Genomic DNA, 144179 nt, shown 5'->3' with positions numbered 1-144179 from the left:
TTACTTGAATAAGAAGAGTTTCTCACAGATAAATCCAAATGTTACTCTTGGATCACGGATCAGAGCGTTGTTGTGTGAAAATCAAATTTACATTTTGCAGCCCTGATGTTGAGAAAATCTTCAGTAATGTTCAGAAAAAGAAGTCCCATTAAAGAAATAAGATTGTTATTTTTAATAGACTATTAGCTTACACTAACATGTGTTAACAAGCTGTATTTCACTTATTAATTAAATGATATTCAGTGGATGCCATTTACAGGTCTGAGGTTTGATTCTGTATAGGATTAAATAAAGGAAGAATGTCATGCTGAACCACACTTTAACCAAAATAACACTGCAATTGCACCATTTCTTTTTGTAATGTTTTGTTTGTTACCAAAGTAGGATCCTTTCCTTTTAATTCTTCAACACAAATGAATAAGATACTTCTGTCTTGGCTGCTGACTCATGGGAAGAGAAATCACTTGTAGGTTAAGGTCAGACTTTCTTCATGGCAAAAGTACATTTATTTCAAGAATTTTCTTCTATTTGAAGGTCAGGGCATACTGTCAAAAGTGATGTGATTAAAAAAAATCAATAGTTAATGACTATTCAGAAATTATGAGAATCCAAAGTGCCGTGTACTGGTTTCAGACATGTCAGATATGTTGACTGATTTACATTTTACTGTTGATTCCTGGAATCATGATCTACGTAACATGAATCAATCTTGGGTAAACAAACATTAATCATTTGTTGTTTTTTTGAAAATTAAAATAGCAGAAAAACACATTTTAAGGCTTTCCAATGAATGAAATCAATGCTTTTAAAACTCCTGGGAGACCCTGAAGAGCTGCTCTGCTTATTCCCAGATGAACTTTAAAGGCAAATCACCAAGTTTCTCCTGAAGGACTTGATCCACTCTTTCACTCTGTGCAACAGTCAGTGTGTTCTTCCAGTCTCCAATCTGACCTGTAATGAAGACAAAAACACAACACCTGATACACTGATATCACATTTTTCTGCACAGCAGCTGCAGGTCTGTTATGTTACCTTTGCGCAAGAATTTTCCACTGAACTGCTCTGGTGGAATGTGCTCATAGTTTGCTTTCGAGTCCTTCTTCATGTTCTCAAACTTAGCTTTTTCCACAACTTGACTGATGGTGGCTTCAGTCAAGTTTTTCCCTAAGAAGTTGCAGATCTTCTTCACTGATCCTTTCAGGTCCTGAAAGAAAAGCAGGAAGGCAAGAGAAAAAGAACCTTAAACTCAGCCAGATATTTTGTTTGAGTTTTTTAATGAACAACAAAAGTTTGAAGAAACATCTTACCAAAATCATTTCCTCGTAGGTCAGGAAGAGGATGTTGTACTGGTCTCTGTTTAAATACCACTCCCTGACATGGTCAAACCAGGATGACCCATAAACTGTATATTGGCATAATGCATCCAGTTATTTGGCGTTCTCATTTAATTGAGTTTACACACACACACACACACACGCACACACACACACAAAATGGTGCCTGTGCTAACATACTAGCACAGCACCACAAAGTCACCACTGTTGTCTCACACTGAAACCTTCAGGTCAAGTCTTTCAAACATGTAGAGCTGCGAGATGAATCACATGACAGAAAAGACAAAACATTTAGAGATATAGATTTCTTTAAACATTGATTGATCGCCGTTTTTGTCTGCGACTCTTGGTGCCATTGCGTGCCTTGGACCCGGTGGATTCCTGGTTGATTCCTGTTGTTGGGTCTTTCAAAAATGGTCCTGCAAATCTCTTTCCTCTACGACATTTACACTGGCACGGAGTTGACAAGAAAAACCTTCGACCGGTGGATCTGCTTGCTAATGCGTTGGAAGTTTTGGACCCAGTTCCTCTCAGGCTGGGTGTAATAAATACCAGGTCGGTGGCAAATAAGACCTTCATATTGAAGGATTTTTTTCTTTCTCGTGTTCTGGATTTGCTCTTCCTGACTGAAACCTGGATTTCTCCCGGTGAGTTGAGCGGTTTCATTGAACTAGTAGCTGCTGACTGTACCTTTTTTAATGTTCCGAGAGCTGCTGGCTTGCTGCTGTTTTTAAGGCTCACTTGGACTTGAAGCAGCTTTTCCCTTCGTCTCACTACACCAGTTTTGAACTCTGTTTATGTAAACTGGGCCACTCGCATTCGTTGTTATGTGCGATTGTTTATCGCCCCCCGAAATATAACAAGGTCTTCTTATCCGAGTTCTCAGAGTTTCTTGCTGACTGTGCCTCACGGTATGACCAGATCCTCCTGCTTGGTGATTTTAACATACACTTTTGCTGTCTGGGGAAGCCTCTGGCCAAGGACTTCCTTGCCTTAGTGAACTCTTTTAATTTTGTCCCATCTGTTAGTGGTGCCACTCAAGAACGTGGTCACCAGTGTTGGTCAAGTTACTTGAAAAAAGTAATCAGTAACTAATTACTGATTACTTCCCCAAAAAGTAATCCTGTTACTTTACTGATTACTTGTTTTCAAAAGTAATTAATTACTTAGTTACTTAGTTACTTTTTAAAAAACACGATTTACAACCTGAAGAGGTGATAAAGCGATAGATCTTTCAGACCAAATTTTACTTTTTCTGCATAATCCATCATACAAAATGTAATCAATGGAAAAGTCTCTTTTTTTAAAACTTGTTTTAACAGTTTTAATCTTTTAACTTTATGCATCAAGCAACAATTAAATTATATGCAGCATTCACTGACTGGAAGAAATTAGTTTAACATTTAAACCTATTTTCTGCACATTCCAGCACATAAAATAAAATATTTTTTGTGTTTACACTCACTCTTTCAAATAGATGCAAGTAAAACACAGCAGAAAATAAATAAAATCAAAGACTCAGCGGTCCTGTTGCTCTATTTTCACTTGTAAAGCAGGAGTGGGGTAGGCGGAGGTTTGCCCTGGTGCAGGTGTGCTGCAGCGGTCAGTGGAAGAATCCGCGAGTTTCTATGTGAATTTCCCATTACGTCGTTGCGCACTCGGTGCTTGTTTAGGGGTTTTTTTTCGCTGTAAAAAGAAGTTTTCTTCCCACGCACAATGGACGCTAATGTTTTTGTCACTTTTTATGGAAGTAGTCAGTACTTCCACGCTTTAAACGCTGCACGCTCATACTCTCTCCTGCACTCGATATATGATCCATTGTTGATCTGCATACAGCTGTTGTCACGAACGTCGCACTCGCTTGCATCATTGTCATGAGACATTCTCGCAAAAAAATCATGGTTTTAGTAACGCAGTGTTCCTACGGGAAAGTAACGGTAATCTAATTACCTTTTTTGCAATAGTAATCCCTTACTTTACTCGTTACTTGAAAAAAGTAATCAGATTACAGTAACACGTAACGCGTTACTACCCATCTCTGGTGGTCACACACTGGACTTAGTTTTATCTCATGGTTTATCTGTTTGCAATGTACGTGTTGAAGATGCAGTTTTCTCTGATCATATGCCTATCTTATTTGATATTGCTCCTGCTAATGCTTTTGCAAATCAGGCTCCATGTTATCGTGCCTTTGGCTCTGATTCTGCTGAGCGGTTTTCTATACTGTTTGAAACATTAATGTCTTATGCCCCTGACTTGCCCACTGCAGATGACCTACTTTTGTATTTTGACTTTGCTTGTAAATCTGTGCTTGATGTTGTTGCCCCTTTGAGACTAAGAAAATGTAAATCTAAGACTAGTTCATGGTTAACAGATCGTACCCGAGCTATTAGAAGACAATGTAGGAAATGTGAAAGACAGTGGAAAAAAGATAGATTGCATGTCTCCCTGGAAGCCCTAAAGATTAGTTGGAAAACTTATCAGAGGGCAGTTAAGGCCGATAAACACTCCTACTTTTCTCAACTTATTTTGGCCAACTCTCATAACCCTCGTGTTTTATACAATACTAGAAATTCTGTACTTAACTTGGAGGGTTATGACCTGTTGCCGTCCTCTGAGGCTATGTGCAATAAGTTTATTACCTGTTTTGTGGACAAGATTGCTAGCCTGAGGCCTCTGATCCCACCTATTGTTGATCCGGCCATGCATGCTCCTTGCTCAAGCCTATTCTCTGCTTTTGCACCGATTTCTCTGCGTGATTTAGAGGAGTTGGTGCTACATGCTAAGCCTTGTGGCTCCCCGAACAATGTTGTTACTCCCTGCTTTCTCCAAAAAGTATTTCCCATCATTGGACCTTATATCCTGAAAATTATCAATACTAGTCTGTTAACCGGTCAAGTTCCTAGTGGGTTTAAACATGCAGTCATACACCCGTTACTTAAGAAACCTGGCCTTGATAGTTCTATTATGTCAAATTTTAGACCTATCTCCAAGCTTCCCTTTTTAAGCAAGATCTTGGAGAGGATTGTACATACCCAGCTGTTGGATTATTTGAATGACTCGCAACTGTCTTCCAATCTGGTTTTAAGCCCTTTCACAGTACGGAGACAGCTCTTGTTAAAGTTATGAATGACATTCTTGTTGCTACTGATCGTGGTAAATATGCTGTGCTTGTGTTATTGGACATGACAGCTGCATTTGACACAGTGGACCATGACCTGCTGATCTCCCGCTTACACCACTGTGTGGGAATTTCTGATTTGGCATTATCATGGATAAAATCATAGCTTTCCAAAAGGAGTTTTTGTGTCAAGCTGGGGCTGGCCACTTCCTCTGTGGCCCCTCTGCTTTTGGGTGTGCCCCAGGGATCTATCCTTGGGCCATTATTTTTCTCGCTGTATTTACTCCCCCTTGGTGCGATTTTTCGTAAACACGGAGTGTCATTTCATTTGTATGCCGATGACTGTCAGCTTTATTTACCTTTTAGTCATTTGGATATCTCCCCATGTCAATCACTGCTTGACTGTCTCAGCGATATAAAATTATGGATGGCAAATAATTTTTCGAATTTTAATGGTCGCAAAACGGAAGCAATTTTATATGGCCCACATCGCTCCAGATTCTCCAGATGTTGATTTTGGTGATTTGACCTCTCATCTGAAAAGTTCAATCACTAATCTTGGTGTTAAACTTGATTCTGTGCTTACTTTTGAAGGTCATGTAAATGGGGTGGTAAAATCAGCTTTTTATCACTTCAGATGCCTGTCGAAGGTTAAGCCTTTCCTTTCCAAACCCAATTTGGAAACTCTTATTCATGCTTTTATCACCTCATGTCTGGACTATTGTAATTCCCTTTTAATAGGGGTCAGGTCGGGCACCTTGTCACGCCTGCAGTTAGTGCAAAATGCGGCGGCACGATTTTTAACCGGTAGTAGGAAATTCGATCACATCACTCCGGTTCTCGCTTCCTTGCATTGGCTTCCCATTGAATTTAGGGTTCGTTTTAAAGTCCTTTTATTGGTTTTTAAATCTTTAAATGGTCTGGCTCCTGTCTACTTATCTGACTTGCTGAAGCCACATGTTCCTCCTCGCTCGCTCCGTTCAGCTGAGCAGCTGTTGCTGTCGGTCCCTAAGTCGCGGCTGAAATACAGAGGAGACCGAGCATTTTCAATTGCGGCTCCGATGCTCTGGAATAACCTTCCCCTCCAAATTAGATAAGCGTCATCAGGAAAGAGACATTTCATCTTTAAGTCCAGATTGAAAACCTATTTTTATTCCCTGGCTTTTAACTCTGTAGGAAACTGACACCTTCTTATTTATTTTATTGTATGTAATGATTTTATGGTATGTTTAATTTGGTAGTTGTTTTGATCTGTGTTGTTCAGCATTTTGGTCTGCCTGGTGTGTTCTTAAAGTGTTATACAAATAAACAATGATGATGATGATGATAATAAACAGTTTTATTTGTTTCTGTCTGCTGTCTATGGTGCATGGCCCATGGTCATGATAATCTATCAATAATTCTTCCTCGACGATTCTCAAATATTTATGTGAATAAAGGTATGACAGGATTAGAGGATGAGAGTGTGGGGAGTGAGTTGGAGGGTGGGGTGGGCTGCTTTTAACCATGTAAAGCACTTTGTGCTACATTTTTTTTTGTATGAAAAGTGCTTTATAAATAAAGATTGATTGATTGATTGATTGATTGATTAGCGAATCAATTCAGTTCTATTTGTATAGTCACCTAAAGGCAAATGTTATTGCCATTTGAATGAAAAATAACCTTAGAGATCAAATGTGTCTACAAACAACTGAAAATGCAGTTAAGCCAAACAAGCCAAATAATTAGAATTTTTAACGCAAAATCTGTTACTAAAAGTAACTAATGAAGAAACAGTACATGTCAATTTATTAACATATGTCAACATGTTACTTCGTATATTTTTATACATACATATACACATACATGTATACGTGTAAATATATATATACATATATATATATATATATACAGTGGGGCAAAAAAGTATTTAGTCAGCCACCGATTGTGCAAGTTCCCCCACTTAAAATGATGACAGAGGTCAGTAATTTGCACCAGATGTACACTTCAACTGTGAGAGACAGAATGTGAAAAAAAAATCCATGAATCCACATGGTAGGATTTGTAATTTTGGGTGTTGGGTGTTGATGTCATTAGACCACACCCCTTCTCATTACAGAGATGCACATCACCTAATATGCTTAATCGGTAGTAGGCTTTCGAGCCTATACAGCTTGGAGTAAGACAACATGCATGAAGAGGATGATGTGGACAAAATACTCATTTGCCTAATAATTCTGCACTCCCTGTATATATATATATATATATATATATATATATATATATATATATATATATATATATATATATATATATATATATAACTAGTAGCTCAGTGTTCCAACATTCGAAAGAAGGGACTGCTCTCACAGCTAGAGATTGACGAGGTACAACACAAATGCTACGGCAAGGAGGAGTCAGGACGCCAGGTCAGGGGGGAGATATCATCACCCCTACCCGAGATTGGGTACATAGCCCCAAGTGTGATAGGAGAAGGATCGTTGAGTGCGAGAGGAACTGACCTGAAAAATAGGATCATGGCCAAACTTGAAACCTGGATCCCCCGTAGCCGGTTACCAAGATTACGTGAAGTACCCTCAGAAGGTCTGCTAGATGATGTTAATGCAGCACTACGGGCAATACCTACAACCACGATTACCGACACTAACAAGCTGATCTACAATACGGCAGCAGTGATCAGTGAGATGCTTGGCTACAAGTTGAACAGCCACAAGGGGCAGTACCCTCCATGGAGAAGGAGGCTAGAGGGCAAGATCAAAGTAGCACGGAGAGAGGTTAGCCAACTAACGGAGTTGCAGAAAGGTGCGACGAATAAGGTGCCTAAGAAATACAGCAAGCTGTCCATACCTGAGGCCTTGGAAACTGCCAAGCAAAGACTCACAGCCTTGGCCAGCCGCTTGAGGAGGTACACCAGAGAGATAGAAGGCAGGAGAATAAACCAGCTGTTCTCCACAGAACCAGCAAAGGTGTACTCTCAGTGGCAAGGGAACAATAAGAGAACAGCACCACCAAGGCTGGAGACGGAGCAATACTGGAAGAGCATATGGGAGAAGGATGCAACCCATAACGGCAATGCTCAGTGGCTAGAGGATCTGAGGGCAGACCACAGCGACCTCCCTGAACAGGGTCCAGTAACCATCACAGTGGCAGATATCCAAGAAAGGGTCTCCAGTATGAAGAGTTGGACAGCACCAGGGCCCGACATGGTTCACGCCTACTGGCTGAAGAAGCTAACTGCACTCCACGAGCGTCTGGCAGCACAAATGAACCAGCTGCTAGTTAACGAGAGACACCCGGAATGGCTAACTGAAGGCCGGACGGTCCTGATCCCCAAGGACCCCAAGAAGGGACCGGTCCCCTCCAACTACCGACCAATAACCTGCCTCAGTACTACATGGAAGCTCCTGTCAGGCATCATATCGGCTAAGATGAACAGGCACATGGGTCAATACATGAGCGGGACACAGAAAGGAATTGGCAAGAATACCAGAGGCGCAAAACACCAGCTACTGGTAGACAGAACAATCAGCCGAGACTGCAAGACCAGACTGACCAACCTGTGCACTGCCTGGATTGATTACAAGAAGGCCTATGACTCAATGCCCCATAGCTGGATACTGGAATGCCTAGAATTGTACAAGATCAATGGGACCCTAAGAGCCTTCATCAGGAACTCAATGGGGATGTGGCGTACAACACTAGAGGCCAACTCCAAGCCCATAGCACAAGTCACCATCAAGTGCGGGATCTACCAAGGAGATGCTCTGTCCCCACTGCTGTTCTGCATAGGCCTGAACCCCCTCAGTGAGATCATTAACAAGACTGGCTACGGATACCGACTACGGAACGGAGCAGTTGTCAGCCACCTCCTGTACATGGATGACATCAAGCTGTATGCCAAGAGTGAACGAGACATCGATTCACTGATCCACACTACCAGGCTATACAGCAATGACATTGGAATGTCGTTCGGACTGGAGAAGTGTAGTCGGATGGTAACAAAGAGAGGGAAGGTAGTCAGAACTGAGGGGATTGAACTACCAGAAGGCAACATTGCAGACATAGAGGACAGTTACAAGTACCTGGGGATCCCGCAGGCGAATGGGAACCATGAAGAGGCCGCTAGAAAAGCTGCAACCACCAAGTACCTGCAGAGGGTCAGGCAAGTCCTGAGGAGTCAGCTGAATGGTAAGAACAAGATCCGGGCCATCAACACGTACGCCCTGCCCGTGATCAGGTACCCTGCTGGGGTAATAGGCTGGCCAAAGGAGGAGATAGAAGCCACTGACATAAAGACAAGAAAGCTCCTTACCACGCATGGAGGGTTTCACCCCAAGTCCAGCACCCTGAGGCTGTAAGAAGGGGGCCGGGGACTGGTGAGTGTCAGCACCACAGTCCAGGATGAGACAACGAACATCCAAGAATACATTGGGAAGATGGCCCCAACTGACCGAGTGCTCAGTGAATACCTCAGGCAGCAGAAACCCAAGAAAGAGGAGGGAGACGAGGAACCAGCATGGAAGGACAGGCCCCTGCACGGTATGTACCACCGGCAGATAGAGGAGGTGGCTGATATCCAGAAATCCTACCAGTGGCTGGACAAAGCTGGACTGAAAGACAGCACAGAGGCACTAATCATGGCAGCACAAGAACAAGCTCTGAGCACAAGATCCATAGAGGCTGGGGTCTATCACACCAGGCAAGACCCCAGGTGCAGGCTGTGTAAAGATGCCCCAGAGACAATCCAGCACATAACAGCAGGGTGCAAGATGCTAGCAGGCAAGGCATACATGGAACGCCATAACCAAGTGGCCGGCATAGTGTACAGGAACATCTGTGCCGAGTATAACCTGGAAGTCCCGAGGTCAAAATGGGAGATGCCCCCAAGGGTGGTGGAGAATGACCGAGCTAAGATCCTGTGGGACTTCCAGATACAGACGGACAAAATGGTGGTGGCTAACCAACCGGACATAGTGGTGGTAGACAAACAGAAGAAGACGGCCGTAGTGATCGATGTAGCGGTTCCGAATGACAGCAATATCAGGAAGAAGGAACACGAGAAGCTGGAGAAATACCAAGGGCTCAGAGAAGAGCTCGAGAGGATGTGGAGGGTGAAGGTAACGGTGGTCCCCGTGGTAATCGGAGCACTAGGTGCGGTGACTCCCAAGATAGGCGAGTGGCTCCAACAGATCCCGGGAACAACATCGGAGATCTCTGTCCAGAAGAGCGCAGTCCTGGGAACAGCTAAGATACTGCGCAGGACCCTCAAGCTCCCAGGCCTCTGGTAGAGGACCCGAGCTTGAAGGATAAACCGCCTGCAGGGGCGTGCTGGGTGTTTTTTATATATATATATATTTATTTATTTATTTATTAGGGATGCAACGATCCACAAAATTCATGGTTCGGTTCGATACTTTGGTGTCACGGTTCGATATTTATTCCCTGGCTTTTAACTCTGTAGGAAACTGACACCTTCTTATTTATTTTATTGTATGTAATGATTTTATGGTATGTTTAATTTGGTAGTTGTTTTGATCTGTGTTGTTCAGCATTTTGGTCTGCCTGGTGTGTTCTTAAAGTGTTATACAAATAAACAATGATGATGATGATGATGATAATAAACAGTTTTATTTGTTTCTGTCTGCTGTCTATGGTGCATGGCCCATGGTCATGATAATCTATCAATAATTCTTCCTCGACGATTCTCAAATATTTATGTGAATAAAGGTATGACAGGATTAGAGGATGAGAGTGTGGGGAGTGAGTTGGAGGGTGGGGTGGGCTGCTTTTAACCATGTAAAGCACTTTGTGCTACATTTTTTTTTGTATGAAAAGTGCTTTATAAATAAAGATTGATTGATTGATTGATTGATTGATTAGCGAATCAATTCAGTTCTATTTGTATAGTCACCTAAAGGCAAATGTTATTGCCATTTGAATGAAAAATAACCTTAGAGATCAAATGTGTCTACAAACAACTGAAAATGCAGTTAAGCCAAACAAGCCAAATAATTAGAATTTTTAACGCAAAATCTGTTACTAAAAGTAACTAATGAAGAAACAGTACATGTCAATTTATTAACATATGTCAACATGTTACTTCGTATATTTTTATACATACATATACACATACATGTATACGTGTAAATATATATATACATATATATATATATATATATACAGTGGGGCAAAAAAGTATTTAGTCAGCCACCGATTGTGCAAGTTCCCCCACTTAAAATGATGACAGAGGTCAGTAATTTGCACCAGATGTACACTTCAACTGTGAGAGACAGAATGTGAAAAAAAAATCCATGAATCCACATGGTAGGATTTGTAATTTTGGGTGTTGGGTGTTGATGTCATTAGACCACACCCCTTCTCATTACAGAGATGCACATCACCTAATATGCTTAATCGGTAGTAGGCTTTCGAGCCTATACAGCTTGGAGTAAGACAACATGCATGAAGAGGATGATGTGGACAAAATACTCATTTGCCTAATAATTCTGCACTCCCTGTATATATATATATATATATATATATATATATATATATATATATATATATATATATATATATATATATATATATATATTTATTAGGGATGCAACGATCCACAAAATTCATGGTTTGGTTCGATACTTTGGTGTCACGGTTCGATATTTTTTCGATACATTTTTAATTTGTCATTTATTCAAATTATAAATATATATTTTAACTGAAAAGTACAGTTTTTAAATTTAACCCTAACCCTTGTGCGTGTTTTTTATTTTGACAGCGAATGCGCACCTGCGGACCACTTATGTGCAGCCCTGGTTATTTAGCTCGTCATATCGCAGCCACAGAAATGATTTTGATTTCCAAGCCACCCTCATAAAAGTTCTCTAGATCCACCCCTGGCCATGGGACAGTTTGACAGTATCTTTTGTGTGGTTTTAGACTTGGACAAGTTTCTAAAACACTAGATCAACAAAAACATCAGAACATACACTCTTTTGCCCATTAATCATGCCTACTTATGGGGCACCGTTTGTAAAGTGACGCATTTCGGGCAATTTGTCCAAAGTTTGTTGATTGCGTTAAAAATTTTAATTGCGTTAATCGTGATCGTTGACAGCCTTAGTTTGTTGGCGTGTTCGCCCAGGGCACCAAACAGGCTAGGACCACCCCTGCTGACATGCAACAATATTTTATTGAAATCAACAACCGGTCCTAGATATTGTACAATGTACTTTTTCCAGAATGTATATAAAAGATGCAGAAATGACTTTACATTATATGCCTGGTTAGGAATAATTAAATGGCCTATTTACTCCAACAGGTTTCTAAAGTCTGCAAGATCTGGTCACCTTGTAGTGCACAGTTAAGGAACTAAGAATGATATATATATGTATATATATATATATATATTAGGGGTGCAACGATACACAAAATTCACGGTTCGATATTTTTTCGATACAAAAAATGTTCATGCCTTTTTAATTTGTCATTTATTAAAATTATAAATATATATTTTAACTCAAAAGTACAGTTTTTAAATTTAACCCTAACCCTTGTGCGTGTTTTTTATTTTGACAGCAAATGCGCACCTGCGGACCACTTATGTGCACCCCTGGTTATTTAGCTCATCATATCGCAGCCACAGAAATTATTTTGTCCATGAAACCATAAAGCTGCACTTTCTCTTTGCCTTATAGTCTGATTTGTCATAACTTCTCTGTTTTGTGGTAAGCTTTTTTTTGGCTGTCACTTCTTCACCCTGACCTGTCTTATCCTGCTGCTTTTACACACACACTCACATAAGCTCAGCGATTCTCTGCGCGATCAACCTCTCATATGTTTAAGCTGCGGGAGATTTCACTTGTCATGTTTGCATAGTAAGCTAACGATTAATAAGACGATGTCAGAGGAATTGGTGCACAAATTATCATCACTCACAGATCAGTGCTGTCGCTCTCTATACACAGTTCGCACGATTGCAAAGTGAAAGCAAAAAAACAAGCGCAAATTCAAACGCGATTTCAATATGTCACATATTGACAGTGGCTCACCGATGCCAATGACATAATTACCCAGCTACATTTCTGAAAGAATGCAAAAGCATTGACATATATTTTTCCTTCCTACAATAGCCCGACGGGCAGGGCAGAGAAAGATTTTGGTAGCCCGACTGGAAAAATCGCTAGCCCCGGGACGTCGGGCTAGCGATTTTGCAAGCCCTGTATCTGATTGAGTAATCACTCATCTTTGGAAAAGAGAGTTTATTACAGAGAAATGTCTCTTTCCAAAATAAAAGCTATACTATCCGCTTCTCAGCAGCATATTAAACACATGAGGTCCCCATAAGGAGAATCATGTGCTAACGGCTGTCTAAATGACTCGGCTAAAGTTAGTAGCATGCTTGCTTGTTTTTGTCTGCTTCCACTTGTCTTTGCACTAGGATGATGTCGGCGTAAATGTGCAGTCATATTCGTTGTGTTCCCACTAGAGCTTTCAGGTTAATCTCGTTGAAATGACCTTAACACCACAACACAGCAAATCTCTGTTAACGAGCTACCCCTGATAGTCCCGTGCATGGGGCTAGACGGCCAACACGTTAACGAGCTAACTGCGCTAACACACTAGTTCCCACCCATGTAGTTGAGCATTGCATGGCACATCCAACATACTGTTTTACTTTAGTCCATGACGCGCTTTCCTTCAGGGTCATACGTCACATGAAAACCAAAATAATTCCAAATGCCAGATCTGAATGAGGGTGGGGGAGGTCTATGTTGCAAGGAGAGCTTAACTTCTGTCTTGCTAGCTTGCCCTGCACTATTCCTTCTGACTATGCTGTCTGTGTTGAGCGCTCAGTGAATCTGCGTTCGACTACTCCGCCTAGGCTGCACTGTCGAGCGCAGATCCACTGAGCGCTCAACACAGACAGCATCGTCAGAAGGAAAGTTGATAAAATAAATTACAAATGTTGTATTGTTCGATACATATGCGAACCGAACCGAAAGCACTGTATCAAACGGTTCAATATCGATACGAATATCGTTGCACCCCTAATATATATATATATATATATATATATATATATAGAGTAATATTTTAATTTGTGTTTATATATATATATATATATATATATATATATATATATATATATATATATATATATATATATATATACATACATACATACATACAAGTTAAAATATTACTTTATAGTAATCAGTAATTGATATACCATTATGGGGATTAAAGGTGAGGAAACTTACCGTTTCCTGTTATGTACCACTCAAAAAACTGGTCAAAACTCTCGGGAGTCTCCAGGTCTGCTAGAGCACTGCTGAAGTGATAAAAAGACACCATGTTGTCCTTTGGATTCCTCATCAAATACACGATCTGAAATATATTTTTAAAAAAATTTGAAAATTAAAAGTCTGTCACTTAAATGTAATAATTCACAAAAAAAAAACTAAATTGAAATCTTAAATCTTAATAAACATTTTTTTAAAAATGTAATAATTCACTATTTAATGTCATTAGTTTAAAAGAAAAGCAATTTAAAATTTAATGTTACAATTTGATTTCAGATAATATTTTTATAAATTCATTTTAAAGTCTGTATTTGAGCTTCCGTGAAGCCGAATGCTGACAACCTTCTAGCAGTTTTCTTGCCACCCGACATACGGTCCGCTACGTTGCTCAAGCAAGTTGGCACTTGGGATGCTAGTGTCACGGCTGGGGCAGCAGTTGTGTGGTGGAATGAATGAGGACCCAAGATGCAGATAGAAGTGGAGATGCAAGTGGAGATTTATTTACAGAGAGAAAACCAAGGTGAGGGCAGAACAGAACATAAACCTAAACTGGGAAAACTAACACAAAGGGAGGACATGAGGCGAGGGGAAGAGAGACACGGAGAAAACACCAAAAGAATGCAGAGTAACGCAGAAGCTTCACAGAGAAACACAGAGGACACGACGAGGAGCACAGGCAGACACATACTATAAATACACACACCAGGTAATCAGGAAATGGCACACAGGAGGGGACACAGCTGGAACTAATGGGCATAACGAGACACAGACGTACAAAGTAGAACAGGAAACACACAGACTGCTTTACAACACAAAACTCGGGGACCCGAGCAGAGCACAGAGGGAGACACAGGTTGGGATAATAAACATGACAACCAAACCCAAAGAACTAATACAAAATCAGAATAAACTAGAAAAAAATTATAATAATAAACTCAAAGCACTGGGTCACCGACCCAGAACCATGACAGCTAGATTCTCTTCCTCTATCTATCTCCTCTATCTGAAATCAAACAGAATCATTAAAAATAAAACAAATGCTAGTGCTAGCTTTTTGGACCTGGGACCATGTGTTTGTGTAGAAGTGTATGATTAAAAATGACCCTCATATTCCTCGATTTATGACCCCAGAGGATCATTGTTTTAATTCTTGCAGAACATAAAACAACATTTGTTTTGAAGATCAACCACTCTATTTTCATTTGCTAGGATTTCCTGGTTTCTAAAAGCTACCAGTAGTCAAAGTGCAAGCCTCAAAAACTGAACTTCAGTGACCAATAGGTAACATCACAAAAAATTAAATTAATCTTCACAAGTACAAATTTAATTTGCTTTATTTTTGCAACAATAAGTAATCAAATGCTTTTAACTTTCTCAAACTTCAAGACTGTCTCTTTCTTCAATAAGATTTCAACTTCTATAAAGTACTGACTTTTGGCTTCTTCTCCTTCACTCCTGGAGGCATGATGTGTACAGGGAGATGCGAGGCGAAGAGCCGTGGAGAGGGAAGAAGAGCGTATTCAGCTGTCTTGTACTCCAGCCACGGCATCCTCTCAATGTTGGTTGAATATTTAGTCTGATAGCTATGCATTTCGTGGATGGAAATCATGATCTGCTGAACCCATACAGTACCTGATGTGGGGAAAGACATTAGAGGTGATCAGTGGATCAGTCTGGCCAGCACAAAACAGCAAATACCAACAATGTGTGAAATTTTTCACCAACCTGACTTTGGATAAGTCACAAGGAAGACATCGCTGTCTTTTATTTCAAAGCTTTCAAGGGAGTCTAGGTACTCTGGAGTTGTAAGACTGGTCACAAAGTTGAAGTTCTTATGCCTGAACAGACGGTCACTGATCCCCTCCATACTAGTTCTAAATAAGACAGATATAAAAAAGAAATAGGGATGTAAAATCTGTGAATTGCTACCTTATCATGGTGGAGAGGTTTATGTGTCCCAGGGATCCCAGGGCCTATATTGTTGGGGGGCGTTTTGCCCCATGGTAGGGTCTCGCATGGCAAATTGATGCTGGGTGCAAGCCCAGACAAAGAGCAATTCAAAAACCTGTTTGAATGTGACTCTGAAATGAAGAAATGCAGTAAAATGTGTTACACTCAACACAAGCAGCACAGAAGAAAATGTTGATCCAATCAACAAATTTATTATTGTGAATGATGGACACTGAAAATGGTATTTGGATGGTTTTACAGTTGTTCAATATGGGAATAGTCTGGAGAAATAGAATTTCTCTCTCACACATCTCATGAAGGACTTCATGTCACCAATGAAACCAACTCTACTTGAAATAGAATATTTAGCTATGGCACAGACAAAACTCATAAGATTAAGTCAGCAAAAAGTACTATGAGGAAGAAATCATAGACCTGAAAAAAAAAATGTAACTGGTAAGAAAATCATTCAACAATCCTGCCAAAGAATTCTCATATTGCTGACCTGATCTTATAGCATATTCACCAAAAAGTCTTCACACATCCTCAGCCTTCCAGGCAAGAAGATTCCCAAAAAGTTGATTCTGTTCATCTGGATGTAGCATTTTCACATTTACATAATGACTGAAGCTTCAGTCATTATGTAAATGTACTGTTTAAAATAGGGCTGCTCGATTATGGCAAAAATGATAATCACGATTATTTTCACTGAAATTGAGATCTCGATTATTTGACGATATTTATTTAACCCTTTAAGACCTACCATAGAACCAAGTCCGCCAGAGCTTATATATATATATATATATATATATATATATATATTTTTTTTACATGTTGTAGTGCCAATTGTGGGAGCATTTCAAGTTGCTATACATCAATACAACTGTTATAGCCCATATTTTAATAATCTGTATGCATTAAGTCCATAGTAATTACATTAATTGCAAAAAAGTGCAATAAACTACAAAAAAATTGAAAATAGTTTTTGTTTTTTTTTTACATATATATTTCTACTTGGGGAAATTTAAGAGGCTTATCCCTCAAAACTTTAAATACAAAAAAGTTGTACAAAATAGTTTCCCACCACAGGAAATTTATTTTGAGTGTCTTCATAGTTTTATTTTGGAGATACAGCAATGATGCAAATTTGCAAAGAAAACAGCATGTGCATCAAAATAAACTATTTCCAGCATTGCAATTCGAGTTCTAAGCATTCCAGAAACTATTCATAAAAGTATAGAGTCAAACATGACTTATAAAAACACCAGTATAGGCTTTTAAGGCCTACAAGTAAAAAACTACATTTTCCGCGAAAATGACGTCACTTCCGGTTTTGGACAGGAAATGGCGGACATGCGACAGTTCGCGTTGACGTCTTGTTCAATGTGGGAAGTGTTACGAACAGCTGATCGGATCGCCAAAGCGTGTTTCTGGAATATTATGTTTTTGTTGCTGCAAGTGCCTTTTATGCAATTTTTACAAAGCTTTATGTGGAAGGAAACTGTGACCTAGGACAAGCTGATGGCATAAGATGTAAGTTCAACTCCTCTGGTTTCATATGCAAAACAAATTATTGCGCTAGCTTACGCGGTTCTATAATAATGACTTTAAAAAATAATATAAAATAGTGTGCAAATACTGATAACAATGCAAATGTTTGCAATATAAAAAAAATAAATGAAAAATGTAAACATCTATGTTTCGTGAACTTTGCAGTGTTGCTCTGTGGTGCAGTTACGACACCGTAGCAAAGTTTACACACTATGTCTACTTGATCCACGTTTGACTCCGCGAAGCCATAATGTTTCCACACCACTGAAGTTTTTTTTTACTTCTCTTTTCAACCAACGGCAGTCACTCTCCTCCAAATAACTTCTGCTTAGCTTTCCGAGCTTTCCTCGGGTCCTCTTAATTGTTGTGACACGTGTTCGAAATGCAGAGAGGTGCGCTCGATTTGCCACATGGAGCAGCGTCAGAGTAAAGCACGAGGGAGGGGCTAATAATCGGCTCAGTCATTTTTAATGATCGTTGAAAGCCCAGATCGTAATCGTGATTACAATTCGATTAATTGAGCAGCCCTAGTTTAAAAGCCATTCATCCACTGAACACATCCACACTATAAATGCTAATAAATAAACACTCATAATAGCAATTATCATAGCCACATTAGGAGCAATGTTAGACTTTTACCTGTGTAATTTACATTACAAGATTACATTGCATCTTGCAACCCTTAGTAATTGTATATGTTAATATGAATTACTGAAATAATTTACTCCAAATCCTCCTTGGCCACACCTCTGTTTACCGTTAATCTGAAATAATAAATAATCACTCCCATTGTAGCTTCCCATTGTAAACAACAAAGCATAGAAACAGTCTGATAATATATGCAAATAAATTCTCAAGACAGAATACTACAAAAAGAAATTCACAAAACAGATTTTTACTGAACCTGCATTACATTTAGAACCATTTTAATAGTAGAAAGGTAAGTGTTGTATTACCTGGATGTTTGCAGCAAGACCAATAGAGTGAATGTCCCGTACACCTCTTTTTATTGACATGTGTGTGCTCCGAGCCTCCACAATCTGTCACAACATTGCCACAGCATAATTTGCTGATAAGATAACATGGAGAGTCCAGAGTGCTGATTTCTTTCTTATGTTGGCATTCATTCAGAGAGTCACAGATCTCCACCTCTGGCTCTGAAGAACTGGGAGACCTCAGACTCAGAATAGTTATACAGGCACCTCTAGATTAGTTGATTGTACTTCATTAACTTTTCAAAATTAAATATGGTACACTGATTGGAGAGGGAGTTGGCAAGTTCTTACTTAGCTCAAGAAACTGTTTCAAATCTGCTTAATTAAAAACAGAAATTTTTTAATGGAAAGACAATGCATTGACTTCTCTGCCCAGTCTGGAAGGCAGCCATGCTGACATTGAATGAATGTCACACCCTGGCTCAAGAGTTATTACAAAAAAAAGGGAGAAAGACACCAAACAAAGATTTACGAATGTTTGTTTGAGTGACACCTGACTCCTTGTCCCAACCCTGATCTTCACACCAGCTTGTCAGCAGTCACCAGCTGTTCATTTCCTGTGATTACTCAGTTGCTAATTGTACTTACCTCTGTTAGTGTGCCCCAGCTCTCTCTGTGATTTCTCTAGTCTTCCATCATGTTCGCTGGTTTTCTTCTAACAACATACACACACACATATATATATATATATATATATATATATATATATATATATATATATATATATATATATATATATATATATATATATGGTGGAGGGTGAAGGTAACGGTGGTCCCCGTGGTAATCGGAGCACTAGGTGCGGTGACTCCCAAGCTAGGCGAGTGGCTCCAGCAGATCCCGGGAACAACATCGGAGATCTCTGTCCAGAAGAGCGCAGTCCTGGGAACAGCTAAGATACTGCGTAGGACCCTCAAGCAGTGTTGCCAACTTAGCGACTTTGTCGCTATATTTAGCGAGCTTTCAGACCCCTTAGCTAAAAAAGACGTGAAAGCGCGTATCGCTTTTACTCTCAACAAGCAGCGGGTGCTGTAACGCAGTCAGTTCTTTTACTCTTTTACTCTTATGCTGTTTTGTGGATCACAAGGTTTAAAACTACTTATAAACACACACACAAAGTAACTCCACCAGAGTGCCTATTTCGGGTCACTTTTGCCAGTCCAAGCCCGGGTAAAGGAGCAGGGTTGGAATTGTGACATTAAAAAAACCAATAATTGCTAAAAGAAATTTAATTTGTAGTTCTAAATAAACTCTAAATGTATTTAGGACGTTTTTTACTCACTTTATGTCCCTTCCACAATGTTATTTCTCTCTCCAACAACATAAGTTACAATTAGATTAGCATGACCAATTATGCAAATTAGGCGATGACGTCATTTAGTGACTTCTAGCGACTTTTAGGACAACCAATAGTGATTTTCCTTACTGAGGAGTTGGCAACACTGCCCTCAAGCTCCCAGGCCTCTGGTAGAGGACCCGAGCTTGAAAGATAAATCGCCCGCAGGGGCGTGCTGGGTGTTTTTTTTTTTTCTATACATATATACATGTGTGTGTGTATATATATATATATATATATATATATATATATATATATATATATATATATATATATATATATGCAACTAAGAGTGAGATATATATATGTATATATCTCACTCTTTGTTTTATATATATATATATGGACGATCTGATATCCTTGTGTTGGTGTTGTTCCCACATCATCATGATTAATGTTGTTCCAGGTTCAACATTGCAAGTGACCAATCACGCTCTTGTGACGTCATTCCTTTGCGTCTTCGAAATACCCGCCTTCGAGAATTTTTTCGAAATACAAGTGAAGAAGCGAGAAACCGCCGCCTGTCCGCCGAATTTGAAGTCAATTTAGGATACTTTTCTTTAATAAACGGTAAGCATTATACATATGTTCCTCACTTGGCTTGCTGTTTGTTTGCTAGTGATAGGCTACTTGACGACAGCATTAGCTAACCACTATTCTCTAGACCAGCGTTCCCCAACTTTTTGGGTGTTTCGTGGCCCGGGGGTTGGGTCAGGCAAAATTGCAGTAGCTTCCCTGATCATTTTACAAACATAAGTGAAGAGAATTTGAACTAAAAGGCCTAGACTAATGGTTGTGTGCTGAATCTATGAATCAAACTGGAAACATAATTAACTGGTCCATAGCTGTGAAACTTGACATGAGTTCTTGATTCTATGGAGATTAACAGTAATCCAGAAATTTACAAATTTGTCCTGGGACATCGTGTAAATGTTGTCCCTGGGACATCGTGTAAATGTTGTCCCTGGGACATCGTGTAGATGTTGTCCCTGGGACATCGTGTAGATGTTGTCCCTGGGACATCGTGTAAATGTTGTCCCAGGGACATCGTGTGATAGCTTGTAAATAATGGAATGAAAATTATTGATTGTTATTAACTTGTGAAAAATAAGTGTGACAAATCCACATGTTATGTTCTTACACCCTTACAGAAACTGTGACTCCTTCACAATGTCAGGTAAATGTCAACTCATGTTGAATAATCAACCAATCAAGCCTTTTATTATCACATGCAATGTTACACGTACAACTGCAATGGAAATTTCACTCCCTTCTGACCATACATATATTGCTTAAACATCACATTGGGAAGACAGGTCGGAAACAGTTAGGAAGGTCAGAAAACAATTTAATTAATAGATGAGGGGAGAGGAGGAGAAAAAAGAACTACAACCAGACAAAGCTCCTAGAAGACTGAAATGGATGATGGTTGCAGCATGCAAAAAGAAAATGATATCTGTTGACTACAGCATATGCTTTCTCACAGATTACCTTGTGGGAGTAGCTGGAGTAGCTCTATTCTATTTCAAGTTTGAAATCCCTGTTTGACCAGACAAACATTTCAGATGAGGTACCTCTTGACATAAAAATCCTTTTATGTTGTCATAAAACTAATGTTAAATTCTGCTTTAAATACACTTTATTGTACAATTTACTTAATGAATCGTGTTCCTTAGTTCTGTTTTTATTTATATGTATTTATTTATTTGTTTTATAAGGTAATAGATGGTCTAATCTATTTGCAGTGTGAGGTATGTTGAAAAGCTGGTTTGATCATAATGACATAGCATGTTTACATTTTTTTGTAATGTATTTGAAAACATAGGTGTATTTATGTTATTTTTATAGAATTTCCCTCACATTTATCCAATACCAAGCCAAATCACTGGAAAATTTTTGGATGGGTCCACAAGAGCACAAAGTGCATACTTTTTGAAGGTATGACTTGGACTGTGGTAACTATGTTCTTATCACAAAGGGTTTATAAGTTGACACTATAAACAAACAGCATTTTCCAAAATTGAAGCCTTGTCAGAAGAACCTGAAAAATACCTTTCTGAAACCTTTTCTGTGTAAAGACTTGCTCAAAAGCAATGCACACAGATTAAAACATTTCTTTCTTGGCCAACTGATAAAGAACACCAAAAATTGAGTGGTACGTGTTGAGTCTGTGGTCTTGATTTGTTTCGTACACACTATAGAACTTAATTAATGTAAACAAAAAATGACACTTTCTATATGTTTGTGTATCTGCAGAATTAATTACAAGTCTCACCTGACAAGCTTTCGCAGTTTTGCAGTGTCATTCTTGACAGAAAAACATACTTGTCACATTCTTTTTATTTCCAGAAAAACATCTTTCAGATGTATGAGAAATTGATTGGAGCCTGTCTGGAAAACGGCAGCCACTGGACCTTGTTTGTAAGTTGCACAGATTTTGCACTCTCTCTAGTGCATGATACTTTTCAGTGTCCCTCATTAGGAAAGCTCAAGGCACAAGCCTACCATATCCATCTTTTTACAAAACAGTTTTGTGACATACCCAAGAGGACCATAGTCTATATGAATTCATTTGGAGAGTCGGAGGCCAGAAAAAGTGCGGTGTTGAAAAACTGGAGGTAATTAATTAACATATTTAACATAACATATTTAATTTAATTGAAATCATTACCGAACGTGGTTATTGATTTCTCTATATGCTTTTTATTTGTAATAACTGCGATCTCTCAGCTCATTTGCTTCAGCAAGAGGCTGCACTGGAGAGTGGACTTTGTCACATGTGAGCCACCCACATCAACAGGATGGGAACTCATGTGGAGTGCATGTCATAATGGTACTGAAAACTATAGCTTTAATCTATATAAGTAATGTTTACATTTTTGCCTATTCAGTTTTTAAAGCCTTAGAGGCAGGATGGTAAAATCTAAATTTTTTTTGTAGATTGAACGATTTCAGCAGTAATGCTGAAAAAAAAAATCATTTCTTTGTTAACCTAATTTCTTTTGTTCTTTTTTTTTCTTCTTCGTCAATTATTAGTTTGCCCAATCTCTCATTGACGGTAAAACACAAGTGGAGGAGTACAACACTGAAATCCCAAAGCTCAGGTCCTGACTTTGCCACTACTTATTTTCCTCAATAGGTAAAGATAGAATTAGCCGCCTTCTTTTTCTCTAACATTGGAAAATGCAGTCAGGAAGTGCAGTCAGTGCTGGTGTGTGATTGCAGCCAAAGACCGGGTACACTATGACATGTCCTTAGCCATATAGATTGTTTATATAATGGACTTTGTTCATTTGTTTTTTGTTTGTTTATTTCTTCTTCTTTTTTTTTTTTAATTCACAGGTGCAGTGCCAGAAATGTGGTGCATACAAACACATGCGTTGTTCAAAGTCTGTTTGTGGCATCTGTATCTTCTGTGAGAGTAAGTCACAATATAACTAAACAATGTCCAAAAATGTTTAAAGTGAAAGATTTTTCGTAATTTTGCCTTTGCACACCAGGACTGTGTAATTAAAGTGGACATTTAAAGATCCAGTTTTTACACAAAACTATTTTAGACATAACTGTGTCGTAGTGTGGGGATTTCCCTTCACAATTAAATTGATATAGTGTTGTTTATATCATTCTTCTTTATGTAACAGCACAGTGCAGCACAGCAGAGGGAAAGGAGTTGTGCAGCATAGTAGGTGGCTATACAGGAGGAGCAATAGAAGTAGCCAGTGAAGAATGTCATCAGGGAAAGCATCAGGCAGCGAATGACAAAGGAAAAGTTCCTAAGGGAGAGAACATCTGCAGCAAATCGACAAGTAACAGTGAGATAGGAAGACTGACAGTCAGAGATGAAGGTACACAGACTGAAGACAAAGAAAAAGAAACAGAAGTATACGGCACAAGTCTGAGTACAGATAATGCTGCTGCTGCTGATGTTGACAGGATCGATGCAGATACAGAATTCCAAACTGATTCAGAAGGAACTAGTACAGTTTACAGAGTGCATGGTCGCTTATCTGTACCAAGCTCAAAAAAGAAAACCTACACAATAACAGAAGACGAGATCAAGTGCAGAATCAACGCAGAGAACACGTCAGTTCATGTTTTCAGAGGTTTGATTGGGGTAGGTATACATTTCGTGATTTTGATGTCACCTGAAATAAATCCGGGTTACTCGTATCAATAAAGTGACAATGTGGCTGGAAATTGTGCATTTGCTGCAACATATACACAATTACACCATGTAAACAAAAGCATTTAACTTTGTTTGTGCGTGTGTGTGTGTCTCTCTCTGCTCTTTTGGTGTTTGCACTTTTTCTTTTTTAGGGCCGTAAAGCCAAACTGCCCGCAATGATTCTTGACAGGCCTAAGAAGGCCAAAACTAAAGTAACAGTGTTTAGTGTTCTGAGTGAAGAGGAGGCTGGGGAGCTAGCCCTCAGGTTTGCCGGAAGATTGGCCTGCGATGTCACAAGAGACATGGTCTGTAAAGGCATCGACCATTCAAGTGCTGATATGACAAAGTAAGTTAGTAAAATAATATGAAAGTTGTATCTTTTTTTGTATTATTTGTCATTTCCCCGTATTTGGGTTATTGGTGTAACATTGTTAATCTTACTTTCGAATAACAGACAGACTCTTCTCAAAATCCAACACAACCTTAAACATGAACTGACTGATTCCTCAACCTTCAGTTTGCTGACACACACCTTTGGCCCTGCTGCACTGGACTCTGTCATTTTGTTCCTGTGTGAAAAACTTGATCTTGTCTCTTGAATAATGAAACCTTTTGTTTGTTCTGTAAATCAGAATCTTGAAAATTGTTCACTGTTGTTCTAAGTTTGTGTTAACTATTTGGCAAAAATGTTTGGTTCCTAATCCAAACAGGATAATGACTGTTCTAACACGTATCTTAAAAATGCTACAAAGAAAGAAAATTATCACATGTTTCAATATGAATGTAACTGTGTCACACTCGGTTTGTAGTAGCTTTCCTGTTTTATTTTGAGTTTTGGTATGTTTACACTGTTATTTTTATTTCCCGTGTGTTCGTCTTCCCTTATTAATTTTACTGTATTTAATTAGTCTGATTTAATAACTTATAATTATTAACTTTCCAGTGTGTGTGGATTATTGTTTGTTTGATTTCTGCCTGTCTTTTCTATTAAAGATTTGGACTTTTGGACTATTAGTGGACCTCGTAGGTTTTTATTCTGTGCAATTAGTAATTGACTGGGTTTAATTTAGTGGCCTGGAAAACAGGCCCTAGGGATCTGGTCATTTTAACCCCCTAAGACCCGAAATCTTCCATGGCATGCATTTTTAATTTCTCTTTGATATTTGGCCAGATTGGAACCCAGATTGGAAATCTCAAAGCACCACTTCAATGCCAAATTAAACATTTCAACTCACAAGTAGTTATATAAAATACTGCATACAGCCTATAGGAATAACTTTAACAACTGGAAAGGAAAGTTTTTTGCAGCCCATGCTGCAGCTATAGCATTAGATTCTGGCATGTTATAACTGTTTTGAAAAGGAATTATTTCAAAATTAATAGCTGTCAATGTATTATTTACCTCGGGAAGTTGGGAAATGCTCACAAACTATTCCAAGAAAAGTTTCCAGGGTTTTCTGACTTTCATTGCTGACAATAGCATAGGCCACAGGGACTCCATGCCCATGATCATCTCTTACAACAAGTGTGAATAAGGGAAATGAATACTGGTTAACGCAGTGCGTGGTGTCAACAAATACTAACTGTTTTGCATAGTTCTCCATGTTTGATTTCATTACAGGTGTCTGCAAAACAATTAGGTCTTGGTCAGATGTGTATGGTTGATAGAAGAGATGTTTTCCATTAAGTAAGGTATGTACACTTTGACTGTCTCCACAGTTAATGTCACGTGGTGTGACAAAATGCCCTCTGTTGTGAAGATCTCTGTGTCTGTTAAGGAAAATGTTATAAAACACTTCTTCAGTAAAGACTCAGAGAAGAGAAACACACAGAACTTCTTGCTAGCAAGGGCAGCCTCCAGACAGAGAGACTCGCCCTGAGCACTGCCCCTGTCTTTATTTTATACTTCTGTGTGTGTGTGTGTGTGTGTGTGTGTGTGTGTGTGTGTGTGTGTGTCCTGCTGATCAAAGGGTCATATAACATGAAGGCACAAAAGGTACATCCTTGGTCACAAAGAGGGCAGTCTCCCCCTCACCCTAAATAACATGGTGAGGAAGTCCAGCAGTTCATCTATATGTAAAGAAGCACTTAAACTAAAACAGACATAGCTACGTTAATCCTACCGTAAAACAATAAAACAAGGTACGAACTCTCATGCTCCCAGGACGTGGGGGTGCATTCCTGGAGTGCACACCAAGCCTGCAGCCTGTTAGAGATCACACACAATTGATTATATGCCTCTAAGTATACATGGTTGAATATTTCCTAATACAAATAACTACATGCAGTATTCTATCATATGCAAACTTATATCACTAAAAGATTATACTGACTACTAAATACAATTTTCCATTGACAGTGTCCATGTTCTTTGGCCCATTTATGACATTCGGTTAGTATGATGGCTGGCTTAGTTCCAAGGGAAAGCAGTTCCTCAATCTTCCTCCTCAAATCACTGGAAATATTGTTGAAATGTGCGTCTTTTGGGTCCGAAGGATCATGCCCATCATGCTTATCATATGTATGCTGCAGGATGACTGTGTGGTCTTTCCAACATTTGAGTACTTTAAATGAAACATAGGCCTTACAGCCCACTGCTCTGTAGCTGTTTCGACTTTTTTTTCCAGCTCTGATGCAGTTGAATTTGTAATAGTCTCTTTTCCTGTCTTTACCTGAGGCCACATTTAAACATTTATAATGTCCATGAAGGGTTAATGAGTTCAATTTTTCTAACACAACACTGAATGGGTCCTCCTGGCATTGTGACACATGCACACAAAGTTGTGTATCTTTTCCAGTTCTTTTTTTTTTCGTCATTCAGAACACTTCTTCTAATTATATCGTCCATTTCTGGTGGAAAAATAACAAAGGTTGAATTAGTCAATATTCATTAATTCATTTTAACTTGTTTTGGGGTTTTTTGCAATACAATGTGGTTATTAAATATAATCTTAAATATATACAGTGGGGCAAAAAAGTATTTAGTCAGCCACCGATTGTGCAAGTTCCCCCACTTAAAATGATGACAGAGGTCAGTAATTTGCACCAGAGGTACACTTCAACTGTGAGAGACAGAATGTGAAAAAAAAATCCATGAATTCACATGGTAGGATTTGTAAAGAATTTATTCGTAAATTAGGGTGGAAAATAAGTATTTGGTCACCTCAAACAAGGAAAATCTCTGGCTCTCACAGACCTGTAACGTCTTCTGTACGAAGCTTTTCTGTCCCCCACTCATTACCTGTATGAATGGCACCTGTTTGAACTCATCATCTGTATAAAAGACACCTGTCCACAGCCTCAAACAGTCAGACTCCAAACGCCGCCATGGCCAAGACCAAAGAGCTTTCGAAGGACACCAGGAAAAGTATTGTAGACCTGCACCAGACTGGGAAGAGTGAATCTACAATAGGCAAGCAGCTTGGTGTGAAAAAATCAACTGTGGGAGCAATCATCAGAAAATGGAAGACATACAAGACCACTGATAATCTCCCTCGATCTGGGGCTCCACGCAAGATCTCATCCCGTGGGGTCAAAATGATCATGAGAACGGTGAGCAAAGATCCCAGAACCACACGGGGGGACCTGGTGAATGACCTGCAGAGAGCTGGGACCAAAGTAACAAAGGTCACCATCAGTAACACACTACAACGGCAGGGAATCAAATCCCGCAGTGCCAGACGTGTTCCGCTGCTGAAGCCAGTGCATGTCCAGGCCCGTCTGAAGTTTGCCAGAGAGCACATGGATGATACAGCAGAGGATTGGGAGAATGTCATGTGGTCAGATGAAACCAAAGTAGAACTTTTTGGTATAAACTCAACTCGTCGTGTTTGGAGGAAGACGAATACTGAGTTGCATCCCAAGAAAACCATACCTACTGTGAAGCATGGGGGTGGAAACATCATGCTATGGGGCTGTTTTTCTGCCAAGGGGACAGGACGACTGATCCGTGTTAAGGACAGAATGAATGGGGCCATGTCTCGTGAGATTTTGAGCCAAAACCTCCTTCCATCAGTGAGAACTTTGAAGATGAAACGAGGCTGGGTCTTCCAACATGACAATGATCCAAAACACACCGCCCGGGCAACAAAGGAGTGGCTCCGTAAGAAGCATTTGAAAGTCCTGGAGTGGCCTAGCCAGTCTCCAGACCTCAACCCCATAGAAAATCTGTGGCGGGAGTTGAAAGTCCGTGTTGCTCGGCGACAGCCCCAAAACATCACTGCTCTCGAGAAGATCTGCATGGAGGAATGGGCCAAAATACCAGCTACTGTGTGTGCAAACCTGGTAAAGACCTATAGTAAACGTTTGACCTCTGTTATTGCCAACAAAGGTTATGTTACAAAGTATTGAGTTGTATTTTTGTTATTGACCAAATACTTATTTTCCACCCTGATTTACGAATAAATTCTTTACAAATCCTACCATGTGGATTCATGGATTTTTTTTTTCACATTCTGTCTCTCACAGTTGAAGTGTACCTCTGGTGCAAATTACTGACCTCTGTCATCATTTTAGGTGGGGGAACTTGCACAATCGGTGGCTGACTAAATACTTTTTTGCCCCACTGTATATATACAATATAAAACAAACAGGGACTAAAAGAAGCTAAACTTTCATATGGTATGTCTCTGGCAACTTTAACATGATGTCCCAGGGACAACATTTACATCATTGTGAAGTTTGCGGACGACACTACAGTGGTGGGTCTTATCACCAACGGTGATGAGACGGCTTACAGGGAGGAGGTCAGCGCCCTGACCCACTGGTGTCAAGACAACCATCTCACCCTCAACGTCGCAAAGACAAAGGAGTTGATAGTGGACTTCCGGAGGTGCAGAGAAGTACACACCCCCATCACCATCAACGGCGCTGCTGTGGAGAGAGTGAGCAGCTTCCGGTTCCTTGGAGTACATCTGGCTGAGGATCTTACGTGGTCAGTACACACAAACAAAACAGTGAAGAAGGCGCAGCAGCGCCTCTTCTTTCTCAGGAGACTGAAAAGATTCGGCATGAGCCCCCGCATCCTCAGGACCTTCTATCACTGTGCCATTGAGAGCATCCTCACTGGATGCATCACCACCTGGTATGGCAACAGCACCGCCTACAACCGCAAAGCTCTCCAGCGAGTAGTGCGGTGCTCTGAACGGATAATTGGAGGTGAGCTTCCCTCCCTCCAAGACATCTACAGGAAGCGCTGCCTGAGGAAAGCGGGGAGGATCATCAAGGACTCCAGTCACCCCAGCCATAAACTGTTCAGACTGCTTCCATCAGGAAGGAGGTTCTGCAGCATCCGGTCCCGTACCAGCAGACTGAGAGACAGCTTTTTCCATCAGGCCATCAGACTGCTGAACACGTCATAGACACCTCAGCTTCACTACTGGAACTTCAACATTATGCACTCCACACTGTATATAAATGCCACTTGTTTTGCACATATTCAACTCTGTATATTTTATATATTTTATTATTATTATTATTATTTTTTTTTTTTTTTTTTTTACTATTTAATTTGTAAAAATGTGTATACACACACACACACACACACACACACACACACACACACGTAGGAAAATATTTAGTATACACATCCAGAAATGCATACACTATTATATATTGTACATATATTTATTAGTTTCAGGTTGGCCATTCTTGTATTTTGCTCGTTTGTGCTGTTGTGTTTGCACATCTCTGTTGCTTGTGGGGCTCGCACACAAGAATTTCACTCGCATGTGCTGTGCCAGTGTGCCTGCACATGTGATGTGACAATAAAAAGTGATTTGATTTGATTTGATTTGATGTCCCTGGGACAACATTTACACGATGTCCCAGGACAAATTTGTAAATTTCTGGATGTTGAGATAAATCTCTCTCTGTTTTTGTCCGGCGTCTGGACTTTTCTTTTCTCACCACTGCTCGTCAGCAGGAATGAGTTTTAATTTCACTTGCTTGATTACCCATCTTATTTATGTATTTACTTATTTTTGTTTATTAAGTAATATATACACGATACAGCTGCTATCACCTTCGCTGGTATTAGAGACGAGAGTGGTTGCTCACACGCCCTTCTACTTTCGGACTATTTCCAAAAGCGGTGTGAACTTTACGAGACGGAACTCGACCGTTCTCTCAACTCACCAGCACGTCAGTGAATAGCAGTAAAAGAAAAACACAGTAGGAGCAGCTCAGTCTCTTATTGGACCGTGAAAATTCAGCTTGCTCCGTTAATTAAAACAATACACACACATTCACATTCACACCTATTCGCGCGATCGGAACCCTTATCATAAGGGGAGCTGCCAGTCTTTCTGTAGACGAGCTACTTATTCCCTAGACCCTGTCTAGACCCAGCTGGGGGAGCTACCCAGAGCTCCAAACCTAACCCACAGAAGTGGGGAGCTTCCAGTCGACGAGCTCCAAGCTACCAGCCGACGAGCTACTTTAAACCCACAGAGGTGGGGAGCTTCCAGTCGTGACGAGCTACTTTCGCTATTTTAAATTCCCTGAATTTAAAATACGCTTTTACGCAAGATTGTGTCAGTGTGTCTGTATCTACCTGGTCGGTGTCGCCGGGTCTGGTCCACCTCGATCGGGCCCCACCACCGTGGGTCGCTTTCTAAGACGTTGGCCAAGACCCGAATTTAACGCTCTTGGTCTTTTTCCACACACCTGGTGTGTGGGCTGTCGACAGGCGAACAACGTGGACTGGTCACGGAGATGGGACACGATGGAGGTGCTCCGGCTCCGAAGGACCAAGAAATGTTGGGGGAAAACTCTGTAAAAAACCCAGGAGAAATAAAGACACAATGAGACAAAGTTACTTTCTTTATCAAACGTGTACACGGGTGAGCTGCTAAGAACAACTCACACCATGCACAGTGGCTTGGTAATTTTTATAGGCACAGAGCACAGAGACAGTGAGAACAGGATAACAAATAATAAACAGATAAAATAAAACAACTCCATATATGGTGCTAGTCTCGTCAGCAGAGAGCTAGGGAAGATAAAACAATCTAAAACAATATGTCCCAGAAACAAGATGTGTTTGCTGGGAAAGTCTAAAAAGATAATTCTAAACTAATCTAACCATAGGCAGAGGGCAGACAAAAGGCATCTTTGTACATTTAAAAGAAGGTAAAGAAACATAGAATCATTTTTCCTGTAACATTCCCTCCTGTTTTAACTTATTTTAAATGTATACAACAATTGTCTATGAAGGTTATTTATTAAGTATCTTAAGCAATTTTTTAATTTTCAAAATGTCAGCATAGCAGAAATGGAAGTCATTTGGTCTAAAGAATAAAACAAAAGAAAATAATAAAAAGAAAAACATAGTAAATGAAAATCATAGTAAATGAAATAACAAGTGGAATAAACAAGAAAAAATAATAAAACTAAAACTACAAAAAATAAAGGATAAAAACCTTATATTTTAAAACGAAAACTACAAAAAATAAAAGGATGAAAACTAAAATGAAAACTTTGTATTTAAAAATGATGAAAACCTAATATGTAAAATGAAAACTTTAAAAAATACAAGGATGAAAACCTTATATTTAAAATGATGCAAACCTTAAATTGAAAACTTTATATGTAAAATGATGAAAACTTCATATTTAAAATGAAAACTTCAAAAAATAAAAGGATGAGAACTTTATATTTAAAATGAAAAACTTTATGTTTAAAACTGAAAACTTCAAAAAATAAAAGGATGAAAACCTGCATAACCTACTAATGTTTTAATCAGTGCGTGATCACTTGACAAGTCATTTTTAATCACCACGTCATTCATTAGCAGTTATTACAAGTTCTCCTCTAACAGAATTGCAACGGGATGTTGTTCTTCTTGAGGCACGGCAACATAAGCAGTCATTGTAGTTGTTATCATCTTTGAAATCATTACTCTTAGGCATGGCAACACACACAACACTAATATGAGCAGTGCTATCATGATGAGACCTAGAAGGAAAAACGGCTTTGCTACAGCAGCCAGCCATGAACCGCCGAACAGCCAGTCCAGCCAGTCTAGCCAGCCTTGTGCTGCAGCTGCTCCAGGTGTGTGGTCAGTGACATATTTTTGCAGAATGGACAAATTCTGCAAAGCTTCATAAATGTCTCCTCCAGCTTCATATCCATCAGGGATAAAAGTGCAACATGTTTCCCCGATCAGCTTGCAAACTCCTCCTTGTGATGCTGTTAGCAGGTCTAGTGTCAGTCTGTTCTGCAGCACCATCGTTCTGATGGCCTTCTGTTCTCCTGCTAAGGCGGTTCCCAGGGTCTTTGTCAAAGTTGATGCGTCGTAGCAGAGCATATCGGTTGATCTCCACATGATCCCGCACCTCGGCAGCTCCAATGCCGGGGATCAAGCTCTGTAAGAATTTCACTCCTCCTCAGATGCGAAACTCTGGTTCCTTTACTGCTTGGTGCCGTCCGTGCACATCCTGTCTGGTACTGAGTCTTTGTTTGTAGTGGCATCCGGTAGATAGGTGAGTAGGCAGCTCCCCCACTGCCCGCGATCCATTGTTCATCACACATACTGGCAGTTGCGCTGCGTTCAGCTTGTTCAGTAGAATTACATCAGGCAGTGGGTCTGAGACTTGGGTTCAGGTCAGTAGGTAGGTCTGTCCGGAACAGTTCACATTTGTGGGTGATGATGACCTCCAGGTTGCTTTTGCTGGGATGCTGTAGTTGGCCTTGGACCAAAGAGTACCGTAGCCTGGATGTGTTGCCAGGCCCAACAGACACCAACTGCGATCTTCAGGTATGCTGTACGGCCACAGGCCAGACGTCTGCGAGGATAGGGGCATATGGGTACATGCATAGCAGTCAGTTTTATTATTCCAGTGAGCTGTAGTGTTCATAAACTGCCACCAAAAGTTAGTGGCGTAGCCATGGGGAAACTTGGTGTACTGTCCTTTGTCATACAGTGTCTGCCTTTTCTTCATATTGCGTGACTTGTTGTCCCTCACGGAAGCAAAGGTGAGGAGCCCGGCCATGGTCAGGGCCGCTGCAGTTGTTAAGAGCCACCACCTCATGACGACGGGACACACCCTCCTGTCGCGAGTAGACCCCCCGGCCAGGAAAGCTGACCCCTCCACCGGGCGAGATCACAACAAGTGGGCAAGCCTGCCGTCAGCTGTGTTTAGATGGCTTCACTGACTCGCCTGCAGTGACTCTGATGGATCCAAGATGGTCGTTCCGCAATTTTGCAAGCGGTCGGTGTAGTGAGGAGGACTTGGTATGGCCCCTCCCACCTGGGTGTGCTCCAGTTTTTCCTTTGGAGCACTTTGATCAGAACCCAGTCACCGGGCTTTAGTCTGCAAGACACTGGAGAAACATCATCAGGTTGTTGATTATGTACAATGATCTCTTTGTTTTCTAACAGCTTAGACATCCATTCTGCTAATGTGTTTTCTCTGATTGCTTTGTCTATTGGTTGACTGGTGATGGGCAGTGGGAACGGCCTGCCATGAATGATTTCAAATGGAGTTAGTTTATGGGAGCCTTGCGTTAAGCGCATCCACATTTTCACTAAACCCAAACATTCAGGCCACGGCCTTCCTGTTTCTGCCATGCATTTCCTGAGCCTTTGTTTTATAGTGCCGTTAGTTCTCTCTACAAGGCCTGCGCTCTGAGGATGATACGCACAGTGGTGTTTTATGCTGAAACCGAGCGCTTCAGAGACCTTAGTGATGACATCATTTACAAAATGAGTGCCGTTGTCTGATCGTATCAAAGCTGGAATGCCATATGTGGGTATGAAGTGATTGCACAGGCATTTTGCTACTGAAATTGCATCTGCCTTTTTCACTGGATAGATTTCCGGCCACTTTGAGAACACATCTATAACCACTAGGGCGTATTTCGACCCTTGACATTCGCTTAGCTCAATAAAATCCATATGAATTGTGTGGAAAGGGTGAGGCGGAGTTGGAAAACGGCCTCTTTTTGGTCGCAGGTTACCCTGAGCATTATATTTTTGACACGTCATGCACGTTCTGACAAATTGTTTTGCTGAAGTTTCAAAATTTACAGTGTAGAAATGAGAGTTGACAATACAGGTCATTCCCCCCGATGACAAATGCGTACAGCCATGAGTCACTAATGCCGCCATCTTGTGGAGCGATTTTGGCAACACTGGCTTGCCATAACACATCATTAAATCGTTTGTCAGAACTGCACCGTGTTTTAGCCATTTTGCCTGCTCTGCTGTGCTTGCTGCTTTTTGTTCACTTTGCAACACATCCAGTGGAATCTGATGTGTGTTTACTGCCATCAATGTGATGTTTGTCTTTTGTGCCGCCTGTTTTGCTGCTCTGTCAGCAAAGTTATTGCCTGTAGCAATGAAAGAGGCGTTGTAAGAGGTTGGCATGCTGAACTGGTTTTCCGGTTGGTGTAATCATTCCTCTGGTTTTCCAGATTTTTTGCAAAATGATGCACAGCAGAGAAAACATACTGGCTGTCTATATAAATGGTTATTTGTTTATCTTTGTGTATTTCACATGCGCAAATCACAGCTGACAGCTCAGCGCTCTGTGCAGAATATGAAGAAGAAAGTGGTTTTGCTTCTATTATTTTACTATCTGTGGTTACTGCGTAACCTACACAATTTCGGCCTGTGCTGTAAGGTCAAATGCTGTTCTCCTAGCTTCCACACTTGCTGATCATAAGGTGGATCTGGGCCTGGAGTTTGTTTAAATCTCAGAATGTTGTGATACTCGGTCGGTTTCTGGAAAGTGGATGTGGCGGGTGTCATTTAGCATGCACTCAGGTGTAATACCAGAAAAGAATGGCATGACTGCTATCTTAAGTTTTGTCAGAGCGTCTCTACCTAGCAAATTTACTGGACACGACGGGTCATATATGCATTTAATAAAGCACCTGCGGCCACTTGCTGTATGTACTAGTTCTAAAGGGGCAGTTAATTGTTGTACAGTTGTGTGGCCTGAAGCTGACTTTACAACTAATTTGTCCTTTGAAAACTGTCAGTTTAAGTGGCTGCCTCAAAACTGTTTTGCATTATTTCTCTGTGGCCTACTCCTACAATCTCGTGTGAAGTGACCTTCCTCTCCACGGTTCTAGCAGGCGTTGTCTCTATGTTATCTGCTGTTTCTGCGTGGCTGTCTGCAGCCTTGGTGTTTGTGACTTTGCTCGCCTCTCTGTTCCTGATAGCCACCTGCGAATTAGTGTTTTAGTCTGTTGTCAACACGTCAGCCTTATTTCTAAGTTACAGAATGCTTCTTCTCCTTTTTTTTTTTTTTTTTTTTTTTTTGGTTTGGGAGAATAGATGCAACTCTACATTTTCACTTAAGGCATTTTTAGATAATTTCTAGTTCTTCAAACAATTCATGGATCTCACACATTTCAAACTTTCAAGTTAGGGTTGTTTCCCATTTATACAAATATATATATATTTAACTTTGCATTGCTCACAGCTCATAGCTCACAGCTCTAAACCTAGGCATTTTTCAATCATATGCCTAATCACTATGTGTCACTGTGATTCTCAAGTATTGTCACAAGTTCGTTTAAAGTCGTTTCCAAAACCAACAAAATAATCAAACAAAAACAAAAAACATAAACGTGTCAGGACACAAAAGAAAAAGAAAAATGCTGCCACCCGAACAAGGCAGAAGTCTGCATATGTTGGCTTTTAATAGCATGCAGCTTGTAACATGGTAGACTAATGTGCCTGTGTTAATTCAGCTCCATATTATTGTGTGAAGTTGCACTGGGTTGGGAGTGGTTTTGTGTGTGTCACATTTTTGGTGAGCCAATGGCTGGAATGGGGTTGGACTAATTAGAGGCAGGTGTACTTGATTGCACTGATACACTGGTCTACTTATAGCCCACACTACAAACACTGCTGTGTTGTTTTGTCTCTCTGTGCAGGTATGTAATGTGATGAAATCAGATATGTTTGGGATGGATGGGTTTTGCCCTATGAATTTTATATTAAGTGTGTCGTTTTGTCTCTCTGTGCAGGCCAGGGCCTATTATATGCCACAGCCTAAAGGCAGCAGAGTTGCAGAGGCTTGAGTGACCACTGACTATATGCTTGCAGGGTGGTGGGTCTCCAAGGACAACTTCTAACCCTGTTAAAGGCAACATGTGGAGTGCAACTTGGCTGTGTGGCATAGCTGGCTCTGGCCTTGGGACTGTGTGTTTTTATACAATTCTTAAGTGGGACACTGGATTGTTTTATCTTTTATCTCTTGATATATTTTTTGTCAATAAATTATCTTTTAGAATTTTATTGACTGTCATCTTTTTGCCCATGACTGAAACGGTTGGTCAGACCTAGAGTCTTTCTTTGGGTGTGTTACAGCAGCTTCTGCTCTAAAAGAAACAAATAAATAAAAAGAAAAGAAAATGTGTAACATGCTCATCAGCTTAGCAGTGTCTACATATTTAATTCAGCTTCTCAATCCTGTAGTTTTAGCTGTTGTCTACAGGGTTTTGCTTATTGGTTGTTATTATAGGTGTGCTCTATATCTCAGCAATGTGTCATTCTAGGATGATAGGTTTCAAGCTGGTCAAGTGCCTCTATGCACTTCATTAGTTTAGTTATTCTCTGTATTGTCTTCATCTCACATGTCATTACACTGAGTTTTAGCAAACCTTAAGCTTGATGCAGACTACTGCTTAACAATTATCCACCTCACATCATAACCGATTAAGGTGCCTCTTCATATTAATATTATGTCATTGTTAATATTATCCTCTTTGTCTTATATGACAGCAATAGCATATTATAATATTTTATCAGTGTGTACCACTATACTACTCCTGAGCCAATTTGTTAGTTAGGATCATCTTATTCAGCAAACAGATAATTTAGAATTCATCCAATCTGCGGTCACATTTGTTCTCTCTGTTGCATGGCGGACCAGGCAGTTCTATTATAATATATTATTTATATTTTATTTTGTATCCATCAAGGGCTTCAGATGACCTGCAGAATCATCCTTTTCCCAGGGTGGAGACAGTTACCTTTTCACACACTGTCCTTGGCTGAACAATGACACAGCCTTAATATACCTTATTTATTTTATTAAAATATTTTCGTGTGAATTATTTGCTTTATATTCATTTTATACATGCTGGGCATGGTCATCATGCCAACTGTGTTTCATTGTTAATATCACTTTACAGGTTGTTATCCTTGCTATTATTAATTTCAAATACTCTAAAGATAATTTCTACTGTAACTTTCCCTTTGTTCATCTTTATTTCGTACTTTTTATATTTATATCTACTCAGTGGGGTCTGTTTTCAACCCTTTTAAACTACTACAAAACTACTGTGATCTCTAGTTTTCACTTAATAAGGGATTATTATGTTCTTCCTGATATGGGTGTTGCTGCAGATGCGGCTGCAGGAGTGAGTGATGGTTTACTAAAAGGATTGTGGGGACTGCACAGTGTCTCGTCTTCTGGTTTTACTAAACTGGCAGTTGAGTTCTGTTCTTCTGACTGTTTATATTTTGTTTTCTTAAATCTCTCAGTTTACAGACACTGTTTTTGTCCGGCGTCTGGACTTTTCTTTTCTCACCACTGCTCGTCAGCAGGAATGAGTTTTAATTTCACTTGCTTGATTACCCATCTTATTTATGTATTTACTTATTTTTGTTTATTAAGTAATATATACACGATACAGCTGCTATCACCTTCGCTGGTATTAGAGACGAGAGTGGTTGCTCACACGCCCTTCTACTTTCGGACTATTTCCAAAAGCGGTGTGAACTTTACGAGACGGAACTCGACCATTCTCTCAACTCACCAGCACGTCAGTGAATAGCAGTAAAAGAAAAACACAGTAGGAGCAGCTCAGTCTCTTATTGGACCGTGAAAATTCAGCTTGCTCCGTTAATTAAAACAATACACACACACACATTCACATTCACACTTATTCGCGCGATCGGAACCCTTATCATAAGGGGAGCTGCCAGTCTTTCTGTAGACGAGCTACTTATTCCCTTGACCCAGCTGGGGGAGCTACCCAGAGCTCCAAACCTAACCCACAGAAGTGGGGAGCTTCCAGTCGACGAGCTCCAAGCTACCAGCCGACGAGCTACTTTAAACCCACAGAGGTGGGGAGCTTCCAGTCGCGACGAGCTACTTTCGCTATTTTAAATTCCCTGAATTTAAAATACGCTTTTACGCAAGATTGTGTCAGTGTGTCTGTATCTACCTGGTCGGTGTCGCCGGGTCTGGTCCACCTCGATCGGGCCCCACCACCGTGGGTCGCTTTCTAGAACATTGGCCAAGACTCGAATTTAACGCCCTTGGTCTTTGACCACACACCTAGTGTGTGGGCTGTCGACAGACGGACAACGTGGACTGGTCACGGAGATGGGACACGATGGAGGTGATCCGGCTGTCGAAGGACCAAGAAATGTCGGGGGAAAACTCTGTAAAAAACCCAGGAGAAATAAAGACACAATGAGACAAAGTTACTTTCTTTATCAAACGTGTACACGGGTGAGCTGCTAAGAACAACTCACACCATGCACAGTGGCTTGGTAATTTTTATAGGCACAGAGCACAGAGACAGTGAGAACAGGATAACAAATAATAAACAGATAAAATAAAACAACTCCATATATGGTGCTAGTCTCGTCAGCAGAGAGCTAGGGAAGATAAAACAATCTAAAACAATATGTCCCAGAAACAAGATGTGTTTGCTGGGAAAGTCTAAAAAGATAATTCTAAACTAATCTAACCACAGGCAGAGGGCAGACAAAAGGCATCTTTGTACATTTAAAAGAAGGTAAAGAAACATAGAATCATTTTTCCTGTAACACCCCCAAAAAGGTATGTACAAAACGAAGGAGAACAATGCCGGTCCGTACAAAGACAGACTTAATGAAAAGTCAAAGAAAAGATACGAGGAAAAAAAAAAAATCAAACCAGTGAAAGTGTTAGACCCTTACGAGCACACAGAGTGGACAAAATACGTTAGTGTGCTGCCCAACTTTCACCACGCTCATATTTATAATTATACGGTTCTTGGAGTGAGTGCACACACTCGTGAAGTTTAGTAACTTCAGGTCACTGCAACAAGCCCAGGTACTGTTTACCGACGGATGGGTACAGGACCTTGAAATGCACCGTGTAGAAAGTAAAGACCATCGTAAGTATCATAAGTTTACCAGTCTCACAAATCGTCTTCATAAATACACATTCGTTAACCGTTTATTAATAGGACCTTTGAGCTCAATGGTAATTAATTAGTAGAAATAATTTCTGGTACCCATCACAGAAATGTAGCAGTGACAATAATATTGTATGCTGTAATTGTACTGGGCAATTAGTGATACAAAAAAAACCTGTTTTATCCTGTGAATAAAAGTATGTTTTTGTCAGTGTACCATAATAACAGAAGCAAAACACAATATTGTGTCAGGACAATTCACTATTTATGCACAATAAATAAAGGAGCATAGCGCGACAATTTCTGTTCAGCGCCAGACTTGCTTGTAACCTATATCACCAATTATGTTAAGAAAAATGATGCATTAACTACAACAGCAGACTGACCTTTGTGTAAATGCTTGGAGCAGACTAACCTGTGAGCTGCAGTGTTCTGGGATGTTATCTTTGAATGGCTGCAATCCAGTCGCCTCTTTGTTACTTCGGAAACATGGCTCGAACAATTTCTCTTCAACGACGTAATCCGATAACAACCGATCTCTTTACCCGTCGGCTTTCCGTGGCTGTCATGCGACCAGCTATTGCAGTTAATAATACAACAGCTTCTTGACATTTTTGTGTTTCTTTTTATCACTGTGTAACTGAGTCCAATTGAAAGCCTGCGTGCGCTAACTCTTACCACGAGTTCCCAGTATTGTTTGCGGTTTTACCCCTGAATGACGTCACATTTTCAATCTCTATTGCCACATGGGGTGAAGAACTACATAAACTGTGTCTCTCCTTATCCGCCTGTGTGATTCGGAACTAAGATTGAGCAGCTCAGTAACCGTCTCTGCCGGTATAAGAACTATAACTTTCTCTCCAGTTACACAACTGCAGAGTACATAGACTCTCTTCAGAGTTTTGAAATAAGAGACAGCGATGTGTTCCTCGTGTCTTATCCAAAATCAGGTCAGTGAGAAATCTCTGTAGCATCCCATTATTTTGCAGTTTTATTCTGTCCAGAGTGATCCACTGGTCAGATATGATATCCAATACATTTTTCCTCAAAAGGCACCATATGGGCTCAGCAGATCATCACTTCAATCTATGAGTTGGATGGGCATGTGAATGAATATTTTACCAACTCACAGAAGATGCCATGGCTGGAGTTCACATGGGGTGCATACACTCGTCGCCCCAAAATTATATTGATTTTGAACCATTAATAATTAAAGTTAAAGACAATGATAAGTATGAATACCAGTGTCTCAGTTATTTTGAGTACTTTCTATGAGATATATTGAGTAGATTTAAATAATGCACCCTGTGTTTCAAATACAGAATTTTTTCTTTTAAATAAACTTGAACAAAAGAGCTCAGTTCAACTCAAACTGGTGTTGAAAATTTAAGCATTCTTTTCAGTATTTTCAACTCAAGATAACACGTTTGTGATTTTCAAAGATTTAATCAAGGTCATCTAACTTAGAATTATAATGATATTTACTAAGCCCCTGAATAATTTTTTAGGGTGTATGTAAATTTCTACAGAAGACGTATTTTCATAATACTGATGGTGCAATACAATTTATGTTAAGCTGTCGTTACTTTTGTACAAGGTGAAGTGTTTGCTATGTGCCAGGGAGCTGGGATATAACAACAACACCTCATCCATGCTTAGGCACTACAGAGCTTTGCATGAGAATAAGGGGAACACCGATTGTGGAGCAAGACCAGGTGAGCCATCAAATGCCATGATAATATAGCATGCAGTAATGTTACTAAATGATATAACAATACTATACAGCTGTTATAAGTTACGTGTGTGATATTTATATTTGTGCTTTGTCTTTATTGTCTTTCCTCAGGAGAACAATCTTCAATAGATGAAGACCTGGTTAGCATGGTGATTGAGGACTCCTAGCCATTTAGCATTGTGGAGGACAAAGGATTCAAAAGATTTGTTAAATCATTAAATCTGAGCTATGTTCTCCCCACTAAAAAGGCCATAAAAGCAGTGAAAATTTAGTTTTTACTGAATAAAATATGGGCAGGACTTACGCCTCAGTGTGTAGCTGTCCATACCTCAACGTTACAAAAGCACAACCACTGTCCACACCCCAACCACACCTCACAGTAAATGATCATTTCCATTTTAAACCTTTCCAAATAATCATTTTCCATACTGCCAGTATAAATATACACAGTATACTGCCATCACTACAATATACATGTTTTACACACTCCTTTTGTTGTTGACATTTACAGGCTGTGTGCAAAAGGCCACGCTCTTCAAATTCATGCCAATATTTTTACGTCCAGTAGATGTCCTACTAGTGCAAATGAAGCTTCAAGAAGCTTTGTGCTGGGGTGAACCAATTTGATGAAAAGCTTCAGTGCTTCATGAAGCTTCATCTGCCCATCACTAGTTAACAATATGTAAGAAGAAAGTATATTCCCCACTATTGAGATTAAGGCCACGCCATGTGTCGCAAAGTAAATAATCGCTCAAATACTGTGTAACTATATTTGTGGGATTGCCAGTTACGCTGAGTTCCAGCTGTACTGAGCCTGTCTTTCTTTATTCAGTCCAAAGTTGAGGTCTCCCCCAACAATAAGTGAGCAATCTAGGTGATCAGAGGGTGCCAAAAAAACAAAAAATACCAAACTACACACAGAAGAATGAGGGGTCATCAATATTTGGGCGCCCCACACACACACACACACACACACACACACACACACACTAAAATGTGTTGTGTCAAGTCAAACATTAACTAAAATTCTACCCACACTCCCCCCAGTCCTGCCTACTCAGAATTTAGCCTGACCTATAGCTTCTGGAGCATACCAGGCTCGAGGCCACATTAAAGGCAAATCATCAAGTGCCAAAGGCACCGAAAAGCCTACCCCCAACAGAATTCATCCCCACCCGGGTTTGCTCCAAAAATAACAAAGACAAAACAAAAAACGAGTGTCCGAAGGAAGAGCAAATGCTCAGCTAGACACTCCCCTGTGCTAGCTGGGGAGAGCAGCAGCAGCTAGTCAAACGACCCTCACACAACACACAAACACCTGTTCACACTTGTAATCAATTCAATTCCTTTCATTCATTCCAATCCCAGACGAGCCACCACTTTGTTACGTCCCCACATAAAAGCTAGGCGATGAGGGTGGGGGACAGTAACAGTTTGATCCGGGTGAAATGAAAAGAACGCCAGGCAGAGGTATGTCACACAAAACAAATCTTTATTATAATCAAATACCTCAATCACATAAATGGTAACAACAAAAAGAGACAGCACCGCTGCTTTAATGATAAATCAGACAGGTCAACCCAAAGAGATAGTGACCACTTCAACAAAGGAAAACAACAAGGCTTCAACAGAAAAAGACAGCAATGCTGCTATTAACAATAACCAGGCAGGCTAAACAAAATAATGGAGGCCGCCATTACTTAAGGGAAACCACCGCTCGGTTAAAAACTACTCACAAAGAGCCACACACGGTGGGGCTGATCACACGCAGCAGGCCGTTTCCATACCTAAACCAGTATCACACACTCACCGGCAGCCTCTCCCACCCCACCACACTGCTCTTCTCCAGCTTATCACCTCTGAGGGTAATTGGTGGTAACGAGGGCAGATGAGCAGTAGGTGTGTCCTAAAGGAGAAGGCAGGGGCAGAGAGAGACAAGGGGAGGGGCAAGAAAGAAGGAGGAGAGGGAAAAGACAACACCACGCCCACACACTCCCACAGCCTCACAGGATGTAACAATAACTTTTTGTTAAGTATAGATAATTTGAGGATTAGAAATCTACCCTCTGTATCTGTGACCTCTGTGTAGTGTCTTCTCTGGTCTGCATTCACAACAAAAAGGCAATGGTTAGAATGCTCTCTTTTTAATGTCGTGGGCAATCAGCACAAAATCTCGCAGGAATCCTCCATTATTCTGAGGATTACCCAGAATCCCTTGCCCTTTGTGAATATTGCAGGGTCACTTTTTCGACAGTAGGTGGCGCCAATGTCCCATTTAGCGGGATTTAACTTCAACTCTATTTAACTATGTTACACACACCCCCCTTAAATCCTGCTAAATTGGGGCATGACAACAGAAAAACAGAAACTTCCAATGCATAAAACATAACAGTGTGACCGTGGGAGCACAAGATAGTTCAAGTCAGTTAAAAAAACTTTCCATATGGAATAAGGCAAGCAAGAGAGCGGCCAATTCCCCTGCCAACCCAGATATGAAAGATGCCGTATACACCTCCCATGATGTGAACATTGCTCCACGCAGGTATTACCCAAAACGTTCTGAGTAACAGCACATTTGCAAAACGGCTAGTAATCTATCCTGAAAACATATTTCGCACAAATGAAAACAAGGAGTCAACTGTCGACACTGAATCATCAACCTGTTGTTCATTGATCTCACAAATGAGACGTGTTGGAGGTTTCACAGGTCTACCTGATCTAGTACAAAGAGGTGGTGGCTGTGTACGCACTACACGGTCCCCTGTACTCAGTCGTGTGTCAGTCACAAGCTCAGGGGAAAGGACATGTGGAGCATCTCCCGCCAGAAGCTGCGAGGAGGCACTCCGGGACACAACAGATTCAATAGAGGGGGCAGGGGAGGGCAACCGGGAAACCAACGGGTCACACCCAGCAGGCGGGGCCACAGTCGATTCTGCCTCAGAGGTTGGGACGCTGAAAGCCGCACCAAGAGAACAACCAGGTTGACCAACCGCAGAGTCCCTGTCACTTGCTTGGTCCATCTGCATGAGCCAGCGAACCGTCTTCGTCTCACCATCCTGCACATCACCTGGAAGTTCTGGTTCACCTTGTCCACTATCCGCAACCGAGGGGCAGGTTGACACTGGTATGCACTCGTTTCCTGCAGGAATGAAACTCACAGGAAGTAGTAGGTTTCGGTGAACAACTTTTTCCCTGAGAGTCACAGGGTCTCTGATGTGGTACACATTGATGTCAGGTTTCACAGACGCCACCTCAAAAACTGTGGATTCCCATTTGTCAGCGATCTTCCTCTTTCCTCTCTCACCACGATTAGCAAGCAAGACTCTGTCACCGACTGAGAGGGGCGCACCCTTAGCCTTGCGGTCATAATTCCTCGCCTGGCGAGCCTGGGCAATACGGCTGTTCTGCCTGGCAATGCGGGCAGCCTCAGACAGGTCACGCTTCAAATGGGCGACAAATTCACCGTGGTCAACAACGGCACCATCAGGGAGAACATGCTGGAAAACAACATCAACAGGCAGACGAGGAATTCTCCCAAATACGAGAAAAAAAGGTGCGAAACCTGTTGTTTCATGTTCAGTGCAATTGTAGCAGAACGTCAACATCTGAAGCATTTGCGGCCACCTGGCTTTGGATTGAGGGGGCAAAGCCCGTATCATATTTCCCAAGGTCCTGTTGTATCGCTCGACAATACCATTCCCCATTGGGTGGTAAGGAGTGGTGTGTGATTTCTGGATGCCAGCCATGTCCAGGAGCTCCTTAATGAGTTGACTCTCAAAGTTGGCTCCTTGATCAGAGTGTATACGTCTGGGAAAGCCGTACACACAGAAAAAGTCATTCCACAGGCGGCGAGCAACCTGCTTGGCAGACTGATTCTTACAAGGGAATGCATGCGCTAATTTGGAAAAATGGTCTGTAACAACCAAAACATCAACGCACTTCTTGTCAGTCTGTTCAGCAGTCCAGAAGTCGATGCAGACTAGCTCCATCGGTTCAGTGGTACAAATGCTCTCCAGTGTGGCACGGTCATTCGGCTCTGGGGTTTTCCCAACCACACAACGAAAACAGCCTTTCACATGATTGATGATGTCACGCTCCATCCCTGTCCAAAAGAATCTCTGCCTTGCAAGAGACAGGGTGCGGACTTGGCCCTGATGACCCGCCGTATCATGGATGCCTCGGAGAACTTCAGTCTTCAGAGTGTCTGGGACAACAAACTGGTAAATCGTCACGTTCATGTTCCTGTCTTTCTTCACCTTATACAACATACCATCTTTAATCAAGAGTCTGGACCAATGTCTGAGTAATTTCATTACACCACGGGACTCGCTAGCACGTTCATGCCTGGTGGGCCTCTTGTGACGCCGGACATAAAAGAAAACTCTGCCCAAAACCTCATCTTGTTCCTGCAGGTTAGCGAGTTCACTTCTCGGCGTACAGGCTGGACGGGCAATAGTTGGGACCTGAGGGATATCAGATCCCACACCCCTCACATGGCTGATACCACCAGTGTCATGTGCAGCCAACACAGCAGAAACATCCTGTGACGAGAGAGAACCTTGAGGGTTAGCTAGGATAGTTGTAGCTCCTTCCTCAGACTGATCCACAACCAACTGGCAGTTTGCAGCACACCGAAACATATCCTGCACAGTCCCATCCACCAGACCGTGCATTTGGTTCAATAGGGCAGCATAAGGTTCAGTGACTAGCCTGTGGCCTATGCACGACTGGACAAATGGCTCTCTACTCAATGCATCCGCGACAACATTTTTGGTGCCAGGGACATACTTCAGTTCAAAACTGTATGCTGCAAGCTTTGAAACCCATCGTTGCTCACATGCATCTAACCTAGGCTTGGTTAAGATGTATGTCAGCGGGTTATTGTCCGTCCACACTGTGAAGTGGCTCCCTTTCAGCCAATGGCTAAACTTGTCACAGACTGCCCATTTCAGAGCAAGAAACTCCAAACGATGCGCTGGATAGTTTAGCTGAGAGTGTGACAGGGTCTTACTGGCGAATGCCACTGGTCTGGCGATGCTACCATCAGGGGGCAACTGTGAGAGGACGGCTCCAAGGCCGTCAAAGGAAGCATCAACTGCAAGGAGAAAGGGCGCAGTAAAATCTGGATGGGCTAATGTGACACTATGCACAAGTTCATGTTTTAGGGCCTTGAATGCTTCCCTGCACTCATCAGTCCAGTCAGCCGGAGACAGCTTCACGTGGCCCCTTTTAAATTTAGGCTTACGGCCTCTACCTCTCTTGCGTAGCGCAGCTGGTTCAGCCACAAGATCAAACAGTGGCTTAGCTTTTGCAGAGCACCGCTCGATAAAATGATGGTAGTAGAGAACCATCCCCAGGAAGGATCTGATTTTCCTTGCACATGGTGTCACCCCGTCAGACTCCATCAGGTCTGCTTCCTCCACATTGTCTATAGCCTGCACTTTACTTGGGTCTGTTTTCACACCCTCACCACATATGATGTGTCCCAGGAACTTCACAGACCGCTGAAGAAAGTGGCATTTCTTTGGTGCGAGCTTCAGGTTGTTGGCAGAAAGTCGTGAGAAAACCATCTGCAGACGTTCAAGAGCCACCTGTTCGGATGGGGCATAGACCACAAGGTCATCCAGATAACACAACAAACTTGTGAAGTTCTCATCACCAAAAATGGACATCATCATCCGCATAAAAGTAGCAGGACTATTTGTCAGGCCTTGAGGCATCCTGTTATATTCATGAAGGCCAAATGGGGAGGAGAATGCCGTGTATTTTTTGTCGTCCTCGTGGAGTCTGACATTGTAAAACCCCGATGTGAGATCCATTGTAGAAAAAAAAACATTCCCACCAAGTGCTGCGAGGGCGTCTGACTGATGAGGCAATGGATGTGCATCTTTAACTGTTCTTGCATTTAACCATCTAAAGTCATTGCATATGCGCAGGTCACCATTTGGCTTAACAACTAAGACAAGGGGGGATGAGAATTCACTCTGGGACTTACGGATTATCCCTGACTCCTCCATCTCATCTAGGGCAGTGCGAAGCTTCTCGTAATGGCATGGTGGGACCCGTCTGTATGGCAGTCTGAAGGGCTTGTCATCCACCAGGCGGATTCTGTGGACAAAGTCAGCAGCCTCACCGCAGTCCATTTTGTGCCTTGAAAAGATGGACTCATACTGCTCAATGAGTCGCAGCAGCCTATCTCTCCATTCTGGGGAAACTTCACAGGACGAGAGGTCCAGGTCCTGCAGGCCCAAATCACACAAGCGCTGTGACATCTCCGCTTCTGATCTCGGTGCGGGCGACGAGTTCTGTGTGTATTGTGTACTGGATCGAATTTGAACAGGTTCAGGTAAGTCCTGCACAGAAAGACAGGGGGACACATCAGCAACCTTAGCATTTCTCCTGAGAGTGAGGGGCTTGTCGGAGGGATTCACCACTTTAACAGGGACCCAACCATCCCCAAACAAGGAAGTGACAACTCGCCCCACTAGGATCTGTGCAGGTTTGGATCGAGACTGAGTGGGTTCAATAATGACAGCACTTCCCACCGCTGAGGCATCAGGAGCAGGCAGCTTAGCCCACACTAAATGTTCAGACAAGGGCTGCAAGGTGATGCGTCTCTTAAGCTTTGCAGTGCCGAAACTTGGAGGCATTGCTCTGCCACCACAGTCATCAGAATAGGACAGCAAAGTTGCCAAATGAGGGAAAGCATCATCCTGGGTACCAACAGTCATTTTTAACTGTGAAATAAGCCACTTTATCGCATTGCTGCCCAGAATCATGTCATCAGCCTGGCCCGGAACCACCAGAACAGGAATCACCACCTTAAAGCCATATATTGACACTGTAAGATCATACATAGCAGAAGGCGTAACGAGGTGACCCCCACAACCAACAATGACAACGTCTTCAGCTGAACATCTCTCAATATCAGGTATCGATTGTGAAAGTTTCTCATCAACTGTCTCACTTATGGTGCACGCCATAGAGCCACTGTCCACTAATGCTTTAAGAACTTGTCCACCACTAGTAGTCACTGCAGAGTAGAATAAACTATCAGTGTTTGAGAGCCTATGCAAGCCCTGTGCAATCAGTGTTTTATTTGGCGGGACAATGCCACTGTAAGTAGAATACAAAGTGTCATAATCATTAATATCAGTCACATCCAAGATGGGAGGCTTACTTGCTGGATCTGCGCTGTCCTCCCCTCCACGCAGATCGTTCAGTTTCCCTGATGACCACTGGAAGGAGTACACTTGCCCTCTGGGCAGTTACGTCTCGAATGACCAGGTAGGTGACACATGAAGCACAATCTGTTTTCCCGACAGTGTGTGAGTGTGGAGTGGGAGCTATCTCTGCAGATGGAACATGGTGTGTCATCTAAGCCCGGTATTCTCGGCAGTCGGGCACTCTGTCGCCTGGCATTAGCTCGAGCATAGCCTGGGCCTTGAAGCAGCACCTTCTCTAGCATGCTGATCAACCTCTCAATAGCAGAGCCATCCTGACTCACAGCTGGCCTCTGCTCATGGTCAGCCAAACAAGGAGTACCATTTGTGCTAACCTCTGCCTTATTCACATAGACACAGTTACCCGTCTGTGGAGGAGACTGGAACCCCTTACCCAGGTGATACTCATCCAGTACCTCCTGAACTTCACGAGCTGACCATTTATCACATGTTTTGGTTCTAAAAATAAGAGCCAAGTCTCTGCAGGGGCAGTGTCTGATGAACATGCGTGCAACCTCCACACCAGAGTTCTCAAAAGATTTCCCCTGCTCCTTAAGACAGTTGCCAACAACATCAGCAGCCTTGTTCAGCCTCAGCCAGTACTCATATGGATCCTCTCGGTCCTTCGGCAGGGTGGAATAAAAGTCAGCCAGGGGCACAGACGAGCACTGGGTGGAACTAAAATGTTTGTTCAGAAGTCTGTAGATAGCTTGTGGATTATGCTGGACATCAATTCCACCATTCCTCACACCAAATTTCACAACATCTTTTGCCCTGCCTCTCAGATGCATCAAAATCTCCTCAGCTTGGTTTTCTGGAAGAATGGCACTCTTCTTTTTTTTTTATTTTTTTAAATGACATCAGAAACAGCAGTATGCGACATTACGTGATGGCAGAGCTTCAGTTCATCCTTTGTCATTTTTTTTTTTTTAATAAATAGGACAGGGGGAATGAATGAGAGAAAGAGGGGGAGAGAAAGAAAGAAAACCAAAGGGGAGAAGAGACGGTGAGAAGGGGGGGAAGAGAGAGAGAGAGAAAAAAAAAAAAGAACTCCTGGGTCACCTGTATGGAGAAAAAAAACAAACAAACAAAAAAAACAAACAGAGGAGACAGCAAACAACAAAGAGCAACATAATAATAGAGAAAACAAAGCACCATCACAATAAACTAGCTAGCCATAGATATCAATATTTACTAAATAATAAACGATATTGTGCAGCACGCAAGATAGACAGCGCACAGTGTGCTTTGAGGTAGCAGCCAAGAAAGCTTTAGTCCGCGTCTGTGAATACCCATGTGTGCATACCTGTGTGGATCAGCATGCTTGCATTCCAAAGGTTTCTCCATGTAATGATCTGCTAGGGAGTGTGGGGGGGCCACAGCCCCGTCCTCCAGGGTGTGAAGCGGGTATGGAGGAGATCAAAACTCCAGACATCCAGAGGCCCCCAGAACACAAGAGACCATGGAAGACCAACAGAGGGGCAGCCGCGCCACTGTTCCAGTAAGAGCTGAGGAGAGTCCCAGATGAGGGCTCGCCCAGCAGCCGCGGAGCAGAAGTCAGGGGGAGTTGCAGTGACGCGCCCGTGAGCTCCGCCGGCCCCCAGCTGCGCCTGAGTGACAGAGCCCCAGGCCGGGGGCACCCCACCTCCAAAGGGGCCCGAGCGAGCCCCAGGCCCCAGGCCCCGACAAGCGGCCGCCAAGGAGTGAGCTGGTGTGTACCCGGACGCCCACCCCCAGACACAAAGAACCACCAACACACCGACACCTGAGGGAGTCCGCCACCGGCAGGGGAAGTGGTGGTGGGTGGAGATAGGCCTCCAAACCTTGGAGGGCCTGAGGTGTCCCCAGAGAGGTGGCGTCTGATACCCAACCTGACATATAGACACAGACATACAGGCACACACAGACACAAACATCCATTCCCACCCTCATGCTCTCATATGCACTCACTCCACACTCAACCAACGTGGAGACAGACATAAAGAGACGCTGTACACACAATCACACTCCCCAAGCGTACTCTACAAACCGGGTCTAGGTACCCTTGTCCCTGGAGGGGGGAATTGCACCCAGACCCAGGTGGTGTTACCCTTTTCCCTGCGGTGGGGAGAGGCAGACCACCCCGACTCCGCAGCAGCAGGGAGGCCCCACACCCCAGACCGCAGTCGGACGGCCAACTCCTCCTACTAGCCCTCCCGCTCCAGCAGGCCGCAGAGAATGGGGGTGGGAGAAGACTCCAAACCTCCCTCCACCCGCTCATTGTAGTGTTGATGCATATGTGTTCTAAGGTGCAATTAAAACCCAGGAGGGCATGGAGCTACCTGCCATGGAGCAGCAGATAAGCGCATAGTCCCTCCTGCTAGCCCTCAATGACTAAGTGTATTTAAAATTGAGAGGTGGGCAACGACGTCAGGGGTGAGGTATACACCCTGATGGTAAATTGGACTCCGTGATTGTGCCCACCCCCAAGATCCTATATGTATGTGTAATGAGAGTGTGAATAATGTGAATGTCTAAGTTGTGGGATAAAATTGAGGCAGAGGCAGCCAGAAGGGGACAGGGGGGGGGGGGGGTAGCCTCCTCTGCACCCTGGTGACATACCCCCACTCCAAGGCCCTGCATGTGTGGGTGGTTGTGGAGGAGCGGGAAGAGGGAGGCAGCTGGAGATGGGGAGGGAAGGAAGGGAGGGGCAGGTAACCCCTCCCTGGGGCCAGCTCCCCCGCTGACCCCAGTAGGCACTCCCACCCTCCGCGACCCGCCAGGGAAGGGGGGCCCAGGCCCATCAGACCGGGGCCCAGTGCAGTAGCGCCCTCCGGCTCCACAGAGCCCTGGACAGTCCACCCAACCCCACCACAGAGAAAACTGCACCCACCCCACCATCCACACATCTTCCAGACTACATAAGACGGTAAACGCCCAGGCTGAGATCTTCCTCCACCTCTCCTGTATCTCCCCCTCCCACAGAGAGTTCCTGAAGAGAAGAAAGCTCCTGCAAGATGTGACCATCCCCCCCACCAGATGAAGAGCCCCCCAGGCGGCTCGACGCACCGGCGGCACCCTGCTCCAGGGCCGGGCCCCCATGCACCCACCCGCCCACAACCCCGGCAACACACCAACCAGGACCCAAGCCCCCGAGGCCCGGCCCGGGCCCCAGCCCAGAGACGGAGCGCCCCCAGAACCTCACGCCCATCCCAGACCCACCCAGGGGCAGCCAGGTTGCCAGGTCAGTAACCCACGTCCGTCAGCACAGACCCTCCCCTAGCCCCGCTGCACGCAGCCGCGAGGAAACAGTCACCTGAGAGCCAACAGAGCCCCCAACCGGACGTGACCGCTACCCCGGGTTGAGCCCCCCAAGGAAGATGCCTCCGGGGAACCCCCCAACGCCCTAAGCCTGTCCCTACCCCCTCACCAATCACAACAGTGAAGGCGGGACCAAACTATGACCCCCCACCCCCACTAGGTGATGGAGCTGATAAAAGGGGCCCAGAGCAATTGATCTAATGTGGTGGCAGAGGCTGTGTCAAGACTAATGTAATCTAATAGATAATTTCTATATTGGTTAGAATTAAGATTATTTTTATTTTTCCAGTTCATGAGGACTGTTTTCTTGGCTATGCATAGGGCAGTGAAGATCATATGGGCTATATTCTTTTCTGAAGTGACATTATCTAAGCTGCCCAGTAGACACACTAAGGGGGAAGTTGGAATGTTACATTTCAGACACTTTGATAAGTCTTCACATATCTCGCGCCAAAACTTTTGCACTGGTGGACAGAACCAAAGAGCGTGGATGTAATTGTCTGGAGTATTGCCTTGACAGTGTGAGCAGTTGTTGGAAGATGTAAAGCCCATCTTGAACATCCGATGACCTGTATAGTGCACTCTATGAAGTATTTTGTATTGTATTAATTGCAGACTGGGATTTTTAATTAATTTGAAAGTTTTTAAGCAAATCTGAGACCAGAAGTTTTGGTCTAGGTTGACTGATAAATCTGCTTCCCACTTTGCAGTAGGAAGGGATATTGATTCATCTAATTTAGAAAGTGTTCTGTATATTTTAGATAATAATTTGGGGGATTTAAGAGTAAAAAAATGTGCCGCACTTAGTGGTGTTTGTAATTCAACTTGACTGAGGTTAAATTTCTTTTTTACTATGGATTTAATTTGTTGATATTCTAAAAACCTTGTCTTGTTGATCCCATATTGTTCAACTAGTCTGTCAAATGGAATAAATTCTGTTCCCTCTAATATATGTTCTAAGTATTTAATTCCTTTACAACTCCATTCTGGGAAATTAATCATATTATTGTTTTGTAATATGTCAGGGTTATTCCAGATAGGTGTACGTTTGCATGGGATTAATGAAGACTCCGTTATTTTTGAATGGCACTCTTCTTTATGTAACTCTGCATGGCTTCCTGCCACTCATCAACAGACAATGAGTCCGAACTCTCCCCCCGAAACACAGGTGGGTCTTTAACCTGTCGTGGAGCCACCAGCTGGACTTGAGAGAGATCTAGTGAGCGGCTGGAGGGGAGATCTGTTGTTTCATGCGCCACCTCAGGACATGTATATGTAGCAGATGCAGGGCTCGAAGTGTGTGGCGTAGTCAGGTGTGACAGAATGCTATCAGCCAGGCGTTGCCCAATTTGCTGCACAATGTCGCTCATTTGGTCGACTAGACTCACATCAGTTATTGGGGGGTCTGAGGTAGATGACTTAGTGCACTGTACTGACTGCGACTCAGCCACCAGCTCACAAGAACTATCTGCTGCTCTATGCCCCACCCGACAGTCACCCAGTGAAAAAGGAACAGTTGTGAACCCTCTGCCCCTACCCACAACAAGGGGAGTCACATTTGGGGTGTCATCAGAGTCACTTAGATCCATATCTAGCAGAATATTAATAGAGCTAAGGTGGACTTAATACAATATGGCAATATACAAAGCCAATATAAAAGTATGTCCAACAGTCCCCCAAAGTTTGATTCCGTTACCCAACAGACTAAACAATAAGGAAGCTGATGCTCCACGATGATGCTGCGACGAGAGGACACCAGCCCGATTCAGCAGCGTCACGAACGAGTCACGGCACCAATGTGACCTCTGTGTAGTGTCTTCTCTGGTCTGCATTCACAACAAAAAGGCAATGGTTAGAATGCTCTCTTTTTAATGTCGTGGGCAATCAGCACAAAATCTCGCAGGAATCCTCCATTATTCTGAGGATTACCCAGAATCCCTTGCCCTTTGTGAATATTGCAGGGTCACTTTTTCGACAGTAGGTGGCTCCAATGTCCCATTTAGCGGGATTTAACTTCAACTCTATTTAACTATGTTACATATCTATAAGTGTTTTAATTACTGTGAAATTAACAGTTTTATGTATTAAAATTGTGAATCCCCTTTGCCTAGAGTTATAGTGGGATGGGGACAGAATGAGAGGTCAAGCTGTAAAATTTCAAGCCAAAGGCTGGCCTGTTCCGCGTCCCAATTCTGTTAATCTATCCTTTTGCCGCTGTACTCATGTTTTTAGGTTGAAAAGAGTCCACCTGTATTGACACACTAAATATGTAATTAATATCATTTTATTACTTTTTTAAGACATTCAGTCTCTAATTTCTCTGCTTTCATGTTGCAACGTCACAAGCTCACAGTTTCCTGCTTCTTCCTTGCTGAAACACACACACAGCCACACACACTCAGCATCCTTTCAGCCTTTAAATCACTGTTAAATTGCAAAGTTCTTTTAAATACCAAAAATACTTATTTTATATTACAAATATATTATTATAATATTATATATATTATATTAGTCATTACAACAAACACAGGGATCCTTGACATACTCAACACAAAATCCTACACAATTTTAACAAATTTAACAAGCGTCCAATGCTAAGGTCCAACCTTTTTGTGATCAATTAACCAGTATCAGTTACAAACTGTGCCTGGCCCAATTTCTAAACACCCTATTTTAATTTTAAAAGCATCCAACGCCAGAGATCCAACCTTTGCTGCCCAAAAAAGTGCAGATACCGTTCCAAACGTCAAAGTGATCCAATCACTGGCTATTTTAGCCCAAGGCCCCAAATCTTGGCAGGTGCCACCTGGAGTAATTACCCACGCCGGAGGGTCTTTTTACACGTCTGTAAAAAGTGGGAGGTCTCCACCTCGAAGCTTATGCACTTCTTAGAAGTCAAACTTACGTCCTAGGATACTTTATAATAATTTGAAACAAAAACCAAAAGTCCACCAGAACTATTTGACCGATGCAGGTCCAACCTTATGATCAATAGGGACTTAAACCCATAAAAATGACCAATTACCTAATATCCTAAACACACATAACTTCTTTTTCTCTTTTACCATGAAATACCATATCCCTTTTAACTCAGTACTGTCATTCTCCAAGTTTCATTATCATTGCTTCAAAGTTTTACTTTATTCTCAAGACTTTAGTTTTACCACTACTGAGTTAATTTAATAGTTAAGATCAGCAACTCAGCGAACAGATAATTTAGAATTCATCCAATATGCACAGATTTGCTTTTTCTCTGAACAGGTTTGTGCCTACCTTTTTAGACCGGTCTTCTGTTTGCCTCATATCAGATCCAACTTTCGGCCACATTTGTTCTCTCTGTTGCAAGGAGAACCGGGCGGAAACACCAAATATTAACCCCGATTCTTTTGTTGCCGTGATAGAACAGAGAAAACAGACTCATAGTGTGTTAAAACATTTATATTTCTTTTTATTCAATCATCTTCTGGAAGAGAGAGACCCCTGCACAGCCCAAAACGCCAGTTGCAGGATCTCTAATATTTGAAGCTCAACGTGTCTTATATGGTGTTATTTCGGTACTTTGCATGTCACAGTTTCAATACAAAAATTCCTTATATGGTACAAGTTCCTCTTTTCTGTCTGATTTATTAATATGCCTGTGCACTAAAACGTCCTGTGCAGCTTGCAATACTTTCCCCTTTCTGAGGTCTGTTGCCAGGGCAACCTGTCTAAACTTAGTCTCACTCTGTCTGTTCCCCATATTCTGCAAAAACATGCAGTTTCTGGTCGGCCTGTGACCTAGTCAAGTCTGGGCCTCTCATAAAACAATCTAACGAGCAGATACGCATTAAAAAATATCTCTCTATTTCTTAACACACTCCCATTACCATGGCAACCATCTCTTGCCCTCCGGTCAGTCCTGTATGAACAGTGTGCAGTAAAGGATAAAACAAATGTGTGATGGTAATTATGAAGTACAGTGGTCCTTCGCTATAATGTGGTTCACCTTTCGTGGCCTCGCTGTTTCGCAGATTTTTTTTTGTGTGCAATTTTGCATGCTTTTTTTTTTACAGCGCATTTTTACAGCGCATTGTCAATCAATCTCGTGCCGTGTCTCCTGTACAGTACAGAATGCGTTCAGCTTGTCAAATTGACATTAACATAAAAATCCCATCCTTTACAGAGGTGGGAACATCGGGTTCTCAACCAATAAACTTGTGCAAATCCACAAAAAGCAGCAAACATCAAAGCAGCAGCAGCACAGGTCAGCTGATCACAGCCTGTACACAAAGAAAATCTACCAGAGCTCACAACAGAAATTATGGCGAGTTGTGATTCTTTTTCACTGAGCCATCGATCTTATAGTTCCCCCATGAGCTAAAATCTCATTTGGCATTTTCAATTAAAATCAAGTGTCTGTTGATTATATTTACCCCACTATCACTCAAGTACAAACAGCACGATAACAGGTGGAGGAAGAAAAAAGTTTATGCTAGACAAACAAATAACTTTTTGCAGTTTTTATTATAGCAATAGATGTGGAACTACACTGTCCTCTTTGCAAGTGGTCCACTTAGCATGTTAGAAGCTAATTTGAAGCAAGTCATTTAAATCTTATCAAAAGTAAAGAAAGAAAAAAAAGGGGGAAAAAACAGAACAAAGTCAGTTCTTCAGGAAATCTTTCACTTTAATTTTCTTTGGATTAAATTGTGTTTGAGTTTTTAAAATTAAGATGTATTTAAACCTGAGATGGTACAAGAATAGCAGTGATTTAAAGGTTGAAAAGGAGAATGATTTCAAAAGATTACAAGCTGTTTTTGAGCGTTGGCTTTGTTTGCTTTGGAACGGTGCAGGTACACTGCGTAAGTGGGTAGAACATCCTTTGACATTTTTATGACAGGTTATTATGACATTTTCATTGTCATAATAACCTGTCAATGATTACTATCTCTTCAACCCACAGACTTATCTTCTAATAGCTCAATTTGGAGCAAAGGTTTTACGTTTTACGTAATGTAAGGAGTCAAATAACTGAGGTACCACTGTTTTAATTTATAAAGTAACAAACAAATATGCAGTATGTGAGATACTAAAAATATTTTACTGAAACAGAATGTGGGAAAAGTATAAAGCAACTTGAATTCTTTCATATGGATGTGCTATTATCCACTGGATAATAACTGGGTAAGTATGTCAAACACAGTTCAGTTTGAAATAATCAATTTAAGTTCTTACTGATCACATTGATATCTGTTATCATTTATCAGACCTGGACTCTTCTTCGTCATCATCATTAGGCAGATAGTGGAGATGAGGACACGTACTGTTTCCCGTCAGGTATCACTCAAAAAACTGATCGAAGCTCTGAGGAGTCTCAAGGTCTGCAGTGTTTTGCTGAAGTGATAGTTTTGAGAGTTGTTTTATATAAATGTATAAACAATTTGTTTTCATTGGCTGTATATAAAAGCTAGATGTTGTCACCATAAAGTGACCCATTTGAAGCTTTAAGCTGCCACTATGTGTATTGTTTGCATTCAGGAGTGTTCATGTTTCAAAAAGCTGTGTGCTAAGTTATCAACAATTTGATTGATATATGATGATAGTGCTATGTAACTGACTAAGAAGAAAATCTGAATTTTCATATGAACTTGTTACAAATACAAAGCTTCTAATCCTTGAATGCCTTTCCTTAACAATAAAACTTCAATAGAACTCTGCTTTTCGGCAACAAAGTTATCTTTTATTTCATACAATTAAACACAAAAATTATGAGCAAATAATTTTTTAACCACTTAAAGAACTTTGTCATACTATATCTCAAAACCAGCTCTTTCTTCAGGCTGGCTTGAGCGTCTATACAGCTCTGACCTTTCCCTTCTTGTCCATCAGTCCTGGAAACATTAGAGCCTGAGACAGATGTGATCTGAAGAGCTGTGGATGAGTGTATGCACCCCTGTGAACTCCAGCCATGGCATCTTCATGCGAGTTTATAGAATATTGATTCAGATGCCCGTCCAACTCATAGATAGAAGTGATGATCTGCTGAGCTCATATGGTGCCTTTTGAGGGAAGATTTTTGGGATATTATATGTAACCAGCAGATCAGTCTGGACAGAATAAAACTGCAAAATAATGGGATGCTGCAGAGATTTCTCACTGACTTGACTTTGTAAAAGATGCAAGACATTGCTGTTTCTTATTTCAAAACTCTGAAGAGAGTACTGGCCAGAAACGACGGCTATTCAGATTTAATTTAAGTCAGGTCAGATTTCTCACTGACCTGACTTTGGATAAGACACGAGGAACACATCTTTTATTTCAAAATTCTGAAAGAGTCTATGTGCTCGGGAGTTGTGTGACTGGCCAGGAAGTTGAAGTTATTATACCTGCACAGACGATCACTGATCAACTCGATCTTAGTTGTGAATCACACAAACAGATAAGGGGAAGAGACACAGTTTGTATTGTTCTTCACCCCATGTGAATGAATGAATGTGAATGTACATTCTTTTAGAGGTACTATAGTTAATGTTAAACTAAAGTGTTAAGCATTTATGTTTTACTTTTACTAGAAAATGTGTTCGTTTGACCTATGCTGTGCCCCGACTACTGCATTATAATGCTGCTGCTGGAAGATTGGCTTGACGATAGAAGGCTGTTCTCATTTAAAACCACAAATGGAGTGACATTAAAAGACTCTCAAAACCTGACATACCTGTGTTTGAAACATGAAATTTTATTCCAGACAGCTATATAAAGATGAATAATGTGGAGTTTAGTCCATCTTTGGATCAGTTTACTTGAATAAGAAGAGTTTCTCACAGATAAATCCAAATGTTACTCTTGGATCACGGATCAGAGCGTTGTTGTGTGAAAATCAAATTTACATTTTGCAGCCCTGATGTTGAGAAAATCTTCAGTAATGTTCAGAAAAAGAAGTCCCATTAAAGAAATAAGATTGTTATTTTTAATAGACAATTAGCTTACACTAACATGTGTTAACAAGCTGTATTTCACTTATTAATTAAATGATATTCAGTGGATGCCATTTACAGGTCTGAGGTTTGATTCTGTATAGGATTAAATAAAGGAAGAATGTCATGCTGAACCACACTTTAACCAAAATAACACTGCAATTGCACCATTTCTTTTTGTAATGTTTTGTTTGTTACCAAAGTAGGATCCTTTCCTTTTAATTCTTCAACACAAATGAATAAGATACTTCTGTCTTGGCTGCTGACTCATGGGAAGAGAAATCACTTGTAGGTTAAGGTCAGACTTTCTTCATGGCAAAAGTACATTTATTTCAAGAATTTTCTTCTATTTGAAGGTCAGGGCATACTGTCAAAAGTGATGTGATTAAAAAAAATCAATAGTTAATGACTATTCAGAAATTATGAGAATCCAAAGTGCCGTGTACTGGTTTCAGACATGTCAGATATGTTGACTGATTTACATTTTACTGTTGATTCCTGGAATCATGATCTACGTAACATGAATCAATCTTGGGTAAACAAACATTAATCATTTGTTGTTTTTTTGAAAATTAAAATAGCAGAAAAACACATTTTAAGGCTTTCCAATGAATGAAATCAATGCTTTTAAAACTCCTGGGAGACCCTGAAGAGCTGCTCTGCTTATTCCCAGATGAACTTTAAAGGCAAATCACCAAGTTTCTCCTGAAGGACTTGATCCACTCTTTCACTCTGTGCAACAGTCAGTGTGTTCTTCCAGTCTCCAATCTGACCTGTAATGAAGACAAAAACACAACACCTGATACACTGATATCACATTTTTCTGCACAGCAGCTGCAGGTCTGTTATGTTACCTTTGCGCAAGAATTTTCCACTGAACTGCTCTGGTGGAATGTGCTCATAGTTTGCTTTCGAGTCCTTCTTCATGTTCTCAAACTTAGCTTTTTCCACAACTTGACTGATGGTGGCTTCAGTCAAGTTTTTCCCTAAGAAGTTGCAGATCTTCTTCACTGATCCTTTCAGGTCCTGAAAGAAAAGCAGGAAGGCAAGAGAAAAAGAACCTTAAACTCAGCCAGATATTTTGTTTGAGTTTTTTAATGAACAACAAAAGTTTGAAGAAACATCTTACCAAAATCATTTCCTCGTAGGTCAGGAAGAGGATGTTGTACTGGTCTCTGTTTAAATACCACTCCCTGACATGGTCAAACCAGGATGACCCATAAACTGTATATTGGCATAATGCATCCAGTTATTTGGCGTTCTCATTTAATTGAGTTTACACACACACACACACACACACACACACACGCACACACACACACAAAATGGTGCCTGTGCTAACATACTAGCACAGCACCACAAAGTCACCACTGTTGTCTCACACTGAAACCTTCAGGTCAAGTCTTTCAAACATGTAGAGCTGCGAGATGAATCACATGACAGAAAAGACAAAACATTTAGAGATATAGATTTCTTTAAACATTGATTGATCGCCGTTTTTGTCTGCGACTCTTGGTGCCATTGCGTGCCTTGGACCCGGTGGATTCCTGGTTGATTCCTGTTGTTGGGTCTTTCAAAAATGGTCCTGCAAATCTCTTTCCTCTACGACATTTACACTGGCACGGAGTTGACAAGAAAAACCTTCGACCGGTGGATCTGCTTGCTAATGCGTTGGAAGTTTTGGACCCAGTTCCTCTCAGGCTGGGTGTAATAAATACCAGGTCGGTGGAAAATAAGACCTTCATATTGAAGGATTTTTTTCTTTCTCGTGTTCTGGATTTGCTCTTCCTGACTGAAACCTGGATTTCTCCCGGTGAGTTGAGCGGTTTCATTGAACTAGTAGCTGCTGACTGTACCTTTTTTAATGTTCCGAGAGCTGCTGGCTTGCTGCTGTTTTTAAGGCTCACTTGGACTTGAAGCAGCTTTTCCCTTCGTCTCACTACACCAGTTTTGAACTCTGTTTATGTAAACTGGGCCACTCGCATTCGTTGTTATGTGCGATTGTTTATCGCCCCCCGAAATATAACAAGTTCTATATCCGAGTTCTCAGAGTTTCTTGCTGACTGTGCCTCACGGTATGACCAGATCCTCCTGCTTGGTGATTTTAACATACACTTTTGCTGTCTGGGGAAGCCTCTGGCCAAGGACTTCCTTGCCTTAGTGAACTCTTTTAATTTTGTCCCATCTGTTAGTGGTGCCACTCAAGAACGTGGTCACCAGTGTTGGTCAAGTTACTTGAAAAAAAGTAATCAGTAACTAATTACTGATTACTTCCCCAAAAAGTAATCCTGTTACTTTACTGATTACTTGTTTTCAAAAGTAATTAATTACTTAGTTACTTAGTTACTTTTTAAAAAACACGATTTACAATCTGAATAGGTGATAAAGCGATAGATCTTTCAGACCAAATTTTACTTTTTCTGCATAATCCATCATACAAAATGTAATCAATGGAAAAGTCTCTTTTTTTAAAACTTGTTTTAACAGTTTTAATCTTTTAACTTTATGCATCAAGCAACAATTAAATTATATGCAGCATTCACTGACTGGAAGAAATTAGTTTAACATTTAAACCTATTTTCTGCACATTCCAGCACATAAAATAAAATATTTTTTGTGTTTACACTCACTCTTTCAAATAGATGCAAGTAAAACACAGCAGAAAATAAATAAAATCAAAGACTCAGCGGTCCTGTTGCTCTATTTTCACTTGTAAAGCAGGAGTGGGGTAGGCGGAGGTTTGCCCTGGTGCAGGTGTGCTGCAGCGGTCAGTGGAAGAATCCGCGAGTTTCTATGTGAATTTCCCATTACGTCGTTGCGCACTCGGTGCTTGTTTAGGGTTTTTTTTTCGCTGTAAAAAGAAGTTTTCTTCCCACGCACAATGGACGCTAATGTTTTTGTCACTTTTTATGGAAGTAGTCAGTACTTCCACGCTTTAAACGCTGCACGCTCATACTCTCTCCTGCACTCGATATATGATCCATTGTTGATCTGCATACAGCTGTTGTCACGAACGTCGCACTCGCTTGCATCATTGTCATGAGACATTCTCGCAAAAAAATCACGGTTTTAGTAACGCAGTGTTTCTACGGGAAAGTAACGGTAATCTAATTACCTTTTTTGCAATAGTAATCCCTTACTTTACTCGTTACTTGAAAAAAGTAATCAGATTACAGTAACACGTAACGCGTTACTACCCATCTCTGGTGGTCACACACTGGACTTAGTTTTATCTCATGGTTTATCTGTTTGCAATGTACGTGTTGAAGATGCAGTTTTCTCTGATCATATGCCTATCTTATTTGATATTGCTCCTGCTAATGCTTTTGCAAATCAGGCTCCATGTTATCGTGCCTTTGGCTCTGATTCTGCTGAGCGGTTTTCTATACTGTTTGAAACATTAATGTCTTATGCCCCTGACTTGCCCACTGCAGATGACCTACTTTTGTATTTTGACTTTGCTTGTAAATCTGTGCTTGATGTTGTTGCCCCTTTGAGACTAAGAAAATGTAAATCTAAGACTAGTTCATGGTTAACAGATCGTACCCGAGCTATTAGAAGACAATGTAGGAAATGTGAAAGACAGTGGAAAAAAGATAGATTGCATGTCTCCCTGGAAGCCCTAAAGATTAGTTGGAAAACTTATCAGAGGGCAGTTAAGGCCGATAAACACTCCTACTTTTCTCAACTTATTTTGGCCAACTCTCATAACCCTCGTGTTTTATACAATACTAGAAATTCTGTACTTAACTTGGAGGGTTATGACCTGTTGCCGTCCTCTGAGGCTATGTGCAATAAGTTTATTACCTGTTTTGTGGACAAGATTGCTAGCCTGAGGCCTCTGATCCCACCTATTGTTGATCCGGCCATGCATGCTCCTTGCTCAAGCCTATTCTCTGCTTTTGCACCGATTTCTCTGCGTGATTTAGAGGAGTTGGTGCTACATGCTAAGCCTTGTGGCTCCCCGAACAATGTTGTTACTCCCTGCTTTCTCCAAAAAGTATTTCCCATCATTGGACCTTATATCCTGAAAATTATCAATACTAGTCTGTTAACCGGTCAAGTTCCTAGTGGGTTTAAACATGCAGTCATACACCCGTTACTTAAGAAACCTGGCCTTGATAGTTCTATTATGTCAAATTTTAGACCTATCTCCAAGCTTCCCTTTTTAAGCAAGATCTTGGAGAGGATTGTACATACCCAGCTGTTGGATTATTTGAATGACTCGCAACTGTCTTCCAATCTGGTTTTAAGCCCTTTCACAGTACGGAGACAGCTCTTGTTAAAGTTATGAATGACATTCTTGTTGCTACTGATCGTGGTAAATATGCTGTGCTTGTGTTATTGGACATGACAGCTGCATTTGACACAGTGGACCATGACCTGCTGATCTCCCGCTTACACCACTGTGTGGGAATTTCTGATTTGGCATTATCATGGATAAAATCATAGCTTTCCAAAAGGAGTTTTTGTGTCAAGCTGGGGCTGGCCACTTCCTCTGTGGCCCCTCTGCTTTTGGGTGTGCCCCAGGGATCTATCCTTGGGCCATTATTTTTCTCGCTGTATTTACTCCCCCTTGGTGCGATTTTTCGTAAACACGGAGTGTCATTTCATTTGTATGCCGATGACTGTCAGCTTTATTTACCTTTTAGTCATTTGGATATCTCCCCATGTCAATCACTGCTTGACTGTCTCAGCGATATAAAATTATGGATGGCAAATAATTTTTTGAATTTTAATGGTCGCAAAACGGAAGCAATTTTATATGGCCCACATCGCTCCAGATTCTCCAGATGTTGATTTTGGTGATTTGACCTCTCATCTGAAAAGTTCAATCACTAATCTTGGTGTTAAACTTGATTCTGTGCTTACTTTTGAAGGTCATGTAAATGGGGTGGTAAAATCAGCTTTTTATCACTTCAGATGCCTGTCGAAGGTTAAGCCTTTCCTTTCCAAACCCAATTTGGAAACTCTTATTCATGCTTTTATCACCTCATGTCTGGACTATTGTAATTCCCTTTTAATAGGGGTCAGGTCGGGCACCTTGTCACGCCTGCAGTTAGTGCAAAATGCGGCGGCACGATTTTTAACCGGTAGTAGGAAATTCGATCACATCACTCCGGTTCTCGCTTCCTTGCATTGGCTTCCCATTGAATTTAGGGTTCGTTTTAAAGTCCTTTTATTGGTTTTTAAATCTTTAAATGGTCTGGCTCCTGTCTACTTATCTGACTTGCTGAAGCCACATGTTCCTCCTCGCTCGCTCCGTTCAGCTGAGCAGCTGTTGCTGTCGGTCCCTAAGTCGCGGCTGAAATACAGAGGAGACCGAGCATTTTCAATTGCGGCTCCGATGCTCTGGAATAACCTTCCCCTCCAAATTAGATAAGCGTCATCAGGAAAGAGACATTTCATCTTTAAGTCCAGATTGAAAACCTATTTTTATTCCCTGGCTTTTAACTCTGTAGGAAACTGACACCTTCTTATTTATTTTATTGTATGTAATGATTTTATGGTATGTTTAATTTGGTAGTTGTTTTGATCTGTGTTGTTCAGCATTTTGGTCTGCCTGGTGTGTTCTTAAAGTGTTATACAAATAAACAATGATGATGATGATGATAATAAACAGTTTTATTTGTTTCTGTCTGCTGTCTATGGTGCATGGCCCATGGTCATGATAATCTATCAATAATTCTTCCTCGACGATTCTCAAATATTTATGTGAATAAAGGTATGACAGGATTAGAGGATGAGAGTGTGGGGAGTGAGTTGGAGGGTGGGGTGGGCTGCTTTTAACCATGTAAAGCACTTTGTGCTACATTTTTTTTTGTATGAAAAGTGCTTTATAAATAAAGATTGATTGATTGATTGATTGATTGATTAGCGAATCAATTCAGTTCTATTTGTATAGTCACCTAAAGGCAAATGTTATTGCCATTTGAATGAAAAATAACCTTAGAGATCAAATGTGTCTACAAACAACTGAAAATGCAGTTAAGCCAAACAAGCCAAATAATTAGAATTTTTAACGCAAAATCTGTTACTAAAAGTAACTAATGAAGAAACAGTACATGTCAATTTATTAACATATGTCAACATGTTACTTCGTATATTTTTATACATACATATACACATACATGTATACGTGTAAATATATATATACATATATACATATATATATATATATACAGTGGGGCAAAAAAGTATTTAGTCAGCCACCGATTGTGCAAGTTCCCCCACTTAAAATGATGACAGAGGTCAGTAATTTGCACCAGATGTACACTTCAACTGTGAGAGACAGAATGTGAAAAAAAAATCCATGAATCCACATGGTAGGATTTGTAATTTTGGGTGTTGGGTGTTGATGTCATTAGACCACACCCCTTCTCATTACAGAGATGCACATCACCTAATATGCTTAATCGGTAGTAGGCTTTCGAGCCTATACAGCTTGGAGTAAGACAACATGCATGAAGAGGATGATGTGGACAAAATACTCATTTGCCTAATAATTCTGCACTCCCTGTATATATATATATATATATATATATATATATATATATATATATATATATATATATATATATTTATTAGGGATGCAACGATCCACAAAATTCATGGTTCGGTTCGATACTTTGGTGTCACGGTTCGATATTTTTTCGATACATTTTTAATTTGTCATTTATTCAAATTATAAATATATATTTTAACTGAAAAGTACAGTTTTTAAATTTAACCCTAACCCTTGTGCGTGTTTTTTATTTTGACAGCGAATGCGGACCACTTATGTGCAGCCCTGGTTATTTAGCTCGTCATATCGCAGCCACAGAAATGATTTTGATTTCCAAGCCACCCTCATAAAAGTTCTCTAGATCCACCCCTGGCCATGGGACAGTTTGACAGTATCTTTTGTGTGGTTTTAGACTTGGACAAGTTTCTAAAACACTAGATCAACAAAAACATCAGAACATACACTCTTTTGCCCATTAATCATGCCTACTTATGGGGCACCGTTTGTAAAGTGACGCATTTCGGGCAATTTGTCCAAAGTTTGTTGATTGCGTTAAAAATTTTAATTGCGTTAATCGTGATCGTTGACAGCCTTAGTTTGTTGGCGTGTTCGCCCAGGGCACCAAACAGGCTAGGACCACCCCTGCTGACATGCAACAATATTTTATTGAAATCAACAACCAGTCCTAGATATTGTACAATGTACTTTTTCCAGAATGTATATAAAAGATGCAGAAATGACTTTACATTATATGCCTGGTTAGGAATAATTAAATGGCCTATTTACTCCAACAGGTTTCTAAAGTCTGCAAGATCTGGTCACCTTGTAGTGCACAGTTAAGGAACTAAGAATGATATATATATATATATATATATATATATATATATATATATATATATATATATATATATATATATTAGGGGTGCAACGATACACAAAATTCACGGTTCGATATTTTTTCGATACAAAAAATGTTCATGCCTTTTTAATTTGTCATTTATTAAAATTATAAATATATATTTTAACTCAAAAGTACAGTTTTTAAATTTAACCCTAACCCTTGTGCGTGTTTTTTATTTTGACAGCGAATGCGCACCTGCGGACCACTTATGTGCACCCCTGGTTATTTAGCTCATCATATCGCAGCCACAGAAATTCTTTTGTCCATGAAACCATAAAGCTGCACTTTCTTTTTGCCTTATAGTCTGATTTGTCATAACTTCTCCGTTTTGTGGTAAGCTTTTTTTTGGCTGTCACTTCTTCACCCTGACCTGTTTTATCCTGCTGCTTTTACACACACACTCACATAAGCTCAGCGATTCTCTGCGCGATCAACCTCTCATATGTTTAAGCTTGCTGCGGGAGATTTCACTTGTCATGTTTGCATAGTAAGCTAACGATTAATAAGACGATGTCAGAGGAATTGGTGCACAAATTATCATCACTCACAGATCAGTGCTGTCGCTCTCTATACACAGTTCGCACGATTGCAAAGTGAAAGCAAAAAAACAAGCGCAAATTCAAACGCGATTTCAATATGTCACATATTGACAGTGGCTCACCGATGCCAATGACATAATTACCCAGCTACATTTCTGAAAGAATGCAAAAGCATTGACATATATTTTTCCTTCCTACAATAGCCCGACGGGCAGGGCAGAGAAAGATTTTGGTAGCCCGACTGGAAAAATCGCTAGCCCCGGGACGTCGGGCTAGCGATTTTGCAAGCCCTGTATCTGATTGAGTAATCACTCATCTTTGGAAAAGAGAGTTTATTACAGAGAAATGTCTCTTTCCAAAATAAAAGCTATACTATCCGCTTCTCAGCAGCATATTAAACACATGAGGTCCCCATAAGGAGAATCATGTGCTAACGGCTGTCTAAATGACTCGGCTAAAGTTAGTAGCATGCTTGCTTGTTTTTGTCTGCTTCCACTTGTCTTTGCACTAGGATGATGTCGGCGTAAATGTGCAGTCATATTCGTTGTGTTCCCACTAGAGCTATCAGGTTAATCTCGTTGAAATGACCTTAACGCCACAACACGGCAAATCTCCGTTAACAAGCTACCCCTGATAGTCCCGTGCATGGGGCTAGACGGCCAACACGTTAACGAGCTAACTGCGCTAACACACTAGTTCCCACCCATGTAGTTGAGCATTGCATGGCACATCCAACATACTGTTTTACTTTAGTCCATGACGCGCTTACCTTCAGGGTCATACGTCACATGAAAACCAAAATAATTCCAAACACCAGATCTGAAGGGTGGGGGAGGTCTATGTTGCAAGGAGAGCTTAACTTCTGTCTTGCTAGCTTGCCCTGCACTATTCCTTCTGACGATGCTGTCTGTGTTGAGCGCTCAGTGGATCTGCGCTCGACAGTGCAGCCTAGGCGGAGTAGTCGAACGCAGATTCACTTAGCGCTCAACACAGACAGCATCGTCAGAAGGAAAGTTGATAAAATAAATTACAAATGTTGTATTGTTCGATACATATGCGTACCGAACCGAAAGCACTGTATCGAACGGTTCAATATCGATACGAATATCGTTGCACCCCTAATATATATATATATATATATATATATATATATATATATATATATATATTAAATATATAGAGTAATATTTTAATTTGTGTTTATATATATATATATATATATATATATATATATGTATATTGTACATACATACATACATACATACAAGTTAAAATATTACTTTATAGTAATCAGTAATTGATATACCATTATGGGGATTAAAGGTGAGGAAACTTACCGTTTCCTGTTATGTACCACTCAAAAAACTGGTCAAAACTCTCGGGAGTCTCCAGGTCTGCTAGAGCACTGCTGAAGTGATAAAAAGACACCATGTTGTCCTTTGGATTCCTCATCAAATACACGATCTGAAATATATTTTAAAAAAAATTTGAATATTAAAAGTCTGTCACTTAAATGTAATAATTCACCAAAAACAACTAAATTGAAATCTTAAATCTTAATAAACATTTTTTTTAAAATGTAATAATTCACTATTTAATGTCATTAGTTTAAAAGAAAAGCAATTTAAAATTTAATGTTACAATTTGATTTCAGATAATATTTTTATAAATTCATTTTAAAGTCTGTATTTGAGCTTCCGTGAAGCCGAATGCTGACAACCTTCTAGCAGTTTTCTTGCCACCCGACATACGGTCCGCTACGTTGCTCAAGCAAGTTGGCACTTGGGATGCTAGTGTCACGGCTGGGGCAGCAGTTGTGTGGTGGAATGAATGAGGACCCAAGATGCAGATAGAAGTGGAGATGCAAGTGGAGATTTATTTACAGAGAGAAAACCAAGGTGAGGGCAGAACAGAACATAAACCTAAACTGGGAAAACTAACACAAAGGGAGGACATGAGGCGAGGGGAAGAGAGACACGGAGAAAACACCAAAAGAATGCAGAGTAACGCAGAAGCTTCACAGAGAAACACAGAGGACACGACGAGGAGCACAGGCAGACACATACTATAAATACACACACCAGGTAATCAGGAAATGGCACACAGGAGGGGACACAGCTGGAAAAATAAATTATAATAATAAACTCAAAGCGCTGGGTCACCGACCCAGAACCATGACAGCTAGATTCTCTTCCTCTATCTATCTCCTCTATCTGAAATCAAACAGAATCATTAAAAATAAAACAAATGCTAGTGCTAGCTTTTTGGACCTGGGACCATGTGTTTGTGTAGAAGTGTATGATTAAAAATGACCCTCATATTCCTCGATTTATGACCCCAGAGGATCATTGTTTTAATTCTTGCAGAACATAAAACAACATTTGTTTTGAAGATCAACCACTCTATTTTCATTTGCTAGGATTTCCTGGTTTCTAAAAGCTACCAGTAGTCAAAGTGCAAGCCTCAAAAACTGAACTTCAGTGACCAATAGGTAACATCACAAAAAATTAAATTAATCTTCACAAGTACAAATTTAATTTGCTTTATTTTTGCAACAATAAGTAATCAAATGCTTTTAACTTTCTCAAACTTCAAGACTGTCTCTTTCTTCAATAAGATTTCAACTTCTATAAAGTACTGACTTTTGGCTTCTTCTCCTTCACTCCTGGAGGCATGATGTGTACAGGGAGATGCGAGGCGAAGAGCCGTGGAGAGGGAAGAAGAGCGTATTCAGCTGTCTTGTACTCCAGCCACGGCATCCTCTCAATGTTGGTTGAATATTTAGTCTGATAGCTATGCATTTCGTGGATGGAAATCATGATCTGCTGAACCCATACAGTACCTGATGTGGGGAAAGACATTAGAGGTGATCAGTGGATCAGTCTGGCCAGCACAAAACAGCAAATACCAACAATGTGTGAAATTTTTCACCAACCTGACTTTGGATAAGTCACAAGGAAGACATCGCTGTCTTTTATTTCAAAGCTTTCAAGGGAGTCTAGGTACTCTGGAGTTGTAAGACTGGTCACAAAGTTGAAGTTCTTATGCCTGAACAGACGGTCACTGATCCCCTCCATACTAGTTCTAAATAAGACAGATATAAAAAAGAAATAGGGATGTAAAATCTGTGAATTGCTACCTTATCATGGTGGAGAGGTTTATGTGTCCCAGGGATCCCAGGGCCTATATTGTTGGGGGGCGTTTTGCCCCATGGTAGGGTCTCGCATGGCAAATTGATGCTGGGTGCAAGCCCAGACAAAGAGCAATTCAAAAACCTGTTTGAATGTGACTCTGAAATGAAGAAATGCAGTAAAATGTGTTACACTCAACACAAGCAGCACAGAAGAAAATGTTGATCCAATCAACAAATTTATTATTGTGAATGATGGACACTGAAAATGGTATTTGGATGGTTTTACAGTTGTTCAATATGGGAATAGTCTGGAGAAATAGAATTTCTCTCTCACACATCTCATGAAGGACTTCATGTCACCAATGAAACCAACTCTACTTGAAATAGAATATTTAGCTATGGCACAGACAAAACTCATAAGATTAAGTCAGCAAAAAGTACTATGAGGAAGAAATCATAGACCTGAAAAAAAAATGTAACTGGTAAGAAAATCATTCAACAATCCTGCCAAAGAATTCTCATATTGCTGACCTGATCTTATAGCATATTCACCAAAAAGTCTTCACACATCCTCAGCCTTCCAGGCAAGAAGATTCCCAAAAAGTTGATTCTGTTCATCTGGATGTAGCATTTTCACATTTACATAATGACTGAAGCTTCAGTCATTATGTAAATGTACTGTTTAAAATAGGGCTGCTCGATTATGGCAAAAATGATAATCACGATTATTTTCACTGAAATTGAGATCTCGATTATTTGACGATATTTATTTAACCCTTTAAGACCTACCATAGAACCAAGTCCGCCAGAGCTTATATATATATATTTTTTTTACATGCTGTAGTGCCAATTGTGGGAGCATTTCAAGTTGCTATACATCAATACAACTGTTATAGCCCATATTTTAATAATCTGTATGCATTAAGTCCATAGTAATTACATTAATTGCAAAAAAGTGCAATAAACTACAAAAAAATTGAAAATAGTTTTTGTTTTTTTTTACATATATATTTCTACTTGGGGAAATTTAAGAGGCTTATCCCTCAAAACTTTAAATACAAAAAAGTTGTACAAAATAGTTTCCCACCACAGGAAATTTATTTTGAGTGTCTTCATAGTTTTATTTTGGAGATACAGCAATGATGCAAATTTGCAAAGAAAACAGCATGTGCATCAAAATAAACTATTTCCAGCAGTGCAATTCGAGTTCTAAGCATTCCAGAAACTATTCATAAAAGTATAGAGTCAAACATGACTTATAAAAACACCAGTATAGGCTTTTAAGGCCTACAAGTAAAAAACTACATTTTCCGCGAAAATGACGTCACTTCCGGTTTCGGACAGGAAATGGCGGACATGCGACAGTTCGCTTTGGTCTTGTTCAATGTGGGAAGTGTTACGAACAGCTGATCGGATCGGCAAAGTGTGTTTCTGGAATATTATGTTTTTGTTGCTGCAAGTGCCTTTTATGCAATTTTTACAAAGCTTTATGTGGAAGGAAACTGTGACCTAGGACAAGCTGATGGCATAAGATGTAAGTTCAACTCCTCTGGTTTCATATGCAAAACAAATTATTGCGCTAGCTTACGCGGTTCTATAATAATGACTTTAAAAAATAATATAAAATAGTGTGCAAATACTGATAACAATGCAAATGTTTGCAATATAAAAAAAATAAATGAAAAATGTAAACATCTATGTTTCGTGAACTTTGCAGTGTTGCTCTGTGGTGCAGTTACGACACCGTAGCAAAGTTTACACACTATGTCTACTTGATCCACGTTTGACTCCGCGAATCCATAATGTTTCCACACCACTGAAGTTTTTTTTTACTTCTCTTTTCAACCAACGGCAGTCACTCTCCTCCAAATAACTTCTGCTTAGCTTTCCGAGCTTTCCTCGGGTCCTCTTAATTGTTGTGACACGTGTTCGAAATGCAGAGAGGTGCGCTCGATTTGCCACATGGAGCAGCGTCAGAGTAAAGCACGAGGGAGGGGCTAATAATCGGCTCAGTCATTTTTAATGATCGTTGAAAGCCCAGATCGTAATCGTGATTACAATTCGATTAATTGAGCAGCCCTAGTTTAAAAGCCATTCATCCACTGAACACATCCACACTATAAATGCTAATAAATAAACACTCATAATAGCAATTATCATAGCCACATTAGGAGCAATGTTAGACTTTTACCTGTGTAATTTACATTACAAGATTACATTGCATCTTGCAACCCTTAGTAATTGTATATGTTAATATGAATTACTGAAATAATTTACTCCAAATCCTCCTTGGCCACACCTCTGTTTACCGTTAATCTGAAATAATAAATAATCACTCCCATTGTAGCTTCCCATTGTAAACAACAAAGCATAGAAACAGTCTGATAATATATGCAAATAAATTCTCAAGACAGAATACTACAAAAAGAAATTCACAAAACAGATTTTTACTGAACCTGCATTACATTTAGAACCATTTTAATAGTAGAAAGGTAAGTGTTGTATTACCTGGATGTTTGCAGCAAGACCAATAGAGTGAATGTCCCGTACACCTCTTTTTATTGACATGTGTGTGCTCCGAGCCTCCACAATCTTTCACAACATTGCCACAGCATAATTTGCTGATAAGATAACATGGAGAATCCAGAGTGCTGATTTCTTTCTTATGTTGGCATTCATTCAGAGAGTCACAGATCTCCACCTCTGGCTCTGAAGAACTGGGAGACCTCAGACTCAGAATAGTTATACAGGCACCTCTAGATTAGTTGATTGTACTTCATTAACTTTTCAAAATTAAATATGGTACACTGATTGGAGAGGGAGTTGGCAAGTTCTTACTTAGCTCAAGAAACTGTTTCAAATCTGCTTAATTAAAAACAGAAATTTTTTAATGGAAAGACAATGCATTGACTTCTCTGCCCAGTCTGGAAGGCAGCCATGCTGACATTGAATGAATGTCACACCCTGGCTCAAGAGTTATTACAAAAAAAAGGGAGAAAGACACCAAACAAAGATTTACGAATGTTTGTTTGAGTGACACCTGACTCCTTGTCCCAACCCTGATCTTCACACCAGCTTGTCAGCAGTCACCAGCTGTTCATTTCCTGTGATTACTCAGTTGCTAATTGTACTTACCTCTGTTAGTGTGCCCCAGCTCTCTCTGTGATTTCTCTAGTCTTCCATCATGTTCGCTGGTTTTCTTCTAACAACATACACACACACATATATATATATATATATATATATATATATATATATATATATATATGGTGGAGGGTGAAGGTAACGGTGGTCCCCGTGGTAATCGGAGCACTAGGTGCGGTGACTCCCAAGCTAGGCGAGTGGCTCCAGCAGATCCCGGGAACAACATCGGAGATCTCTGTCCAGAAGAGCGCAGTCCTGGGAACAGCTAAGATACTGCGTAGGACCCTCAAGCAGTGTTGCCAACTTAGCGACTTTGTCGCTATATTTAGCGAGCTTTCAGACCCCTTAGCTAAAAAAGACGTGAAAGCGCGTATCGCTTTTACTCTCAACAAGCAGCGGGTGCTGTAACGCAGTCAGTTCTTTTACTCTTTTACTCTTATGCTGTTTTGTGGATCACAAGGTTTAAAACTACTTATAAACACACACACAAAGTAACTCCACCAGAGTGCCTATTTCGGGTCACTTTTGCCGGTCCAAGCCCGGGTAAAGGAGCAGGGTTGGAATTGTGACATTAAAAAAACCAATAATTGCTAAAAGAAATTTAATTTGTAGTTCTAAATAAACTCTAAATGTATTTAGGACGTTTTTTACTCACTTTATGTCCCTTCCACAATGTTATTTCTCTCTCCAACAACATAAGTTACAATTAGATTAGCATGACCAATTATGCAAATTAGGCGATGACGTCATTTAGTGACTTCTAGCGACTTTTAGGACAACCAATAGTGATTTTCCTTACTGAGGAGTTGGCAACACTGCCCTCAAGCTCCCAGGCCTCTGGTAGAGGACCCGAGCTTGAAAGATAAATCGCCCGCAGGGGCGTGCTGGGTGTTTTTTTTTTTTCTATACATATATACATGTGTGTGTGTGTGTGTATATATATATATATATATATATATATATATATATATGCAACTAAGAGTGAGATATATATATGTATATATCTCACTCTTTGTTTTATATATATATATATGGACGATCTGATATCCTTGTGTTGGTGTTGTTCCCACATCATCATGATTAATGTTGTTCCAGGTTCAACATTGCAAGTGACCAATCACGCTCTTGTGACGTCATTCCTTTGCGTCTTCGAAATACCCGCCTTCGAGAATTTTTTCGAAATACAAGTGAAGAAGCGAGAAACCGCCGCCTGTCCGCCGAATTTGAAGTCAATTTAGGATACTTTTCTTTAATAAACGGTAAGCATTATACATATGTTCCTCACTTGGCTTGCTGTTTGTTTGCTAGTGATAGGCTACTTGACGACAGCATTAGCTAACCACTATTCTCTAGACCAGCGTTCCCCAACTTTTTGGGTGTTTCGTGGCCCGGGGGTTGGGTCAGGCAAAATTGCAGTAGCTTCCCTGATCATTTTACAAACATAAGTGAAGAGAATTTGAACTAAAAGGCCTAGACTAATGGTTGTGTGCTGAATCTATGAATCAAACTGGAAACATAATTAACTGGTCCATAGCTGTGAAACTTGACATGAGTTCTTGATTCTATGGAGATTAACAGTAATCCAGAAATTTACAAATTTGTCCTGGGACATCGTGTAAATGTTGTCCCTGGGACATCGTGTAAATGTTGTCCCTGGGACATCGTGTAAATGTTGTCCCTGGGACATCGTGTAGATGTTGTCCCTGGGACATCGTGTAAATGTTGTCCCAGGGACATCGTGTGATAGCTTGTAAATAATGGAATGAAAATTATTGATTGTTATTAACTTGTGAAAAATAAGTGTGACAAATCCACATGTTATGTTCTTACACCCTTACAGAAACTGTGACTCCTTCACAATGTCAGGTAAATGTCAACTCATGTTCAATAATCAACCAATCAAGCCTTTTATTATCACATGCAATGTTACACGTACAACTGCAATGGAAATTTCACTCCCTTCTGACCATACATATATTGCTTAAACATCACATTGGGAAGACAGGTCGGAAACAGTTAGGAAGGTCAGAAAACAATTTAATTAATAGATGAGGGGAGAGGAGGAGAAAAAAGAACTACAACCAGACAAAGCTCCTAGAAGACTGAAATGGATGATGGTTGCAGCATGCAAAAAGAAAATGATATCTGTTGACTACAGCATATGCTTTCTCACAGATTACCTTGTGGGAGTAGCTGGAGTAGCTCTATTCTATTTCAAGTTTGAAATCCCTGTTTGACCAGACAAACATTTCAGATGAGGTACCTCTTGACATAAAAATCCTTTTATGTTGTCATAAAACTAATGTTAAATTCTGCTTTAAATACACTTTATTGTACAATTTACTTAATGAATCGTGTTCCTTAGTTCTGTTTTTATTTATATGTATTTATTTATTTGTTTTATAAGGTAATAGATGGTCTAATCTATTTGCAGTGTGAGGTATGTTGAAAAGCTGGTTTGATCATAATGACATAGCATGTTTACATTTTTTTGTAATGTATTTGAAAACATAGGTGTATTTATGTTATTTTTATAGAATTTCCCTCACATTTATCCAATACCAAGCCAAATCACTGGAAAATTTTTGGATGGGTCCACAAGAGCACAAAGTGCATACTTTTTGAAGGTATGACTTGGACTGTGGTAACTATGTTCTTATCACAAAGGGTTTATAAGTTGACACTATAAACAAACAGCATTTTCCAAAATTGAAGCCTTGTCAGAAGAACCTGAAAAATACCTTTCTGAAACCTTTTCTGTGTAAAGACTTGCTCAAAAGCAATGCACACAGATTAAAACATTTCTTTCTTGGCCAACTGATAAAGAACACCAAAAATTGAGTGGTACGTGTTGAGTCTGTGGTCTTGATTTGTTTCGTACACACTATAGAACTTAATTAATGTAAACAAAAAATGACACTTTCTATATGTTTGTGTATCTGCAGAATTAATTACAAGTCTCACCTGACAAGCTTTCGCAGTTTTGCAGTGTCATTCTTGACAGAAAAACATACTTGTCACATTCTTTTTATTTCCAGAAAAACATCTTTCAGATGTATGAGAAATTGATTGGAGCCTGTCTGGAAAACGGCAGCCACTGGACCTTGTTTGTAAGTTGCACAGATTTTGCACTCTCTCTAGTGCATGATACTTTTCAGTGTCCCTCATTAGGAAAGCTCAAGGCACAAGCCTACCATATCCATCTTTTTACAAAACAGTTTTGTGACATACCCAAGAGGACCATAGTCTATATGAATTCATTTGGAGAGTCGGAGGCCAGAAAAAGTGCGGTGTTGAAAAACTGGAGGTAATTAATTAACATATTTAACATAACATATTTAATTTAATTGAAATCATTACCGAACGTGGTTATTGATTTCTCTATATGCTTTTTATTTGTAATAACTGCGATCTCTCAGCTCATTTGCTTCAGCAAGAGGCTGCACTGGAGAGTGGACTTTGTCACATGTGAGCCACCCACATCAACAGGATGGGAACTCATGTGGAGTGCATGTCATAATGGTACTGAAAACTATAGCTTTAATCTATATAAGTAATGTTTACATTTTTGCCTATTCAGTTTTTAAAGCCTTAGAGGCAGGATGGTAAAATCTAAATTTTTTTTGTAGATTGAACGATTTCAGCAGTAATGCTGAAAAAAAAAATCATTTCTTTGTTAACCTAATTTCTTTTGTTCTTTTTTTTTCTTCTTCGTCAATTATTAGTTTGCCCAATCTCTCATTGACGGTAAAACACAAGTGGAGGAGTACAACACTGAAATCCCAAAGCTCAGGTCCTGACTTTGCCACTACTTATTTTCCTCAATAGGTAAAGATAGAATTAGCCGCCTTCTTTTTCTCTAACATTGGAAAATGCTGTCAGGAAGTGCAGTCAGTGCTGGTGTGTGATTGCAGCCAAAGACCGGGTACACTATGACATGTCCTTAGCCATATAGATTGTTTATATAATGGACTTTGTTCATTTGTTTTTTGTTTGTTTATTTCTTCTTTTTTTTTTTTTAAATTCACAGGTGCAGTGCCAGAAATGTGGTGCATACAAGCACATGCGTTGTTCAAAGTCTGTTTGTGGCATCTGTATCTTCTGTGAGAGTAAGTCACAATATAACTAAACAATGTCCAAAAATGTTTAAAGTGAAAGATTTTTCGTAATTTTGCCTTTGCACACCAGGACTGTGTAATTAAAGTGGACATTTAAAGATCCAGTTTTTACACAAAACTATTTTAGACATAACTGTGTCGTAGTGTGGGGATTTCTCTTCACAATTAAATTGATATAGTGTTGTTTATATCATTCTTCTTTATGTAACAGCACAGTGCAGCACAGCAGAGGGAAAGGAGTTGTGCAGCATAGTAGGTGGCTATACAGGAGGAGCAATAGAAGTAGCCAGTGAAGAATGTCATCAGGGAAAGCATCAGGCAGCGAATGACAAAGGAAAAGTTCCTAAGGGAGAGAACATCTGCAGCAAATCGACAAGTAACAGTGAGATAGGAAGACTGACAGTCAGAGATGAAGGTACACAGACTGAAGACAAAGAAAAAGAAACAGAAGTATACGGCACAAGTCTGAGTACAGATAATGCTGCTGCTGCTGATGTTGACAGGATCGATGCAGATACAGAATTCCAAACTGATTCAGAAGGAACTAGTACAGTTTACAGAGTGCATGGTCGCTTATCTGTACCAAGCTCAAAAAAGAAAACCTACACAATAACAGAAGACGAGATCAAGCGCAGAATCAACGCAGAGAACATGTCAGTTCATGTTTTCAGAGGTTTGATTGGGGTAGGTATACATTTCGTGATTTTGATGTCACCTGAAATAAATCCGGGTTACTCGTATCAATAAAGTGACAATGTGGCTGGAAATTGTGCATTTGCTGCAACATATACACAATTACACCATGTAAACAAAAGCATTTAACTTTGTTTGTGCGTGTGTGTGTGTGTGTGTGTCTCTCTCTGCTCTTTTGGTGTTTGCACTTTTTCTTTTTTAGGGCCGTAAAGCCAAACTGCCCGCAATGATTCTTGACAGGCCTAAGAAGGCCAAAACTAAAGTAACAGTGTTTAGTGTTCTGAGTGAAGAGGAGGCTGGGGAGCTAGCCCTCAGGTTTGCCGGAAGATTGGCCTGCGATGTCACAAGAGACATGGTCTGTAAAGGCATCGACCATTCAAGTGCTGATATGACAAAGTAAGTTAGTAAAATAATATGAAAGTTGTATCTTTTTTTGTATTATTTGTCATTTCCCCGTATTTGGGTTATTGGTGTAACATTGTTAATCTTACTTTCTAATAACAGACACACCCTTCGCAAAATCCAACACAACCTTAAACATGAACTGACTGATTCCTCAACCTTCAGTTTGCTGACACACACCTTTGGCCCTGCTGCACTGGATTCTGTCATTTTGTTCCTGTGTGAAAAACTTGATCTTGTCTCTTGAATAATGAAACCTTTTGTTTGTTCTGTAAATCAGAATCTTGAAAATTGTTCACTGTTGTTCTAAGTTTGTGTTAACTATTTGGCAAAAATGTTTGGTTCCTAATCCAAACAGGATAATGACTGTTCTAACACGTATCTTAAAAATGCTACAAAGAAAGAAAATTATCACATGTTTCAATATGAATGTAACTGTGTCACACTCGGTTTGTAGTAGCTTTCCTGTTTTATTTTGAGTTTTGGTATGTTTACACTGTTGTCATTTTTATTTCCCTTGTGTTCGTCTTCCCTTATTAATTTTACTGTATTTAATTAGTCTGATTTAATAACTTATAATTATTAACTTTCCAGTGTGTGTGGATTATTGTTTGTTTGATTTCTGCCTGTCTTTTCTATTAAAGATTTGGACTTTTGGACTATTAGTGGACCTCGTAGGTTTTTATTCTGTGCAATTAGTAATTGACTGGGTTTAATTTAGTGGCCTGGAAAACAGGCCCCAGGGATCTGGTCATTTTAACCCCCTAAGACCCGAAATCTTCCATGGCATGCATTTTTAATTTCTCTTTGATATTTGGCCAGATTGGAACCCAGATTGGAAATCTCAAAGCACCACTTCAATGCCAAATTAAAAATTTCAACTCACAAGTAGTTATATAAAATACTGCATACAGCCTATAGGAATAACTTTAACAACTGGAAAGGAAAGTTTTTTGCAGCCCATGCTGCAGCTATAGCATTAGATTCTGGCATGTTATAACTGTTTTGAAAAGGAATTATTTCAAAATTAATAGCTGTCAATGTATTATTTACCTCGGGAAGTTGGGAAATGCTCACAAACTATTCCAAGAAAAGTTTCCAGGGTTTTCTGACTTTCATTGCTGACAATAGCATAGGCCACAGGGACTCCATGCCCATGATCATCTCTTACAACAAGTGTGAATAAGGGAAATGAATACTGGTTAACGCAGTGCGTGGTGTCAACAAATACTAACTGTTTTGCATAGTTCTCCATGTTTGATTTCATTACAGGTGTCTGCAAAACAATTAGGTCTTGGTCAGATGTGTATGGTTGATAGAAGAGATGTTTTCCATTAAGTAAGGTATGTACACTTTGACTGTCTCCACAGTTAATGTCACGTGGTGTGACAAAATGCCCTCTGTTGTGAAGATCTCTGTGTCTGTTAAGGAAAATGTTATAAAACACTTCTTCAGTAAAGACTCAGAGAAGAGAAACACACAGAACTTCTTGCTAGCAAGGGCAGCCTCCAGACAGAGAGACTCGCCCTGAGCACTGCCCCTGTCTTTATTTTATACTTCTGTGTGTGTGTGTGTGTGTGTGTGTGTGTGTGTGTGTGTGTGTGTGTGTGTGTGTGTGTGTCCTGCTGATCAAAGGGTCATATAACATGAAGGCACAAAAGGTACATCCTTGGTCACAAAGAGGGCAGTCTCCCCCTCACCCTAAATAACATGGTGAGGAAGTCCAGCAGTTCATCTATATGTAAAGAAGCACTTAAACTAAAACAGACATAGCTACGTTAATCCTACCGTAAAACAATAAAACAAGGTACGAACTCTCATGCTCCCAGGACGTGGGGGTGCATTCCTGGAGTGCACACCAAGCCTGCAGCCTGTTAGAGATCACACACAATTGATTATATGCCTCTAAGTATACATGGTTGAATATTTCCTAATACAAATAACTACATGCAGTATTCTATCATATGCAAACTTATATCACTAAAAGATTATACTGACTACTAAATACAATTTTCCATTGACAGTGTCCATGTTCTTTGGCCCATTTATGACATTCGGTTAGTATGATGGCTGGCTTAGTTCCAAGGGAAAGCAGTTCCTCAATCTTCCTCCTCAAATCACTGGAAATATTGTTGAAATGTGCGTCTTTTGGGTCCGAAGGATCATGCCCATCATGCTTATCATATGTATGCTGCAGGATGACTGTGTGGTCTTTCCAACATTTGAGTACTTTAAATGAAACATAGGCCTTACAGCCCACTGCTCTGTAGCTGTTTCGACTTTTTTTTCCAGCTCTGATGCAGTTGAATTTGTAATAGTCTCTTTTCCTGTCTTTACCTGAGGCCACATTTAAACATTTATAATGTCCATGAAGGGTTAATGAGTTCAATTTTTCTAACACAACACTGAATGGGTCCTCCTGGCATTGTGACACATGCACACAAAGTTGTGTATCTTTTCCAGTTCTTTTTTTTTTCGTCATTCAGAACACTTCTTCTAATTATATCGTCCATTTCTGGTGGAAAAATAACAAAGGTTGAATTAGTCAATATTCATTAATTCATTTTAACTTGTTTTGGGGTTTTTTGCAATACAATGTGGTTATTAAATATAATCTTAAATATATACAGTGGGGCAAAAAAGTATTTAGTCAGCCACCGATTGTGCAAGTTCCCCCACTTAAAATGATGACAGAGGTCAGTAATTTGCACCAGAGGTACACTTCAACTGTGAGAGACAGAATGTGAAAAAAAAATCCATGAATTCACATGGTAGGATTTGTAAAGAATTTATTCGTAAATTAGGGTGGAAAATAAGTATTTGGTCACCTCAAACAAGGAAAATCTCTGGCTCTCACAGACCTGTAACGTCTTCTGTACGAAGCTTTTCTGTCCCCCACTCATTACCTGTATGAATGGCACCTGTTTGAACTCATCATCTGTATAAAAGACACCTGTCCACAGCCTCAAACAGTCAGACTCCAAACGCCGCCATGGCCAAGACCAAAGAGCTTTCGAAGGACACCAGGAAAAGTATTGTAGACCTGCACCAGACTGGGAAGAGTGAATCTACAATAGGCAAGCAGCTTGGTGTGAAAAAATCAACTGTGGGAGCAATCATCAGAAAATGGAAGACATACAAGACCACTGATAATCTCCCTCGATCTGGGGCTCCACGCAAGATCTCATCCCGTGGGGTCAAAATGATCATGAGAACGGTGAGCAAAGATCCCAGAACCACACGGGGGGACCTGGTGAATGACCTGCAGAGAGCTGGGACCAAAGTAACAAAGGTCACCATCAGTAACACACTACAACGGCAGGGAATCAAATCCCGCAGTGCCAGACGTGTTCCGCTGCTGAAGCCAGTGCATGTCCAGGCCCGTCTGAAGTTTGCCAGAGAGCACATGGATGATACAGCAGAGGATTGGGAGAATGTCATGTGGTCAGATGAAACCAAAGTAGAACTTTTTGGTATAAACTCAACTCGTCGTGTTTGGAGGAAGACGAATACTGAGTTGCATCCCAAGAAAACCATACCTACTGTGAAGCATGGGGGTGGAAACATCATGCTATGGGGCTGTTTTTCTGCCAAGGGGACAGGACGACTGATCCGTGTTAAGGACAGAATGAATGGGGCCATGTCTCGTGAGATTTTGAGCCAAAACCTCCTTCCATCAGTGAGAACTTTGAAGATGAAACGAGGCTGGGTCTTCCAACATGACAATGATCCAAAACACACCGCCCGGGCAACAAAGGAGTGGCTCCGTAAGAAGCATTTGAAAGTCCTGGAGTGGCCTAGCCAGTCTCCAGACCTCAACCCCATAGAAAATCTGTGGCGGGAGTTGAAAGTCCGTGTTGCTCGGCGACAGCCCCAAAACATCACTGCTCTCGAGAAGATCTGCATGGAGGAATGGGCCAAAATACCAGCTACTGTGTGTGCAAACCTGGTAAAGACCTATAGTAAACGTTTGACCTCTGTTATTGCCAACAAAGGTTATGTTACAAAGTATTGAGTTGTATTTTTGTTATTGACCAAATACTTAATTTACCACCCTGATTTACGAATAAATTCTTTACAAATCCTACCATGTGGATTCATGGATTTTTTTTTTCACATTCTGTCTCTCACAGTTGAAGTGTACCTCTGGTGCAAATTACTGACCTCTGTCATCATTTTAGGTGGGGGAACTTGCACAATCGGTGGCTGACTAAATACTTTTTTGCCCCACTGTATATATACAATATAAAACAAACAGGGACTAAAAGAAGCTAAACTTTCATATGGTATGTCTCTGGCAACTTTAACATGATGTCCCAGGGACAACATTTACATCATTGTGAAGTTTGCGGACGACACTACAGTGGTGGGTCTTATCACCAACGGTGATGAGACGGCTTACAGGGAGGAGGTCAGCGCCCTGACCCACTGGTGTCAAGACAACCATCTCACCCTCAACGTCGCAAAGACAAAGGAGTTGATAGTGGACTTCCGGAGGTGCAGAGAAGTACACACCCCCATCACCATCAACGGCGCTGCTGTGGAGAGAGTGAGCAGCTTCCGGTTCCTTGGAGTACATCTGGCTGAGGATCTTACGTGGTCAGTACACACAAACAAAACAGTGAAGAAGGCGCAGCAGCGCCTCTTCTTTCTCAGGAGACTGAAAAGATTCGGCATGAGCCCCCGCATCCTCAGGACCTTCTATCACTGTGCCATTGAGAGCATCCTCACTGGATGCATCACCACCTGGTATGGCAACAGCACCGCCTACAACCGCAAAGCTCTCCAGCGAGTAGTGCGGTGCTCTGAACGGATAATTGGAGGTGAGCTTCCCTCCCTCCAAGACATCTACAGGGAGCGCTGCCTGAGGAAAGCGGGGAGGATCATCAAGGACTCCAGTCACCCCAGCCATAAACTGTTCAGACTGCTTCCATCAGGAAGGAGGTTCTGCAGCATCCGGTCCCGTACCAGCAGACTGAGAGACAGCTTTTTCCATCAGGCCATCAGACTGCTGAACACGTCATAGACACCTCAGCTTCACTACTGGAACTTCAACATTATGCACTCCACACTGTATATAAATGCCACTTGTTTTGCACATATTCAACTCTGTATATTTTATATATTTTATTATTATTATTATTATTTTTATTTTATTTTTTTTACTATTTAATTTGTAAAAATGTGTATACACACACACACACACACACACACACACACACACACACACACACACACACACACACACACACGTAGGAAAATATTTAGTATACACATCCAGAAATGCATACACTATTATATATTGTACATATATTTATTAGTTTCAGGTTGGCCATTCTTGTATTTTGCTCGTTTGTGCTGTTGTGTTTGCACATCTCTGTTGCTTGTGGGGCTCGCACACAAGAATTTCACTCGCATGTGCTGTGCCAGTGTGCCTGCACATGTGATGTGACAATAAAAGTGATTTGATTTGATTTGATTTGATTTGATGTCCCTGGGACAACATTTACACGATGTCCCAGGACAAATTTGTAAATTTCTGGATGTTGAGATAAATCTCTCTCTGTTTTTGTCCGGCGTCTGGACTTTTCTTTTCTCACCACTGCTCGTCAGCAGGAATGAGTTTTAATTTCACTTGCTTGATTACCCATCTTATTTATGTATTTACTTATTTTTGTTTATTAAGTAATATATACACGATACAGCTGCTATCACCTTCGCTGGTATTAGAGACGAGAGTGGTTGCTCACACGCCCTTCTACTTTCGGACTATTTCCAAAAGCGGTGTGAACTTTACGAGACGGAACTCGACCGTTCTCTCAACTCACCAGCACGTCAGTGAATAGCAGTAAAAGAAAAACACAGTAGGAGCAGCTCAGTCTCTTATTGGACCGTGAAAATTCAGCTTGCTCCGTTAATTAAAACAATACACACACATTCACATTCACACCTATTCGCGCGATCGGAACCCTTATCATAAGGGGAGCTGCCAGTCTTTCTGTAGACGAGCTACTTATTCCCTAGACCCTGTCTAGACCCAGCTGGGGGAGCTACCCAGAGCTCCAAACCTAACCCACAGAAGTGGGGAGCTTCCAGTCGACGAGCTCCAAGCTACCAGCCGACGAGCTACTTTAAACCCACAGAGGTGGGGAGCTTCCAGTCGTGACGAGCTACTTTCGCTATTTTAAATTCCCTGAATTTAAAATACGCTTTTACGCAAGATTGTGTCAGTGTGTCTGTATCTACCTGGTCGGTGTCGCCGGGTCTGGTCCACCTCGATCGGGCCCCACCACCGTGGGTCGCTTTCTAAGACGTTGGCCAAGACCCGAATTTAACGCTCTTGGTCTTTTTCCACACACCTGGTGTGTGGGCTGTCGACAGGCGAACAACGTGGACTGGTCACGGAGATGGGACACGATGGAGGTGCTCCGGCTCCGAAGGACCAAGAAATGTTGGGGGAAAACTCTGTAAAAAACCCAGGAGAAATAAAGACACAATGAGACAAAGTTACTTTCTTTATCAAACGTGTACACGGGTGAGCTGCTAAGAACAACTCACACCATGCACAGTGGCTTGGTAATTTTTATAGGCACAGAGCACAGAGACAGTGAGAACAGGATAACAAATAATAAACAGATAAAATAAAACAACTCCATATATGGTGCTAGTCTCGTCAGCAGAGAGCTAGGGAAGATAAAACAATCTAAAACAATATGTCCCAGAAACAAGATGTGTTTGCTGGGAAAGTCTAAAAAGATAATTCTAAACTAATCTAACCATAGGCAGAGGGCAGACAAAAGGCATCTTTGTACATTTAAAAGAAGGTAAAGAAACATAGAATCATTTTTCCTGTAACATTCCCTCCTGTTTTAACTTATTTTAAATGTATACAACAATTGTCTGTGAAGGTTATTTATTAAGTATCTTAAGCAATTTTTTAATTTTCAAAATGTCAGCATAGCAGAAATGGAAGTCATTTGGTCTAAAGAATAAAACAAAAGAAAATAATAAAAAGAAAAACATAGTAAATGAAAATCATAGTAAATGAAATAAGTGGAATAAACAAGAAAAAATAATAAAACGAAAACTACAAAAAATAAAAGGATGAAAACTAAAATGAAAACTTTGTATTTAAAAATGATGAAAACCTAATATGTAAAATGAAAACTTTAAAAAATACAAGGATGAAAACCTTATATTTAAAATGATGCAAACCTTAAATTGAAAACTTTATATGTAAAATGATGAAAACTTCATATTTAAAATGAAAACTTCAAAAAATAAAAGGATGAGAACTTTATATTTAAAATGAAAAACTTTATGTTTAAAACTGAAAACTTCAAAAAATAAAAGGATGAAAACCTGCATAACCTACTAATGTTTTAATCAGTGCGTGATCACTTGACAAGTCATTTTTAATCACCACGTCATTCATTAGCAGTTATTACAAGTTCTCCTCTAACAGAATTGCAACGGGATGTTGTTCTTCTTGAGGCACGGCAACATAAGCAGTCATTGTAGTTGTTATCATCTTTGAAATCATTACTCTTAGGCATGGCAACACACACAACACTAATATGAGCAGTGCTATCATGATGAGACCTAGAAGGAAAAACGGCTTTGCTACAGCAGCCAGCCATGAACCGCCAGTCCAGCCAGTCTAGCCAGCCTTGTGCTGCAGCTGCTCCAGGTGTGTGGTCAGTGACATATTTTTGCAGAATGGACAAATTCTGCAAAGCTTCATAAATGTCTCCTCCAGCTTCATATCCATCAGGGATAAAAGTGCAACATGTTTCCCCGATCAGCTTGCAAACTCCTCCTTGTGATGCTGTTAGCAGGTCTAGTGTCAGTCTGTTCTGCAGCACCATCGTTCTGATGGCCTTCTGTTCTCCTGCTAAAGCCGGTCCCAGGGTCTTTGTCAAAGTTGATGCGTCGTAGCAGAGCATATCGGTTGATCTCCACATGATCCCGCACCTCGGCAGCTCCAATGCCGGGGATCAAGCTCTGTAAGAATTTCACTCCTCCTCAGATGCGAAACTCTGGTTCCTTTACTGCTTGGTGCCGTCCGTGCACATCCTGTCTGGTACTGAGTCTTTGTTTGTAGTGGCATCCGGTAGATAGGTGAGTAGGCAGCTCCCCCACTGCCCGCGATCCATTGTTCATCACACATACTGGCAGTTGCGCTGCGTTCAGCTTGTTCAGTAGAATTACATCAGGCAGTGGGTCTGAGACTTGGGGCCAGGTCAGTAGGTAGGTCTGTCCGGAACAGTTCACATTTGTGGGTGATGATGACCTCCAGGTTGCTTTTGCTGGGATGCTGTAGTTGGCCTTGGACCAAAGAGTACCGTAGCCTGGATGTGTTGCCAGGCCCAACAGACACCAACTGCGATCTTCAGGTATGCTGTACGGCCACAGGCCAGACGTCTGCGAGGATAGGGGCATATGGGTACATGCATAGCAGTCAGTTTTATTATTCCAGTGAGCTGTAGTGTTCATAAACTGCCACCAAAAGTTAGTGGCGTAGCCATGGGGAAACTTGGTGTACTGTCCTTTGTCATACAGTGTCTGCCTTTTCTTCATATTGCGTGACTTGTTGTCCCTCACGGAAGCAAAGGTGAGGAGCCCGGCCATGGTCAGGGCCGCTGCAGTTGTTAAGAGCCACCACCTCATGACGACGGGACACACCCTCCTGTCGCGAGTAGACCCCCCGGCCAGGAAAGCTGACCCCTCCACCGGGCGAGATCACAACAAGTGGGCAAGCCTGCCGTCAGCTGTGTTTAGATGGCTTCACTGACTCGCCTGCAGTGACTCTGATGGATCCAAGATGGTCGTTCCGCAATTTTGCAAGCGGTCGGTGTAGTGAGGAGGACTTGGTATGGCCCCTCCCACCTGGGTGTGCTCCAGTTTTTCCTTTGGAGCACTTTGATCAGAACCCAGTCACCGGGCTTTAGTCTGCAAGACACTGGAGAAACATCATCAGGTTGTTGATTATGTACAATGATCTCTTTGTTTTCTAACAGCTTAGACATCCATTCTGCTAATGTGTTTTCTCTGATTGCTTTGTCTATTGGTTGACTGGTGATGGGCAGTGGGAACGGCCTGCCATGAATGATTTCAAATGGAGTTAGTTTATGGGAGCCTTGCGTTAAGCGCATCCACATTTTCACTAAACCCAAACATTCAGGCCACGGCCTTCCTGTTTCTGCCATGCATTTCCTGAGCCTTTGTTTTATAGTGCCGTTAGTTCTCTCTACAAGGCCTGCGCTCTGAGGATGATACGCACAGTGGTGTTTTATGCTGAAACCGAGCGCTTCAGAGACCTTAGTGATGACATCATTTACAAAATGAGTGCCGTTGTCTGATCGTATCAAAGCTGGAATGCCATATGTGGGTATGAAGTGATTGCACAGGCATTTTGCTACTGAAATTGCATCTGCCTTTTTCACTGGATAGATTTCCGGCCACTTTGAGAACACATCTATAACCACTAGGGCGTATTTCGACCCTTGACATTCGCTTAGCTCAATAAAATCCATATGAATTGTGTGGAAAGGGTGAGGCGGAGTTGGAAAACGGCCTCTTTTTGGTCGCAGGTTACCCTGAGCATTATATTTTTGACACGTCATGCACGTTCTGACAAATTGTTTTGCTGAAGTTTCAAAATTTACAGTGTAGAAATGAGAGTTGACAATACAGGTCATTCCCCCCGATGACAAATGCGTACAGCCATGAGTCACTAATGCCGCCATCTTGTGGAGCGATTTTGGCAACACTGGCTTGCCATAACACATCATTAAATCGTTTGTCAGAACTGCACCGTGTTTTAGCCATTTTGCCTGCTCTGCTGTGCTTGCTGCTTTTTGTTCACTTTGCAACACATCCAGTGGAATCTGATGTGTGTTTACTGCCATCAATGTGATGTTTGTCTTTTGTGCCGCCTGTTTTGCTGCTCTGTCAGCAAAGTTATTGCCTGTAGCAATGAAAGAGGCGTTGTAAGAGGTTGGCATGCTGAACTGGTTTTCCGGTTGGTGTAATCATTCCTCTGGTTTTCCAGATTTTTTGCAAAATGATGCACAGCAGAGAAAACATACTGGCTGTCTATATAAATGGTTATTTGTTTATCTTTGTGTATTTCACATGCGCAAATCACAGCTGACAGCTCAGCGCTCTGTGCAGAATATGAAGAAGAAAGTGGTTTTGCTTCTATTATTTTACTATCTGTGGTTACTGCGTAACCTACACAATTTCGGCCTGTGCTGTAAGGTCAAATGCTGTTCTCCTAGCTTCCACACTTGCTGATCATAAGGTGGATCTGGGCCTGGAGTTTGTTTAAATCTCAGAATGTTGTGATACTCGGTCGGTTTCTGGAAAGTGGATGTGGCGGGTGTCATTTAGCATGCACTCAGGTGTAATACCAGAAAAGAATGGCATGACTGCTATCTTAAGTTTTGTCAGAGCATCTCTACCTAGCAAATTTACTGGACACGACGGGTCATATATGCATTTAATAAAGCACCTGCGGCCACTTGCTGTATGTACTAGTTCTAAAAGGGCAGTTAATTGTTGTACAGTTGTGTGGCCTGAAGCTGACTTTACAACTAATTTGTCCTTTGAAAACTGTCAGTTTAAGTGGCTGCCTCAAAACTGTTTTGCATTATTTCTCTGTGGCCTACTCCTACAATCTCGTGTGAAGTGACCTTCCTCTCCACGGTTCTAGCAGGCGTTGTCTCTATGTTATCTGCTGTTTCTGCGTGGCTGTCTGCAGCCTTGGTGTTTGTGACTTTGCTCGCCTCTCTGTTCCTGATAGCCACCTGCGAATTAGTGTTTTAGTCTGTTGTCAACACGTCAGCCTTATTTCTAAGTTACAGAATGCTTCTTCTCCTTTTTTTTTTTTTTTTTTTTTTTTGGTTTGGGAGAATAGATGCAACTCTACATTTTCACTTAAGGCATTTTTAGATAATTTCTAGTTCTTCAAACAATTCATGGATCTCACACATTTCAAACTTTCAAGTTAGGGTTGTTTCCCATTTATACAAATATATATATATTTAACTTTGCATTGCTCACAGCTCATAGCTCACAGCTCTAAACCTAGGCATTTTTCAATCATATGCCTAATCACTATGTGTCACTGTGATTCTCAAGTATTGTCACAAGTTCGTTTAAAGTCGTTTCCAAAACCAACAAAATAATCAAACAAAAACAAAAAACATAAACGTGTCAGGACACAAAAGAAAAAGAAAAATGCTGCCACCCGAACAAGGCAGAAGTCTGCATATGTTGGCTTTTAATAGCATGCAGCTTGTAACATGGTATACTAATGTGCCTGTGTTAATTCAGCTCCATATTATTGTGTGAAGTTGCACTGGGTTGGGAGTGGTTTTGTGTGTGTCACATTTTTGGTGAGCCAATGGCTGGAATGGGGTTGGACTAATTAGAGGCAGGTGTACTTGATTGCACTGATACACTGGTCTACTTATAGCCCACACTACAAACACTGCTGTGTCGTTTTGTCTCTCTGTGCAGGTATGTAATGTGATGAAATCAGATATGTTTGGGATGGATGGGTTTTGCCCTATGAATTTTATATTAAGTGTGTCGTTTTGTCTCTCTGTGCAGTCCAGGGCCTATTATATGCCACAGCCTAAAGGCAGCAGAGTTGCAGAGGCTTGAGTGACCACTGACTATATGCTTGCAGGGTGGTGGGTCTCCAAGGACAACTTCTAACCCTGTTAAAGGCAACATGTGGAGTGCAACTTGGCTGTGTGGCATAGCTGGCTCTGGCCTTGGGACTGTGTGTTTTTATACAATTCTTAAGTGGGACACTGGACTGTTTTATCTTTTATCTCTTGATATATTTTTTGTCAATAAATTATCTTGTAGAATTTTATTGACTGACATCTTTTTGCCCATGACTGAAACGGTTGGTCAGACCTAGAGTCTTTCTTTGGGTGTGTTACAGCAGCTTCTGCTCTAAAAGAAACAAATAAATAAAAAGAAAAGAAAATGTGTAACATGCTCATCAGCTTAGCAGTGTCTACATATTTAATTCAGCTTCTCAATCCTGTAGTTTTAGCTGTTGTCTACAGGGTTTTGCTTATTGGTTGTTATTATAGGTGTGCTCTATATCTCAGCAATGTGTCATTCTAGGATGATAGGTTTCAAGCTGGTCAAGTGCCTCTATGCACTTCGTTAGTTTAGTTATTCTCTGTATTGTCTTCATCTCACATGTCATTACACTGAGTTTTAGCAAACCTTAAGCTTGATGCAGACTACTGCTTAACAATTATCCACCTCACATCATAACCGATTAAGGTGCCTCTTCATATTAATATTATGTCATTGTTAATATTATCCTCTTTGTCTTATATAACAGCAATAGCATATTATAATATTTTATCAGTGTGTACCACTATACTACTCCTGAGCCAATTTGTTAGTTAGGATCATCTTATTCAGCAAACAGATAATTTAGAATTCATCCAATCTGCGGTCACATTTGTTCTCTCTGTTGCATGGCGGACCAGGCAGTTCTATTATAATATATTATTTATATTTTATTTTGTATCCATCAAGGGCTTCAGATGACCTGCAGAATCATCCTTTTCCCAGGGTGGAGACAGTTACCTTTTCACACACTGTCCTTGGCTGAACAATGACACAGCCTTAATATACATTATTTATTTTATTAAAATATTTTCGTGTGAATTATTTGCTTTATATTCATTTTATACATGCTGGGCATGGTCATCATGCCAACTGTGTTTCATTGTTAATATCACTTTACAGGTTGTTATCCTTGCTATTATTAATTTCAAATACTCTAAAGATAATTTCTACTGTAACTTTCCATTTGTTCATCTTTATTTCGTACTTTTTATATTTATATCTACTCAGTGGGGTCTGTTTTCAACCCTTTTAAACTACTACAAAACTACTGTGATCTCTAGTTTTCACTTAATAAGGGATTATTATGTTCTTCCTGATATGGGTGTTGCTGCAGATGCGGCTGCAGGAGTGAGTGATGGTTTACTAAAAGGGTTGTGGGAACTGCACAGTGTCTCGTCTTCTGGTTTTACTAAACTGGCAGTTGAGTTCTGTTCTTCTGACTGTTTATATTTTGTTTTCTTAAATCTCTCAGTTTACAGACACTGTTTTTGTCCGGCGTCTGGACTTTTCTTTTCTCACCACTGCTCGTCAGCAGGAGTGAGTTTTAATTTCACTTGCTTGATTACCCATCTTATTTATGTATTTACTTATTTTTGTTTATTAAGTAATATATACACGATACAGCTGCTATCACCTTCGCTGGTATTAGAGACGAGAGTGGTTGCTCACACGCCCTTCTACTTTCGGACTATTTCCAAAAGCGGTGCTTGCTCCGTTAATTAAAACAATACACACACATTCACATTCACACCTATTCGCGCGATCGGAACCCTTATCATAAGGGGAGCTGCCAGTCTTTCTGTAGACGAGCTACTTATTCCCTAGACCCTGTCTAGACCCAGCTGGGGGAGCTACCCAGAGCTCCAAACCTAACCCACAGAAGTGGGGAGCTTCCAGTCGACGAGCTCCAAGCTACCAGCCGACGAGCTACTTTAAACCCACAGAGGTGGGGAGCTTCCAGTCGCGACGAGCTACTTTCGCTATTTTAAATTCCCTGAATTTAAAATACGCTTTTACGCAAGATTGTGTCAGTGTGTCTGTATCTACCTGGTCGGTGTCGCCGGGTCTGGTCCACCTCGATCGGGCCCCACCACCGTGGGTCGCTTTCTAAGACGTTGGCCAAGACCCGAATTTAACGCTCTTGGTCTTTTTCCACACACCTGGTGTGTGGGCTGTCGACAGGCGAACAACGTGGACTGGTCACGGAGATGGGACACGATGGAGGTGCTCCGGCTCCGAAGGACCAAGAAATGTTGGGGGAAAACTCTGTAAAAAACCCAGGAGAAATAAAGACACAATGAGACAAAGTTACTTTCTTTATCAAACGTGTACACGGGTGAGCTGCTAAGAACAACTCACACCATGCACAGTGGCTTGGTTTTGTCCTCTATGCAGACATAGAGGACAGTTACAAGTACCTGGGGATCCCGCAGGCAAATGGGAACCATGAAGAGGCCGCTAGAAAGGCTGCAACCACCAAGTACCTGCAGAGGGTCAGGCAAGTCCTGAGGAGTCAGCTGAATGGTAAGAACAAGATCCGGGCCATCAACACCTACGCCCTGCCCGTGATCAGGTACCCTGCTGGGGTAATAGGCTGGCCAAAGGAGGAGATAGAAGCCACTGACATAAAGACAAGAAAGCTCCTTACCATGCATGGAGGGTTTCACCCCAAGTCCAGCACCCTGAGGCTGTACGCTAAGCGGAAGGAAGGGGGCCGGGGACTGGTGAGTGTCAGCACCACAGTCCAGGATGAGACAAGGAACATCCAAGAATACATTGGGAAGATGGCCCCAACTGACCGAGTGCTCAGTGAATACCTCAGGCAGCAGAAACCCAAGAAAGAGGAGGGAGACGAGGAACCGTCATGGAAGGACAGGCCCCTGCACGGTATGTACCACCGGCAGATAGAGGAGGTGGCTGATATCCAGAAATCCTACCAGTGGCTGGACAAAGCTGGACTGAAAGACAGCACAGAGGCACTAATCATGGCAGCACAAGAACAAGCTCTGAGTACAAGATCCATAGAGGCTGGGGTCTATCACACCAGGCAAGACCCCAGGTGCAGGCTGTGTAAAGATGCCCCAGAGACAATCCAGCACATAACAGCAGGGTGCAAGATGCTAGCAGGCAAGGCATACATGGAACGCCATAACCAAGTGGCCAGCATAGTGTACAGGAACATCTGTGCCGAGTATAATCTGGAAGTCCCGAGGTCAAAATGGGAGATGCCCCCAAGGGTGGTGGAGAATGACCGAGCTAAGATCCTGTGGGACTTCCAGATACAGACGGACAAAATGGTGGTGGCTAACCAACCGGACATAGTGGTGGTAGACAAACAGAAGAAGACGGCCGTAGTGATCGATGTAGAGGTTCCGAATGACAGCAATATCAGGAAGAAGGAACACGAGAAGCTGGAGAAATACCAAGGGCTCAGAGAAGAGCTCGAGAGGATGTGGAGGGTGAAGGTAACGGTGGTCCCCGTGGTAATCGGAGCACTAGGTGCGGTGACTCCCAAGCTAGGCGAGTGGCTCCAGCAGATCCCGGGAACAACATCGGAGATCTCTGTCCAGAAGAGCGCAGTCCTGGGAACAGCTAAGATACTGCGCAGGACCCTCAAGCTCCCAGGCCTCTGGTAGAGGACCCGAGCTTGAAGGATAAACCGTCCGCAGGGGCGTGCTGGGTGTTTATATATATATATATATATATATATATATATATATATCATTCTTAGTTCCTTAACTGTGCACTACAAGGTGACCAGATCTTGCAGACTTTAGAAACCTGTTAGTTTTGTATGCAGTAAATAGGCCATTTAATTATTCCTAACTAGGCATATAATGTAAAGTCATTTCTGCATCTTTTATATACATTCTGGAAAAAGTACATTGTACAATATCTAGGACCGTTGTTGATTTCAATAAAATATTGTTGCATGTCAGCAGGGGTGGTCCTAGCCTGTTTGGTGCCCTGGGCGAACACGCCAACAAACTAAGGCTGTCAACGATCACGATTAACGCAATTAAAATTTTTAACGCAATCAACAAACTTTGGACAAATTGCCCGAAATGCGTCACTTTACAAACGGTGCCCCATAAGTAGGCATGATTAATGGGCAAAAGAGTGTATGTTCTGATTTTTTTGTTGATCTAGTGTTTTAGAAACTCGTCCAAGTCTAAAACCACACAAAAGATACTGTCAAACTGTCCCATGGCCAGGGGTGGATCTAGAGAACTTTTATGAGGGTGGCTTGGAAATCAAATTGGGTGGCAAAATCAAAGCCTTTGTTTTTAAGCATATATGCTGGTGTTACAAATGGTTAAAATGATTCAAATGCAGTAAGTATACAATGTTTCATACATATATAGTCTATAACTTAATTATTTTCTGTAACCCACATAATTAAACATTTCAGTTACATAAAATATGTGAATTTAGATTTTATGTACTGTATAGCCTGTATAATAAATAAATATGTAACCCAATAAGTATAAATTCCAGAAAGCTACACAATATGTGTGTGTGTGTGTGTGTGGGGGGGGGGGGGGTGTTACAAACACAAGTCTTAAACAACAAACAACTTAAGTTTCACACCTTTTTGTTAGAAAAAATCAAATTGCTACATGCTTAAATTTACACAAAATGTCAGAATCCTGCACTGTTATGAACTAAAATTTAAACCTAAGTTTTAAATGTTTTGTTGGGTTAACCCTATGGGGTCCAAAATACAATTGGCCATTTCTGACTACTTTTGATGTTACATTTGTATTTCACCTTTAAATTATTTTATTTATTTATTTTTATCTTGCCTCGCTTGGTATCATTCTTTTCAGCTTAACCTCACAAATGTAAGTACCATTAAAGAAATAAGATTATTTTATATTATTATTATTATTTTTTAATAGACTATTATCTTGCAATAAATTACGTGTTAAGAACCTGTATTGCACATATTAATTACATGATATCCAGTGGATGCTGTTTGCAGGTCTGAGGTTTGATTCTGTATCAGATTAAATAACGAAAGACTGTCTTCATGGCAAAAGTACATTTATGTCATGGTCCTGCGACCATGACTCAGTGACTTTGTGTTTGTGTTCTTTATTGTTATTATTCTCTTTATTATTCATGGGCTGTTTTGGGATGGTTTGTGTTTTGGGATTTTAGATACTGGGTTCTGGGTTTGTGCTCCCTCTATTGGTCCCTGGTGTTAGTGTTCCCCTGTCTCGTCAGGTTAATCGGGTCCAGCTGTGTCTCCCACCTGTGTGTAATTTCCCAGTGTCTCTCTGTGAACTTATGGTGTGTGTTACCTCTGTTCCTCGTCGCGTTGTCTGTGTTCATACCCTGTGAAATTCCCTGCGTGCTCTCCCTGCTGTTTCTCACTTCGATGTTCAGGTTTGCTACTCCTTGGCTTAGTTTCTCCCAGTTTAGTTCATCCTTAGTTCTGTTTGCCAGCTCCACTTTATGTTTGGTATTGTTAATAAATCACCCTCACGTCTGAATAAGTGCTGCATTTGAGTCCTCCTTTCCACCCTTCACACGGCCGCTGACCCGAGCCGTGACAATTTATGTAAAAACATTTCTTATATTTGAAGGTCAAGGCTACTTTCAAAAGCAATGTAATTCAAAAACACAATTAATAGTTAGTGACTATTCAGACATTATGAGAATCCAAAGCACCGTGTACTGACTGATAAACATTTTATTAATGAACGTTGTTGATTTCTGGAATCATGATCTACATGACATGAATCCATCTTGGGTGAACAAACATTAATCTTTTGTTGATGTTTTTTTTATTATTTAAATAGCAGAAAAACACATTTTTATGGTTTTCTGATTAATGCACTTAATGATCAATGCTTTAAAAACTCCTGGGAGACGGGTTTCTCTGCTTATTCCCAGATGAACTTTAAAGGCAAATCACCAAGTTTCTCCCGAAGGACTTGATCCACTCTTTCACTCTGTGCAACAGTCAGTGTGTTCTTCCAGTCTCCAATCTGACCTGTAATGAAGAGAAAAGCACAAAACCTGATACCCTGAAGTCACATTTACCTGCACAGCAGCTGCAGGTCTGTTATGCTACCTTTGCGCAGGAATATTCCACTGAACTGCTCTGGCGGAAGATGCTGATAATTTGCTTTCGAGTCATTCTTCATGTTCTGAAATGTAGCTTTTTCCACAACTTGACTGATAGCAGCTTCAGTCAGGTTTTTCCCTAAGAAGTTGCAGATCTTCTTCACTGATCCTTTCAGGTCCTGAAAGAAAAGCAGGAACACAACAGAAAAAGAACCTTAAACTCTGCCAGATATTTTATTTGAGTTTCCTTAGGAACAACAAAAAATGCGAAGAAACATCTTACCAAAATCATTTCCTCGTAGGTCAGGAAGAGGATGTTGTACTGGTCTCTGTTTAAATACCACTCCCTGACGTGGTCAAACCAGGATGACGCAAAAACTGTGTAGTGGCATAATGCATCCAGTCATTTGGCATTGTCATTTAATTGAGTTCACATACAACCCTCATGTCAGAGGAGGAGCTCAAGTGTAAGCTCTGTAGTTACCTACAGCATGACTGCAGACATGATCAGTCCCCCATGCTAATCATGCAGTGGTAGTGTGCCTCCGAATGTAGTACAGATTTTGTCAATGTGCTCAATCCGCACATGACACACACACACACACACACAAAACTGGAGTCGGTGCTAAATACTAGCACAGCACCACAAAATCACTGGGTACTAAAGCGCAGGCCCTCTAACAGAGGGTCCACACATAATGATGAATCAATTACTGATTACTATAAAGTGAGGAAACTTACCGTTTCCTGTTATGTACCACTCAAAAAACTGGTCAAAGCTCTCGGGAGTTTCCAGGTCTGCCAGGGCTTTGCTGAAGTGATAAAAAGACACCATGTTGTCCTTTGGATTCCTCATCAAATACACGATCTGATATATATTTTTAAAAAAATTCAGAATATTAACAGTTAGTTACTTAAATGTAAAAATTATAAAAGTCAATAGTTAAAAAAAAAAACAATTTAAAATTTAGGGTCAAAATTTGATTTCAAATAATATCTTTTAAAATATGTTTTAAAGCCTGTACATTTTTATAGCTCTTTTTCTCCTATTTCTACTTGATTTGATGAACCTCTTAGGCTACGTTCACACTGCAGGTCTTAGTGCACAATTCCAATTTTTTGATCAAATCTGATTTTTGTGTCTGCTTGTTCACACTACAAATAAAATGTGACAGCAAATGCGCTCTAGTGTGAACCCTCAAAGGGGCCTGCATGCGCAAAAGAAGACATCACACACAACACGCTCTGTTTAGACCCAGACCAAACAGTATTGTTTGACAGATGGTCCTTAATATAAAGACTTGTTTCGGACTTTACGTTTCCCAATTTTGCTTTAAGTTATAAAGTTATTTTGTTATTTACAAATGGCCTAATAATGATCCTTATTGCTGTTTTAGAGAGGAGCAATGCTTCAAAGGATAGGGATAGTTGCAGATTTCTGTCAGAATCTGCAGATTATACAGTACAAATAAAATGTTCACGTTTCTCCAACGTTGTATTCCCAAAAGTTTCACTGGATGGCCAGGAAGCGTTCACAATGTCTTCTTGGGCGCTGATAATTGGCATCTGTCTTGTGTCAGTGACGTAAAAGACGGATTTAATGCGACATGACCATTCAAACAGCAGTCGCTTTCTAAAACATCAGATATGTATCGGATTCAGTACCACATACGAAAGTAACTTAGGTCGGATTTGAAAATGTCGGACTTCTGCTGTTCACACTGTCATACCATGAACGGATATGGGTCGCATAGGGTCAAAAAAGTCGGATTTGATGCGCTTTCGCCTGCAGTGTGAACATAGCCTTACTCTGCAATGACCTCATTGTACGAAAGGAAAAGGACAAAAAAAATATACTGAAATAAAAACACAGAATTGCCAGTCTTGGTAGACGGAGATTGGTCCGCAGCCCGGCTCACACTGCACCCGACCCCTACGGTGAATCCTGCGGGTGGTGGGCCCGCAGGAAGATGGGCCCATGTCCCTTTTTCGGGCTGTGCCCGGCTGGGCCCCATGGACTAAGGCCCGGCCACCAGACGCTCGCCCTCAGGCACCCTCCCCAGGGCCTGGCTCCAGGGCAGGGCCCAGGTAACCCTATCCCGGGCAGGGTGAACTGCTCCCTCTCTGGTTTTTTCATAGGGGACTTCTGAATCGCTCTTTGTCTGGTCCCTCACCCAGAACCAATTTGCCATGGGAGACCCTACCAGGGATAGCCCTGGGATCCTTGGGACACACAAACCCCTCCACCACCGGAAGCCCACCACCATGGGGCGATCGTGGCTCAAGAGTTGAGAGTTGGGAGTTCGCCTTGTAATCGGAAGGTTGCCAGTTCGAGTCCCGGCCCGGACAGTCTCGGTCGTTGTGTCCTTGGGCAAGACCTACCGCCTACTGGTGTTGGCCAGAAGGGCCGATGGTGCGATATGGCAGCCTCGCTTCTGTCAGTCTGCTGTGGGTACAACTTTAGCTTGCCTCCACCAGTGTGTGAGAGTGTGTGTGTGAATGGGTGGATGACTGAGTGTGTAAAGCACTTTGGTCCCCTAGGGGGGACTAGTAAAAGCGCTATACAAATGCAGGCCATTTACCATTTACCACGATAAGGTGGCGATTCGCGGGCATGTCGCACCGGGAGGAGGCCCCGGGGTAGACCCAGGACACGCTGGAGAGATTATATCTCTCGGCCTTGGTTTTCCCCTGGACAAGCTAGAGGAAATGGCTGGGGAGAGGGAGGTCTGGGCTTCTCTGCTTGTTCTGCTGCCCTCGCGACCCGGACCCCGGATAAGCAGAAGAAAATGGACGGATGGAAAAACACAGAATTATTTAAAATAAAACAAATGCTAGTGCTAGCTTTTTGGACCTGGAACCACGTGTTTGTGCAGAAGTCTATGATAAAAATGACCCTCAGATTCCTTGATTTATGATCCCATTACAAAATTGTGTTAGAGGCTCATTGTTTTAAGTCTCACTTGCTTGGGGCACCCTATACACTGTCAAATAAACAACATTTGTTTTGAAAATAATTAAAGATCAACCACTCTATTTTCATTTGCTAGGATTTGCTGGTTTGTAAAAGCTACCAAGTGTCAAAGTGCAAGTCCCAAAAAACTGGACTTCAGTGACCAATAGGTAACATCACAAAAATGTAATTAAACTTAGCAAGTACAAATCTAATTTAATTTGCTCTATTTTTGCAAAAAAAAAAAAACAGAAGAAAATTGAGCTTCTATAAGGTACTGACTTTTGCCTTCTTCTCCTTCACTCCTGGAGGCATGATGTGTTCAGGGAGATGCGAGGCGAAGAGTCGTGGAGAGGGAAGAAGAGTGTAGTCAGCCATCTTGTACTCCAGCCACGGCATCCTCTCCATGTTGTTTGAATATTTAGTCTGATTCCCATCCAGTTCGTGGATGGAAATGATGATCTGCTGAACCCATACAGTGCCTGATGTGGGGAAAGACATTAGAGGTGATCAGTGGATCAGTCTGGCCAGCACAAAACAGCAAATATAAATAATGTATGAAATTTTTCACCAACCTGATTTTGGATAAGTGACAAGGAAGACATCACTGTCTTTTATTTCAAAACTCTCAAGAGAGTCTATGTACTCTGGAGTTGTAAGACTGACCACAAAATTGTAGTTTTTATGCTTGAAAACACGGTCTCTGATCTGCTCCATACTGGTTCTACATAAGACAGATAAAAAAATATACACAGGAACGAAAAATCTGTGAGTCACATGGTGTTTGTTGATGCTGGGTGAGCAGTGTTGGGGAGTAAGGGAATACTCTGATTTTGATTGCTGGAAACCCAGACAAAACGTGCAATAAGAAGCTCTAATGTAAGCGTCCTGTTAATGTTGGTGGCGTCAGTTACACAATGGACCCAGAGCCAGAATAACAGGGCCAGCAGTGAACGGGCATGAATGGTTTTCTTACTTGGAAACTAAAACACCACTTCATAAAAAGAAAGGGATGGGCGAAATCTCAGTATCTTTGATGTATTATTGCTGTGTGATTTTTATTACAATTACTGAATGCTACTCGCCACCAAGCTAACATTGTTAGCTGGCGTTAGCTGGCGTTAGTTCATAGACTGCATAGACTTGATGGATAGCAACCTGCTAGCTGCAAATAATCATGTGCAGTTCCACATGATTATCAACAGAGAAAAAGAAAACATATTACTGATACAGAAATAGTTTCTATACGAGATCACTGCAAAAAGTGCAGCCTTGCCTAATGTGTCCACCATACTGTTACTCATTTTATATTAAGATTTTGAAAAAAATCTAGTTAGTATTGATATGGTGAGTGGCCTTCAGTAAAAGTAAAAAAAAAAAAATCACATAGCAATAGTTCAGTGTAGTTGTAAAAAACATAACGATATATTAAGTAATCCAAAGTATTCAGAATATGTTACTCTCATTGAGTAACAACAGAATACCTTACAAAATACATTTTGGGGCATGTATTCTGTAATCTGTAGTGGAATACATTTTAAAAGTAACCTTCCCAACACTGTGGGTGAGGAACCAGACGAAGAGCAATAATATACCTCAATAACTGTTTTTGACTGTTTATTATCAATTTGCACACCACTGATTCATACACCCTTTTAATTTTGCATTTTCTACATTTTAATTTTATACTTAATTTTGAATTTTACTTTATTTTTGTATTTTTAGTGATCCGGAATTGCACAGCAATAAACATTTCACTTCATGTTGTACTGTGTATGTATTTTAATTTGAATGTGAGCTGTCATACGAGCCATTCGGTCCTTATTCGATCCTTATGCAACCATTGCAAGAGCTTCACTGTGTTACATGCCATGATACGCAGCCCTGTTGTTTTTCTGTAGCTCTTATCTTTCAGGTGTCAGGCCTCCACCTATTGGCCAATTCAAAGTAAAATGGCACGTGTCTATTGGCATGGGGCGGCAGACCTTTTTGTCAAGCAGCTAGGCAGGCCTTTTGTTTTGTTTATTGTTTTATTTAGACTTTAGGGAGAGTGTTGGCCTCTTTTCATTTTGTGAATTTCTTTGATTTGGCTCAACCGCCTGGTCCTCCGCCCCCGCATTTTTTCTTTTGTCAAGTATTTTATTGTCAAGGCATGGTAAATGATGAATAAATCCTGTCTGACTATTAACCTCGCTGTTGTCCCTCTCGTTCATTAGCTTAGGTTGTCTGGTGTTGCCCCCACCATGGTGGTGAGGGGGGGAGGTAACAACTGGCAATAAGTCAGACTTGTTCCGGTGGCTGTTTGACTCTGCCACAGCTGCGTTTTGTCACTGATTATTTTCATAGTTTTATGGGGAAAATATGTGCTGCTCTCAGCTAATAGGTTTCCTAACCTGTAAGACCAAATTGCCCTCTTTTGGTCTGTTTGATATCTGACTCATTCAGTGTGAAAGAAAGTGCTGCGGTATTTTGTTAATGGCATGCACTCTGCTTTTTTTTTTCGGTAAAGATCTGCCCTAGCAGATGCACAACACACATAGCCAGTAGCGGTTTTAGATACGGGCGACACGGGCGGTTGCCCGAGGTGGCATCGTGGTGGGGGGCGGCATCACAGGCATCGGCAAAAAATAAAATAAAATACTCGTACTCATGCTGCCCCGACGTCATGCCAGCGCATATTGGGAATGGCATAAGCACCGATCGGTTTTCTATCGCCCATTTGCTGGGAGTAAGGGCGCCCTTCGTTTGCGAGGTGCGCCTGCTGCTTGCGGTGCAGAGAGGAGAGGGCAGCATCTATTATGTGGGTTACAGTTGCTCCAAGAAGAAATGGTAAAAATAGCAACAGTAACAGACTAAACTCTAAACAATACATTATGTTACAGATTTTAATATTAATTAGTCATTGTCAATTGTTGATTTGTCCTGTTCTCATTGTATGACGAATTATGATGGCTGTTTGATAGCCGTTTGCATACTATGCATACTCTCTCTCTCTTCATGTGTGTGTGTGTGTGTGTGTGTGTATACACCAGTTTTATGTTACAATCCTTAACAGGTTTTGTGTGTGTGTGTGTGTAGGAGGAGGGGGGGGGGGTGTTCGCCCAGGGCGCCAAACAGGCTAGGACCACCACTGCACATAGCTCATGGTTCTGTTTCTATATATTGCAGATGTTGCAGTGGTTTAGGTATATCGAGGTCTTGTTCACAAGTGAGTGGAGAAAATGAGTGGGAGATCAACAGACGGATTGGTGCTGGGGCTGCAGGGATACAGACACTGTACTGGTCAGCTGTGGTGAAGATAAATTTACCAACCGATCAACATTCCTACCCTCACCTATAGCCACAAGCTTTGGGTAGTGACCAAAAGAATGAGAATACTGACTCAAACAGCATAAATGAGCTTTTTCCCTTAGACATAGGGTGAGGAGTTCAGCCATCCAGGAAGGGCTCAGAGTAAAGCCACTGCTCCACATTGAAGAAAACAAAAACATCCCTAATAAGAGGACTATAGCATCCCAAACAGCAGGAATTAACAAAACATCATCAGGCATTTTGCACATGTAACTCATGTAACAGGTGCAGAGGCTGCAGCCGGTTTAATATAAGATGTAATTCTTGCGGTTTTGGCCTGCAACCTTGGAAATTCTGCCTTCCAGGGACCTTTCATGACAGTAATTGCAGGCATTGGTTTTATCAGACTTTTATCAAGCTTAGAATCGAATTTAAATGAACGAACCTTACCTTATCTTGAGTGATTTTCCAAAACAACCGAACCAGAACCTCTCCTCACACTGTCTGCTGTCTTTACTTTGCACGCTGGAATATTACTCTCACGGAAGAGTGCAAACTCATGTGCTGGTGTTCCAGATTAACTGGTGTCACAGATTAACTGGTGACGGTTAAACAGATGTGTAGTAGATAACAAACCAGGAAATAAACAGTTAATATTTAATCTGTGACATTTGTCAGGTTAATTGTGTGGTGGCCCACTAGAGGGCTCCACTCAGACCCTGATCTTCAGGTGCACTGTCTAAAGCAGCGGTCCCCAACCCCCGGGCCTCGGACCGGTACCGGGCCGCGAGAGTTGAGGCTCAGGTGTGAAATGTATGGTTTTCAGGGTTTTTATCGGTTTTCAGCGTTATTTTGTTATCGTTTTTATCGTTAACTCTGTTTTCCTGGGTCTTTTCAAGTGTGTTATGAATAAATCTTCTTTTTTTCGGTACCAGTACTAGTTTTATTTTGTTGTATTTATCCGCGACACCTTAAAGGCCAGTCCATGAAAATATTGTCGGGCATAAACCGGTCCGTGGCGCAAAAAAGGTTGGGGACCGCTGCCCTAAAAGACTGGCAGCTCTAATTGCAGCAAAAGGTGGTTCTACAAAGTATTGACTCAGGGGGCTGAATAATTACGCACACACCACTCTTCAGTTATTTATTTGTAAAAAATGTTTTGAATCATGTATGATTTTCCTTCCACTTCTCACGTGTACACCACTTTGTATTGGTCTTTCACGTGGACTTCCAATAAAACTGATTCATGTTTGTGGCTGTAATGTGACAAAATGTGGAAAAGTTCAAGGGGGCCGAATGCTTTTGCAAGCCACTGTATTTTCAGATTGTTTCTATGCTTTGTTGGTTTCAACCTTTGACTCAACCTGGCTGTCACTGTGCACATGTCCTTTAATGAGTCACAGTGGTTTTAATGATTTACACTGAGTTACTAAATTGTAAATTGTGTTTAACATGGATGACTGAGAACCTTCACAGACATGATTAAAACTGTTCAATGTTTTGCAAAAAAGAGTGATTTATTAAAAAAGCTTAGGACACTGAGAATGTGGTTCAGAGAATGGGAAGTGTTTTAACATTTCAGATAAACTGTGGCTAAGGAGGATTTGGAGTAAATTATTTCAGTAATTCATATTAATTGCTATTTAATGTAAATTACACTTAGCACTAAAAAACAGTCTAACATTGCTCCTAATGTGACTATGATAATTGCAATTATGAGTGTTTATTAAGTAGCCCACTAGAGGGCTCCACTCACACCCAGTGTGGAGGAAGTGTGTTGCTGTGTTTTGTGGCACGATGTGTTCAGTTGATGTTTTTTTTTCTTTCTTTTTTCTTAACTTTATTTATCACATTTTAGACATACAGTCAAGTAAAACAGGAATCACATAAAAGATGACATTGTGGTAGTACAATGAGGAACAGAGAGAGGGAAAAGGACAGTGAGACAAAAGTGAGTACAAAAAATAAAATAAATTAAGGGGAACATAAATAAACAAAAGTTTGCAAGAGCCAAAATCAAGTTAGCACTTTCAGTCGGTTATAGATGTTAACAGTCTTGAGAGCCTTAGTGTTTTTTGATGAGGAGATTGTCCTTATATATTGTGCAAGTTCCATTTTTAATACAAGAAGTTCAGGCTTTCTGCCGAGGACTTTGCTTTTGTGTATATGAAATTTTGCCAAAAATAAAACCAAATTTATAAAGAAGAAAGCATCATTGTCCTTGTCTTTAAAATTATAATAGCCAAAGATAACATCCTTATAGTATAGTTGAAGATTAGGGAGAACAAAGTCAGTAATAAACTTGTGGAAATCCTTCCAGAATTTACATGTAAATTTACATGACCGAAACAGATGAGAAACTGTTTCAGGTTGCTCTTGACAGAAGGTACAATTTACATTTATTTCAGCCATAAATTTTGGACAAATATTGTTTGGTAGGGTAAAACTTATGAATCAACTTAAAGGAAATCTCTTTAATTTTGTTTGTTAAGAAAAACCTTTGTGGTAAAGTCCAAACTTTTTTCCATTCAATATCTGTTACAAAATTGGCCCAATAAAATATGGTTGATGGAACAGAGACCATTGCATCCTGAAAGAGAGATCTTATTTTGGTATTTATAGACTTATGAGAGGAAAAGCAAACATTGCCAAGAGAAGAATGTAACACATCCGGGGGAGTAACCTGTAGTGGAGCATCTGTGTAACATGGACAGACCAGATGGAATGGCATCGAACACTATTGAGAATTATTTAGGCGTTATCGGTACATTGTATCTCCTGAGGAACTCAGAGTAATTATAAAAGAGTCCATCTTCTCTATATAACTGACTAACCAAGATTATTCCATTATTAAACCAGTTATTTTAAAAAAGAGTTTTATTTTTATTAATAATATTGCAGTTATTCCAAATAAAACAGTTTTGTGGAGAGAAATTGTGTTTGTAAATCAGCACCCATGCCAAAAGAATTTGTTGATGAAAGTGAGAAAGTTTCAGTGGTATTTGTGTAATACTATAATTGCAGAGCAGTAGGAAGTTAAGGCTGCCTAAATTAGAGAACACATGATGTGAGATAAAGTTCCAGATAGAAGTGGGATTTTTTTAAATACTTTTTAATCCAGTTTATTTTAAAGGTGTTGTTAAGAGCACCGAAATCAATAACATTTATACCTCCTTTATCATATGAATTTAAAGCTACTGATTTACGCAAGTAGTGAGTTTTATTTTTCCATAAAAAATTGTATAATAATTTGTTACAGCTTCAAATACCTCGGAGTTCACATCACGCAGGACCTGTCATGGTCCTGTCACATCAACACTGTGGTGAAAAAGGCCCGACAGCGTCTCTACCACCTCAGACGCTTGAGAGACTTCCAACTGCCCTCCAAGGTGCTCAGGAACTTTTACTCGTGCACCATAGAGAGCATCCTGGCGGGAAACATCTTAACCTGGTTCGGGAACAGCACCATGCAGGACAGACGAGCTCTACAGAGGGTTGTGCGGTCAGCTGAGCGCACCATCCGCTCCGAGCTCCCTGACCTGCACTCAATCTACAGCAGGCGGTGCTGGACCAAGGCCAGGAAGATCGTGAAGGACCTCAGCCATCCCAACAACAGACTGTTCTCTCTGTTGAGGTCAGGAAAGCGATTCCGCTCCCTGAAGACCAACACAGAGAGACTGAGGAGGAGCTTCTTCCCACAGGTGATACGGTCTCTCAATCACACCACCACACAGTACTGACCCACACATATGGTTCTTACACACACACTGGACTTTCTGGACTTTGGTTTTGCACAACACTGGTCACTATATTCTTCATTTCCGGTTAATACTTGTACAGCTGCTGTTATTGTGTATATATTTATTTATATTTAGATTTCTTCATACATTCTTATATAGTTCTATATTGTGTATTTTGTTGTACAGTTATTTTATTTTCAACTTTAATTTATATATTTTATCTTATTCTTCCCAGTTAAATTTACCCTTCATTCTAATTTGTGTTGTACAGTTATTTCATTTTTAACCTTAATTTATATTTTATTCCTTCCTAGTTAAATTTACCCTTTTTAATTTTTCATATTTATTTCCTATCTTATTCATAGCCTTTTCCTTTTTTGTTTTCTTTAGGTCATGAGCAGTTGTCCAAGCATTTCACTACATATCGTACTGTGTATGACTGTGTACGTGACAAATAAAATTTGAATTTGAATTTGAATTTTTGAATTTGTTAATTGACTTACAGGTTGTGACTGGGCAGCATAGGTTAGACGGGAGATACCTTCAGCCTTCGATAGTTCAGTTGATGTTGGAGAGGAATAGGGCTTTGGAGTTGACGTCACGCCGCAGTGCATTGAGGCGCCCAGACGCCAAGAGACGGTACTTTGAAAAAATTGTGTGCATCGGTAATGTGGACCCGTATGAAATAAGGAAGTGGAGTGGAAACCCAGATGACCTACCGCCGTTGTCCTATCCCATGTCACCATTACTGGATACACTGCAGGACCACAGCAAGGCAGTGAGTTTGTTTGGAATAGAAAACTATTACACCAACTACACTACACAGTCACCCACATTACCCCAATCCCTGGAGTGTTTACACAACAGAGACGCTGAGTCCCTTGGCCTTCCTGATCTTCAGGTGCACTGTCTAAAGCAGCGGTCCCCAACCCCCAGGCCTCGGACCGGTACCGGGCCGCGAGAGTTGAGGCTCAGGTGTGAAATGTATGGTTTTCAGGGTTTTTATCGGTTTTCAGCGTTATTTTGTTATCGTTTTTATCGTTAACTCTGTTTTCCTGGGTCTTTTCAAGTGTGTTATGAATAAATCTTCTTTTTTTCGGTACCGGTACTAGTTTTATTTTGTTGTATTTATCCGCGACACCTTAAAGGCCAGTCCATGAAAATATTGTCGGGCATAAACCGGTCCGTGGCGCAAAAAATGTTGGGGACCGCTGCCCTAAAAGACTGGCAGCTCTAATTGCAGCAAAAGGTGGTTCTACAAAGTATTGACTCAGGGGGCTGAATAATTACGCACACACCACTCTTCAGTTATTTATTTGTAAAAAATGTTTTGAATCATGTATGATTTTCCTTCCACTTCTCACGTGTACACCACTTTGTGTTGGTCTTTCACGTGGAATTCCAATAAAACTGATTCATGTTTGTGGCTGTAATGTGACAAAATGTGGAAACGTTCAAGGGGGCCGAATGCTTTTGCAAGCCACTGTATTTTCAGATTGTTTCTATGCTTTGTTGGTTTCAACCTTTGACTCAACCTGGCTGTCACTGTGCACATGTGCCTTAAATGAGTCACAGTGGTTTTAATGATTTACACTGAGTTACTGAGTTACTAAATTGTGTCAAATTTAGCAAAAGCTGTTCAATGTTTTGCAAAAAGAGTGATTTATTAAAAAGCTCAGGACACTGAGAATTTGGTTTAGAGAATGGGAGTAAGTGTTTTACCATTTCAGATCAATTTTAAGCAGAGGCATGGCCAAGGAGGATTTGGAGTAAATTATTTCACTGAATCATATAAATAGTGGTGCAACGGATCACGGTTTATCCGTAACCCGAACCGATCCCACTCCACGGATCGGCACGCATGTGATCCGAAGATTCGAAAAAGAAGGAAAAAAAGCATGTGTATGGTGCGCATAGTCAGTCTGTCAAGCGATAGTTATGGCCAGCGCTGGCGGTCCAAGTGGAGGAGCAGAGGAGTTTGCGGCATTTAAGCAGCCCTTCGCTGCCCAATCCGACCGGGCTAAAGCTATTACAAAAGCTACTACAAAAGCTACTGGGGCCCAACTACAAATGGGTGGACCTCCAGGTCAACAGAAAGCTATGTGACCGTGACCACTCATTATATCACAGCAAAATGGCTCTTAGAACCGGATCTTTGACGTGAACGACGCGAGCCGACTCCTTATCGCGAGCCGTGGGGTGTTTTTTTTCTTTCTCGCACCCTCTCGCACTTTTTTCCGCTTCACTGTGGTTTGCAGTGTTTTGTGTTGTTTCACTTTAAATTTATTTAAAGGGAAAAAGCTGAAAATTTAAATAGTTAAAAGTTGAAATGTGAATAGTTGGTTTTTGTATTATATGATTTATTACATTTTCTGTGGAGTGAATAAATAAAAGTATATTTACGGTGGCCCCTAGAGACAAAGCACGTAAAAACTCCAAAACACGTAAAAACTCAGAAGCACATAAAAACTCAAAACACGTACAAAACACAACACAAGTGCTCCAGGATGCTAGGCGCAGTATTGAGCTTTTGTTACCTAGTGGCTACACAAGCCAGCAAGTACCAACGACCGGATTTGGTGTGTGGTAGTAACAGGTAAATGAACTTTTTTTTAAAATTATTTGAATATATATGAGTGCCTGTGTATAAATACACAAACAATACACATATGCTGTCATGCTTTCAATTGTGTAATTTAAGTGATCTAGGTAGCTCTGTTTTGGAAGTTCAGTTCATGCTAGAAATGTGTTTTGGAGTTTGTACGTGTTTTGTCTCTAGGGGCCACCGCATATATTTATATATAAACATATATAAATAAAACCCCTTTTTTTACATTAGTAATTCATTTTGTGCATAATTTTATATTATTGTTAATAATAAATTAATTAAAGCAACAAAACAACCTGAAGAGCCGGTTCGGAGCCGAAAGTAGAGTAGAATGGGAGGGAGAGCCTTCAGTTTTCAGGCCCCTCTTCTGTGGAACCAGCTTCCAGTTTGGATTCGGGAGACAGACACTATCTCTACTTTTAAGATTAGGCTTAAAACTTTCCTTTTTGCTAAAGCATATAGTTAGGGCTGGACCAGGTGACCCTGAATCCTCCCTTAGTTATGCTGCAATAGATGTAGGCTGCCGGGGGATTCCCATGATGCATTGAGTTTTTCCTTTCCAGTCACCTTTCTCACTCACTATGTATTAATAGACCTCTCTGCATTGAATCATATCTGTTATTAACCTCTGTCTCTCTTCCACAGCATGTCTTTAGCCTGTCTTCCTTCTCTCACCCCAACCGGTCGCAGCAGATGGCCGCCCCTCCCTGAGCCTGGTTCTGCCGGAGGTTTCTTCCTGTTAAAAGGGAGTTTTTCCTTCCCACTGTCGCCAAAGTGCTTGCTCATAGGGGGTCATATGATTGTTGGGTTTTTCTCTGTATCTATGAAGCGCCTTGAGGCGACTTTTGTTGTGATTTGGCGCTATATAAATAAAATTGAATTGAATTGAATTGAATTGAATTGAATTGAAAGAGCCGTTCTCTAAAAAGAGCCGGAAATCCCATCACTAATACATAAGCATGTATTTGAATCTGTAAATATCCGAATGGTGACTCAGTGACATTATCCCATATTGTTCTGTGGATAAGATGGTACCAGCCAACAGCAGCAACAATGTTGTTAAACCAGCTGTGATCATAGCGGTGCTAACAGCTCGAGGTTTGAGACAGTTACACAACAAATAAGGTTCCTGATCTAAAATGCTTAAGGTGTCTGTAACGAATGAGAAGCAGGAGCAGGAAACTCACCAGTGTGCTCTCTAGATGCAGGGTGATGAAGTAAAGGATTAATATATCTACCGTTTCCTTATTTTCTCAGATAAGTCACTGAAGATTAAAAACACAGACAAGAGATTCAGATTCAGTTGTCAAAATAACTTTATTGTCCACTTTTTTTGTTACAAACAAAATGTGTCTTAATTTGAGAAAAATGTAATTCAATTGATAAAGATTATCCATGTTTATATCCATATTAACATGTGTTTTATCTATATGTTGTCTTTTTACTATGCACTTGTACAAGAATAAACTACAACAAATTAAGAACACAACACACCTCTTTATATAAAACAAATTTATATGCTAAAATTAACATTAATCACAGAATAAATGAGGGAGACTGATAGCTTCAAAGTTAGAGAGAGAAGGGGCGACTATCCACAGGCAGGTGTGGCAAAAGTACAGATATTCTTTACTTAAACAGAAGTACAGATGTTTGTGCTAAAATACTTTACTACTCCAAAAAATGCATCTGTACTTTGAGTAAAAGTGAAAAAGTAAAGGGTATATTAATGTAATAATAAAATAATATTAGTACAATCAAAAGCTTTTTCTTTCTTTCTTTTTTTTTTTTTTTTTTTTATTTTTCCTTCACAGCTGCATCTAAACTAAATCTACTACATCTTCACCAAAAACACCAAATAACAAGTCTTTTTCTTTTCTTTTCTTTTTTGAAACAGTAAGGATTAGAAAGAACAGATATTTTCGTTAAAGTGTAGTAAGTATAATGTAAGGTAAGTAATGGAGAGAAAACCTCATATATATATATCTATCCAGATCAACGCCAGTAAAACCAAGGAACTGGTGGTAGACTTCCGCAGGCACAAGCATTCTCCACTGCAACCACTGAACATCCAAGGTATGGACATTGAGGCTGTGGACAGCTACAGGTACCTTGGTGTTCATCTGAACAATAGACTGGACTGGACTCATAACTCAGACGCCCTCTACAGGAAAGGGCAGAGCAGGCTGTACCTGCTGCGGAGACTCAGGTCGTTTGGAGTGGAGGGCCCACTCCTGAAGACCTTCTATGACTCTGTGGTGGCTTCTGCTATCTTTTATGGTGTGGTCTGCTGGGGCGGCAGCATCTCTGCTGGGGACAGGAAGAGACTGAACAGGGTGATCCGAAGGGCCAGCTCTGTTCTAGGATGCCCTCTGGACCCAGTGGAGGTGGTGAGTGACAGGAGAACGGCGGCTAAGCTGTCATCCCTGTTGGACAACATCTCCCACCCCATGCAGCAGACTGTGACAGCACTGAGCAGCTCCTTCAGTGGGAGACTGCGGCACCCACGGTGTGGGACGGAGAGATTTCGCAGGTCTTTCCTCCCCACTGCTGTCAGACTCCATAATAAAGACTTTAACTGATCAAGCACACACATCCATACATATGCAATAATACTAAGTGCAATAATCCTTTCTGTCATCGTTGTATTTTTACTCAGTTGTATATAGTATTTGTATTTGTATTCTATTTTTATCTTATTGTATATTTATTTTATTTTATTCTACTGTATATAGTATTTTATTCTATTCTGTACAGTTGTGTACTGTATTTATTCTTATTGTATTCTAATTTTTGCCTCATAACTTTTGCACTGTCCACTTCCTGCTGTGACAAAACAAATTTCCCACGTGTGGGACTAATAAAGGTTATCTTATCTTATCTTATCTTATATATATATATATATATATATATATATAAATTGAAACAGTAACTGTTTATATGGTAAAGCATAATGAATTATGAAATTTGATCTCACTTCCTTTGTGCATTAATTGTAGTAAACAATAAGGAATTTCATTAGTACATACAATGCAGTAATCTCTGTATTCAGAGATTATACCTTCTGTTTCTATGGAGATTTAGCTTGTTGTCTCAGGATAAAATGGACTTTCCAGGATGCCTTTGTTTTTCTCTGATTTTCGAAGACCTTTCTTCAGAGAGTCACAAATCTTCTGCCATGAGTCGATCTCTGAGCTCCAAAGTGCAGCTCTGGCTTGGATGACCTGGGAAACTTTTGCCTCACAGCCTTTTGCCAGACTGGTGCCGTCTCTGTAGATGAAGAAAATATCCATGCCAAGGAAGAGATCATTGAGAGCGATGATCCCACCCCTTGATGTCTTTGAGAGAGAGCAAGAGATCCTTTGAGAGCTGCCTCACCAATATCTGGGATATCTGAGGCCAGCCTGCTTGCATTACGTAATGCTTTTCCTTCCTGAGCCAAAACTTTACCAGCACTCGGAAACACTTTGGCAGCAGAGGTAGCATCAGTAACTAAATCAAAAGTGCCCTTTCCAACAGTCCAAACTTTAGATGCAATCCTGCTTACTCCCACAGCCATCTCTACCTTACTTGTTTCTATTCCACACACTCGTTGATCGGTCACTTTTTGCAGACAATCTTGAAGACTCTGTACATCTTCCATGAAGTTCTTGAAAACTTCACCAGCTTTTGTTTGATGCTTATGATTAACTTTCATCTCTGCTCCAGTGGTCACAGCACTGTTAAGACCACTGGTGATTCCCAGCCCAACACCAGTCATTGTCAATGCTAGTGATGCTCCTGCTGTTACAGGAATTAACGCCAAGCCAACAATGGACAGCACACCACCAATCGCCCCTGCTGAACTGCCTGCCACACTGGAGATCTTTGAACCCTTACTCATCTTGTCTAGCTGAACAGCACACTGCTCCAGCTCATCTAGGAACTTCAACATCCTGGGCTGGTGTTCTTCAAACTTACTGATGAAATCCTCACCAGCCTTTTCCTTGAACATGAACACCATTCGGAAGTTTGGGTCCATCCTGAAAATGCCAAAATTAAAGTTAGACTAAAAACCTTATTTTAGTAAAGGATGGAAACAATGCGATGTGAAAAGAAGGCACTACTGGCTCACATCCCAAGCAAGTGCACCAAAAGAGGTTGGAGCAACTAAAGGGGCTGAAGAATCACCCCTTCACTGAGAGTGTGCAGTTGACATCTGATGGTAACAACCTTTCCAGTAGGTGTTTGCCAACAACCATCCATTTGTAGTCTTTGTTGAAAAATAATTCCAAAGTTTAAAAACAAACAAACAAAGAGAACTGCATTTTCTTCTTTAATTGCAATAATTTGATAGATTCTTTTATTGTGAGCTAAGTTCTAGTTGGACCACTAGTATTAGTGAAAACATCCAGCTGTTCATTTATGGTGCATTTGTTAATGTTCTACAATCTTTTCTTTTTTCAATTTTTTGAGGTACAAAATTAACCTGGTAATGTTTTGACAAAAATCCTTATTAAACTTAAAAACAATCTATTTATTTTGCTGACCCACTGATTCACAATGGTTTCTTTAAATCTCTCACATGACCATAAATAGCATCATAAACGCCTCACTTTAGAGATATGGAATTTCAGATATTATTCTGACAGATAAAGATTTGTGAGTGATGCTGTGTACTGATAGACTTACCTGATTTCTTCAAGCAGATAAATATGATGAAGCATACCTTGTATGCCAGCCTCAGACAAATCCACATTCAAGTCTACCACGGCCTTTGTGCTCTTCAGCTAGATATCATTTATGGCACTGTGGAAGAAACAGTTACACTTCTTATGTGTTCTTGCTTCAAAACAAAATGTGCTCTTTATTAGATGTTACCTTTCCTCCAGCTTCTCATGGATTATCTGGGTGGTCACTATGTATCTGTCCAGCTGATATGCCAGCACATCCACATTCTCAAGTTTGGGGAGGAAGAAGACTTTTGAATCTCTTTTAAACTCCAGCAGCAGAGGGCAGATTTGTTGTGCAGCACTGATGACAGACTGAATATGTTCAAGTCTGATCCCTTCAGGCAGGTGTAACTCCTGGTTTTCTCTAAATACTTGCAGTGAGGTGACTGCCAGCTTCTCCACTGCATCCAAGAAAGGCTCGAGTTTCTCCTGGCCTCTCAAAACGTACTCCAACACTTCAGTCAGCTCCTTCTCCAGCTTTTCCCGCCTGCTATCTGCACTTACTTTGTTCTTTATGAATTTCAGAAAGGTCTTGCATTTTTCCTCTGAATTGTAAACATGTGTGATTTTCAGGTCTAGTGCGTCAATGCCATCTTTGATATCCATCAAGGTGTCTAACTCAGTCTCTGTCCACAGCAGCCATTTAGAGAACCCCTCACAGAATCCTGTCACTGTGTGGATGTAGGTCAGGGTGTCTGTGATGTAGCGGCATAAGGCCGTCTGTTGCTCCTTTCTATAAGACAAAACAATACTGTCTGTATGTTGATTTATCTCGGCTGATACGGAGTCAAAACAAAACAGAAAAAAATTATTTTTCCTCATTCTATGATTATGCTGAAAATATTTAACTTCATTCTTCATTCTTATTATTTGCATACAAAAACTGAATAAGACAAACATATTTTCTGGCTTTTCATTAAATATAATTACTTGTGCAGATCATACTTGTGTTTTTGCAGTATATAATATGGCCAGCTGTAGCGCAGATAGTTTTCACTTTACCTTTTCCCCGACATCCTTTGCCTTCACGTCTTCACGAGCACTGTTTTCCTCTGGTTTATGTTGTTTGACAGAAAAAAAGATTTAAAATTGTTTTAAGTTAAGCAGAGATATCAGTTGGTATGGTTGAGGAGCTTGTTTTAAAACCTTCATTCAGGTAAGTTTGGTTGGTTTTGCTTTCACTCCTAATAAACGCTACAAAGAAACCACGCCCACTTCTGTTGTTATCTCATAACAACACGTTCTCTTGAATTGGCTAACAAAAAACTAATTTAGCTAGCTTACCGCACATGTGGTGTGGCAAGATATATGCACTTAAATGTTAAGTGATTCGCTGTTCCACGAAATTGCTAATCTTCACCCATAAAACTGCTAAAATCAACTTTGTGAGCTCACTCTTTCTGTATTTTTTGTGTTTTAAATTACAAAAATAAAAGAAAAAATTCTGCAGACACTGCCGCTGATCTAATATGAAAAAACACTAAAAAAAAAAAAAGGGTGTCACCGTGTAATCTTGAACAGCACCGAAAATGTTTTACCTAATATTACAGTTGTTCTTTTTATTGATTTTATTATTAGTTTTTTTTTTAATACGTAAGAGAATAGAATAGAATAGCTTTTTATTGTCACTGTTACAAGAACAGTGAAACGCAGTTTGGCATTTCTCCATGTGTGTGAACTACACAATAGCGTAAGTATCTACACAATAACACAGACAAATTTATATTTACACAAGAAAGATATGTACAAGTTACACCTGCAAACATATGGATACACCCATACAAACATACACGCACATACATACATATATGCATATATACATATATGTATGCATACATACATACACACACATATTTCCACATTCAGGCTTACATATATATACACATACATTTACATGCCATCTGAGGAGCAGGTGCATTGAGAGGTGCAGTGTGATCAGTGGTATTGCACATTGAGTGTGTGTGTGTTGGGGGGGTGCTGTTGCCACTATACTAAATAAAGTTATAATAAATACAGTTTAAAGAGGTAGGAATGTTGGTTGCATTAAAGTATAAATAGAAATACGGATTATAAATAAGATGTAATGTCCATGAGTATTGGCAGTGCAGTTAACCTCCAATCAGGAGGTAGGCCATGTTTAACAGCCTGTGGGTAAAAACTTCTGTTGAGTTTGTATTCGACCTGATGGACCTGTAGCATTTACCAAAGGGAAGGGTGGGGGGGGGGGGGGGGGGGAGTGTCCAGGGTGCGAGGGGTCTTTGATGATGATACTCGATATCTGCTGAAGTCTGCCAGTATAAATGTCTCTGAGGGGGGTTAGTGAAGTGCTAATTGCCTGCTCTGCTGCTCTCACCACCCGCTGCAGTTTCCTCTTGTCCTCCACAGTGCAGCAGTTGAACCATAGTGTGCAGCAGAAGGCTCTCAATGGTGGAGCAGTAGAAGTTTACTAGCAGTCTCTGGGGTAATTGGGCCTGGCGTAGTTTCCTGAGGAAGTACAGCCTTTGTTGTGCTTTCCCTACCTGGTGGGAAATGTTTGTGGACCGGGTAAGGTCGGCCGAGATGTGAATTTAAAGCTTTCTACCCTTTCTACCTCCTCTCCATCAATGTAGAGAGTAGAGTGCTCAGATCGCTTTGTTCTTCTGAAGTCGATTACCATCTCCTTGGTCTTGGCTGTGTTCAGATGCAGGTTGATGTCGTCACATACAGATAAGTTTGGTTGGTTTTGCTTTCACTCCTAATAAACGCTACAGAGAAACCACGCCCACTTCTGTTGTTATCTCATAACAACACGTTCTCTTGAATTGGCTAACAGAAACTAATTTAGCTAGCTTACCGCACATGTGGTGTGGCAAGATATATGCACTTAAATGTTAAGTCATTTGCTGTTGCACGAAATTAGTAATCTTCACCCATAGAACTGCTAAAAGCAACCTTGTGAGCTCACTCTTTCTGTAGTTTTTGTTTTAAATTACAAAAATAAAAGAAAAAAATCTACAGATTCACATTCTTAGTTACCTGTGATATGATCGAGTATGATGACGTCACTGCCGCTGATCTAATATGAAAAAACACTTTATCAAAAAAAGGGAGTCGCTGTGTATTCTTTAAAAGCACCGAAAATGTTTTGCCTAATATTACAGTTGTTCTGTTTTATTGATTTTTTTATTTTTATTTTTTTAATACGTAAGAGCGTGATTATCCAAAGCAGACAGTAAAATGACTGCATGTATTGAGAGAAGTTGGAGAAGATATGTTAAAGCTGTAACAGAAAGAACCACAGGTTAAAAATGTACAAGGATTTCCAACTATGAAAAGGAACAGTTTATAAAACTGGTCCAATAAAGTCACCTAAGTGCTAGCAGTAACATTACCCAGCATACATCACTCACAACATCAATGCAATATACAAAAGTAATAATCTGTAATTCATTTTATCTGCTATAATTTTCTCTCAGGTAGTTGTTTACATTATATAATTTAATCTGTGATTTTGAAAATAGCCTATATAAATATAACGACAACAGGCTCTTCCGTGGCAATCTGTTGTCGTCAATAAACAACGTTTAGGTGAGCAAAACAGTATTCAATAGGAGTGCCCTGCACGTTAATTCTTGACACGAGGGGAGTAGTGAAGTGAAGTGAAGCAGAGGGACCCTGACCATGCGTCGCACATTTGACGAGTTGGGAGTGAGAACGTGTTGGAGTACCATAGATAACTCCCATGTGAGCTGTGTCCTCGGAAATCTGGACTCGTGTGGAGTTTCCATGGAAAAAGCGGTAAGAACTTTACACCACTATATTCAAATAAATAGACTATTACTGAAATACAAGTGTTGTATTATAAACTATGACATAAATCTAGAGGTGCTATTAACAGGTTTTATAAAGGACACCTCCTTGCCTTTATAGTCTTATTCTTGAGCATTTTTAGTTCTCTAACATCAAGAAGTTGGTATGTGTTTCATGGTTTCTAACAAGCCTTTTACAGTTACATTAGTTAATTACACCCAGGGTTTAACCATCCACTGAGAACTAAAACTCAGCAGAGGCTTTGAAAGCTGTTTGTCGGTGACCAGATATCACCTGCTGATAAAGTGGGTTCGTTTATAAAGTGCTTTTTTAGTTTTCTCAGTGTCCATCGCTCCTTTGTACAACGCATCCACTTAACACACTGTTTGCTGCTACAACTACACATGTTTCTTTTCCAAATATTTATTTATAAGCACCGGCTCCCCTCAGGGCTGTGTTCTTTCTCCTCTGCTCTTCTCCCTGTACACCAACTGCTGCACCTCCACCCACCAGTCTGTCAAGCTAATCAAGTTCGCAGATGACACCACCGTTATTGGGCTCATCTCGGACGGGGATGAGTCTGCCTACAGGAGGGAGGTTGAACGTCTGGTGTCCTGGTGCAGCCACAACAACCTGGTGCTGAATGCCCAGAAGACAGTGGAGATTATTGTGGACTTCAGGAAGCACACAGCCCCACTCCCCCCCATCATCCTGACTGACACCCCCATCACCTCTGTGGACTCATTCCGCTTCCTGGGTACCACATTCACCCAGGACCTGAAGTGGGAGCCCACCATCACCTCCGTCATCAAGAAAGCCCAGCAGAGGTTGTACTTCCTGAGGCAGCTGAAGAAATTCAACCTGCCAACACGGACGATGATGCAGTTCTACACTGCAATCATCGAGTCCATCCTCACCTCCTCCATCACCGTGTGGTACGCTGGAGCCACTATCAGGGACAAACAGAGACTGCAGCGTGTTGTGCGCTCTGCTGAGAAGGTGATTGGCTGCAGACTCCCATCTCTGCAGGACCTGTACACCTCCAGGACACTGCGGCGTGCAGCCCGGATCTCAGCTGACCCTTCTCACCCTGGACACAGTCTGTTTGACCTGCTCCCCTCAGGCAGGAGGCTCCGGTCCATTCGCACCAGAACCTCTCGCCATAAGAACAGTTTCTTCCCCTCTGCTGTTGGACACATGAACAATAACCACATGACTGTCCCCGCCACTAACACATGACACTACGCTGTGTCACTGCATCATTCTATGTTTGGCACTGATCACCACCTGCACTCATGTATATATCTTTCTACGTAGCACTCATAATTCTTATTCTCATGTATATATCTCATGTATATCCCATGCACATATCTTTCTACATAGCACTTTTAATTCTTATTCTTACTTTTTTTTTTTTTTCATGTCTATTTAAGTGCTATTTATGACACTATGTTTGCACTGAAGCACCGCAGCAATTTCCTAATGTTGTAAACCTCAACATCTGGCAATAAACCCCATTCTGATTCTGATTCTGATTCTTATGTATGTATGTATGTATATATATGTATATATTGTACTATTCTTAGTTAGCGTATTGTCTGTCTTGTCTTAATGTTGGTTTAAAATGGAGCACTGTAACAAAAAATAATTTCCCCCAGGGATCAATAAAGTATTCTGATTCTGATTCTTTTAATGCCTGTTTATCCTTTTTAACCCAGATTGGTCTCTCTGAAGGGAAACACAAGCTCCAACAGCTCTGTGCTCAGGAAACAAACTACATTTGCATATTTTGTGCACAATATTGCAATGTCGTAACATTATATTGAGCAGCAGTAGCCCACATTAATATCACCAGGTAACGTGGGCATGTTTCCTGAATCAGCAGCAGGGGTTAAACAGGTGAGCAAGATGAATGCAGGTACACCGAGGTTCCGTCGACCTGTTTGCTGGTGTCGTGAGGAAAATGTAGGCTCGTTATTTATGTTACAGAAACACAGAGATGATACCAGGTGGAATTTTAATTTAATTTAATTTTCACCAGCCCTCCAAACAGTACTGAAGACCGAAGTCCAGTCTTAATTCCGTTAATCTAATGAAAAAAACAATTTTCCAAAATGTATAAGATTTATCTTTATTAAATTTAGAATCAGCGTACAAATAATTTGAATTTTACTTAATGTTACTTGCTATATAATGAAAATAGTAAAGCATAAAACACATTGCAAATACAATTTCAAAAAAAGAAACAAACTAATGACCAAAAATCACAGCTAGGAAACAGCCTGTAATCAGTTAAGACCAAAGCTTTGAAAAGCAGATTCCAGTTTTTAAACTTAATCACAGAATTCACAAAAGAAAAAGGGAAAAAATTCTGATATGATTCATCTTCTCATTGTCACATTTATATCATTTATATCTCCGTAATATTATTAATAAAATATATTGCTGCATGACGTTTGCACTATAGCATACATTTAGAAAACAGTGGAGCACACTGTGGTTCAGTTTTCCCATCTAATGCAGTCCTGTCTGTTTACTGATCGATTACCCTATAACTCAAATTTATGTTTCACTTTGATCAGACGAAAGTTTAATTTGTTTTTCTCTAAAAATCTAACTCTTTATAAAAGGATAAAATGGCAAGTGTAGAATCCCTAGTTTTTCATCATTAGGCATCATTAATGAGGAAAAGAGTGTATATTCTGATGTTTTTGCTGATCTAGTGTTTTGGACACTAGTCCAAGTCTAAAGACACGCAAAGGATACTGCCAAACTGTCCCAGTGGCCTTCTCTGTTCTTTCAACTTAAGTTCTCTAACGGTGAATGTACCACACAGCCATATAACAAACCCCAGTAACCCTCCTAGAACTGCAATAAATAAATAAAGTCCTCTTTTGTGACTCATTTTCTTACACATAGACAGTCTGGTTTTTATTTCTTCATCTCTGGAAAAAATGGTGCTTCTAGGACAGATTTCTTTTTCTCTGATGTCTCCAGACCTTAATGCAGAGAGTCACAGATCTTCTGCCATGATCCCATTTCTGAGCTCCAAAGTGCAGCTCTCGCTCTGATAAAACTTTTGTTGCCTTTAGCTAGACTGATGCTGTCTTTACAGATGAAGACATCATGCCAGTGAAAAGAAAAAAATCACTGAATGCAATGGCACCAGCTCTAGCTCTAGATAGAGAGAGCAAGTGAATGCTCCCTCTGAATGCTGCCTGACCCACTGGGATTTCTGAAGCCATCTTAGATGCATTACTTTACTTTCGTGCAGCACCATCTTTGTGGAACAAGCAGGGTTTTGAACAGCACACTGCTCTAAGAAACTGCATCATGTTGTCCTGTCATTTGTTCAGTTCACTAATGAAGTGAGAACATGGCATTTCCTGGAACAAAAGCAGCATCCAAGTTTGGGTCCATCCTTGGTGGAAAAGAGATTTATATATTTGTTGAAGTAAAATATTTGTTATTTGTTTTTGCTTTTATTGGTGGGTAAATATTTAAGAGAAAGACAAGTTATAAGTGAACTTGTCTGTCTTAATCAGAAACAAAACAAATTATTACAAAGTCTAAATTAATATTGCTACGCTGCTATTTCTGAGAGCAACAAGAAAGATGTTAGCAAAGCTTTGGTCCTGACCAAGAAAGAGAGTATAGCTCAAGAAATCAGTCAGAATTTCCACATAGGTCCACACACTAGCCACTAAGACCAAAGACAAAGTGGCACACTTTTATACTCTTTGGCCTCACCTTAAGTACTCTCATGTCTAATTGCTAAATGCGCCACAGACCCATGTAGCAAACCCTAATAAGCCTCCTAGAACCACCATAATTAAATAAAATTCTTTTTGGAATTTCAGTTCTCTGTCCCTTTGTTTGTTCTCAAAAGACACAGACTGTTTTTTCTGTACTTGTCTCTTCATCGCTGTATAAAATGGAATCTCTAGGAAAGCTTTCTTTTTGTCTTCTGTCTTCAGACCTTCATTCAGAGAGTTATAGATGTTTTCCCATGAGTTCATCTCTGATTTCAAAAGTGAAGCTCTCGCTCTGATGAATTGTGAGATTTCAGTTTTGTTGGCTTTAGCCAGACTGATGCTGTCTTTACAGATGGAGTAGATGTCCATCCCAAGAAGGAAAGCATTGAGTGCAATGAAACCAGCTCTGGCTGTCTTAGAGAGAGCAAGGGACCCTTTGAATGATGCCTGACTCATTTCCTGGATTTCCGAAGCCATCTTGGGTGCATTACTTAATGCTTTACTTTCCTGGGCCACCATCTTGCCAGAACCTGCAATCAGGTTTTTAGATTTTATCAATTTAACATCTGAAGCATCTTTAACCAGTGATCGAATGCTCAGTCCAACTGACCCAACTTTTTCAAAGCCAAAGCACATATCTTTATAAAAACCCACTTCTTTGTCAGCAGTTGGTTGATTGATTACCTCTCCCAGACAATCCTGAATACTTTGCACATCTTTCCTGAACTTTTGGAGTGCATCATAGGCTTTGTTTCTCTGCTGGTGATTAACTCCAATCTCTGTGAATGTGGTCACAGCACTGTTGGTTCCACTCAAGATTCCCATTACTGTCCCACCTATTAACAGACCCAGAGATGCGCCTGCTGTTACAGGACTTAACGCCAAACCAACAATGGACAGCACACCTCCAACTGCTCCCACTGAGCTGCCTGTTATGCTAGAGATTTTTGCTCCCTTATTCATTCTATCTAACTGAACAGCACACTGCTCCAGGTCTTCTAGAAACTTCAGCATCCTCGGCTGTCGGTTTTGGACCTCTTTGATGAAGCCAGAACAGGACTTTTCCTGGAATAAAAACACCATCCGGAAGTTTGTGTCCATCCTTAGTAAAGAAGAGGAAAGTTTTAAACTTTATTTTATTCTGTTAATTGAGAGTGATTAGTTAAAAAGTAGACAAGAACAATGTAAAATAAAATAAAAACAAAATATTTACATTTAAAATAAAAATAAAATATTCTCATAAAATTAAAATATTTATTTTTTAAATTTGAAAACAATGTGACAGACTGGCGATTTGTCGAGGGTGTACCCTGCACTTGCCCTATGGTAGCTGGGATAGGCTCCAATCCCCCTGCTAAACTGAATTAGATAAGTGGAGGAAAATGGATGGATAGATTTGCATGTGGTTCAAATATGTCCTTTTGTCTATAAAGATGATTGAGATATATCAAGAACATGAGTCCAGCTCAGAAAATCAACAGTAGCAAAATCTCTGTAGATATTCATGATAAATTTAAAGTGAAATACAGATCGAGCTTCAAATAAATTTCAAAAGCTTCAAACATTCCCTAGAACAGTGGAAAGACTTCCTGGCTCAATAAAACAAAAAACAACGATAGCTTCTCAGTGGCAGACACAAGTAGACTGTTGAAACCTGAGGTTATAGGTAAATAGAAAAATATATCTAAAAGCAGCATTGGGGAGTAACAGAATACATGTACTGGTGTTAGGTATTTAAAATACAAAATATGAGTAACTGTATTCCGTTACAGTTACCGTTTAAAAAGGTGATAATTAGTATACAGTTACTTTGTTGAAATAAATGGATTATACAGAGGTCTTTTCCTGTTTCATATGTTCAGCTATCCCCTCTCTAATTTTGGTAATTCCACACATTGGCAAAACCCTAACTAGCACAAAGGAGCCAGCAGTGCATGAACAGGAATGCATTTCTTACACGGAAATTCCGACACCATTTCATATTTAAACAAAAAAGCGGTGGGCAAAATCTGACCGTTCAATGCAAACTCTGTTTGCCAGAAACCAAGCTGCTCTCAGCGTCAAAAGACTCCAACCTAAAGAAACATCTAAGTAAGTTGTTTACTTACGTTAGCCTACTGCAGCTACCTTGTTTTAGTTGTGGTAGCTACCTGGGTTATGTGCCACTTCAGGGTTTTCGATGTGCTATTGCTGTGTGAGTTATTACTATTACTGAAGGCTACTCGCCACCAAGCTAAAATTGATAGCTGGCGTTAGCTGAGGTTAGTTCATAGACTTGATGGACAGCATTAACAACCTGCTAGCTGCAAATAATCATGTGCAGTTCTGAAAGTCTATGAACTAACGCCAGTTAACAATGTTAGCTCAGTGGCAAGTAGCCTTCAGTAATAGTAATAAAATCACACAGCAATAATACACTCATGTAGTTGTAAAAAGCATGACAATATATTAAGTAATCCAAAGTATTCAGAATATGTTACTCACATTGAATAACTTACCGGAATAGGTTACAATATACATTTTGGGGCATGTATTCTATAATCTGTAGTGGAATATATTTTAAAAGTAACCTTCACAACACTGTCTAAAAGCATCTTTTCACTTTGTTATTATGGCCTACAAAATCAAGGCTGTTGAAAAGAAGAAAATGACATATTTCTTATAAAATGTACTTTCTAGCAAACATGAGGGAGGTCTAACAACGTAATTAAGACATTCCTACCGGATTTCATTGAGCTGGTTAATACGACAAAGCATGTCTTGTATGTCACTTTCAGGCAAATCAGTGTTGATGTCTACTTGAACTTCATTCATCATCAAGGGAAAGGCACTGATGCTGATTTTAGAGACACAATATGAAATATGTTAATGTTTTATATAAAGTGCATAGTTTCTTTTTTATTTGAATCAGAGGAATTCTGTTGTTCATGATGTCGTTTACCTTTTTTCAAATCTGTCACAGATTATCTTGGAGACTTGTACGTATCTGTCAAACTGATATTTCAGCACCTCCAAATTCTGAAGTTTGGGAAGGAAGAAGACTTTTGCATCTCTTTTAAACTCCAGTAGCAGAGGGCAGATCAGTTTTGCATGTATGATGACAATTTGAACATGTTCACTGTCTTTGGGCAGCTGTACCACCTGGTTTTGAGTGAACACATTCAGTGAGGTCACTGCAAGCTTCTCCACTGCATCCAAGAAGAGGTCAAGCTTCTCCAGACCATCCAAAGTGTTTTTTAACACTTCGTCCAGCTCCTTCTCCAACTCTGCATGTTTGCTCTCTGGACTCAACATCTTGTTGAGCTTTTCCAACTCAGTCTTCCTTGCTTCCATCCATTTAGGGAATGTCTTGCAGAAAGTTCCTACTGTCTCAATGTGGCCTAATGTTTCTGTGATGTATGTGCACAAGGCCTCGTTGAACCTTTTGCTATAACACAAAACAACAATTTGCCTCATTTACTGAAACATGCACAGTAAATTGTTTACTGCTATGTATTTCAGTGAATCAGAATTTTTAACATTTACCATCAGAATAATTTGAATTTCTTTTTTCTTTCGTTTTTTTCAAGCAGGACAATTGGACAAATAAATAACTGTAAATAAAATGGTTATTTCTAATACATGGTTGAAAACCCTATACTGACAGTGACAGCCGGAAGTATTGAACTCCTGTACTCCTGGGTTTTCCTCTACTCTTTATTTAATGACACAAAACACCTCAGTGTTCAGTAAAATGAAGCGTAAAAGACGGTTTACCCTTAGACCTTAGGGCTAGTTAACAAATTCCTCTATTAACTAAATCTGAATGGGACACAGGGCAATGGAAGAATAATGCTACTTTTATACATGTTTGAATTGCAATAAGTATGTTTTAAAACATCATCTGCATGTACATGAATATCTGAAGAAGAATTTTTGTTGTTGTTTAAAGACAGATTTCAGTTTCCTTTTTTCACTAAATCTTGACCTTGATCCCACTGTATTAAAAAAAAGTTTTAGTATAGCTCTTGCCCATCGGGAGGAGTTGCGCTTTCTGAATACTCTTATTTATTGACTGATATATCAACAGGCACCCCCAAGGTCCCAAAGAGCAGTAATAACCAAATTTAAATTACTAATAGAACTCAGGGTGCTAAAAGGGTTCTCTCACCCCAACCGGTCGCAGCAGATGGCCCCGCCCCTCCCTGAGCCTGGTTCTGCCGGAGGTTTTTTCCTGTTAAAAGGGAGTTTTTCCTTCCCACTGCCACCAAATTGCTTGCTCATAGGGGGTCATATGATTGTTGGGTTTTTCTCTGTATCTATTTTTGTACAATCTACTGTGCAATATAAAGCGCCTTGAGGCGACCGTTGTTGTGATTTGGCGCTATATAAATAAAATTGAATTGAATTGAATTCAAAGTATTCTATGATATGATTCAGCCACTGCCAGTAATATGACTTTATAATTGCTAATGCAAATTCAGCAATGAAATTGAAATGCTCTTCCTTGATTCATGATAATAAGACGGATGTCTGCATATTTAAAACACAGATTTATCTAAAAGTGATAGTAGTGAAAGTGTAAATTGTAACTTGTATCCCTTACAGACCGTCCTTTCTCCTTCTCTGGTGTGTAAAAATGCTGACAGTCACACCTCTGTTTTTAACGCTGTCCCTGTGTTGTCCAAGGTGAGATATGCATTTGATTTCTTATATAGGTTTCCTTTGACAGCATTAGGTAAAAGCTGCTGGGGTGTAAGATAAAGGATCTGGAAGTCTTTCAAATACTGTCCTCTTGTGGTATAGTGTTGTGATTACAGTGTATGAAGCTACAATAAATACATATAATTCATTGCAGTCTTTGATTTCCCTATGTATATGTGTTATGTGTTGACAGTAGAAAAAACATCTGGACTTGTTCCATATTTGAATATCCTTAGAATATGACTGTGATTATTTTTGTTAATATAGTAGATTTAAGTATTACCATTTTTGCAAATACTTCAGCATAACTGTTTTGTTTTTTACTTTACCTTGTTTCTGACATCCTGAGGTTTTTGTTGTCTTCAATTATCAGCTGGAAAAAGAAAAAAATCCAGAGTTTTTTTATGGTTTCTTTTTTAAAAATCACATTTTAAAGGAATGGCTAAGAAAAACTTATCATATCACATACCAGAACATACCCTTTGCTGCTTTCTTTTAACTTTGTTTTTATCATGTTATAACTCTCCGTACTTGGTAGTACATAATAAATCTATCTCTTCCACTTATCCTTTATCGGGGGGCTGGAGCCTATCGCAGCATAATACACACTAGACAGTTCACCAGCCTGTTGCAGGGCTAACACATAGGAACAGGCAGCCATTCACACTTATGAACAATTTAGAGTTACCAATTAACCTAACCCCACTGACTGCATGTCTTTGGACTCTGGGAGGAAGCCAGAGTATCTGAAGAAAGCGCATGCAAACACAGGGAGAACATGCTAACTCCACACGGTGTTTCCAAGACCATGTCTTCATGTAAATGGATTTATGATGACCAACAAACACAGAATTTACATAATTGACAATGAAAAAATTCAAAAAAAGAAATGGTATGGTTAGAGTTCCTACCCACCTAAATATGGTTTTATTTCCTGCTTGTTATATATAATCTGCAAAGATAAAAGTTTTTTTTAAAACTTAAAAAAAAAATTTAAACCCTCAATGAAAAGCATTTTACTCAATTTCATGAAGTTTTACGTTAATACAGTTGGGTTAAGGTCACATAACCATTAACAGTGTCTCCAAAGGTAATAGTAAGTACTGTTCAGATATTTTTCTCATTAGATATGTGTTGCATAATTTTTTTGCTCTGGCTACATCCACTTATCTGAACAAACACCTAACGCTCTGATAGGGTCATCCCACATACACGTGATAACTTCAACAGGTATGCAGGAAGAGCATGGGGTTGAGCAGAGCAGAGAGCAGATAAGATAAGCATACTAGCAGAATTTATGATGAGGCTCTGAACTAAAATTCCACAATAAAACATGGTTGTAAAGATGACATTTCAACATATTTAATAAATGTCAAATTTTGAGTGTTGATATATGTAATACTGGGTTTTGTGTGAATAATTAATGAATTTTAAATCCTTACCTAGACAAGTGATTAAGAAAATAAACATATGAATTACAGATTTTATGGGAGTAGAGACTCTACTAAGATTTAAAGTACTTCACAGGCATTGATCTGTTGATCTATTGCTCTCCAGTTGCCAAAAAGTGCTAAAATGGTTTTGTTTTTCTTTTGGTTTTTTTGCATTGGTGTGATAAATGACCATCTAGACTAGAGGTGTCGAACTCCAGTCCTTGACGGCTGCTGTCCTGAAACTTTTAAATGTGACCCCACTGCAACACACCTGGTCATTAGCAAGACTCTATAGGACTCGACTGCATGCAGAAGTGGCAAATCTTACCCTACTCAAGTAATGTTAAATAAATTTAAGTAAATGTAAGTGTTTGGAAAATTGTACTTCTAAAAGTACTGTTATTGCACCATGTTCATTCACTCATGAGCTGCTGTAACATGAATCAAATGGCTGAACTGCCACCTTAGCATGCAGTCAAGTTCTATCGAGTCTTGTTAATGACCTACTAATTTTATTAAGGTGTGTTGCAGCAGGGACACACAGAAAAGTTTCAGGACACTATCCCTCGAGGAGTGGAGTTTAACACCTATGATCTAGACAATGTAATAGTAGTTTAGTTAGGGGAATATATCCATTTATCTAAAGTTATCACTAGAAGCATATTTTAGGCATCACAATGTTGCTACAAGATTTTAGTTAATATTAATAACATCTTAACTGAATTTGCCATTTGTATTTTAAATTTAACCCTAACCCAATGAAAACATTAGATCCAGTTAAGATTTACCGTAATAAAAACCAACTGCAGAGTATTTACAAAATGAATGAATGAAAAAAAACAAGTAAATAAATAATCAATGTAGATTTCATAATTTCTTTTCTGATAAAGATAAAATCTTTACCCTCCTCATCTTTTCTAACTGCCCTCAACCCATCAGCAGGACTGGTATATGTTCCTTTTTGCAAGTAGGAATCGGACAAGCCCAGTTAGATCCCCAATATGACCTTTAACAGGAGACAAGCGTGAATTTCTCTGATCAAACAATCAGAAACAGACCTCATGAGGGGGGCCTAAGAGCCTGAAGTTCTCTGGTGGGCCCTGTACTCATTGCCTGGTACCATGGAGCCTTACTGCCATTTGCCATTTAATACCAGAAATTGCAGGTCCACCATTGGTATCCTATGCTTTTCATAGATTAGAGCTCATGTGACAAACATGAAAGGGTCTGGAGAAGCCTTGGAGAGCATTGTTCAGCATGACCAGTTTGGTGGTGGGTCTGGGGAGGCATATCCATGGAGGGATACACAGACCTTTTGATGAAAAATGCTGGAAGATTTATGCAATATTTGATTTTCAATCAGTTGTGCTATACAATACATGATGAACCAGCTAAACATAGCTAACACTCGTCGCAAACACATTTTCTCCCACTAGTTTCTCTTGTTTAAACATCTCCTCATATGGGGAAGGAATTCTTTATGTTGTGTCACTAGGGAGCGGGGCTAAGTGTATAAACAGTGTTGGGGAGTAATGGAATACATGTAGCAGCGTTACGTATTTAAAATACAAAATATGAGTAACTGTATTCTGTTACAGTTACCGTTTAAAAAGGTGGCATTCAGAATACAGTTACTTTGTTGAAATAAATGGATTACACAGCGGCCTTTTCCTGTTTCATATGTTAGGCTATGCCCTCTCTATTTTTGGTAAGTCCACGCCTGTGGAAACCCAAACAAAACACGCATTAAGAGGCTCTAATGCCTGTGTCTCAATCTCGCGGCCCATGTCAGCTCTATTTGTGGCCCGCATAATGACGTGAAAAATTGGTTTTAAATGATTATTCAAAAAATGATCTAATATGAAGGTAATAGCCAGAGTGTTACAGGCATAGCCCTACAGAATGTAGCCTCATGGGCAGTGTAGTCAGTGCTGCAGGGAGAATGGACTGCCATACCCGTTATGTGTCTGTGAGCGTGAAGGAGGAAGAAAAAGGACAGTCGAAAAGTACGAGCTGTCACCGAGCAGAAACCTGAGATGGAAGCATGCAAATATAATAATAACCACTGCAGCCAAAAAGACAGCCTGATGAGCCCAGTTGTAAGTAAGCTATTAAGACTCGACTGTACGCTGTGTTCGTGTTTTCCTCCAAAGCCTTTCAACGCCTCTCTCTGTCTGTCACTAGCAAAGTCGACCCAGACAACAAACTAAAGCTAGTTTTCGGCTACGAGCCCGACGTATTAGCCAGAGGTCGGTTTACTATGATTCGGAGCCGCGGACCTGTTTTATACACATGCAGAATAATTGGTATGGCGAGTAACCTTAAGTAATAGTAATAAATCACACAGCAATACTACATTCATGTAGTTATAAAAATCATGATAACATATTAAGTAATCCCAAGTATTCAGAATACGTTACTCTCATTAAGTAATGTAATGGAATATGTTACAAAATACATTTTCGGGCATGTATTCTGTAATCTGTAGTGGAATACATTTTAAAAGTAACCTTCCCAACACTGTGTATAAAGAGGGACGGACAGACTAATTTATGTTTCTGTATATACTGCATAGACTCTATATATGCTGTTACTCCTCTTGCAAGGTAAAGTAAAGCTTTACACCTCTGCTTGGTCTCCATTTGTCATTTGTCATTTTTCTAACACCTCCACAGGCTCAAAAATGACACCCTGGCAGCCATTATGTATCCATATGGATCCTAGGGTTCTCCTGCTGCACGACAATGACTGGCCTTATGGGGCGAGAGTATGGAGGCAGTTCCTGTAAGATGAAGGAACTGATACCACTGACAGGCTCCACATTCGCTTAACCTTAATCAAAAGAAGATCTCTGGGTCATTATGTTTATGAAGCAGGTCTCTCTTGTAGATTACACACTGAGTCCCAATGGAATTACCTACGGTTAAATAAAAAATAGTCATAAAATATGTTTCTGTCCATCCGACACCACCAGGTTGCACCTCAGACTGTCCTGTGATGCCCAAAATTGTTATGGACATTTTGACGCAAACAGTATTTTAAACTGTATACCACCTTGATCTAAATTGAGGCTAACTAACCATATTTTGAATGAAAACTTGTGATGTTCTTCCTAATGCTTCAAAAGCAACAGCACTGTATGATGTTTATTTACAAGACTCTACTGCAAAGATTAACCATATGTTCCCTTTGGTCTTAAATTTAAACAGTGCACTCAGTGTCAGGTCACGGGAAATGTGGTGGAATTGAACTCAGAAACGTCTTGCTGTGAGGCAACAGTGTTAACCACCGTGCAGTCCTTTGAACATACTTTACATAATTTATGAACACGTATTACATGCCAAAATTATTGTACAGGTTTTATTTTATTCATTCCTTGCTGTAAATAAACTTGCCAGTTTTAAATAGTGTAAAGAGTCTTTACCTTTTCGGGGGGGGAAGTACAAATATTGCATATTTGTACTTTTTACTTTTTTTTTTTTTTTTAGGTTTAAAAGATTAAAATATGAAAAAGCTAAAAGTCTAACCGCTAACAAAGAGACACGTTTTCGTGTAAAAACCAGCAGTCCCATCACAAGTTTTTAAAATTAAATCTAACATAAAAACTTGGATGTAACCGGAAATGCAGCTGATTAAAGTGAAAGAGTAGATACGTAGAAGTAAAGTGGTCCTGTTCCTCCAACGATTCTTTTAAAGTCGCTGGGTGTGTCTTTAAAATAGTTTCTTCTGTGTTTTGTTCTAGCTGTCACTTAATCAGTACATATAAGTATTTTACTACATGCACTCTAAAAGTTTTCCGTGCACCATGAGCCGCCTTACCTTGCCTCAGACATCTTCTTCTTCTCTGTGTGTTGTGTTCAGTAGTGATGTGCGGATCGATCCTGAAATATCGATTCCTCCGATACCAATCATTTATGTTCTAGAATCGATTCTCACATTAAAATATCGATATTTTAGTAATTTAGAGTAAATTTGTAGTTTATCATTAACAGGAACACAGTGGAAAGAAACTATAACATTCGGATTGTCTACGTTCAAAGGAACTACTTCCTCTTCCGCTTTTCATAGTCATGTGCGAAATACGGCTGTATAAATGTCTCGCAGCCCCTTGACGTGCGCACTCACAACAATGGCTGAGTCTAATTGTGCGGACGTATTTTACCTCCACAAACAGCTGAGACGTGGTTTGCGATACATGTGGCAAAAAAGTGAGGTGTTGTGGCCGTACTTTCCCAACCTTGAGACCTCAGAATTAGAGAGACATTCAAAAGGGCTGTTTGGGGGGGATAAATATATTTATCGGATAAAATACGTTAAATGTCACCGTTATTATTAGCCGGCCCGGAAACAGCGGGGGTATCCAAATTCAGAGGCTGCTTCCACCTGAGGACCCGGCCCGACCGCGGTCTAAAGAAAGCCGGGTAGTACGTCATGAGTTCCCTCGGTGGAGTGAAACTCAGCCGTCTGCTCCTTGCTATCTAAAATATAACCGGGCGCTGGCGTAAACTCTCGTCTCATACTTCTGTTTAATCAGTTTTCTGTTTGACGTTTATTCAGCTGTGTGAAAACCCCGGAGGAACCCACCCGATGGATTAATAAAGTTACATTTAATTTAATCTAATAACTTTAATCTCAGCCAAACCGATTTACTCACGACCAAATAAAACACTGAAAAAGCCAAACAATAACATTTTTAAGTTATCAAAGTGACTTGTACATCATGTTTAACCTGAGTGGTGAAAGACCGGGGGGTTTGAAGACGATGTGTCGGTCGGCTCAGATATTTGAAGTTTACACAGCTACATCTCACCTGAAAATATGTTAAAAGTTTTTTTGCGACCCAGAAAGAGAAATAAGAGTAATATTAAAACTAAGTCCCTGACGTCATTGTTGGAGACTGGAATTGGCTGGGCTGCGCTATGAATTCTGTGATATGGTTTTTCAACTTTGTTGTCCGGGTGGAAAATCTGGAGAAAGGTGGGATTCTCCCGGAAAAATCGGGAGGGTTGGCATGTATGGTTGTGGCAACATCACTAACCTTGTCAAACACCTCAGAGTAAATCATATCACAGAATATGGCGAGCGTATGTTGAGGCGAACTGAAGAGGAGGAGAGGGACAGACGTCTCTCACGGAGTCCTTTAGTGCTGCAGGCAGGCAACGTGTTCAAATAGCCACAACTTTAGTTTTTTTTTATTTCTATATGATGAACTCTGCATTATTAAGTGATAAGAACAAGTAATCTGATGTCCTGTAATCATTATGACGCTATAATTTGAGATACAATAAATAAAATAAGTTTTTGTACAAAGTATCGGTATCGGATCAGTATCGTCGATACCACCCTGAATATTACTTGGTATCGGATTGGAAAGGAACTCAGTGGTATCGCACATCACTAGTGTTCAGGTCCTCGCGGAGGTCTCACCTTTATCTGCGCAAAGGAAACAAGAACAGGATGGATCTGAAGCCCGCAGTCCAGCTGTTGTAGAAATTAACAAGCTCCCAATACCACGCCTCGAGTGGACCTGCTGAAATAACTGCATACCCACTCAGTAATTAAACTGCCCGGTCACAAATGTTAAGTTTCGTTTTCATTTCTCCACATTATGAGCCACACCTGTGTTATCGGAAAATAAAAGTGGTGACTGAAAGGACTTTTCTTAATGAAAACACAACAAACATGTTCCCCCTTAAATCGTAAAGAATTTTATGATACAGTGTTTAATGTACACCGTGTTTTCCTGAAAATGTCCCAATTTTCAGCCAAGTATTTATCAGATTTTTTTTTCTTTTTCTTTTTTTTTATCCACGTTTCCCTTCCAAATGAACTCGAACACACCACCTCAAAGTACGGGGGAGATCTGATATTGACTCAACAGTGTTTCAATGTTTCCTTGCTATCTGGGGACGGATGTACATGCATAATCGAAACTAACCCATCCTGCCACATCCTGCGGGTTTTTTTTCCGGGGTGTGTGTGGGGGAGGGTGGGGGGGGGTGAAGAATAACACTATTTAACATCAAGAGAACGAAACCGGTATGTCAAACACTGGTCATGATTTCTGAGCTCATATGCGACCTTTTACACTCCCACAAATAGTGTTATACATGTGAACAACACTGTTTTGCAAAGTGGTGAAAGAAGCGGGTGAGTAAAAGCCATAATCCTCCTTAATATTGGATTCATTAATGTAAATACTACTTATATACATCATAATTAATTATTAGAGTTTTTTACTTTCAAATGTGCAAATAATAAATTACTAGCTACAGCTTTAAATTAAATGGTGTATGGGGTATAAAGTATAACATTTGCATCCAAATTTTAGAGAAGTAGATGCAGAATACTGAAGTACGTTAAATCTGTAGTTCAGTAAAATAACCTAACTAAATGTTCTCATTAAATTTCAATATGATTCTATCTATGCTGTCATCTAGTGGGCACTGGATACTGCACATTTAGCAGTACTCCAGTCCAAAAGCATTCCTTGAGCAGGGCATAAGTAGGAACCAATCATATTTTACGCCCCCCTCTGGGCATGCCCCTGTCCATCTCCATGTCCAGTACTGGTTAGCATAATCATTATTATTTATAGTTAGATAACTGAAAAGGCGTACCAAACCCAAGGCCTACCAAAATTTCCTAGAAAGAGATTTAAGCATCCAAAATGTTAATGTGAAAACAAAACTCCTGAAAGGAGAAAGACACAAAAGCAGCTATAAGAACAGAAGGAACAAAGAGACAAAACAAAGAAAGAATAGATGTAGAAAGATGAGCTGATTGCTGGTGTCATGAGGAAAATGTAGGCTCGTTATTTATGTTACAGAAACACAGAGATGAGACCAGGTGGAATTTTAATTAAAATAATTTCTGAAGGTGATATTGATGCATGTAAGCATTTGTAGCAACTGGAGAGGATGGAGACCTTATTGCTGATCTCTTTAATCTCGCTCACGATTACTACAAAAAACAAGCAATACCTGAAAAAGAAATGAAAAAAATATGGTAAACATTTGCATTAGTGTTTGTGTTTGTACTCAATAATGCTCCTCAGGTGCCAGAGGCAGACAGAGGACCCAGGAGTCTTGGGGCACACGCAGCCCTCCAAACAGTACTGAAGACCGAAGTCCAGTCTTAATTCCGTTAATCTAATGAAAAAACTAATTTTCCAAAATTTATAAGATTTATCTGTATTAAATTTAGAATCCGCGTACCGTACAGATAATTTGAATTTTACTTAATGTTACTTGCTATATAATGAAAATAGTAAAGCATAAAACACATTGCAAATACAATTTCAAAAAAAGAAACAAACTAATGACCAAAAATCACAGCTAGGAAACAGCCTGTAATCAGTTAAGACCAAAGCTTTGAAAAGCAGATTCCAGTTTTTAAACTTAATCACAGAATTCACAAAAGAAAAAGGGAAAAAATTCTGATATGATTCATCTTTTCATTGTCACATTTATATCATTTATATCTCCGTAATATTATTAATAAAATGTATTGCTGCATGACGTTTGCACTATAGCATACATTTAGAAAACAGTGGAGCACACTGTGGTTCAGTTTTCCCATCTAATGCAGTCCTGTCTGTTTACTGATCGATTACCCTATAACTCAAATTTATGCTTCACTTTGATCAGACGAAAGTTTAATTTGTTTTTCTCTAAAAATCTAACTCTTTATAAAAGGATAAAATGGCAAGTGTAGAATCCCTAGTTTTTCATCATTAGGCATCATTAATGAGGAAAAGAGTGTATATTCTGATGTTTTTGCTGATCTAGTGTTTTGGACACTAGTCCAAGTCTAAAGACACGCAAAGGATACTGCCAAACTGTCCCAGTGGCCTACTTGTCTGGCTTAATCAGAATCAGAAACAAAACAAATTATTACAAAGTCTAAATTAATATTGCTACGCTGCTATTTCTGAGAGCAACAAGAAAGATGTTAGCAAAACTTTGGTCCTGACCAAGAAAGAGAGTATAGCTCAAGAAATCAGTCAGAATTTCCACATAGGTCCACACACTAGCCACTAAGACCAAAGACAAAGTGGCACACTTTTATACTCTTTGGCCTCACCTTAAGTACTCTCATGTCTAATTGCTAAATGCATCACAGACCCATGCAGCAAACCCTAATAAGCCTCCTAGAACCACCATAATTAAATAAAAAAAAATTTGGAATTTCAGTTCTCTGTCCCTTTGTTTGTTCTCAAAAGACACAGACTGTTTTTTTTCTGTACTTGTCTCTTCATCGCTGTATAAAATGGAATCTCTAGGAAAGCTTTCTTTTTGTCTTCTGTCTTCAGACCTTCATTCAGAGAGTTACAGATCTTTTGCCATGAGTCTATTTCTGAGCTCCAAAGTGCAGCTTTTGCTCTGATGAATTGTGAGATCTTAGTTTTGCTGCCTTTAGCCAGACTGATGCTGTCTTTACAGATGAAAAAGATATCTAATCCAAGAAAGAAAGCATTGAGTGCAATGAGAGCTGCTCTGGCTGTCTTTGAGAGAGCAAGTGACCCTTTGAATGCTGCCTGACCCACTTCTGGGATTTCTGAGGCCATCTTGGGGGCTTTACTTTCCTGGGCCACCATCGTACCACAACCTGTAATCAGGTTTTTAGATTTTATCAATTTAACATCTGAAGCATCTCTAACCAGTGATCGAATCCTCAGTCCAACTGACCCAACTTGTTTAAAGCCAATGCACATATCTTTATAAAAACCCACTTCTTTGTCAGCAGTTGGTTGATTGATTACCTCTCCCAGACAATCCTGAATACTTTGCACATCTTCCATGAACTTCGGGAGGACATCATTGACTTTGCTTTTCTGTGTGCGTTTAACTCCAATCTCTGCTGCAGTGGTCACAGCACTGTTGATTTCACTGGTGAGATATAAATATATAACATAATAAAACAATGTTTTTTCATTTTTTCATATATATATTTTAAGTAATAAAATCTGTGAATTTTTATTGTTATTCAGTTCTTTGTTTTGCTCTTTGACAGCTAAAACCATGTTTAAATGTACATATACTTGATTAAAGCAATGTGTGGCTTACAAAACCTCTTTACTTTTTTACAAAAATTAAGGCAGTTTTGAAGGCAAGAGGGGTCCAACGTAGTAACAACAAGGTGTACCTGTGAGGTTATATCAGTAATAGTCATGTTAAACACGATGTGATAAAAAAAATTACTTTCACCATTGTTTGAATTTACTTTATCTTCAGCAGGATGTGCCTATATCAGATCTCTGCCTCTCGGGCTGGAACCACAGCTGTGGGAAGATTTTAATCTGAAGCTTGCAAACCAAACAAAAGTGTAACAGGTTGCTTTAGGTGTGAGAACAGATTTAAAAAGGTGTCTACTTCTATGATGTCAGCCAACTGTAAACCATCTAATCCCTGTTTGCATTTTGCGCTCCTGTTCCTTTATCATATGACTGACTGAATTACATGAAACATTGATTATCCTGTAAAACACCTAACATAAGAGGAGGAACAGTGCAACTTATTGCATTACTGATGATACAGCAGCTGGGATCCAACCAGAACTGTGCATACATGCAAATATATTAGTTTATGAATTTATTTCAAATCTTAAAAGAAATCTTTGCTTTCAACTGAGAAACATTTGTTGTTGTTACATATTGCAATACTTGCATTACTTGAAATTGTTGCTTCAGCATCTTGCAGCAGTTTCTTCACCCACAATAACCACATCTGCTTCTGATAACCTCCTCTGTCTTTGTATTTCTTTTTCTTTGACTCACTTTCTGTTCACTCTGTTTTTCCTTGTACTTTTATCTCAGCACCACGTTCAGCAAGAACAATGACTGCTGAGTTTTTGGTTGTTGGAATTTACATTTTCAACTGTCACATCAAATTACTGACTAAAAGTGGGTTTTACTTGTACGTTTATTTGTCTGTTTGTTTTACTTTAAGGACAATATGCACATATACCAACAATGACCTTGTTAAATACTGTAGCAATAAAATTAAGAGCATCACAGTTGTGGGAATTTTGTTTTGCTTCATCTGGAAGATTTCATCATCATCATCATATATTTGCTTTTGAAACTGTAATTACAGCTGTCACATGTTTTATAAGTGAAGCTTGCAAATGTGTAAGAGGCCACTGGAAAAGGTATCCATGTTTATCACATTACCAGAGAGTCTGACTAAATGTTCTGACAACAATTTAAATTCTATTTTTATGTAAAATATTGAGTCTTAAACAAGAAAAACTACAACATCTATTTTTTGTTTTGTTTTTTGTTTTAGAGTTTTCATCTAGTATCTGCTGCCTATCATCGACCACAGGCATAGCTTTTTAATCATATTCACTAAAACAATTCTGGATATTAACACATTTCATTGGATCAGTTAAAACTTTATATATCAACAGAGGGACAATTTAAGGATACAAGTATTTATACAAAAAGAAACAGATTACATTTACATTATGATCATTACATGTGATTAGTGCTGCTGTTAAATTACCAGTGCAGTACACACACAGCAGACTGGTCAGACTGGTACAAGAATATTTCATCTGTTCTAAAATCTATGCACCAGAACTTCGTGTAATTACTGTGTAATAACAGAACTATTACAAAAAAAGTTTATATCTGGAAGTAATTATTTTTTTTATTTTATTGCATACTTGATTAAATAATGTTATTAATACGGTTTTATATTTCACTGTGCAAATAAAATGTTCAGCAGAATTATGTACAAATCACATATATTATTCAAATTTGGCATTGACAGATATTTTCTCTGATACTTGATATTGCAGTAATCACAACTCTAGAATATACATTTTTTTTCAGTTGGCTTATTGGCAATTAATGTAATTACAGCATGAGGATGCCTCGCTGCGTGCTGTTACTGAAAAGACCTACAGTCTGACGATTGCTTTCAAACATTTTCCACATTAAACGGCTCTATGATCTGATCATAGTTTCAATCAGCATGAGTCGAGCACTTCAGTGATCAGCAATTTACAACTGTTTCATTGCAGTTTTTTTTTTAATCATTCAGCAGATGGTTCTACCCTTTCTGCTTCACTCTGTTTCTTCACCTCCATCTCCAGATAAATTGGAGTCTCCAGAACAGCCTTCTTTTTTTCTGATGTTGGCAAACCTTCATTCAGAGAGTCATGCATCTTCTGCCATGAGTCGATCTCTGAACTCCAAAGTGCAGCTCTGGCTCTGATAAATTGTGAGACTTCAGTCTCGCTGCCTTTAGCCAGACTGATGCTGTCTTTACAGATGAAGAAAATATCCATGCCGAGGAAGAGAGCATTAACTGCAATGAGACCTGCTCTTGCTGACTTGGAGAGTGCAAGGGTCCCTTTGGCTGCTGCCTGACCAATATCTGGGATATCTGAAGCAACCCTGGGTGCATTACGTAAGGCTTGTCCTTCTTGAGCCACAACTTTCCCAGCACTCGTGAGCAGCTCTTCAGTTTGTAACATCTTAACAGCAGAAGCGCTATCAACAAGTGCATCAATACCCTTTCCAATAGCACCAGCGTTTTTGGCAATCTTGCCAACTCCCACAACTATATTTATGTCAAGTGCGTCCAGTTTGGCGATGGTTTGCCTGGTAACCTCCTCCAGACAACTCTGGAGACTCTGTACATCCTCCATAAAGTTCTTGAAGACTTCAGAGGCTTTCTTTCGTTGTGTAGCATTTACTCCAACCTCTGTTGCAGTGGTCACAACACTGTTGACTCCACTGGTGATTCCCAGCCCGACTCCAGTCATTGTCAAAGCTAGAGAAACTCCTGCTGTGAAAGGAATTAATGCCAAACCAACAATGGACAGCACACCTCCAACTGCCCCCACGGAGCTGCCTGCCACACTGGAAATCTTTGCCCCCTTATTCATTTTGTCTAACTGAACAGCTGTCTCCTCCAGCTCCTTTAGAAACTGCAGCATGGTGGGCTGTCGCTTGTCGAACTCACTAATGAACCCATGGCACGGTTCCTCCTGGAACAAGAACACCATTCGGAACTGCTCGTTCATCCTGAGAGAAGAAATTTAAAAAGAATTAGTGGGGTGACACATTTTAAAATGTCACCATGTTATTGCAATATTAACAATATTTAGGTTTAGTTTTTAAGGTTACATGACCAACAAAAACATGTCATGTGTCCTGCAAAACATTTTTTTGGTTGCAGGGATATAAGTCCTCCCTGCAGCCCATGAACAAGACTAGAGGTTTAACCTCCCACGACCCAAACTCTTTCAAGTCATGCATTTTTAATTTCTCTTTGCTATTTGGGCTGATTGGGACCTGGTGAATGTAAAAACAAAGAATTACTTGATTTTTTTTTTTTTTTTTTACCTGATTTTTGTTTCTGAGAGAAATGAGATCCACATATGAGGACATTCGTTTTAAATTTTGATAGAGCAGTGGCAGTAGCAGTGGTCTAGACAACCCAAATTGTTATGTCCACATATGTGGACGCCAGGTCCTAGGAGGTTAAGAAACATCTACACTGGCTTCACTTTTCAGATCCAGAAGCTACATCGTTTTTTGTATAGTGTAGTGTCCAGGCAAGCATGTTTATCAGGGGTCTCGAACTCCAGGCCTCGAGGGGCAGTGTCCTGCAGGTTTTAGATGTGTCCTTGATCCAACACAGCTGATTTAAATGGCAAAATTATCTCCTCAACTTGTCTTGAAGTTCTCTGGAGGCCTGGTAATGAACTCATCATTTGTTTCAGGTGTGTTGGCCCAGGGTGAGATCTAAAACCTGCAGGACACTGGCCATCGAGGCCTGGAGTTCAAGACCCCTGATGCACTAGGAGTGAAACCGGTCTCACTGCAGCGGCAATGTCTACGTCACAGCACCAACATCAAAGGACATCTTATGCAGGCCTGTAGGACACCAGCAGTATCTGAGCCCTGAGATGAAGAAAAAAAAAGAAAAAACAAGTTCTGCACTGACACATATTTGGGAACAGAAAAACTTACCTGATCTCATCGAGCTGATTTACGTGATCAAGCATTCTCTGTACGTCATCCTCAGACAAATCCACATCAAGATCAACCACAGTTTCTACAGCCATCTTCAGACCAAAGTCACTGAAGCAGCTGTGAAGAACGCAGGTCAACTTATTTTATACAATAGATGATACTTAATGTGCAAAATTCCTTAATATTTTGTATATCATTTATTTGTTTACCTTTTGTCCAACTTCTCACAGATTGTCTTGGAGGTCTGTATGTATCTGTCCAGCTGATATGCCAGCACTTCCACATTCTGGAGTTTGGGAAGGAAGAAGACGTTGTCGTCTCTTTTAAACTCCAGCAGCAGAGGACAGATCACTCGTGCAGCCAAGATGACAGCCTGAACATACTCAGGACTGATCCCTTCTGGAAGTTGTAACACCTGGTTCTCCGTGAACACATGCAGCGAGGTCACTGCCAGCTTCTCCACTGCATCCAGGAAGCTGCTGAGACTCTCCAGGCCACTTGCAGTGTCATTCAACACTTCAGTCAGCTCATTCTCCAGCTCTACACGCTTGCTGTCTACATTCACAGTCACCTTGCTCTTCATATACTCCACAAAGGCTTTACCTTTTTCCTCTGACTTAGTAACATGGTTGATGTTTAGGTCAAGTGCTTCAAGTCTATCTTTGATATCCCTCATCATTTCTACCTCGGTGTCTCTCCAGAGCATCCATTTAGAGAACATCTCACAGAATGCTCTCACTGTGTGGATGTAGGTGAGGGTGTCTGTGGTGTAGCGGCACAAGGCCTCCTGTAGCTCCTTTCTGTAACACAAAGCATCATCTGTTTGTGAGGTTTCTAGGGGAATTCAAGCAAAACTTGTACATGACAGCTCGGTCGCAGAGCTCAGTATAAAGTGCACTACATAACAACTTTAATAGTTTAAACACTTTTATTTAAAATGTACAGCACAGCACAGAGTCCAACACAAACCAAAAAATACTTCAGATTTTGTTTTGCTAGTAGTGCTAAGTGGGTAGGCACTTTGTCCACAATAGCTAATATTAGAGATTTTGTACCAAAAATTCAATTTGTGGAAGAATCTTTGTTTAATCTTGGGCTAACATCTCACAGGATTGTCTTTCTCTTTTTAAGTGCCCTTTCGCACTGTCCCTCTTCCCTTCTGTTTTTCTTTTCCTTCCTCTCCCTTTCCTATCCCTCAGTCATGTCTGTCCCATCTGTAACAACTGAAAATAAAATAAAATAAATAATAACAACAAAGGTTAATCAAATGGACCCATACGGCAAGGCCGTGATGACCATTTGGCAAAGTAAATCCATTGGGTATCCTTGTTGGTCTTCAGACAACAATTCTGACGGCTAAAGAACCAAATGGGACAGGCAAAAAAAAAAAAAAAAAAAAAAAAAAAAAAAAATCCTTCCACTACCATGACCTGGATGACTGAGAGCCTACACAGATGTCTCACTGTGGATTTGATGCAGGATCCAAAATAATCATATAGACTTTCTTCATAGTCAGTTTGAAGTAACGATAACGGGGTTGTTTTTTTGGGGTTTTTTTTAAGTGATAACAGTGCCCAGGGGAAAGCAAAAGATGACAACAAGTGTCAGCACTCTTTGGCACCAAAGGACAGTCCTACTCCTGCTTAAGACTGATGGTAAAAATGTAGATTTGGTATTAATGTACCCTTTAAACATTTATATGTTTGTTTTGTAATTTAAGTACTTGAAAACTTTTTGAACCATTTTTAGTAGGTATACTATTACACAGTTGGGGTTTGTTATATTGTGTCTATTGTTCTAGTTCTTGTCTTTATTCTAAAGATGCACTATTATTACAGAGATTTTTAAATAACATGCAACTAAACCTCAGCAAGGGTTTGTCATTGTTTGATTAACAAAGGGTCTCCCAGTTGTGGACTTTTATTAGCTCAGATACACAAACTGGTTTTGTACCAACAAAGGCCTGAAAGTCCCTATTTTGTATTTTAGTAGCTGTTTTTTTTATAATATAACCACTAGATGGCGCCAAATTACAAAAGGCTATGGGTCAGTAAATGGAGTTATTAGGACAGGTTTTAATAAAATGGTGTACTGCAATTCTGTGGTTTCTCTTTTTTATACATTTCCTCTGTTTTGTCCTGGTGCTGTTGCTGTACACCAACAGAAGATATAGCTCTTCTTCTTCTTTGGGTGTGTACTGTGGATATTCTGTTTCATCTGTTTCAAATTTATTTAAACTTGAATATTTGTCACCCAATTCCTGTCCTGATGGGACTTTTATTACTTATTATAAAGCCCGACTTCAGACATGCATAAGCAGGTAACATTAATGTGACTAAGTCATTTTGCCCTAGAGGTATTTTCTTCAGGCCTCAATGTTTAGAGTGGTAGAAAAACACCTGGGATATTAATTAGCAGCACACTCATTAGCAGATTGCTAATATTAATGCAACAGTGCTCATGTATCATGTCTGTTACAGTTGCAGTGTTTATGACTTAACCACAGACTTTGTCCTTTAATACATCTCTGTATAAATTTTTTCTATAGCCCCTCCAAACGTTTATGTAAGGAGTCATTGTGATGAAAAGAAAGAAAAAAGCAAAGATATGTTTTTTGGGAGGGGACATTGCATATTTGTACATTTTTTAGGTTTAAAAGATTAAAATATGAAAAAAGACTAAAAGTCTAACCGCTAACAAAGAGACACGTTTTCGTGTAAAAACCAGCAGTCCCATCACAAGTTTTTAAAATTAAATCTAACATGAAAACTTGGATGTAACCGGAACTGCAGCTGATTAAAGTGAAAGAGTAGATACGTAGAAGTAAAGTGGTCCTGTTCCTCCAACGATTCTTTTAAAGTCGCTGGGTGTGTCTTTAAAATAGTTTCTTCCGTGTTTTGTTCTAGTCTGTCACTTAATCAGTACATATAAGTATTTTACTACATGCACTCTAAAGTTTTCCGTGCACCATGAGCCGCCTTACCTTGCCTCAGACATCTTCTTCTTCTCTGTGTGTTGTGTTCAGGTCCTCGCGGAGGTCTCACCTTTATCTGCGCAAAGGAAACAAGAACAGGATGGATCTGAAGCCCGCAGTCCAGCTGTTGTAGAAATTAACAAGCTCCCAATACCACGCCTCGAGTGGACCTGCTGAAATAACTGCATACCCACTCAGTAATTAAACTGCCCGGTCACAAATGTTAAGTTTCGTTTTCATTTCTCCACATTATGAGCCACACCTGTTTGTGTAACACCTTGGATCATCGACAGTCAGCTGACTTTTGTTTGTTAAGGAGGGTGAAAAAGTTTAGTAGCGACATTTGACGTTCAGGCAACAACAACAACTTGCTCGTCTTGATCAACTGGTTTCCTGATGCTGCCTTCAAGTGTTATCGGAAAATAAAAGTGGTGACTGAAAGGACTTTTCTTAATGAAAACACAACAAACATGTTCCCCCTTAAATCGTAAAGAATTTTATGATACAGTGTTTATTGTACACCGTGTTTTCCTGAAAATGCCCCAATTTTCAGCCAAGTATTTATCAGATTTCTTTTTCTTTCTCTTTTTTTTATCCACGTTTCCCTTCCAAATGAACTCGAACACACCACCTCAAAGTACGGGGGAGACGGATGTACATGCATAATCGAAACTAACCCATCCTGCCACGTCCTGCGGGTTTTTTTGTGTGGGGGAGGGGGGGGGGGGTGAAGAATAACACTATTTAACATCAAGAGAACGAAACCGGTATGTCAAACACTGGTCATGATTTCTGAGCTCATATGCGACCTTTTACACTCCCACAAATAGTGTTATACATGTGAACAACACTGTTTTGCAAAGTGGTGAAAGAAGCGGGTGAGTAAAAGCCATAATCCTCCTTAATATTGGATTCATTAATGTAAATACTACTTATATACATCATAATTAATTATTAGAGTTTTTTGCTTTCAAATGTGCAAATAATAAATTACTAGCTACAGCTTTAAATTAAATGGTGTATGGGGTATAAAGTAAAACATTTGCATCCAAATTTTAGAGAAGTAGATGCAGAATACTGAAGTACGTTAAATCTGTAGTTCAGTAAAATAACCTAACTAAATGTTCTCATTAAATTTCAATATGATTCTATCTATGCTGTCATCTAGTGGGCACTGGATACTGCACATTTAGCAGTACTCCAGTCCAAAAGCATTCCTTGAGCAGGGCATAAGTAGGAACCAATCATATTTTACGCTCCCCTCTGGGCATGCCCCTGTCCATCTCCATGTCCAGTACTGGTTAGCATAATCATTATTATTTATAGATAACTGAAAAGGCGTACCAACCCAAGGCCTACCAAAATTTCCTAGAAAGAGATAAAGCATCCAAAATGTTAATGTGAAATGAGCACAAAGACATACAAAGCCCACAGATCACAGGGGGAGATACAAAACTCCTGAAAGGAGAAAGACACAAAAGCAGCTATAAGAACAGAAGGAACAAAGAGACAAAACAAAGAAAGAATAGATGTAGAAAGATGAAACCAAAGAAAACATGACCGAGAAGATGCCCCTGAACTCTCTCAGCACACGTATGTGCTTGTGCTCCTGGGCAAATTCAGCAGCTTCCTCTGCCTGTTCATCATCATGTCTGCTTTGCTGCAACAATAAAAACAGCCCTGCACTGCTCGACGCTCACAAAGGTCGCACTCTAAGACTGAATCAACACAATGACTCCACTCATAGCAGCTGATAACCATGTGAATCCAGAAAATCAAAGGGCCAATTCATAAGCAGCTGACGCAGAAGAAGTTAGCTGTTGTGCTTTCTCCTTGTCACTGTGTTGTGAACACCACAATATAAAACCTCTATAGTGAAACTATTGTGCTTGTCAGTATATTCTAAAATATAAAAAAGCATACAATGGTGAATATTTGAATTCAAA

General features: G+C 40.3%; 6 protein-coding genes, 4 long non-coding RNA genes and 1 pseudogene across 17 annotated transcripts in view; 3 read left to right on the top strand and 8 right to left on the bottom strand.

The window, feature by feature from the left end:
- The window catches only part of LOC146711925 (amine sulfotransferase-like), an 18375-nt gene extending 80 nt beyond the window's left edge, over positions 1 to 18295 (bottom strand). The window contains exons 1-7 of the mRNA XM_085454978.1: positions 18218 to 18295; positions 15486 to 15634; positions 15193 to 15392; positions 13719 to 13845; positions 1308 to 1402; positions 1033 to 1204; positions 1 to 951 (exon numbers count right to left, since the gene is read on the bottom strand). The exon at positions 1 to 951 is cut by the window's left edge and continues 80 nt beyond it. Coding sequence (XP_085311104.1) covers positions 842 to 951; positions 1033 to 1204; positions 1308 to 1402; positions 13719 to 13845; positions 15193 to 15392; positions 15486 to 15627 — 846 coding nt within the window. The 5' untranslated portion in view covers positions 15628 to 15634; positions 18218 to 18295 and the 3' untranslated portion in view covers positions 1 to 841. The remainder of the gene's footprint in view (positions 952 to 1032; positions 1205 to 1307; positions 1403 to 13718; positions 13846 to 15192; positions 15393 to 15485; positions 15635 to 18217) is intronic.
- Positions 18296 to 20098: 1803 nt separating this feature from the next.
- On the top strand, positions 20099 to 24765 carry LOC146711924 (uncharacterized). Of its 3 annotated transcripts, XR_014920222.1 has the most exons (10): positions 20099 to 20162; positions 20744 to 20769; positions 21079 to 21343; positions 21441 to 21530; positions 21942 to 22013; positions 22122 to 22425; positions 22629 to 22828; positions 22935 to 23013; positions 23910 to 24103; positions 24212 to 24765. XR_014920222.1 is itself a non-coding variant. In XM_085454975.1 (9 exons), exons 5-9 carry the CDS (start codon positions 22423 to 22425, stop codon positions 24354 to 24356), a joined length of 489 nt encoding a protein of 162 aa, XP_085311101.1. In that variant the 5' UTR covers positions 20099 to 20162; positions 20744 to 21343; positions 21441 to 21530; positions 21942 to 22013; positions 22122 to 22422; the 3' UTR covers positions 24357 to 24765. The 3 variants fall into 3 exon arrangements, 1 of the variants encoding a protein (XP_085311101.1); XR_014920221.1 differs by having other exon boundaries at positions 20744 to 21343; XM_085454975.1 differs by having other exon boundaries at positions 20744 to 21343; positions 22629 to 22696.
- Positions 24766 to 29647: 4882 nt separating this feature from the next.
- LOC146711923 (uncharacterized) lies at positions 29648 to 32361 on the bottom strand. Its single transcript, XR_014920219.1, has 2 exons — positions 31224 to 32361; positions 29648 to 31178 (listed from the first exon to the last, which is right to left on the bottom strand). It is a non-coding gene; the product is annotated as an uncharacterized LOC146711923 (long non-coding RNA).
- A 4928-nt stretch (positions 32362 to 37289) lies between these two features.
- On the bottom strand, positions 37290 to 39523 carry LOC146711922 (uncharacterized). The gene is made up of 2 exons (XR_014920220.1): positions 39326 to 39523; positions 37290 to 38167 (listed from the first exon to the last, which is right to left on the bottom strand). It is a non-coding gene; the product is annotated as an uncharacterized LOC146711922 (long non-coding RNA).
- An 18340-nt stretch (positions 39524 to 57863) lies between these two features.
- Positions 57864 to 71786, bottom strand: LOC146711921 (amine sulfotransferase-like). The gene is made up of 7 exons (XM_085454972.1): positions 71708 to 71786; positions 69002 to 69150; positions 68709 to 68908; positions 67404 to 67530; positions 59251 to 59345; positions 58976 to 59147; positions 57864 to 58894 (listed from the first exon to the last, which is right to left on the bottom strand). The coding sequence occupies exons 2-7, from the start codon at positions 69141 to 69143 to the stop codon at positions 58785 to 58787; spliced, it is 846 nt and encodes a 281-aa protein (XP_085311098.1). The 5' UTR covers positions 69144 to 69150; positions 71708 to 71786; the 3' UTR covers positions 57864 to 58784.
- Positions 71787 to 73538: 1752 nt separating this feature from the next.
- Positions 73539 to 75932, top strand: LOC146711920 (uncharacterized). The gene is made up of 6 exons (XR_014920218.1): positions 73539 to 73602; positions 74184 to 74209; positions 74519 to 74783; positions 74881 to 74970; positions 75382 to 75453; positions 75562 to 75932. It is a non-coding gene; the product is annotated as an uncharacterized LOC146711920 (long non-coding RNA).
- A 273-nt stretch (positions 75933 to 76205) lies between these two features.
- On the top strand, positions 76206 to 78083 carry LOC146711919 (uncharacterized). Of its 2 annotated transcripts, none has more exons than XR_014920216.1 (4): positions 76206 to 76268; positions 76374 to 76452; positions 77357 to 77550; positions 77659 to 78083. It is a non-coding gene; the product is annotated as an uncharacterized LOC146711919 (long non-coding RNA). The 2 variants fall into 2 exon arrangements; XR_014920217.1 differs by having other exon boundaries at positions 76208 to 76268; positions 76673 to 77550; positions 77659 to 78079.
- Positions 78084 to 80037: 1954 nt separating this feature from the next.
- On the bottom strand, positions 80038 to 99117 carry LOC146711918 (amine sulfotransferase-like). 2 transcript variants are annotated; one of them, XM_085454973.1, is made up of 6 exons: positions 98830 to 99025; positions 98537 to 98736; positions 96043 to 96169; positions 95585 to 95679; positions 95278 to 95480; positions 80038 to 80071 (listed from the first exon to the last, which is right to left on the bottom strand). In XM_085454973.1, the coding sequence occupies exons 1-6, from the start codon at positions 98969 to 98971 to the stop codon at positions 80053 to 80055; spliced, it is 786 nt and encodes a 261-aa protein (XP_085311099.1). In that variant the 5' UTR covers positions 98972 to 99025; the 3' UTR covers positions 80038 to 80052. The 2 variants fall into 2 exon arrangements, with proteins under 2 accessions (XP_085311099.1, XP_085311100.1); XM_085454974.1 differs by lacking the exon at positions 80038 to 80071 and adding an exon at positions 94907 to 95227 and having other exon boundaries at positions 95309 to 95480; positions 98830 to 99117.
- Positions 99118 to 110831: 11714 nt separating this feature from the next.
- Positions 110832 to 113489, bottom strand: LOC146711917 (uncharacterized; annotated as a pseudogene). The gene is made up of 3 exons (XR_014920301.1): positions 112754 to 113489; positions 112565 to 112681; positions 110832 to 111915 (listed from the first exon to the last, which is right to left on the bottom strand). The product of XR_014920301.1 is annotated as an uncharacterized LOC146711917 (transcript).
- A 5022-nt stretch (positions 113490 to 118511) lies between these two features.
- On the bottom strand, positions 118512 to 130126 carry LOC146711916 (uncharacterized). Of its 2 annotated transcripts, none has more exons than XM_085454969.1 (5): positions 130085 to 130126; positions 125162 to 125205; positions 123091 to 123576; positions 122872 to 122985; positions 118512 to 121251 (listed from the first exon to the last, which is right to left on the bottom strand). In XM_085454969.1, exons 2-5 carry the CDS (start codon positions 125173 to 125175, stop codon positions 120162 to 120164), a joined length of 1704 nt encoding a protein of 567 aa, XP_085311095.1. In that variant the 5' UTR covers positions 125176 to 125205; positions 130085 to 130126; the 3' UTR covers positions 118512 to 120161. The 2 variants fall into 2 exon arrangements, with proteins under 2 accessions (XP_085311095.1, XP_085311096.1); XM_085454970.1 differs by having other exon boundaries at positions 121080 to 121214.
- Positions 130127 to 136170: 6044 nt separating this feature from the next.
- apol (apolipoprotein L) lies at positions 136171 to 142745 on the bottom strand. Of its 2 annotated transcripts, XM_085454968.1 has the most exons (5): positions 142496 to 142745; positions 142243 to 142309; positions 139469 to 140059; positions 139257 to 139376; positions 136171 to 138305 (listed from the first exon to the last, which is right to left on the bottom strand). In XM_085454968.1, the coding sequence occupies exons 2-5, from the start codon at positions 142254 to 142256 to the stop codon at positions 137309 to 137311; spliced, it is 1722 nt and encodes a 573-aa protein (XP_085311094.1). In that variant the 5' UTR covers positions 142257 to 142309; positions 142496 to 142745; the 3' UTR covers positions 136171 to 137308. The 2 variants fall into 2 exon arrangements, with proteins under 2 accessions (XP_085311094.1, XP_085311093.1); XM_085454967.1 differs by lacking the exon at positions 142496 to 142745 and having other exon boundaries at positions 142243 to 142489.
- Between the last annotated feature and the right edge of the window lie 1434 nt (positions 142746 to 144179).

This window comes from Copadichromis virginalis, linkage group LG4 (assembly GCF_057382275.1).
Source record: "Copadichromis virginalis isolate Kocher_CV1m ecotype Utaka linkage group LG4, C_Virginalis_male_GT1.1, whole genome shotgun sequence".
Lineage (NCBI taxonomy): Eukaryota > Metazoa > Chordata > Actinopteri > Cichliformes > Cichlidae > Copadichromis > Copadichromis virginalis.
The sequence above is the reverse complement of the archived record's forward strand: the minus strand, read 5'-3'. Positions and strand labels throughout refer to the sequence as shown.

Bases quoted from the DNA above. Each gene is read 5' to 3' on its own strand.
- LOC146711924 (XM_085454975.1), top strand. The intron at 23,014-23,909 runs GTAAGTCACAAT...TTTCTTTTTTAG, and splicing joins CATCTGTATCTTCTGTGAGA to GGCCGTAAAGCCAAACTGCC. The intron at 24,104-24,211 runs GTAAGTTAGTAA...TTCGAATAACAG, and splicing joins TCAAGTGCTGATATGACAAA to ACAGACTCTTCTCAAAATCC.
- LOC146711921 (XM_085454972.1), bottom strand. From the start codon at position 69,143: ATGGAGGGGATCAGTGACCGTCTGTTCAGGCATAAGAACTTCAACTTT. The intron at 68,909-69,001 runs GTTGGTGAAAAA...TCCCCACATCAG, and splicing joins TGTGACTTATCCAAAGTCAG to GTACTGTATGGGTTCAGCAG. The intron at 58,895-58,975 runs GTAACATAACAG...TCTTCATTACAG, and splicing joins TGGAAAATTCTTGCGCAAAG to GTCAGATTGGAGACTGGAAG.
- LOC146711918 (XM_085454974.1), bottom strand. From the start codon at position 98,971: ATGGAGCAGATCAGAGACCGTGTTTTCAAGCATAAAAACTACAATTTT. The intron at 95,680-96,042 runs GTAAGTTTCCTC...GCCACTACACAG, and splicing joins GTGGTACATAACAGGAAACG to TTTTTGCGTCATCCTGGTTT. The intron at 95,481-95,584 runs GTAAGATGTTTC...CTTTTCTTTCAG, and splicing joins CCTACGAGGAAATGATTTTG to GACCTGAAAGGATCAGTGAA.
- LOC146711916 (XM_085454969.1), bottom strand. The intron at 122,986-123,090 runs GTAAACGACATC...CTCTAAAATCAG, and splicing joins TGTGACAGATTTGAAAAAAG to CATCAGTGCCTTTCCCTTGA. The intron at 121,252-122,871 runs GTAGGAATGTCT...TTCTTTACTAAG, and splicing joins AACCAGCTCAATGAAATCCG to GATGGACACAAACTTCCGGA.
- apol (XM_085454968.1), bottom strand. The intron at 139,377-139,468 runs GTAAACAAATAA...CGTTCTTCACAG, and splicing joins TGTGAGAAGTTGGACAAAAG to CTGCTTCAGTGACTTTGGTC. The intron at 138,306-139,256 runs GTAAGTTTTTCT...TTCTTCTCTCAG, and splicing joins AATCAGCTCGATGAGATCAG to GATGAACGAGCAGTTCCGAA.